Source organism: Mus caroli, unplaced genomic scaffold, assembly GCF_978045245.1.
Source record: "Mus caroli unplaced genomic scaffold, Mus_caroli_1 scaffold_3, whole genome shotgun sequence".
NCBI classification, from domain to species: Eukaryota; Metazoa; Chordata; class Mammalia; order Rodentia; family Muridae; genus Mus; species Mus caroli.
Genome location: NW_028227258.1, coordinates 102,460,233 through 102,604,411, shown reverse-complemented (window position 1 = coordinate 102,604,411; position 144,179 = coordinate 102,460,233). Strand labels below are relative to the sequence as shown.

At 38.4% G+C, this 144,179-nt stretch overlaps 4 protein-coding genes across 5 annotated transcripts in view; 3 read left to right on the top strand and 1 right to left on the bottom strand.

The window, feature by feature from the left end:
* Positions 1-14,409, top strand: part of LOC110291789 (arylacetamide deacetylase-like 2) — a 19,836-nt gene extending 5,427 nt beyond the window's left edge. The window contains exons 2-5 of the mRNA XM_021159053.2: positions 7,027-7,249; positions 8,970-9,039; positions 9,381-9,552; positions 13,807-14,409. Coding sequence (XP_021014712.1) covers positions 7,027-7,249; positions 8,970-9,039; positions 9,381-9,552; positions 13,807-14,409 — 1,068 coding nt within the window. The remainder of the gene's footprint in view (positions 1-7,026; positions 7,250-8,969; positions 9,040-9,380; positions 9,553-13,806) is intronic.
* Positions 14,410-29,882: 15,473 nt separating this feature from the next.
* Positions 29,883-30,746, bottom strand: LOC147005632 (endogenous retrovirus group FC1 Env polyprotein-like). The gene is made up of 2 exons (XM_085836069.1): positions 30,636-30,746; positions 29,883-30,530 (listed from the first exon to the last, which is right to left on the bottom strand). The coding sequence occupies exons 1-2, from the start codon at positions 30,744-30,746 to the stop codon at positions 29,883-29,885; spliced, it is 759 nt and encodes a 252-aa protein (XP_085692195.1).
* A 247-nt stretch (positions 30,747-30,993) lies between these two features.
* LOC110291960 (arylacetamide deacetylase-like 2) lies at positions 30,994-103,645 on the top strand. 2 transcript variants are annotated; one of them, XM_085835344.1, is made up of 8 exons: positions 30,994-31,184; positions 61,968-61,989; positions 66,664-66,672; positions 70,036-70,050; positions 94,533-94,755; positions 95,952-96,021; positions 97,774-97,945; positions 103,049-103,645. In XM_085835344.1, the coding sequence occupies exons 1-8, from the start codon at positions 30,994-30,996 to the stop codon at positions 103,643-103,645; spliced, it is 1,299 nt and encodes a 432-aa protein (XP_085691470.1). The 2 variants fall into 2 exon arrangements, with proteins under 2 accessions (XP_085691470.1, XP_021014799.1); XM_021159140.1 differs by lacking the exons at positions 30,994-31,184; positions 61,968-61,989; positions 66,664-66,672; positions 70,036-70,050 and adding an exon at positions 76,262-76,399.
* An 18,781-nt stretch (positions 103,646-122,426) lies between these two features.
* Positions 122,427-141,151, top strand: LOC110291974 (arylacetamide deacetylase-like 2). The gene is made up of 5 exons (XM_021159153.1): positions 122,427-122,564; positions 124,342-124,564; positions 125,763-125,832; positions 132,801-132,972; positions 140,549-141,151. The coding sequence occupies exons 1-5, from the start codon at positions 122,427-122,429 to the stop codon at positions 141,149-141,151; spliced, it is 1,206 nt and encodes a 401-aa protein (XP_021014812.1).
* The last annotated feature ends 3,028 nt before the right edge of the window (positions 141,152-144,179 follow it).

The following is a 144,179-nucleotide window of genomic DNA, read 5'->3' as shown; positions in this document are numbered from 1 at the left end:
TGAGTTAGAAAGACAATTTGCAAATTCATCTAGAATAACAAACAAAAACAAAAACAAAACCTAGGATAGCAAAAACTATTCTCAACAATAAAAGAACAGCTGGTAGAATCACCGTGCCTGACCTCAAGCTGTACTACAGAGCAATTGTGATAAAAACTGCATGGTACTGGTACAGTGACAGACAGGTAGATCAATGCAAAAGAATTGAAGACCCAGAAATGAACCCACACACCTATGGTCACTTGTTCTTTGACAAGGGAGCTAAAACCATCCAGTCGATAATGGAGCTCTTTTGCTGAGTCTTCCTCTCAGTTTGCCAGGGCAAGGTTTCTCTTCCAAGACTCTCCTAGACTACTACCTGGTGAAGACGTGTAGGGTATGAGGGACCATCCATCATCCAGGGAGTCTCTCTTGTTTTTTCTGCTAGTCGGCTGTGTACTCAGGGTCAGCCCAGCTGGCTCTTGGCCTTCCAGTTGAGGGTCGGTGGGATTTCTCATGCAAATCACCACATCTGCCTTCTAAACTGAGTCTGGGGACTGAACTGAACCATCAAGCTCTCCCAGAAAGGATAGCATTTTCAACAAACAGTGCTGGCACAACTGCAGTTATCATGTAGAAGAATGCAAATTGATCCATTCTTATCTCCTTGTGCAAAGCTCAAGTCTAAGTGGATCAAAGACAATATTTTTCCTATCCTTTTCCTCCCTCTAAGTTCTCTAATATACCCCTCAACACTCTCCTGTTCTTCTTTCTAGTTCTTAGTTCTTCTTGAGGAAGCAGAGGGGGAAGAATGTTGGCAGGAGTAAGACTTGGACTCAGGAGATATTCAGGGTTGCTGTATAATAAGAAAATGTTTACCAATCTAAGTCTAAGTCAGTTTGCTACTGTAGCTGATCTGCCTGTGTCCCTCTGAGGCCAGAAACTGCAGTCTCTGGCAATTAGTACCTCATCATAAAGTAGCAGGGTATTAAGTAAAGGATTCTGTGCTAGAACCTTTTCCCTTTTGTCCAGATGCCTCTTCCTTGTCAGGCTAGGGCTACAGTTGGAGCAATAAACTTCTATTGAGCCAGGAAAAAAGAATCATACTCACAGAAGAAAAAACTTCTACAAAAGCAAATATGAATTAAAGTCACATAAATTCATGTCATATTCATACATAAACATTCTTAAATATCCATTCAAACCAGTTGGGTCCAGCTTTTATACTATGTCATAATTACACACTTGCAAACTCACATCCATACTTACATATGTATATGGAACAAAATCCTAAGCACCAGTGCAAGAAGAACTCACTCGTTCTGGATGAAAAATGAGCTCCAATCTTTATTGCATAGAGAAAGAAGACACTTCTATCTTTTCATTGCTAAGTGAATTAAATCCAAATCAGTAAGGAGAAAGCTTTGTACTCTTTAGTAAGACTAAGTCTGCTTTGCCATTAAGAAACAACTGTACTGTCCCATTAGAAGTAATTATCTGGTTAAACATATCACCTGTCATCAGCTCGGCAGGTTCATGGTAGAGTTAAAAACTCTACATTTGGTGACCAAGGTATTAGTGAAGGTTTGTATAGATAACCTCAGTCAATATTTCATCTTCTGTCCTAGCAACTAGAGTAAATCATTAGTTTCTTTTTTATGAGCTTTGCTTAATGCTTTTACAACATCTTAGAATGTGCTCTGAGTATTAGATGCCCGCTCTCTATCTTAGAAACAACTACATCACGACACTAAAGACTGGTGAGTTCTCATTGCAGTTTTTCCTATCAGAAAAGATTTAATAGCAGTGTTATTATAAACGAGTAAATAATTACTGTAACTTAGGGATTCTTATAGGATATTCACTAAGAATTAAGAAATCATCTGTTTGTCTAGAATGCATCAAAACAAGAATCTTTGTTGTTCTTCAGAGATTTTCTCAAAAGAGTGGGCTAATACCTAGTGATTATTATGTATAATAAAAGGAAAATCATACAAATAGCAGGAATCTTTCCTAAAAGAAATGTCTTCTGGACCTTTCCTAATGGAACAAATCCATCATCGATCTTAATCCAAAGTGGATCCATCTCAGGAAGATCACCAGCTAGTTTTTAGTTTCTACTTGTTGGCTGCTGCTTGGTTAGAGTTATACCATGATATTTTATATTATTTGTGGCTATTGTGAAAGGTGTTGTTTCTCGAATTATTTCCTCGGTGTATTTACCATTTGTATAAAGGAAAGCTATTGATTTGTTTGAGTTAATTTTATATCCAGCCACTGTGCTGAAGTTGTTTATTAATTGCAGGAGTTCTCCAGTAAAATTTTTGGGGTCACTTATGTATACTGTCTTATCATTCACAAATAGTTATACCTTGACTTCTTCCTTTCTAATAAATATCTTGATCCCTGTGATCTCTTTTTGTTGTTTAATTGCTCTAGTGAGAACTTTGAGTACTATATTGAATAGATAGGGAAAGACTAAGCAACCTTGTCTTGCCTCTGATTTTAGTGGCATTACTTCAATATCTATTTAATTTGAATTTGGCTGTTAGACCAGTTTGTTCAATTCCTTCACCTGTTTGATTGTGTTTTCCTGTATTTCTTTAAGGGCTTCTACCTGTTTGCCTGAGTCTTCCTTTATTTCTTTTATTCTCCATTTATTTCTTTAAGGACATTATTTATATTCTCCCAAGAGGCCTTTATTATCATCATGAGATGGGATTTTAGGTCAGAATCTGGCTTGTCAGATGTGTTGAGTAAACAAGGATTGCTGTGGAAAGACAACTGGGTTCTGATGATGCCAAACTACAATTGCTTCTTTTGCTTATGTTCTTGTGCTTCCCCTTTGCCATCTGGCTATCTCTGGTGTTAACTGGCCTGGGTGACTGACTGAGAAGACCTCTTTGGGGGTAAGTAGAGCTATGTAACCTGGGTTAAATCAGGTCTCTTGGTAGGCAGTTCTGCCTCTCGTTAGGGCAGACCTCCTGGGAAACAGGCTGGCTTGGTCATTTTGGAGTAGGCACATTGATCTGCCAAGGGTTCAGGTAGAGGTACAGGCTGGAAGGATGATTGGGCTTAGGCATAGAGGAATAGATCCCACATTTGCTGGGCTCTCTGGGTGTCCCATCTGGCATGGATATTGGCATGTGGATCTTTTCCATGATCCTAGTTATGACAGACCTCCTGTGAGATGGGTAGGCTGTGGGGAAGTTGGGTTGAGGTAGAAGTACACACTGGAATGACAACGGGGCTCAGGGAGAATGGAATAGATGCATGCGTGAAGGGAAGCTTAACTGTATTGTTCAGGAGTTTGATGAAGGGGGAGGAGAGGCATCAGGGGAATGGAGGTCCTTCTGGGATGGTGCTGCTCAGAGCTCAGGGAAAATGGGTGGGAGAAGGGAAGTTTACCTGTAGGGTTCAGGAGTCTGATGAAGGTGGAGGAGAGGTAACAGGAAAATGGAGGTTCCCCTGGGACAAATTTCCTATTTTCATATTCTATTGCATCTAAATTAAATTGTATTGTACATACATACATTTTCTTTACTTATGTATCGCTTCATAGTATCTATTTATGTACTATCACCTAATCACTATGAGCAGTGCATCAGTATACACAGATGTTCAAGTTTTTTGTGATAAAACTTTATAGTCCATTGAGTGTACACAGGAATAATATATCAAGGTGATGTGGAAGTTCGTGTTGTGTTTGTTGGGACCTCCACTGGACTTTCTGCTGTGTGCTGGTCATGGGGAAATAAAAAGGGTAGGAAAGATGACATGAGTCCCACCAGTGTTCCAGGGCTCTGGGTGAGCAGACACAGGAGACTGCTGTGGGACCCCACGGGAACCACAGTGGGAAGGGCACATGGCTATGTTAGGCCGCTGGACTCCGATCAGGGGTGGGGAGTGGGGAAGATGCAGTCTTGGCTCCAACTCTCGGACACCACAGACCTCTGGGCACCACAGGAGAGTTGGCTCTGGGGTCTCTGGACCTTACGGAGGCCAGAGAGGATGAGTTCTCAGTCTCAGACATCCCAGATGTTGCTGGTTGTCTTAGAAGAGCTGAGAACAAAGTGGGGGCCCCAGGGGCAGCTCAGCCTTGTGGAAGAAGGGAAAAGGGGCAGTAGGGAAGGCACTGGGTGCTTTCTGGGCTGGTGAGAGTCTGGCTATCTCAGGCTGCTAGCTCAGTCTGGGTTGGCTGGCAGCATTGGCTAGAGCACAGGAAGGCCTCCTGGTGGGATGTTAGATGCAGCTTGTTAGAGGGAAACCTGCTCCATTGCTCCAACCCTGCAGATCCTGATGAGAAGAGATGGTCCATGATTTCAAGGTGTTTATTGTAGAAAGGCAGAGAGAGGGAGAAGAATAGAGAAGTAGAGGGCAGCCATGGCCACATGGAGAGAGGGGAGAATAGGGAGGCAGAAGGAGGGCGAAAGGTGAGAGTAAGAACAAGAGCTTAAGAGAAAAAGAAGAGGAAAGAAAGAGAGAGGAGGGTCCAAGCAGCCCCTTTTATAGTGGGTTGGGGTACCTTGTTGTTGCCAGGTAACTTTGGGGAGGAGCATACCTGGCTATTGCCAGGCAACTGTGGGGGTGGAGCCCAGACAGCCTACATGACTGATGGCCACAGAATTATGGAGCTGGGTCCTCATGTCAGGAGCCTATGTCTGGGAGCATGGCAAATGGACTTTCTGTCCCTTGTAGATTAATCTGTTGGGTCTAGGGTTTGAACCTAGCTCAACCAGAAAACAGGGTGCCTTTCACGGTCCCACACTTTCCACAGTGGCTGCTCATATTATAATTATGTTAGCAGTGCCAGTGTTCCTTTCCCACCAAATCCTCATCAGCATTTGATGTCATTTGTTTTCTTGATGTTAGATACTCTCTTTATAGGAGATAAAAATCTCAAATAGGTCTAATTTTCATTTCCTTGGTAGTCATGAATGTTATACCATTCTAAGATATTTATTAATCATTATTGTCTATTCTTTTTAGAATGATCATCTCATCTGGTTTGGGCATTTATTTGCTGGAAGTTTTGCACTTTGTAGTTAATATTTGTATTTGTGTGCATGTGTGTGTATATGTATGTATGTATGCATGCATGCATGTATGTATGTATGTATGTGTGCTGTGTTAATGGAGATAGTATAAAAATGCTGCTTCCATTTCTCTTGTGGAGAATGTGTTGAAGCATATTATGCTGTCCCTTAGAATAAAGAGGGTTTTCTTGTTACTTCTATTCAAGTTTTTGAAGAAGTACTGCTTATTTGTGTTAATAGTTTAGTAGATAGAATTCAACAGTGAACCTATTTGTTCCTGGTGAGACTACTGATTATCACATCAACATATTTTTTTTTTGTATTTAATCTGTTTAATTCATTATATTTTTGTTAGTAATGCCAGTTTAGGATTTTTTCTAGTTTTGTAGGTTTTCCAGATTTTTAAAATAAAAGTTCCAAGAATTAACAACTGTTCTATCAATTTCTTTTTAGCCTGTATAAATACTCCCTCATAATCTATTATTTTATTACCTACATGCAACTATTATTATTTACCTTTTCAAAAAACAAAGTTATTTATACTTTCTAGTGATTTCTAAATTTATATTTAACTAATTTATAAACTAAAATGTAATATTTCTTATCTCCTGCATTTTGGGTTAGCTCCCTCTTACTTTTCTAAAATATTTACATAAAATATATAATATTTTCTAAAGTTATTAGTCTATATTTTTATTAAGGTCCAAGAAAATGGTAAATTTAGAAGGACCCAAGAATGGAACATCCATCAGGATACAAAGCAAATTTCACTCAATATAAGACAATTGAAATAACACTGAATCCTATCTGATCAAAAACTAATAAAGCAGGATATCAACAATAATAAGAACTACAGAAAATAAACAAGCTTTCGAAAACTAAACAGCATATTGCTAAATGATAGTTTGGTCCATGGAAAATCAAGAAGAAAGTCAATAGTTTAAAAATTATTTGACAGTTTCATAAATTTATATCATGATTTTCTCTCTCTAATGATCCCCCTTCTGCTGGAATCTTCTTAACTAGTCTCCTTTACAGTCATACCTTCTTTTTGAGAGATTACCTTGGGTTTAAGTAGTTTCATGTTGGAGTGTTGGAGAAGATACTACATAGAAGAAGGGTAAATTATCACTGAAGAAAATGGCACCACCTCTCCCAGAAAACATTTACTGACCATAGTTGCTAAAGGTATTATGGGGTTTCAGAGACCCTTGCCATGCCCCCAAGGAAAAGTTGTTGGCACCAGTCTTCTATAGCACTTATACAGGATGCCATATTAAGAATCGTCTACTGCTCTTTTTCTTTGGCTTTGAATGTAAACAATTTATAATTATCCAATCAGTGTTGGTTCTGAAATAAAGATTGAAACTCTGACTTCTTAACTATAAATATTTTCTGCATTAATTTGTTTTTGAGCTGGTCTAATGATATTTTAATATGTATCTACTTATTCTTTGAGAATTTTGTATATATGTACAATCACATCTATCCTGAATCTCCTGAACCAAAATCTTCAGATCTTACCACACAACATTCCTCTTTCAATGTCATGTTCTACAAAAAATGGGGTGAGTCCAGTTCAAGTTGCCACTATGTGCATGGTTATATGGTCATCTACAAGTGCCAGAATAATCTATTACTATGTCACACCCTCATAGAAAATTGACTTTCGAATGTTTCTCCACTAGCTAATTGCTCCTTAGCATGGAAAGGTCCTACTTTGTCATTCACTCCTACTCAGGAAAGTTGCTTGGCATAATGATCTCTGTCAGGCAGTCACAGCTGTTGTGAGATTACAAGTACAGCATCCTATAAGGTCTAGAAGACTGCATTTTAGCAGTCTTCCACAACCTCAGGACTTTATAATCTTCCTCTTCTTTGTGGACATTCCCATAATTCAGGGCAGGGATATACACACACAAAGAATCTTCATATCATTTATTTGTTTTTACATTGCATCTGTATATATATTTGTTGTTACTAAAAAATGTTTAAATTTTCGTTTCCATAGGGCAAAATGTTTGAAATCCTGGGTCTTATGAAATATGAAGACGTTCTGTCCATAATAATGAAAGTACAACTGACAAAACCTGTTTCAGATGAAAACATTACAGTGATCGACACAGACTTCAGTGACATCCCTGTTCGTCTGTATTTACCCAAAAGGAAGTCTGAAAAACAGAGACCAGCTGTGATTTTCATTCATGGTGGTGCCTTTACCTTAGGAAGCTGCAGTAAGTTTGTGTTTTTTGACATAAGAATTAATTAAATTGCATCTAGCTATTCCGAACTGAGTTTTTGCTTCTCATGACCTTACCACAGTTTTTACTGCAATCATTTCATTTTTTCCTTGAATAGTCATTATGTTTGTGTTTATATAATGAAGAGTTTAAATGTTTTCATGCTTTAAAGTGAATTGTTTTCCATTTATAAGTAAAAGGAATTTTGACATTGCTTTCTGCTTAGGTGTTAATCTCAAATTTTGATCCTCTTTTTATCTACCTCCTTATGAGTATGTAACAGATTTAATTAAAATTACATTTTTATAAGGGATTCCCAGTACAAGAATATGATATTCCTTATTTTAATGAAGATTGAAATTATTTGTTTAGAATGTAAACAAAGTTTGCTATGAATTTTTAAATATGAATGTATTTATATAAGTGTTTATATTCATGGCAATATAAAACACTTATTTAAAAAAATTATAGCGGGCTGGCGAGATAGAGCAGAAGGTAAGAGCACTGACTGCTCTTCCATAGTCCTAAATTCAAATCCCAGCAACCATATGGTGGCTCACAACTACCTGTAAAGAGATCAGATGAGATTTGACGCCCTCTTCTGGTGGGTCTTTAGAAAGCCACAATGTACTTATTTACAATAATAAATAAATCTTTTTAAAAAATGTTTAGCAAGAAGTACATCTAGCTTTAGATCAAGTTGCAAAGGGCAATATATGCACGTAAGTGGACTGGATATAGTCCATCAGGCCTCAATGCTACACAGAGAATCACAGACAATTAAGGAATGCCGAAATGATCTGCCCAAGCAAAAAGCATACCAATTGGTTATCCAATATTGGATGGTCAGTCCTGAATACAAGCAACATTAAGCAGACTAAGCAGGTTATATTTAGAACTCTATATTGGTATATACATACAATAATGCATGTAAGAAGAATTAATGAAAAAAAGAACCACGAATTTGAAAAGAGAAATATTTGGGAAGCTTCATAAAGAGAAAAGTACAAGAGAAATTTTGTAATTGTATTATAATATCAAAGATTTCAAAAGGTTAAAATGTACAAAATTAGGACTAACAAAGCCTTAAAACACCAATAATAATAAAAATCTGAATTTATGAAAATAAAAATTCTGGTTAAGTTCAACTTCTAACCTCAGTTGTAGAAAATATGCTATTGAGCAGTTAGAGAACGAAGACATATACTTTTTCCTCTCTTGAGAAATACAGAATTCAACAAAAGAACATAGAAAACAAGATGTCTATTGCTAATCAAGCATTTTTACTATGTCCATAGTTCCTGCTAATGGATCATCATGAGTTCAGTATTGCCTGATATAGTTTCTATCAGTTTTGCTTAATCAAAAGGCTTCTCCACACGAAACGGACCCAGAGAGAAGCAGAGTGTGATATATGTGGACCTATCTACACCAATGGCATCTCTTGAATGGAACACTACCTTGAAAGTGAAGAAATTGTTCTGTTTATCCCAAAGTAGGCTAGCAAAATACAACAAGGTTCTCCCATTGTGACCAACCAGATTTTGCCTAACTATAGTGACTACCAAAAAATATGGGTGTTACATGGATAATTCTTAGAGTTGTCATCAGTCCATCAGAGTTCACAGTTTTATAGCCATTCTTAGATGTACCTGTGTTTCCACTGCTGGATAATCCACCAAGCACAGCTGTGTTTTTATCTTTCTCATTTCAGAGATGCTTCCCTATGATGATCTGAACCGATGGACAGCAAACAAGCTTGATGCTGTTGTTGTGGGAATAGAGTAAGAAAACATAATTTCCATGCTATGGTCATAGCCCTTGCAGACTGGGCTTGGTTTAGAAAGCAAGTCAACTAAACTTAAATAAATAAATAAATAAATAAATAAATAAATAAATAAATAAATAAAAGGGCTGGAACCTTGTTCTGATTTTAACTTTAAATTCTTTTTTTCATATCAAGAAAATATAGCCATGACAGTCTTGGAATATGTTTTATTTGAGCTACTAATAAGAACAATGTAGGTTAGAATTTATAATTAAGGACAAATTTTGGTGAAGTTGAGAGATCATTGCATGTATAAATTTAATCATGGTTCTTTCTTTGTTTGATTTTTCTTTGAAGCTACAGACTTGCTCCTCAGTATCCATTCCCAACTGCCCTTGAAGATTGTGTTCTTGTGATAAAGTACTTTCTCCAGGACACAATTCTTAAAAAGTATGGAGTAGATCCCACTCGCATTTGTATTTCTGGAGACAGTTCTGGAGGTACACTGGCAACAGCAGCAATTCAATTGGTATGTTGTGTTGACGAAGATGTTTGACTATTCAGTCCTAGTGCTGTCACTCTGAGACCACCACTGCTCCTGTGCTAACAGGCTTTCTCCTTGCTTGCTTTTATTCTGTATATCTCACTTTACCCGCTGTACCAGGTACCACAAGCAAACTTTGCTCTACCCTTTTTTCTACCTGACTCTACATTTCTTTGAAATAGCTAGTGAAATTCTATGAGGTAGCCTACAAGACAAATCTAGAACTAATTAAAACATTTTAAGACAATGTTTGACAGTCAGATCACATCTTTGCTGGAATGAAGCTTTTCTGGTTGAGGAGACATGGCTTAGCTATTCAACTGCAGTGTTTTTCTTTCCACTGAACTGGTGGACATGAAGTTAGACAAATGGTCTCTGTATCTGTAGAACTTATTCCATTGTGATAAGTAAAAAGGGCTGGTGAGACCCACAAATGCCTGTTGGAAAATGTGAAAAGCAGAGGTTTCATATAGATTCATTTCTGTACTCTTCAATTTCAGATACTTTTGGATAGGGGAGTCTTGTTATCCAGCTGAGTGACTGAGACTGATACTTTTGTAGCTGTACCCAGGACTGTTCCATGGTCCTAGACTAATTCAGGCAACGTGAAGTTTACCATAATTACTATTTTACAAAAAAAAAAAAAAAAAAAAAAATCCCTGAGCTGGATGTCCTGGTTACCAGAGGATCTCTGGGAGATTCTTTTATGTGATATTCTGGAAGTGTTTCAGTGTATTTGAGTCCAAAGTATGAGTACAGACAGATATTCGTATTGTAAAACTTTAGTAGCTTTAATATGATCAGTATTGAAAAAGGTACCAAGTGTTTTAGGACTGCACAGGAATAATAAAAGTTGAATTCCAAGTTCTGCCATTTTTTCTTAGTTCTTTCCTTTAAGGCTTAAAGTTTAAGCTATTAATATACTGGCATTTCTTTTGTCTTCTTTTGATTTAAAGCTTGGGGAGATTTGAACTCCTGCAAAGCAAGCCCATTCTTGCCCATTTCCCAAACGTGTGTTGCTTTTCACTTGATTTCTCTTTTTGTTTTCCTATAAATATGTACACATGTGCCTGTGACTGTCTGGATGTATGCTGGTTCATGCTCATATGTATGCACAAACGTGTAGAAATCAATACATTCCTCATTCAGTTTTTATCTGTTTCAAGTAAGCTGATTCCCTGACCTTGAAATGCTGTGAACATTTGCCTGGTACAGCTGGTAAAGTGAGATATACAGAATAAAAGCAAGCAAGGAGAAAGCCTGTGAAACTGTGGGAATAAGTGTCCAGTGGACTTCAGGGATGTACCTAGCTCTACCTACTAACTCACTTGAGATCACACCTGCTTCCTTGTGCAGAAGCTATCACTTGAATCTGCCAAAGCTTTGGTACCACATACTATGCTGTTCATTCTCTGATACTTCTGATACACTGCATTCACTTTTAAGATCGCGACCCACACACACACCACCAAAGAAGGGAGTCATTAGTCATACAGAGTCATTGAGTACTTGAAATTCAGCTCATGTGACTGAGGATATAAATATTTAATGTAATTTCATTTTAAGTTATTTAAAATAAACAGGCATAGATGGGTATGAGACTGCAGATTGGCTGTTTCTTTCCATGGACACTCATATGTAGATTATGGTTGGCAGAAAATTTGCCTAAAAATATGCCTGGCTACAAGAAATTCTTGTCATTTGGATGTACAAATTAATACATGGAAAGATTCTATATATTATCTCATTAAATTTTAAATTTTAAAATTTAGTTTTTTATTTTATAAACAAGAAAGATTGTCTTAGGAAATTTTTATCGTGTAGAACATTGCATCCAGTGTGTGTGTGTGTGTGTGTGTGTGTGTGTATTTTGGAATTGGTCAGTTACTGTTCTTTATGTGCTGTGGAGATTTCCACTAATCCTTTCATTTTATTCAACTCAGCTTCTTTGATGAGGGCCTGGCCTTGAGAACTGTAACTGGATCCTGAGCTACACAGGGATGTGGGGGGCTACAGAGACAGACTTTTGTGGATATGGCACTGCTGCATAAGCGCATGTGCTGCCTGAGTAGTGAGCCTTAGGGATGCACTACACGTTCTCTCCTGCAGTGGGTATAACTAGAAAATGGAAGGAAGAATCTTCTTCTTACAGCTGCAAACTCAGGACTCATTTCTGGTACAGACAGGGTCTATATACACAAAGCATTCCTCATCTTTCCCAATGTCTTTGATCTTTATAAATCATCCTATGTTTTCCTAAAGATAGGATTCATATCTGCATTGTTTTCCTTGCCAGGAGACTGCCCAGGCCTTTAGAGGAATGTTACTGAGCAAAACACAGTGTCAGATGCTGGTCGAAGACTTATAATCCTTGGCCTTGTAATATTATTTGTGCTTTAATATGCACTAGTCTCTTACTTTCTTACTATTTAGCTAAAAAACTGCTAGTTTCTTAGAATTAAAATTCTTTACAGAGGCAAATATGCACACACACACTCCCACACATACACTCCCACACTCTAGTCAGACAGGACCACCTGTCTCAATCCATGCCACACATGTTTATGCATGCTTACATTCATGAACATGTACCTACCTACATACATAGGACAAGCAGACATATTATATTAAATTATATATATATATATATATATATATATATATATATATATATATATATATCACATCTGGTGTATTAGGCTGAACCCCAAATGCCACGTGCATATATTTGGATGAATGGATGGTAGAGAACCCCCAAGTCACCACTTTACTTCTTTATATGACCTTTTTATAGACAAAAGTTCTTTAAAAATTACCTCATAGATATAATATTACTAAAAAGAGAATTACAGAAGGATGTTGATATTAAGCTCAAAACAGTGTTTCATTCTGCAAGCTCATTATAACTTCAAAGCAACAGTTTCACATGACCTTGATTTATAATAGTATATACCTGTGGCTTCATCCTTGGACCTGACATAGAATGAATGTTTTTCCTTGACCACAGATTTGTCCCAAGCCAATTCTCTCTTTAGTGTAATAATGAAAGCTCATTGTATTCCATATTAAGCACCCTTTATTTACTATTTTATGAGAAGCTGCCATATTCTATTCATGGTTCTAACTTTATTATATCTTTCTGGCAAAACAACTAAAGCCATCTCTTAAAACTTTCTTTCTAAAATTAGCTGCATCAAATAAAGAATTCTATAAAATCATTAATTCATGAAAGTTCATCTTATATTGATCTTTACAGGAAATTTTCTCAATGGTGTCAACTAATGCCCAGGAATCCTTAGGCTATTTAATCATTACAGGAAAGGCATACCAGCTGCAAGAAGCAATTCTAAGAAGAAGTCTCTTGGGACCTTGGCTCTTAGAGCTCACCCAGCAGAAGCCATGCAAAAAATGATGGGCTGCCTCCAGCAAAATTACCTGCTAGACTTAGCCTCTCCTAGATGGCTCCTGACATTTCCTTAACACATAAGATTCCATTTGTATAAGGTTTATATATCAGATTTGGAGTTTCTGCTCTTTCACACATTACACACACACACACACACACATGCATACATACATATATACATATATACATGTATCTATATACACACTCATATATGTATGTATATATATATATATATGGTGTGTATGTTTAAATATGAATGTGTGTGTGTGTCTTTTAAGAGATTTGAGCATAGTGATACATGCCTATGATCTGAGTACTTGGATGTCTATGACAGGAGAACTGTATGTTCCAAAACAACCTGGTATAGATAAATATAATCTCCCTCTCTCTCTCTCTCTCTCTCTCTCTCTCTCTCTCTCTCTCTCTCTCTCTCTCACACACACACACACACACACACACACAAACACACACCCTCACCACCACCATCACACACATACACCATCACCACCACCACATGAAAATAAAGCATTCAAAAACTCAGTTTTTAAGCAGTAGTCTGAGATATAATTATGCTATCATCATCTCTGGGACTTCCTTGATCATGTTTTGGTTATTATCATACTGTGAATAACTGCATGGGTAGGAGAGCATATACTATTTCCACATTGATGAGTGTGGAATGACACATACTTACATCTCTAAATCAATGAGTAAATAGTGTTAAAATAATCACTAGTATTTAAATGTTGTAAATTTATTTACCCTGCATTATTGATGCAAATATGCATCCCTTTTGTGTAAAAAATCATTGAGTATTATTTTTATATTTACAGCTCCAGAATAATCCAGAACACAAAGATAAAATTAAGGCACAAGCCTTGCTATATCCTGCACTACAGTTTATCGACACCTTGATGCCATCTTATCGAATCAATGAACATGGTCCCTTTCTTTCAAGGGAGATAGCAATTAAGTTGGCATACTTATATGTGACTGAAGATACAGCACTGGCCCAGGCTATACAGAGAAATGAACACATGCCCAAAGGATCAAGACACCTGTTCAAGTTTGTTAACTGGAGTGACTTCCTTCCTGAGAAGTATAAAAAGAACTATGTTTACACTGAACCCACTCTTGGAAAGCTAAATGTTTTCTATCCAGCATTTTTGGATAGCAGGCTATCCCCTTTGCTAGTCAATGATTCCCAGTTACAGAGTTTGCCATTAACGTACATCCTCACTTGTGAACATGACATCCTAAGAGATGATGGTCTTATTTACAGCACACGGCTTAGAAATGTTGGGGTTCAAGTTACTCATGACCACATAGAAGACGGGGTACATGGAGCCATATTACTCATTACAGTGCCATGCAATTTACATTTAGCAGTAAGAATAAAAGATAAATACATCAGTTGGTTAGAAAAGAACTTATAAATCAAGCATACATGTAGGTAATTTAATCTAAAGTTTAGTAAGCATGATTATAATTGGAATTGTATTTAAATCTACATTTAATTTAACATAAAGATCACTGCATATATTTGAGAAATATATTTAATTTTCTTAAGGTTAGTTACTGATAAAGTGAAGTATTCGCTTATTATTCCTATTACTATCATGTATTGTGATGGATAGTCTCTAAGAATTCAAAAATGTTCAGCATTAAAATATGGCTATATGCAAACAACCATGGTAGTTCCCAGGCCATGATAAAAAACTGAGTGGTAGAAATGAGAATGTTTAAATGAGAAAAATTATAAATATAGTTGTATGGAGTGAGCACTACTTTGTATTCCTGGCAAGGTTTCCAATTATATATTGTCTATACATTATTTCCATATGCTCAATATATATTAAACTAATTTTTAAACTTTATATCTTTGGAAATTTACATACTCATTTTTTCAGAAAAGTTTTTTAAAAATTAATTAATTTAATTTTTTATACTCCATCTTTTTTTTTTTTTTTTTTTTTTTTGGTTTTTTCGAGACAGGGTTTCTCTGTGTAGCCCTGGCTGTCCTGGCACTCACTTTGTAGACCAGGCTGGCCTCGAACTCAGAAATCCACCTGCCTCTGCCTCCCGAGTGCTGGGATTAAAGGCGTGCGCCACCACGCCCGGCTTATACTCCATCTTTTATTCCTGCCCCAGTATACCCTGAGACGGTTCCACATCCCATACCTCTTCCTCTTCCCCCTGTCTCCACAAGGATGTCTCTACAACCACCCCATCTGACCTCTAAACTCCCTATGGCCTCCAGTCTCTTGAGGGTTAGGTGCATCATCTCTGAATGAACAGACTCAGCAGTCCTCTACTGTGTGTGTGTTGGGAGTCTCATATCAGCTGGTGTATGCTGCCTGATTAGTGTCTAGTGTTTGAGAGATCTCAGGGGGCCAGATTATTTGAGAGTGTTGGTCCTCCTACAGGGTCACCTTTCTCCTCAGCTTTTTTTCAGGCTTCCCTAATTCAACAACATTTGTTGGGTGCAAATTTGCATCTAACTCTTTCAGCTGCTTGTTGGATCCTGTGTGCTAAGGCTTGGTCCCTTTTTGAGAGTGTTCCATAGCATCAGTGTCAGGCCTTGGGACCTCCCCTTGAGCTGGATCCCACTTTGGTCTGTTGCTGGACCTTCTTTTCCTCGGGTTCCTCTCCATTTCTATACCCGTAATTCTCTCAGGCAGGAAGAATTATGGGTCAGAGATTTGATTATGGCAACTCTCACCCTCATTTGATGCCTTGTCTTCCTGCTGGAGGTGAGCCCTATGAGTTCCCTCTCCCTAGTGTCAGGCATTTCATCTCAGGTCCCTCCCTTTGAGTCCTGAGAGTCTCTCCCCTCAAAGGTCTCTCGTGCATTCTGGAGGGTCCCCCTGCCTCCAACCTCCTATTTCCTGAGGTTGCCTGTTTCCATTCCTTCTGCTGGCCTTCAGGGCTTCAGTCCTTTTCCCTCATCCAATAACTGATCAGGTTCCCTTCTTCCTCCACTACCTCTCCCTCCAATCCCCGATTGTAGTAAATGGAAGAAACTAGATAATATCACCCTGAGTGAGGTAACTCAGACCCAAAAGCACATGCATAGTATGTACTCACTAATAAGTGGATATTAGCTGAAAAAAAAAAGTACAGAATATCCAAGAGAGTCCACAGAACTAAAAAAGGCCAACAAGCTGAGGTGCCCAAGTGAGGAGAAAGGATATATTTTTATTGTTATTTTTTATTTTATTGTTTTTTTTTTAACACTCCAGATTTTATTCCTCCCACCTTGTCCACCCCGACTCTTTCACATTCCATACCTCCTCCCCATCTCCCTGTTTCCATGAGAATATCCCCCCCACCCCACCCCACCTGACCTCTAAACTCCCTGAGGCCTCCAGTCTCTTGAAGGGTAGGTGTATCCTTTCTGATTGAGCACAGACCTAGCAGTCCTCTGCTGTATATATATTGGGGGCCTCGTATCAGCTGTTGTATGCTGCCTGATTGGTGGTCCAGTGTTTGATAGATCTCCGGGGTCCAGATTAATTGAGAGTGCTAGTCCTCCTACAGAGTCTCACTCCTCGTACTCTTAATAATAAGCCATCCTTTATTGTGGAGAAGCTTAACATCTAAACTGCAAACAATTCCTATTGTTTAAATATGTGATCTTTATTTATAATTTAGTAAAATCAAACTTGAAGGTATGTGAACATCATCCATTGCTAACCAATGATTCTTAATCCATGATGATATAGAAACAAGTATACATAGCAGTAAGAATTATTCATGTTATTTTTTCTTAATTTTCAAAGTGATTCATTAGCGTAAATAGAGACTATACACTTAGGAAGCTGATAAGCTCCAATCAATTTGCTTCCATGTTTGATGAAACCCACATATTCATCAGCTCACAACTGCGTAAAAGCCAATTTTCATTTCCTTTGGGAGTCATTAAAATATATATATAGTTTTCTGAGATACCAATGATGATGCTGTTTACATATGGTTGCTTTTACCTGAGTTGATCTTGATCCTATTGATTAATCAGTTTTCCTTTTAAAAATATGCTGAAGTGGATTCTGTGCATTTAATTTAAAATTGAATCCAGTGTGGTGACTACTTCCTCCAACTTCATGGAAGCCCTTACAGGTGATGATGCTCCCTCACGCCTTCTGACTTACCTCATTAGGCAGGGCTTTCACGGGAGCATGGTACAGTATGGCAAGAAACAATAGGTCAAGGATTTAGGGGCTTGGGATTGCCATGATGACAAGAAGATTATGGGGAAATTTGGAAAAAAAAAAGGAATATTGTAACTAATTTATAATCTCTTCAACTTGATTCCATTGAGCAACTTATCTCTTTCGTTTTTTTTTTTTAAATTAGGTATTTTCTTCATTTACATTTCCAATGCTATCCCAAAAGTCCCCCATATCCTCCCCACCACTCCCCTATCCATCCACTCCCACTTCTTGGCCCTGGCGTTCCCCTGTACTGAGGCATATAAAGTTTGCAAGGCCAATGGGCCTCTTTTTCCAATGATACCCTACTAGGCCATCTTCAGATACATATACAGCTAGAGACACAAGCTCTGGGGGGTATTGGTTAGTTCATATTGTTGTTCCACCTGTAAGATTGCAGACCCCTTAGCTCCTTGGGTACTTTCTCTATCTCCTCCATTGGGGAAACTGTGTTCCATCCAATAGCTGACTGTGAGCATCCTCTTCTGTGTTTGCTAGGCCCTGGCATAGCCTCACAAGAGACAGCCATATCTGGGTCCTTTCAGCAAAATCTTGCTAGTGTATGCAATGGTGTTTGTATTTGGAGGCTGATTATGGGATGGATCCCCGGGTATGGCAGTCTCTAGATGGTCCATTCTTTCGTGTCAGCTCCAAACTTTGTCTCTGTAACTCTTTCCATGGGTGTTTTGTTCCCAATTCTAAGAAGGGGCAAAGTGTCCACACTTTCATCTTCATTCTTCTTGAGTTTCATGTGTTTTGCAAATTGTATCTTGTATCTTGGGTATTCTAAGTTTCTGGGCTAATATCTACTAATCAGTGAGTACATATCATGTGAGTTCTTTTGTGATTGGGTTACCTCACTCAGGATGATGCCCTCCAGGTCCATCCATTTGCCTAGGAATTTCATAAATTCATTCTTTTTAATAGCTGAGTAGTACTCCATTGTGTAAATGTACCACATTTTCTGTATCCATTCCTCTGTTGAGGGGCATCTGGGTTCTTTCCAGTATCTGGCTATTATAAATAAGGCTGCTATGAACATAATGGAGCATTTTTCCTTCTTACTGGTTGGAACATCTTCTGGATATATGCCCAGGAGAGGTATTGCAGGATCCTCTGGTAGTACTATGTCCAATTTTCTGAGGAACTGCCAGACTGATTTTCAGAGTGATTGTACAAGCTTGCAATCCCACCAACAATGGAGGAGTGTTCCTCTTTCTCCACATCCTCACCAGCATCTGCTATCACCTGAATTTTTGATCTTAGCCATTCTGACTGGTGTGAGGTGGAATCTCAGGGTTGCTTTCATTTGCATTTCCCTGATGAATAAGGATGCTGAACATTTTTTCAAGTGCTTCTCAGCCATTCGATATTCCTCAGGTAAGAATTCTTTGTTTAGCTCTGAGCCCCATTTTTAATGGGGTTATTTGATTTTCTGGAGTCCACTTTCTTGAGTTCTTTATATATATTGGATATTAGTCCTCTGTCTGATATAGGATAGGTAAAGATCCTTTCCTAATCTGTTGGTGGCCTTTTTGTCTTATTGACGGTGTCTTTTGCCTTACAGAAGCTTTGCAATTTTATGAGGTCCCATTTGTCTATTCTTGATCTTACAGCACAAGCCATTGCTGTTCTATTCAGGAATTTTCCCCCTGTGCCCATATCTTCGAGGCTTTTCCTCTATAAATTTCACTGTCTCTGGTTTTATGTGGAGTTCCTTGATCCACTTAGATTTGACCTTAGTACAAGGAGATAGGAATGGATCAATTCTCATTCTTCTACATGATAACTGCCAGTTGTGCCAGCACCATTTGTTGAAAAAGCTGTCTTTTTTCCACTGGATGGTTTTAGCTACCTTGTCAAAGATCAACTGACCATAGGTGGGTGGGTTCACTTCTGTGTCTTCAATTCTATTTCATTGGTCTACATGTCTGTTGCTATACCAGTACCATGCAGTTTTTATCATAATTGCTCTGTAGTACAGCTTTATGTCAGGCATGGTGAAGAGTTTTTGCTATCCTAGGTTTTGTTTTGTTTTTTTCTTATTCCAGATGAATTTGCAGATTGCCTTTTCTAATTCATTGAAGAATTGAGTTTGCAGATGATATGATAATATATATAAGTGACCCTAAAAAAATCCATCATAGAACTCCTAAACCTGATAAACAGCTTCAGTGAAGTAGCTGGATATAAAATTAACTCAAACAAGTCAATGGCCTTTCTCTACACAAAGGATAAACAGGTTGAGCAAGAAATTAGGGAAACAACACCCTTCACAATAGTCACAAATAATATAAAATACCTTGGCATGACTCTAACTAAGGAAGTGAAAGATCTGTATGATACGAACTTCAAGTCTTTGAAGAAAGAAATTAAAGAAGATCTCAGAAGATGGAAAGATATCCCATGCTCATGGATTGGCAGGATCAACATTGTAAAAATGGCTATCTTTCCAGAAGCAATCTACAGATTCAATGCAATCCCCATCAATCTTATCTCTTTCTATATCAATACCACATCAAGGAAAAGGACCATGGATGGGGTGGGGTGAGAGTCATATCAAAGACCCTGAAATAAACCCACACCTATGGACATTTGATTTTTGACAAAGGAAAAAAAAATCCATAAAATGGGGGGAAAAAAGCATCTTCAACAAATGGTGCTGCTGTAACTGGATCATGTGCATGTAGAAGAATGCAAATAGATCCATATCTATCACATTGCTCAAAACTCAAGTCAAAGTGAATCAAAGGCCTCAATGTAAAGCAGGATACACTAAATCTAATAAAACAGAAAGACCTAAATAGCTTTGAATTCATTGTACAGTATATAACTTTATGAACACTAATGGCTCAGACTGTAAGATAATAAAAGGATAAATGAGACCTCTTTTTTTAAAAGCTTCTGTAAGGCAAAGGACACTGTCAATAGGACAAAATGATAGCCTTCATACTGGGAAAGCAACTTCAATACCCCTACATATGACAGAGGGCTAATATCCAAAATACATAAAGAACTTAATAAGTTAAACACCAACAATCCAAATAACTCCATTAAGAGATGGGGTACAGAGCTAAACAGAATTCTTAGCAGAGGAATCTCAAATGGCTGAGAAGCACTTAAAGAAATGTTCAAGGTCCTTAGTCATCAGGGAAATGTAAGTCAAAAGAAGCCTGAGATTCCACATTATACCTGCCAGAATGGCTAAGATTAAAAACTCAAGTGATAGCACATGCTGACAAGAATGTGGAAAAAGAGGAATATTCCTCCATTACTACTGAGAGTGTAAACTTATACCACCACTTTGTCAATCAATTTGGTGGTTTGTTAGGAAACTGGAAATAATTTTACCTCAAAACCTAGCTATACCACTCCTGAGCATATATTCAAAAGATACCCCACTGTACCACACAGATACTCACTCAACTCAGATATTCATAGCAGCGTCATTCATAATAGCCAGACTTTGGGAACAACCTAGATGTCCCTCAAATGAAGGATGAATGAAGAAATGTGGTAATATACACAGTGGGAATACTATTCAGTTATTTAAAACAAAGACATTGTGAATTTTGCAGGCAAGTGGATGGGATTTGAGAATTTCATTGAGTGAAGTAACTCAGACCCAAAAGGACAGCCATGGTATGTAGTCACTTGTAGGTGGATATTAGCCATAAAATAAAGAATACCCATGATCTATACCACAGACCTAAAGAAGCTAAACAAGAGGGAAGGTCCAAACAAGGATGCTTGAATCTCACTTAGAAGAGGGAATAAAATAGTCATAGGAGTCAGATGGAACGAGGGAACTGGTAGGAACATTGGATGGAGAGGAGAATGTGGAGGTGTGTTCTGGATCAGGTATGGGGAGAGATATGAGAGAGGGCTGGAGGGCCAAAAGAATGGAGGGGGGGTGTTGAGGGAATCTTGAGGACATGGCAATGACCTGGGTTGGGGAAGGCTCCCAGGAATCAATGGGGGTGACCTTAGATGAATCCCATTGGAGCAATAGAGACATCAACCCATCCAGAAAACTTTCAACCCCAAATGTATCCTGTCTACAAGAAATGTGGAAGCAGACAAGGAATAATGAAATTCCAACCAATAAATGGCCCAACTTGAGACCCATCTCATGGACAAGCACTAATCCCTGACAATATTAATTATACTCAATTATGTTTGCAGACAGAAGCCTATCACTACTGTCCCTTGAGAGGCTCCACACAGCAGCTGACTGAAACAGATGCAGAGACCCACAGCCAAACACACGATGGAGGTTAAGGATCCTTATTGAAGAGTTGGGGAAAGGATGGAAGGCTCTGAAGGGGATAGGAAACCCACAGGAAGACCAGCAGTGTCTACTAACCTGGACCCTTGGGAACTGTCTGAAATTGAACCACCAACAAAAGAACATACGTGAGCTGTTCTAGGTGTCCCCTCCATATCTAGCTGATGTGCAGCTTGGTTTTCATGGAGGTTCCCCAACATATAGAGTGAGTAGTATCCATGAATCTGTCTCGTACCCATGTATCCTATTTCCCTAACTGGGCTGCCTTCTCTGGCCTCACTAGGAGAGTATGTGCCTATCCCTAAAGAGACTTGATGTGCTAAGGTTGGGGGAATACTCAGGGGGTGGTGTGGGGTGTGCCTCTACCCTCTCAGAGAAGAAAGGGAGGAGAGATGTGGGGTTGTCAGTAATCAGACAGAGATCAAGATGTAAGGTGAATCAAAAAAAATGTATGCCTATGAACCTGTGTACTAGGTCATGAGTACACTGCCATTTATAGTTAGGGAGATGAACAGTGGAGCCAAAAGCTGAAAAGTTTAAAGTGGAGTTCATGAATGAGAGAAGAAAAGATTGTTTGGGATTTTTTGTTCCTTTATTTTCTAACAAAAATGCAGGTGATTCATAGAATTTATGTTGCCAACATTTAAAATTCTAGTTTTTCCAAGTATAATTCCTTCTCTCAAAGCAGATGTTTCTCTATCTTGCCTTCTAGAATGTTTTCCTCAAGGCCAGTGATCTCATCTGGGATAGCTTGTGACCCTATAGGTAATTCAGAGAATTCTTTATTCTATTCAGTCCAAAGTCTATAATGAGAACTTCCATTAATTCTTTTTGAACTTCCGTTAATTCTTTCTCTAGTTTAATCTGTACAATTTGAAGCTTAGCTGCCTACTAAGTCCTCTAGATTTTAGTTCCCTTTGTATAACCACTGAATAAAACCTGCAGAGCCATCATAGGAGAAACTATGCAGGTTCTCTTCCTGAGATGAGTCTACCTTGAATTATAATCTACCACAGATTTGCTCCCATAGGCAATGCCCATGAGAAATTCATTTTAGGAAAGATTCCTGTTATTAATATGCCTTGTCTGTTATTACTAAACATATATTATAATCACTATGTATCAGCCCAGCATTTTGAGCAGATCTCTGCAGACATAGGAAAATGTACTATCTTATAGTGATGCTATGTAGATAAATATTTAATAATTTATAGAAATCCTGATTTGATTCAAGCAATTTTAGGAATAAAGTTTTAAGAGATGGTTTTAATTGCTAGACAGAAGTAATAAAGTTAGAATCAAGAATAGAATGTGCCCACTCATAATAGTAAGTAGAGGCTGAATAATAAATACAATGAGCATTCACAATCACACTAAAAGGAGAAATAGACTTGAAACAATTTTGTGTTCAAGGAAAAACATTTAGGTCCAAGAATAAAGTCACAGGTATGCATTGTGATATGGCAAGGCCATGTGTAGTTGCTTTGAACTTTTAATGAGCATATTATAATAAAACCCTGTTTTGCACTTAATATCAACATCATTCTGTAACTCCCATTTTGTTTAACATTTTATCTCTGAGGTAATTTTCTAAAGAACTTTTTTGTCCAAGAAGGTGCAAAAAGCCCAGAGAAAATAAAGTTTTTGGTTGAATGCTTTGGCTTGGGGAGATTTGCCCCATCTACCTGTCCATCTATCCAAATATATATGGCTGTTTGTCTATATGCTGTGTGTGTGTGTATGTATGTATGTATGTAAGCAGGTAAGAATACTTGTGGAGTTGATTGTGACAGGTGATAAGGCCTGGCTAGAGTGTGGATGTATGAATGTTTGAATGTATATGTGTCAGTGCATAGTTGCCTGTACAAACCATCTTACTTCTTTTCTTTTCCTTCTTCTCTGTTTCACAAAAAGTTAATCAGTATAGCCAGAGAGGCTTCTGACTAACTCATTAAAGAAAGGAGCACTAGCAATAAATCTTTTTACTTAACACCCTGCTGTTTTATGATGAGATGGTAAACAGTTTATTGCCTCAAAGAAACTCACAGAAGGCAGGTCAGCTACTGAAATATTGTAACTTAGTCTTAAGACAGATAAATATTTTTTATTATTATACAGCTACCCTAAATATCTCAAAAGACCAAGTCTTACCCCAATCTCTCCCAACTGCTCTTCCCCCTCCACTGCCTCTCAAGAAGAACCAAACAAGAAAGAACAGATGGGGCTGGGAAACACCAAAGACCTATGAGAAAATAATAATTATTAGTCTATTTCCAAGAATTTAATTACTTGGATAAAATATGTACAAAAAATGTTAGGCCCAAGTTTATTTTCGTAGAAAACTTTCTTTAATGATTCTAGAGATTTTAAAAATTTTACTAATATTTTTATTTTTTTTCTGTTTTTTTCATGCCCATTTTCACTACAGTTTTCACCAATCTGTCAATCCATACTTTATTCTACATAAAAAGGAGAGAGAAGATTATCTAGGACTATTAAAACTAGTTATAAAGCCCACAAGGACTTAAATAAAGAAATATCCTATAATTAGACTAAGTACTGTTATGATGGTATTTTAATTTCTTTCAGTGAGTAATTACATTTCTTTACCACTCTCAAATTCTGTAGTACAGCAAGTAATATCAGTGGTCATGTACCACTGGCTATAAAAGATTCTTGTTACTTTTAGATACATAAAACCATGATAAATTTAAATACAGAAATTATATTCTAGATGTTTCAATTGAAGCTGAGTACCAAAAGATTTCTTTTTGTCTGTATTTTGATCAGTTTAGTTTCTTTTTAATGGTCTTTGTTGAAAAATAAATTTCTTTGACTAGAGGAGATATACGTATATGGGAATGTAGGATAAATGTTTAAAATGTAGTTAGGAATTGTGCTCATTTAGTGAAGTGGCAATGGTAGGATCACCTCCAGGATCTGTGACATCATTAGCAACAGGTAGTTTTGACTAGGTTTCAGGTACGGTTTCCCTTGTTAAACAGGCCTAATGTTCAAATAATAAGGTATTAGTTACTGTCCAGGTATGTGTGACACTATTATAGCCCCATGTTTTTTGAATCATGCTGTTTTTGTTTGGTTTGCTTTTTGGTTCACAGGAGTGACAGTTGTGTATAAACCCTCTCTCTTGGTAGTTTGCATGATGACTTTGGATACCAGGACAGCTAGTCCCCAGGAAGGAAGCTTTCAGATCAAATCCACCTCAGGTTTTCTGGACAGTGTGTCCAAAGTGCAAAGACTTAGAGATCATTGCAGAAATGGGCTGATGGTTACATGTAAGTACCAGATTGACTTGTCTTTGTTCAATTACTTGTATAGGTGCCCTCCTCAGCAATACAGCCATGCTGTCAGCTTGCAGAGTTAAATTTTTTTTTAGTCTACAGCTTGGGTTATTTGGAGATTTCTATAGGACCCTTTTGGCCAACAATTGAATGTGACCTAGTCTTGCCATGGGAAGCCTTGCCTGACTACAAGTGATGGCTAGTTGATAGTCTATATCCTCCATAACTAGTTCTCATTAGGATCACCATCATAGACTCCAGAATGTTTTCACTGCACTAGGTTTCCACCTCCCCATACACACACAGTGTTTCCCAATTATGCTGGTTTGTATATTCTTGGACCAGGGAAATGGCATCATTTGAAGGTCTGGCCTTGTTGGAATAGGTGTGACCTGATTGGAGTAGGTGTGTCACTGTGGGTGTGGGCTTAAGACTCTCACCCCAGTTGCCTGGAAGTCAGTCTTCCACTAGCAGCCATTGGGTGAAGACATGGAACTCTCAGCTCCTCCTGCACCATGCCTGCCTGGATGCTGCCATGCTCCTACCTTGATGGTAATGGACTGAACCTCTGAATCTGTAAGCCAGCCAAATTAAATGATGTTTTTTATAAGACTTGCCTTGGTCATGGTGTCTGTTCACAGCAGTAAAACCCTAAGACAGAAGTTGGTACTGGGAGTGGGGTATTGCTGTGATAGGCCTGACCATGCTTTTATTTGAAAGAATGTGGACTTTTGGACTTTGGATTTGGAACTCAGTGGAATGCTTTAAATGCGGCTTAATGGGTCATCCTAGTAGGAATATGGAAGACTTTGTTGCTGGGAGTAATTTGAAATGTGTTGACCTGGCCCAAGAGATTTCAAAGGAGAAGAATTTCTGTTTTTGTGGTATTTTGGTGAAGATGGTGGCTACTTTTTACCCTTGTGTGAAAAGTCTGCCTGAGGCTAAGGTGAAGAGACTTGGATTAATTGCATTAATTGCATTGACAAAGGCAATTTCAAAAAAGCCCAGCAGAGACTTTGTTCTCTGGTTAAGTCTCACAAAGAGAAGTTTGAACAAGCATAGCAAGCTTAGAAAGACAAGATATAAAATGTATGGTTCGAGTATTAAAGGCATACCAGGAAGTGAAATGGAGGAAAATCCCGTGTTCTAGGAAATAACAGATTAAGGGAGTGGGACCTTGGGGCAAGATCCTACCCAGCTGAATTTAGATCCAGGCATGGTGGTACACACCTTTAATCCCATGAGACAGGCATGCTGATCTCTGCATTCAAGGTCAATTTATAGAGCAAGAACCAGGATAGCCAAGCTTAGGCAGTGAAGGATTTAGAAAACATAAAGCCCGTGATAATGTAATAGTACAAGGGAATCATGTTCTAGTCCCTGTAAGCAGCAGAACTTGGCAGCTTCAGCCATGTGTCTCTGGCTCTAGACTTAAGAATGGAAGGAACTACTGGGACAATTGATGCTGGTTAGCTGGAGCTAAGACATTAGCAATGATTAAAAAGAGACCAGCATCACTGAGTTGAAATCTGGGAGTTGTTTTCTGGGAGCATAAAGAAGCTGTGTTCTAGAGATACCCAAGGTTGTACCTCATGCTGCAGCTGGACTTGTATTGTGTAAGAGTCACCCAGGTGGTACTGGTTTTGAAGGCATGAAGGTGTCATGAAGAACAGCTGAGGTTTGGCACTGTGAGAGGTCATGGAAGGCCATTGGAGAAGGTGTAGCCTCAGCTGTAGTTGATGGCCCAGGACTGAAAGGGTCAGGCAAAGGATTTGATGCTTGGCACCATGAAGAGATGAGAGGCTATTGGTGAAGCCTAGTTGAAGTGGAACACCCTAGTGTATTGGAGATGTCAGTACCAGAGGATGTCAACCAAGACAGCAGCCATAGTGGAGTGGATCAACCTGAGCTTAGAGTGCTACAGAGGGCAGAGCTGGAGAAGTGATGTCAGCCCTTAGGAGGAGTCCAATAGATCAAGTGGAATCTTAGACACTGAAACAAGAAGCAGTAACACTGAAATTGCCTTGGATACTCAAAGATGTTAAAGATGCCAGAGCCATGGGATACATGCTGAGGAAAGCTGCTAACAGGGAGTGGAACCAGCCCAGGAGAAAGCAGTTTGTTGCAGTCAACAAAGATGAAAAAGGAATGGAGATCTGAAGACTGCTTTGACATCAGCCATGGAGATGCAGAATTTGGAGTTTGCTCAGCTGGTTTCCTGCCTTGCTTTGTAGAGTACCGTTAATTAGTTGGATGAATATCAAAAGAGCCCTTGAACTTTGGACTTTTAACCTTGTTGAGACTGCTATAGATTATGAGGACTTTGAAAGTTGGACTAAATGCATTTGCATTATGCTATGTTTAAGTATAGACCCCCATAGTTTAAGTTTAAGATTTAAGACCCCCCTATGTTTAAGTATAGGCCCCCATAGACTCATGGTTTTGAACAAGTCTATGAGGGCCAGGGAGTGGAATATGATGGTTTGTATATTCTTGGACCAGGGAAATGGCACCATTTGAAAGTGTGGCCTTGTTGGAATAGGTGTGACCTGATTGGAGTAAGTGTGTCACTGTGGGTGTGGGCTTAAGACTCACACCCCAGTTGCCTGGAAGTCAGTCTTCCACTAGCAGCCATTGGGTGAAGACATGGAACTCTCAGCTCCTCCTGCACCATGCCTGCCTGGATGCTGCCATGTTCCCACCTTGATGGTAATGGACTGAACCTCTGAATCTGTAAGCCAGCTCAAATTAAATGTTGTTTTTTATAAGACTTGCCTTGGTCATGGTGTCTGTTCACAGCAGTAAAACCCTAACTAAGACACCTCCTTCCCACCTCCCTGTCTCCATGTGGATATCATCACCTCCAATCCCAACTGGTATCTAAACACCCCGGGGCCTCCAGACTCTTGAGGGTTAGGTGTAACATCTCTGAATGAACACAGACCTGGCAGTCCTCTGCTGTATGTGTGTTGGGGGTCTCATATCAGCTGGCGTATGCTGTCCATTTGGTGATCCAATGTTTGAGAGATCTTGGGGGGTCCAGATTCATTTAGGCTATTGGTTCTTCTACAGGGTTGTCCTTCTTCTCAGCTTCTTTCACCCTTCCCTAATTCAACAACAGGGGTCAGCTGCTTCTGTCCATTGATTGGGTGCAAATATCTGCATCTGACTCTTTCAGCTGCTTGTTGGGTCTTCTGGAGTGTGGTCATGATAGGTCCCTTTTTGTGAATACTCCATAGCCTCAGTGATAGTGTCAGACCTTGGGACCACCCCTTGAGCTGGATCACACTTTGGGTCTGTCACTGGACCTTCTTTTCCTCAGACTCCTCTCCATTACCATCCTGTAATTCTTTCAGACTGGAACAATTATGAATCAGCGTTGTGAATGTGGTATAGCCCCCCTCCCTCATTTGATGCCTTGTTCTTCGAGCTGGAGGTGGCCTGTATAAGCTCCCTCTCCCTACTGTCAGGAATTTCATCTAAGGCCCCACCCTTTGAGTCCTGAGAGTCTCTTCCCATTTTTATTTCTATCAGGTTTAGTGTATCTGGATTTGTGATGAGGTCTTTGGTCCACATGGACTTGAGTTTTGTGAAGAGTGATAATTATGGATCAATTTGCATTCTTCTACGTGCAGCCATCTATTTTGACAAGCACCACTTGTTGAAGATGCTGTCTCTTTTTTTCCAGTGTGTATTTCTGGTTTCTTTATTAAAAAATCAAGAACAACATGATGAACTAACCAGTACCCCGGAGCTCTTGTCTCTAGCTGCATATGTATCGAAAGATGGCCTAGTCGGCCATCACTGGAAAGAGAGGCCCATTGGACTTGCAAACTTTATATGCCCCAATATAGGGGAATGCCAGGGCCAAAAGAATGGGAATGGGTGGGTAGGGAAGGGGGGGCGCTATGGGGGACTTTTGGGATAGCATTGGAAATGTAATTGAGGAAAATATGAAATAAAAATATTAAAAATTAAAAAAAATGTAAAAAAAAATCAAGTTTTCATATGTGTTTGGATTGATGTCCAAGTCTTCAATTTAATTCAATTGATCAATTAGTCTGTTTTTCTGACAATACCATGTTGTTTTTATTACACTATCTCTGTAGTGCAACTAGATACCTCTAGCACTTCATCGGTCCATTTATTGTTCAGGCTTGCTTTAGTTATCCAGAGCTTTTTGTTTTTGTTTTCCCATATGAATCTGCAAACTGTCCTTTTGAGATCTGTAAAGAATTGTTTTGAGATTTTGATGGGACTGCATTGAATTTGTAGATTTCTTTTGGGTAGGTGACCATTATCCCTAGGTAAATCCTACTGATGATACATGAGCATGAAAGATCTTTCCATTTTCTGATATCTTCAATTTTTTCTTCGAAGATTTGAAGGTTTTATCTTACAAGTCTTTTACTTGCTTGATTAGAATGGTATCCTAAGATGTTATATATTATTTGGGGCTATTGTGAATTTGGGCCTGGGTACCAGAGGTTTTCCATGGAGATCTCTGACCAGGCCTGGTCTGAGGGTTCCAGGGAAGGGAAGCGAGTGCAGGCAGTGAGAAGAAGTCTCTGCCATGCCTTCCAAGTTGCTCAGTAACTCTGAGCCACTCTGCACTGAGTCGGGTTGTGCTGGGTTGATGAGAAGCTGACTATCCAGTGAGGAGTACAGTAGAACCTCAGGTGGCTCTTCTAGAGAGATCTCTTCCCAAGTGTTGCAGCTCTTGGAACAAAAGACTCAAACAATAGAGTAGTTCTAGCACATCTCTAATTCACCGGATAGCATTTATATACAGTTTTTGGGGTGATTCAGGGTTTGATAGCAGGTACCTCTCATTGGCTTGGACTGAGAGTTTGGGGGAAACCTTATTTGCATGCTGGAAGGCTTGGTGCTGCTCCTACTTGACTGATAGACACACGCCTCTCCTCTGGGGGCTATAGGGGCAGTAACTTTAACAGGAGCCAGGGGTCCAGGCGACATGATCAAATACCTTCTGTCTCATGTAGGTGGAAATCATCACCCATCAGGTCCCCGGGATTCCAGACCTATGTTCAACTGGAGACCAGGCTACCTGTGTGTAACCCACTGCCCCACAAATCCCCCTTTTCTTTTTATAAGGGAGAGGTGTCACCAGAATAACTGTGTCCTATGTCAGGAACAATTTTATACTGAACCAAGGCCTGATTGGTAGTGATGTTTGCAATGCTACTCATCTGCTGCTTTAGAAAATGAATTATACAGGGTGCCAAGAGAAGCAAGGCTCCAATGGCTAATATGGAGCCAAGGAGGGGAAGAACCCAGGATACCAAGTGGTTAGAGTACCAATGGGTAGGGGTTTTGGGAGTATAGCATGCCTGGAAGTTCCCCCAGAGTTCTTTGAACATTTTTATATCTTGTTCTACCAGCCCAGATTCATTGGCATAAAAGCAACATTTGTCCCCCAGCAAAACGCAAGTCCCTCCCTGTTCAGCAGTCAGTAAGTCCAGGGCTCTCCCGTTTTGGAGAGTAACTCCTGCTAAGGAGGTTATCCGGCGTTTGAGAGACTTAAGGCTGTCTGTAGTGGAAGCCATTTCGTGGTCAAGCTTGTATTGGAAGTCACTGGCCAGATGTTGTGTTTGGACAAAGGCTTCTCCAGTAGTTCCTGTTGTGCCCAGTGAGACAGCAAGGCCTAGTCCAATGAGCAGAGCGATGAAGATGTCTCTCTTCTTTCGGCTTTCTCCCATCTGCAAGGTGAGTTCTTCAGGTTCATAGAGATAAACCTGGGGAACAATTATCGCAGAGGTGCAGGAGCTTTGAAAAGGAGTGTTAATCTAGGAACCTGTAGTGCCTTTGAACCAGAGGAGGGCAGGAGGGTTAACACATACTGATTTGGTGATGGTGATGTCATAGACATATGTAAAAGAGGGTTTTGAGGAGGGTCCTACAAGGCAAAGGGCAGGGGGTACTTCAAAGGGAGGAATGCCCTGTGCTTTCATCGTGAATAGTGTTCCATGGAGGTCGAGAAGGGAAATGTTAATAGGAACAGCTGCTAATAATGGTTGGGAGAGAGAAGCACAGAAAAGGCATTGGGAGGAATTGGGGTGGGTTGTTAAGGGAGGGAGGTCAGCTGCAAATTGGATGTACTAGCCAGGAGAGGGTAGCTCACAGGACCATCTGAGACTGATTTTCCTGTTGGATAATATTAGCATGGGTAAAGGCTGATTTGGAGACAGGACCAAGCTCATGGGAGATGTGCAGGTCAGCAACTGGGTATTTGGCATAGCCATTGGGTTAAAGTTTACCCATGACTCCGGTCTGCCAACGTTCATCCCATGGATTGCTGATGGAAAGATGAAAATGAATTTTAAGGTTGGTGAGCTTGGTGCTACCATGACTGGTGGATTCCATTCTGCAGCTCCTGGAGACATTCACCTGTGTTTTGGTAAGGAAAGCAGAGAAAAGGGCTGGGCATAGTGGAGACAGAATCTGGATGTAGAGGGATCTCAATCCTGGTTTTGACATCCTTCAAGTGAACAATCCTGGGCCCCTTTAGCTTTGTTGTGTCCATTGTAGGTTTCCCTAGCATAGAATCTCCAATGGTAGGTGTTGGGAAGGCTAAGGAGGGGATGGGCAGCAGCAGAGTTAGCATGAAGAGTGACAAAAAAAGCCAAGAGAATAGAGGAGAGGGGGGCTTGTGGAGGGCACATGGCCAGGGCATCAGTCACCAGGTCATGGATGTCCTTCCAGGAGATCTTGTTGTATTTCTGGGGGTGGTGTTTCCTCTGCCTCCTCCTCCTATTCTTCTGTCCTTAATCTGCCAGTGAAAGGTCGGTCATCTTCTTGGTCAGTGGGGTGATGTTGGACATTTTTGGCAGGAACCCAGGTAGGCTTAGGCTGGTCCTGTGGAAAGACACAAGCTAAACCCCTTCCAGTATGGTTCCTTCCAAATTTTGTCCAAATGATCTCACCATTGTACTAGAATCGGGGTGGCTAATTTTGGTGTGTGGCAATGGAGGGAGATAGGAGGATGTTTGGGGTTTTGTAGATGTTAAATATGTTTAGGGTGGTCAGAGCCATCATTAATTGTACATTAGGGAGATTGGTGGTTGCCTTTCGTTTTAGGAGTTGGGATTTTAGGGTTTGATGTGTTCTTTCTATTATTTCTTTGCCCTGGGGGTTGTGGGGAATTCCCTTATGATGGGCAATTTCTCAGTACGTGCAGGAGGTTTTGAATTGAGAGCTAGTGAAGGCCAGGCCATTATCAGTTTCTATCTGTTGAGGAATGCCCAGGATGGCAAAGGTGGAGAGCATATGATGACTCAACCTTTTTGAGTTTTCATCTGTTTGGGCTGTAGCCCATATAAAATGCGAGTATGTATCTACAGTGACAAAAACATATTTCTGCCTAACAAATTGGGGAATATGGGTGACATCAATTTGCCATAAGGCATTGGACTTAAGGCCTCAGGGGTTGGTGCCCATCATCTGTAAAGCTGGAGTGGTAATGAGGGATGCACAAGAGGAGCATATCTTTATTATCCTTTGGAGTTGAGCAAGAGAGATGTGGGGGAAGCAGGCATGAAGTCCCTTTATATTTGTGTGTGTGCATGAATGAAATTGATCTGCTTTTTTAGTGGGGGCAATGAATGTCCTGTTGAGGCAGTTTGGTTGGCAAGTTCATTTCCCTCAGATATAGGACCTGGCAGGGGACTGTGAGATCAGATATGCTGGATGTAGATGGGGGAGTCTCTTTCCTGTAGGAGGGTGGAAACCTGTATAAGTAGAGGTGAAAGTGGGTTGGCATCTAGTTTGATGAAGGATATTGACAACCAGAGGAGCAAATTGACAGCATATACACTGACTGAAAAGAGGCTAAGGGGGCCCTTGACTTCTTTTAGAGCTAGATAGCTGACATATAATTCTTTATATTGGGGGGAGTGACTGGGTAACTCTTTGAATTGGAGGATAAGGGGTTCATCCTTAGGGAATTAGTATATTACTGCTTCAGCTCCCCTCTTTCCCCATCAGTAAATATTGAGGAGACTCCTGCTATGGGCCCTTTTGAGAATAATTTGGGGGGTAGCCATCACAACAGAGGGAGGGCAGAGGCCCATTTCTCATCAGGATAATGGTTGTCAATTTGTCCTGGGAATCCTATTAATCCAATAGCAAAGCGAGAGTGATTTTTGATTAGCCACTGAATGTCAGAGAGGGAGAAGAGGATGACAAGAATGTCAGGTTCTTTCCCTAGGGTTTGTAGGGCTCTATCCCTGCCATTTTTAATCATGCTAGCAAGCACATCTACCTCATTTAAAATTTTGGGTGCACTACCCATTGGGATGTGGAGCCATTCCAGCAGGTCCTGATGTTGGTAAAGGGCTCCCACAAGTGTAGGGGAGGAGTTAAAGATGAGGAGCTATATAGGTTTTGTTGGGTCATACCTAGCAAGAGCCATATCTTTTAGGGCTGCATTAATAGAATTTAGAGCTTGGTCTGAGGACAGTGTTCTCAGGGAGGATGAACTTTTGTCTCCTTTCAGGAGGTTAAAGAGGGGTCAAAGGGTGCTTGTAGGAAGGGGGAGCCAGGGCCAAAGCCAATTGAGGTTGCCCAGAAAGCTCTGGAGGAAGGTGAAAGTTAATTTTTGAGGGAGGGAAAGGGTGGGTTTGAGGGGATGTATTGAGGTAAGGAAAATCTTTGTTCCTAAAAATGCAATGGGAAGAATAAGTTGAATTTTGTGAGGGGCTATTTTGAATCCTAGGACAGATAGGGAGGGTATTAGCTGGTCCTTAAGTTGGGAGGGGGAGGTAGAAGAGTTTCCCCAAACTAAAATATCATCCATATAATGATAGATATTGAGTCCTTTGTCTAAATAGGGTTTCAATACCATGACTACAGCCTCCTGACAAATGGTTGAACTGTTAGCCATTCCCTGCAGGAGAACAGTCCATTCATATCGTGAGGCTGGGCCAGAGTTGTTAATGGGAGGGACTGAGAATGAAAAGCAGTCTTTTATGACTATTCCTAACAGGGGAACATTGGCAGGGATGGCTGAGATGTGGGGGAGCCACAAACTCGCATGGTTTTGTTAATTGCCCTCAGATCTTGCAATAATCTCCATCCCCCTGAGCTCTTTTTTTTTTTTTTAATAGCAAACACAGGGGTATTCCATGGACTGTGAGAGGGGCGGAGGTATTGTAGCAACAGCTGTTCTTTTACCAGCTGTGTGAGGGCTCTGAGCTTCTCCCTTGATAGAGGCCATTGTAGGACCCAGATGGCTTCCTTGGAAAGCCAATCAAGTCTGGGAGTACTAAATCTGACAGTGGCCCTAGAATTGGGGGTAATTTGGAGGAGGGTTTTAGGGTCTCCTTAGGTATTATCTTTATAGGTAATGTCTTCTATTGTAATGTGGTCTCTTTCTGGTTGGGTAGTAAGAACCACTTCTAAGGCTTGTAAAATATCTCTCCCTAGAAGATTGGTGGCTACTTGAGCCACCAGGGGTCATATAAGGCCAGTAGCCCCATCTGGGTCTTCCCATTTGTAAGCCTGTTTAGTGATGAATGTGTGAGAGGTACCCCCTATGCCTATGAGCTGGGGCCTAGGGATCAGTTACCAATTACATGGGATCTCTTGCTGCCTTAAAATTGTCCTGTCTGCTCCAGTATCAATAAGGCGCTTGAATGGATTATTGTCTATCGTGATGGTTAATTTTTTATGGAAGACTTCTGAGATGCTGGATAACCATAAGGCTTCTAGGGAGTAGTTGTCCCTCTTACTGTCAGGACTGAGGGCTGTCCTGTCTGAAGTTTAAGGGCTCCAGTGGCTTACCATCCTTATCATATACAGTGGTACAGCACCTTTTCTGCAGGAGGGTGGGGCAGATTTTCTTATTGCGATTAGAATCTGCTATGGGGAGAGAGTGTTGTGGGCATTCATCCCTCCAATGTCCTGTCTCTCCATATTTGAAGCAGATTCCTTATGTTTTTACTGCTGCTACAAATACCTGAGCCAGGGATGTAACCTGATGTGATACGGCTCCTAGATTCCTGGTTGCCACGATCCACATATTGTGATGTTCCTCCTGGAGACCCTGGCAAGCAAGTCTGAATTCAGAGGTCATACTAAATGGTTTTAAGAAGGAGATCTCTGGCTATGGGGTTGGGAATTTTTCTTTCTAGGCTCATTTTAGTTCTGAGAATAAAATCAGATAGGGGTTTTCTGGGCTTTTGTTGGAGAGAGAGCAGGGAGGAGGCAGGGTCTTGTGACCCTGATGGTGGAGTGAGCCTATCCCAAGTTTGGGTTGCACAGAGAAGGACCTGCTCTTAGTACCCTGCTGACTGAGTTGCCTGCTGTGCTCCAGTAGAAAATTTTTCCTGGCCAAAGAGTTTACTAAAGCCCCAATGGAGTGTCTCCTCTGCTCTGGTTTTGCCTGACTTGTTGACAGCATTCATCTCGAAATAAGGCTTCCCATTCCAAAAACATTGGTCTGGGAAGGGCAGAATGGTAAATATCTCTCCAATCTTGGGTGGGAGGTATTTAAGTTGGCAATATTACTCTGTAGGAGAGCATTTGTCCAGGGTACATGGATGCCATCTTCCTTTACTGCCTGCCTGAGTTATTTTAAGGCTGAGGCTTAGAGAGGTTACCAATTAAGGTTTTTTTTTTGGGGGGGGGGCTGGGATTGATATTAACTGGGAATGCCTGAGCAGTTTGAGTTTTTAGTTTTGTATCAGATGCCTGAGTAGCATGGGAGGCAGGGTTAGTTTTTGCAAGAGAATCTCGAATATTACAGAGTTGTTGGGTGGAAGATGGTTGGGGATAAGGGTCTATGGAGTTAGGTGGGGCTTCTTCTATGAGTTTTGATGGTATTTCACTTTTATGGCTTGGAGAAGGAGGAGAGATACCTCTCTCTGGTTGGATCGGGGGAGGTGAAGTTGTTATCTCCTTTGTGTTTTTAATGGAGCCTTGCCTTTGAATGGGAGAGGGAGGAGCAGGAAAAGCAGATGGTTTATTTAGTATTTCCTCTGAGGCATAAGGAGTTAGGGGTGGGTAGATGGATTTTATTTCTTTTATTAATTTGGAAGGGCTGTTGAAAGAACCTAGTGGGGAAACCCCCACTCAACTCCCGATTTGGTGTGCACCCAAGAATCAATGACCATCTTGATGTAAAAACACGAGGTAGTTTAATGGCGGAGCTCCGGGTCAGACAGGAGAAGGTGGTTTCGACCTGCAGCTTGGAAGCTAGGGGTTTTTATAGAAAAGGGGTGGGGCTGGGGGAGGAATTGGCGCAGTTTCACATGATTGGTTCATTTAAACATCAGCAGACTGTTAACATTTTACTTAGGTCAGAAGGGCGGGAGATAGGGAGGCACCGGGCCAGTCAGGCATGCCATTCTCTTTATCTTTCTTTATCTTTATGGCCAAGCAGCCTCAGGAATGTCTTAACAACGGGCCTGCCCAGGCATGTTCTGGCCTGTTCTGCTATGTTCTCAGCCCCAGGTTTCAAAGCTCACAAACATCTCTTTGGGCTATTTGACATACATCACATGAATCACAGGTCTCAAGTTTTATTTCCTTTCACTGTGAGATCTGAAATGGAGTGTTTTTTAGGACCTTGACCTTTGGCTTCATCTGACTGAGGGCACTCAGCAGCTGTGTTGCTTTCAGTTTGTCCTATTTTAGATGGTCCTATACACTGCCTAATTGTGGCTAAGACTGGCAAAAAAAAAAAAAAAAATCATGGGACGGTGTTTTCCTTCGAGTATCTTTGTTTTTGATGAGAGAAGCTACTTTGATCCATGAGTCCAGGCTATAAATATTATCTTTGGCCATGCATGGCACTATCTGAAGGATTTCCTCCCAAAACAAGGAAGCTTGTTTTTTAGCTATCTTTATTCCTTGGTGTTTTAGTAGGGCACATATTTTCCTGGCCTGGGTTGATCTTTTTTTTTCTTATGTGATGGTGAGTTGCCCATGATAGAAAAGAGAAGTGCTTGTCTAATGGGAACATTTCCTTGGCCTATTTGGCTTCAGGAGATTCCACAGAGGTCCAAAACGCTAAGCCTTCCCACAGATTTAAGAACTGGCAGCCACCCTGTGGCTTTTAAGGAGAAGTTTTCTTTTTGTTTTAAGGAGAAGTTAGAGTCTTTGCCAATGCCTGTTGCCGGCTGTTGGGATTTAGACAGAGGCCAGAGGGACCTTCATCAAACACCAGAGAGTAGTTTTGGTCAGGAGGCTTCAGTTGCCCCTTTAGTTTGTCTAAATCCATGGAATGGCACTGACCAAAAGCACAGAAGGAAAAGGCAGATTGTTTCCAGAAGTATGGGGGTTCACAGTCTCACAGTATCCATTTGATGTAGTCATATCTATTCGAGGCTCAGCCAGATGTGGGTCTGGGTACCAGAGATTTTTCATGGAGATCTCTGACCAGGCCTGGTGTGAATGTTCCAGTGAAGGGAAGAGAGTGCAGGCAGGGAGATGAAGTCTCTGCCTTGCCTTCCAGGTCGCTTATGCCAGAACCTCAGGTGGCTCTTTGGGAGATAAGATCTCTTCCCAAGTACTACAGCTCTTGGAACAAAAGACTCAGATGATGGAGTAGTTCTAGCACACCTTTAATTCCCTGGATAGCATTTATATACATTTTTGGGAATGATTCAGGGTTTGACATCAGGTAGCTCTCATTGGCTGGACTGATAGTTTGGGGAAAACCTTATTTGCATGTGGGAAGGCTTGGTGCTGTGCTACTTGACTGATAGCCACACACCTCTCCTGTGGGTGTTGTGGGGCAGTAACTTCGACAGGAGCCAGGGGTTCAGGAGACAGGATTGAACACCTTCTGTCCCATGAAATCATCACCCATCGTTTCTCTGGGGTTCCAGACCTATGCTTAACTGGAGTATGTAGCCCAGTGCCCCACAGTGAAAGCTGTTGTTTCCCTGAATTCTCAGTCTCTTTGTTATTTGTGTATGAGAGGGTTACTAATTTCTTTGTGTTAATTTTGTTTCTAGTCATTTTAGGTCCAATATTTGTCCTTTTAGTTTATGTCTTGATTATCTTGTCCATTGGTCAGAGTAGGATATTGAAGATACCCACTATCAGTGTGTGAGGGTCAATATATGAGTTAAGCTGTAGCACTGTTTCTTTTAGAAACATAAATGCTCTTGTGTTTGAAGTATAGTTGTTAGGAAATAAAATATCATCTAGGGTTTTTTTTTTTTTTTCCTTAGAAGAGTTTGTAGTGTCCTTCCCTATCTCTTGTGATTAGTTTTGGTTTGAAGTCTATTTTGTTTGATATTAAAATGGCTATAGCAGCTTGCTTTGTAGGTCCATTTGCTTGTAATATTTTCTGCCACCTTTCTCACCCTGAGGTGATATTTATCCTTGATGTTGTGGTTTCTTTCTTGGACACTGAGGAAGGAGCGATACTCTTTTTATATTTATTCTGTTAGTTTTTGTCTTTATATTAGGGAATTGAGTCCATTGATACTGAGAGATATCAATGACCAATGATTGTTGATTCCTGTTATTTTGTTGTTGTTGTTGTTGATGGTGGTGGTGGTAGTGATTATCGTGGTGGTAGTGATGGCATGTGTGTGTTTTGTGTATGCTTCTCTTCTTTTATTTTTGTTGATGTAAGATTTTTTATTTACTCCTTTTCATGTATGGAGAATATGAAAGTATTATTAGCTTCCTTAAGTTAGAGTTTTACTTCTAGTACCTTGTATAGGGATGGATTTATAAATAGAGATTGTTTAAATTTTGTTTTGTCTACGAATATCTTTTCTTTATCTATGTTGATTGAAAGGGTTTATTTTTTGTTTGTTTGTTTTGTTGTTCTTTTTTTTTTTTTCCTTTTTGCTTTTGTTTTGTTTTGGTATAGTAGTCTGGTTTGGTATCTGTGTTTTCTTAGAATCTACAGCACATATGCCTAGGCACTTCTGGCTTTTAGAACCCCTATTGAAAAGTTAAGTGTCTACTAGTCTGCCTTTCTGTGTAATTTTTTTCTTGCAGCTTTGATTTTATTTATTTATTTATTTATTTATTTATTTATTTATTTATTTTTACTGTATGTTTAGTGTTTTGATTATTACATGGTATGGGAATCTTCTTTTCTAGTTCAACATATTTGATGTTCTGTGTGCCTGTTGTAACTTTATAGGCATCATCTTCCTCATGTTAGGTAAAATTTCTTCTATGATTTTGTTGAAAACCATTTTGGGGCAATTGAGCTTGATTTCTTCTTTTCCCTCTATACCTATTATTCTTAGATTTGCTCTTTCATAGTGTCACATATTTACTGGAATTTTTATATTAGGAGTTTTTAGATTCAACATTTTCTGACTAATAGTTGTATCCATTTTCCCCCTATTGTATTTTCTACACCTGAGCTTCTCTCTTCCATCTCTTATTCTTTTGGTAAGGCTTACTTTATTAATTTCTGTTCAAATTACTACATTTTTATTTTCCAAAATACCATGAGATTTTTTTTTAATTGACACTATTTCCAATTTCAGGTCTTGCATAGTATTTATTTATTTATTTCACCATTTGTTGTGTTTTCTTTAGAGATTTATTCATTTCCTTTATAGGAACCTTTATTTTCTTTAAAACAGTCCTTTTAATGTACTATTCTTGCGCTTCAGCCATGTTGGAATATTCAGGTCCTGCTGTGATAACATAGCTAAATCTAGTAGAGGAATAGTACCTTGGATGTTGGTGATTGTGTTTTTACACTGGCATTTTGACATCTGTGTTTTGGGTGATTTTAGGTCTAGGTGTTGACTTCTGGATTTGTCTTTGTTGGGTGGATGCTTTGTTCCTTGATACTTTGTCCTGTTTGGATATTTAGGGAATGTGATGGTTATTTCTTGCTTGCTTTCCTGGTCCGTTCAGCTTGTGTGTTCACAGAAAATGCCTGCTGGTGTTGGAGTCTGGGTAATTGAGATGAGCTTGAAAAGCAAAGTTGGAGAAGTCTTTGTCAGTGTATGTGGGTGATGAGGAAAGAGAGACTATAGCAGGTTTCCGCATACATAGGTGGGGTTGACACTGGAGTAGGAGAGGTGTGGATCTGTCTTTTCATCTCCATGTCTGATGTCAAAATGGTCTTCAGATTCCCAACTCCTTTTTTGTTTTCTTACTCTCTCTGTGGGGCATTGGGCTATGCACAGACAGGCTGGTCTCCAGTTGAGCTGAGGTCTGAAGCCCGAAGTCATAATTCACCTTCATGACATGGTAGGCATTCCCTTATGCTCCTGGAACTCTGGCTCCTGCCTAAGTTTCCGCGCCCCCCCCCCCCCGCCCAGTCCCTACAAGAGAAGCATGGTCAGTAGTCACGTAGGCAATGGCCCAAGCTTCTGACCTTCAGAATAAACTCCTCCCCACTTACCTAGCAACAGCAAAGACCATAAAAAGGGCTGTTTAGTCCCTGCTTGCTCTCTTACTTGTCCATTTCACTCCTTTGTTCTCTTACCTCTCACTTCTCTTACTCCTCTCTCCTCCTTCCTTTCTCTTTATTTTCTCCTCTCCTCTCCTCTCCTCTCCTCTCCTCTCCTCTCCTCTCCTCTCCTCTCCTCTCCTCTCCTCTCCTCTCCTCTCCTCTCCTCTCCTCTCCTCTCCTCTCCTCTCCTCTCCTCTCCTCTCCTCTCCTCTCCCCTCCCCTCCCCTCCCCTCCCCTCCCCTCCCCTCCCCTCCCCTCCCCTCCCCTCCCCTCTCCTCCCCTCCCCTCTGCCTCTTACTATCTCTTCTAGCCTTTCTCCCCCCCTCCTCTCTCCCTCTTTCTTCTACCTTCTCTCTTTCTCCCCGTCTTTCTATAATAAAGCTCTAAAACCATAGAATGTCTCTGCTCATCAAGGCCCATTGCACTTGGAGGATGGGACAGGCTTTCTCCTAATGAGCAGTTTCTAATCTCCCATTAAAAGACCTTCCAGTAAAGATCCGCTGCACTCAATCTCACAGGTGTTGGGAACCTCTTCCTCATTCCTCTCTCCCATAACTCCGGTGGCTTTAGCAAAGTAACTCCAGTTCCCAGGTAGGGCTGCCCCTTGGCTACCCTCTGAAGAGTGGGTCAGAGGCTTGAATGCCCAGGTAGGGCTGCCCCTTGGCTACCCTCTGAAGAGTGGGTCAGAGGCTTGAATGCCCACCCAGGGTTGAGTGGAAAGTGTATGGCAGTTCTCCCACACCTGACATACCAGAGGATAGGTAAAACTCTGGTGGGGCATGGGTCTCCCCTTCCCCCTCTTTTCCAGAGCTCCCCTTTCATCCTGACATCCCTCTATACCTAAATTTGGCTTTGCTGGAACTTAATCTGTAGCTAGACCTTGAACTCAGAGATCTCCATGGCTCTGTTCCCTATAATGCTGGGATTAAAGGCATGTACCACCATGTCTGGATTTAAGGTTTTCTTCACCTGGAGCCTACTTTGTCTCAGTCTGTCCTTTAACTCAGAGATCTCTTTGGTTTTGTCTTCTTGATCTAAGTCTAACTGGGTAGGATCTTGCCCCCAAATTCCTTAATCTGTTCTCTCCTAGAATATAGGATTCAGTTCCATTTCGCTTCCTGGTACTCCTTTAATACTTGAACTATATATTTTATATTTTTCCTTTCTAAGCTTCCTAGAGTCATTCAAAATGCTCTTCAAGAGACTAGGATATCCCATTAAGCCCTACTGAAAGCATTTCACTGTTTTCCAAATCCAAAGTCCCCAAATCCACATTCTTCCAAACAAAAGCACAGTCAGGCCTATGACAGCAATACCCCACTTCCAGAACCAACTTCTGTCTTAGTTATGGTTTTACTGCTGTGAACATACACCATGACCAAGGCAAGTCTTACAAATGACAACATTTAATTGGGGCTAGCTTACAGGTTCAGAGGTTCAGTCAATTATCTTCAAGGTAGGAACATAGCAGGAGTCAGGCATGGTGGAGGAGAAGCTGAGAGTTCTACATCTTCATCTGAAGACTGCTAGTGGAAGACTCACTTCCAGGCAGCTAGAATGAGGGTCTTAAGTCCACACCCACAGGGACAAACCTATTCCAACAAGGCCACACCTCCTAATAGTGCCATTCCCTGGGTCAAGCATATACAAACCATCACATCCTGGGAGTTGTGGTTCTTGGGATAACAGGTCGTACTTGCTGGAGTTGGATTCTGGTGTACAGTGATAGGTAGGGTTTGGGAGTTTAAGAGGAGATAGTCTATGGGATATCCAGAAGATGTGGGCATAGGGGAGAGAAGGCTGCAGCTAGTTTTCTATTGCAGCACTATGAAATAGACTGAGGGAATTAGGTTTGGGGAAACAGAGAGCTTCATAGGTGGGATAAATTCAGAGTCATTAGACCTCTGTGAATGCATGTTATCTTTCCCACTGTAGATCTTCCACAGAGAAGGACTTGGTTATTAGATCCACTCAGTGCTCCTTCCCATTTTATTGTTGAAGGCTCCTATTTTTACTTATGAGAGACTTGGGTTTTATCAAGCAGTTGTTCTTGATGGCATAGTTATCCAAACTATGCCCCACAGAAAATTACTCATGTGTTTTGTTACTGGACATATTTATTAAATTGGTCTACTCTTTAGATTTTCTGAAACCTTTTTTCTCCTTGTTCATGAGGTCAAAAGAACTTGGTCCATCAAATATGGTCTACTAATCCACAAGCACTTCAGTTTTAGATTGAAGCATCAGTTTAAGTTAAAACTACACCCCTCCACCTCGGTCCCACATGGTAAATGGTGGGTAGGGTAGGGCTCAGGTATTAGAAAGGTTTGCTTTGTTCACCACTGGTTAGATCAGAGAGCCTTTGCCACCTGTTATAGAATAAGGCATGGGATGACAGATGCTAGGTTATTATCAGTAGTATCCACAGCTGGAGAGAGACTAAGGAAGCTCTTATGCTTTCAGACTTTTGATTTGTATATTTGGAATAAAGGAGATTGACAAGTCACTGTTAGCAACACAGAATTGCTGGTGTTCTGTATTATCTGTTAGTCAAGGTTTGACTTATGATGAGAATATACCCTTAAGCTCCTGCTTAGACACTAGTCTATTCCATTTATGGGCACCCAGGCGTGGTTATACAAACTCTTTTAGCTTCAGTATGCCGTTGAAGATGGAAAGTCCCTTTTGAACGAAGTCACTTCTCTGGAAGTATCATCTGTTTTACTGGAAGACTGAATCTGTATAATTTGATTAAAATAATTGAGGAATATATCAAACTGAAAGTGAAAGAGGAAAATTACTGACCACCAGAACTCTCACCCCAGAGTACATTCTGAACTCTCACACCAGAGTCAGACCCCCTCTCAAATGAAAACTGTTCCGGGGACATTTCTGAGATAAGGGTTTCCTGGAACGAACCCAGTCCTACCCCTCCCAACTAAGGACTGTGCCAGGGACATTTTTGAGATAAGGGTGTGAGTAAAAACCTCAGTTCTAATGAATCAAGTACATGGCCAAAGTGTGGGACGCGGTTGCAAAAGCACTTTGGAAAAACCCTTGGTTGAATCACTTAGTGACGTAAAAACTGTATTTTCCCTGCCCTGCTCCCCCCTTGCCCTCCTCTTATAAAAGCCTGTGAAAATTTGGGCTAATTGCCGGATCTCCTCTGCACCTGCTGCATGAGGTCCGGCCCCAGATATCTGGTATATGTGCTTTTTGTCTGTTTTGTTTGCTTCCTTGTCGTTGCTGTATTAAATCTTGCTCTATACATCTTAAGTACCGGTCTCAGTGTCTTCTTGGGTGCGCGGCTGACCCGAGGCTTGAGTAAGTGCCTCCCTTTGGGAGTTTTGGAGTCTTTCATTTGGTGCGTTGGCCGGGAATCAGCGCGACTACCCAGAAGTCCTGGACCCACTCAGAAGTAAGATTTACTGTTCTGCTTTGGTCTAGTGTCTGTGTTCTGTTTACTGTGGGCCTGGGAGAGGCCATCTGAATCTGTATCTGGTGCGATCGCTGTTTTGGGTTTGCGTGACGCTCTGTGCTCAGTACGAGCACCAGAGACCGTGCTCCGGGACTGTGGGCCTGGGAGAGGCCATCTGACTGGAGACCAAGCAGGTCTCAATAGAGAGCACGGGGTGGGTAGGATAGACGTATCTGGTGCCCACCGTCCGATCGCCCTGGGGGACGCCCCAGGAAGACAAGGGGAGGGCCAAGGACGCTTGGCGGACCCCTCTGAAGGCCGAGAGACCATCACTTAGGTGGAAGGTCTAAGCTGGCCGGCCTTGGAAAGGCCATCTGAATCTGTGAGTTGCCTGTGGGCGACGGGAAGTCGCCGCTGTTTTTGGTTTCTTTTGTCTGAGTCTCGTGTCTGCTCTCGTGTCTGCTTTTGTCGTGTCTGCTATTATTCTAGAAATGGGACAATCTGCTGGGTGTGTAGTTGTGGAACTGCTGCATTTGTGTATTCTGAGATTGTGGGTTTATTCTGGCAGTGGCTGTGAGAGGACGGCTGTCTATGGCCTCACAATCTGCACCCCAAAAAAAGATGTTCCAAGGGAGACCCTGGAAGGAGTGCCCAGGGTACAGAACAGTTAAAAAGACCTGGCTGTTGCCTGGCAGAGTGAAGGAGAGAGAGAGTGTTCTTTCTGCCAGGGCGGGGGTGGATGTGGAATCCGACCCCGTCAGAAAGAGGGAGTCAATGTGGAATCCGACCCCGTCAAAAAGTGGCGTTTGGCTGGTTGTGTTTGTGTCACGTGACAAGACTGTGTGTGTGTGTGTGTGTGTGTTAACCCTTTGTCGACTGTAGACTTGGACTGACGTCAGGACAAAATTTGTCAGCAATAGTTTTAAAAAAGGAAAAAAAAGGGAAAAAAACTCAGTGCTGGTGAGTCCCAGGCTGCTCAAAAGAGCTCTGAGATTGCAGAGCTGGGCTAAGAATTTCCGGCTTTGGCAGCGCGGGTAGGGCTTTGATAGCAGCAGTGGTGCTGAGGTTCTGGCTTCTGCAGGCACGGCAGAAGCAGAGGCTGTCTGTGCCCCGAGTTGTGAAATGCTGATAGTGAGTGCAGCAGCCTGCCGGCCCCCGCCTGCCAGTCCCGGAGTGGCCGTGAAGCCTGCCACAGCTGGGGAGGGGCCGACTGCGGCCGGCCGCTGTCCCTCCTTTGGCTTCCCCCCGGGTGCATGCCCACACTCCTTTGTGCTCACTCCCCCGCCGCCGCTGCCACCAAGGGCTCAAGCCATGCGGGAAGACAGTGCAGAAAGCACCAGGGGTCTTAGTAGTTAAATGGTTAAATAGCTGACTCTGCCGCCTTCCCCCTCCCTGCCAGCGTTTGTTTGCCACTCCCAGAAGTTTACTCCGCATTCCGGTGCGCAGCGGGGAGACTCGGGCGCTGAGCTCTTCACATCAAAGGATTTGTTTTCAGCCTTTGCCTGCCTCTTGGGTGGGAGAAAGGCTCATTCTCCTGCCCCCTGTATCCTGTCTCTTGTTAACAGAGAAAAAATTGTGTTCATTTTGAAATATCAGTGGTCTGATGTGAGAACTGCACTCCCTTCTCTGCCCCATGTGTTTTCTCTTCTCAGGCACTGCCCTGAGTTGCTGGCAGTAAGTCTGTTCTGGGCTCCGGTGAGGGAGACCACTCACTTGGGGCTTCTTCTGTCCAAGGTAAGGAGCACCTATGGGTCTAACTGCCAGGCTCTGTTGAGGGTCTCATGTCTGTGGGGCTAGTAAATGTCCCATCAATCTGACCTAGGTAATAGGTAATAAAAAGTTACAAAAGTTAAGAGAAAGATAGAGGTCTGCAAAAAAAGAGCTGAGAGCAAAGCTTCAGCAGACTCAAAAGAAATAGGTTAACAGTAAAAAGAGGTAAACTATGAAAAAGTTAAGTGACAGAATATAGATGTAATAATTAGATAACATTCAAAGTAAGCAAGGGCAGGGAAGAGACACAAAAAGATATATATAGATAGAAAGAGAGACATTATATGAGATCTCCATTGCAGTTAAGAAACAGGAGTAAAGAGAGATAACTGACAAAGACTAGAACCTAGCAAAGTGACACTTGCTAATAATACTAGCACTTAGAGATGATCTGTAAGAAATAAGGAGCCAGAAAATTTTCTAAAAAAGATAAGAAAAAATAAAATGCTGGTCACAAAAGTCAGGGAGACTAGAAAACTTAGTACCTGGCAACAGAAAAAAGAAAGCTTTTGGCTGAAGATCAAAGTGTTTACTGTCCTAACAAAAAAAAAGAGGAGCCCCCCCTCATGACCAAACCCTTCACCTGTTTGTGGCTGAAAGTAAAGAAAAAGCAGAAGGGGTGCTAACACAGAAGCTGAGTCCTTAAAAGAGACTGGTAGTCTACCTGTTAAAAGCAGCTAAAAAGAGACTGTGTTTTCATATTCCTCCACTGACCAATGCAAAGCAAGTTTAAAAGGTCCCTGAACACTGCAGGCCTTTGCAAACTGTGGATTCCAGGTTTTGCTGAATTAAAAAGATAAACAGCCCTTCGTATAAAAAATAAAAAAAACAACCTTGGATGGCCTTAGATGCTATTGAGACTGCCCTAATATTGTCCCTAACTTTGGGACTCCTAGATGTGACCGAGAACAAAAGTATTGCCAAAGAGGTTCTTACTCAGAAATTGGGACCCTGAAAAAGACCGGTGGCATACTTGTGAAAATTAGACCTGGTGACTGTAAGATGACCTGCTTGTCTGCACATAGTGGTTTCTAGTCAAGGACGCAGATAAACTGACTCTGAGACAAAACTTGGCACATGCCCTAAAAGTGTGGTTCAGCCCCCTGACCGATGGCTGACTAATGCTCTGGAAAACATGAACTCCTGGCACTAACCCAAGCCCTGCGGTTGGCTAAAGGCAGAGACCGAGGTGCCGAGACAACGAAAAGCGTGGCTCACCGAGGCCAGAAAAAAGACTGTGATGCTGATCCCAACCCCCACCACCCCGCGCCAAGTACGTGAGTTTCTGGGGACGGCGGGCTTTTGCAGAAAGAAAAAGTCCCATTCACCTGGACTGAGGAACACCAAAAAGCCTTTGACAGCATAAAGGCAGCCCTGCTTGTTAAAGACGCTGACAAGCTTACTCTGGGTCAGCATGTGACTATACCCACTACCAGAGTTTACTGCTCCTTGGCGGATGACTCCACTCCTGTACATCAATGTGCTGATGTCCTGGCTGAGGAAACTGGAACAAGGAGAGATCTGACTGATCAGCCTTGGCCAGGTGTGCCTGCCTGGTACACAGATGGCAGCAGCTTTGTCACAGGAGCAGCAGTAGTAGATGAAAAGCAGCTCATATCCATGGGACCATCTACCAACAGAGGGGGCTACTTACCTCGGCAAGTAAAGATCAGATCAGCCTTGGCCTGAGAGTTTGAGCTGGTACACGGACGGCAGTAGCCTCACGATTGAAGAAAAAAACGTTCTCAAAATGGATAAATGAGACTGCTCACATAGTCATCAAGAAGATTATTGAAGAAAATTTTTCCAAGGTTCAGAGTGCCAAAAGCAATAGTGTCAGATAATAGCCCTGCTTTGTTGCCCAGGTAAGTCAGGGTGTGGCCAAGCATTCAGAGGTCAAAAATTACATTGTGTGTATAGACCTCAGAGCTCAGGATAGATAAAAATTAGTTTAAAACTCTATGACAGACCTTGACTAAATTAATCGTAGAGACTGGCACAGACTTGGTGTTCCTTCCCTATGCCCTACTTAAACGTACTAGAAACACTTCCTCTTGATTCAGTTTTATCCTTTATGAGACTCCTATGCCCATCATAGTCTCAAATGATGTGTTTAAACCTATGTTGTTATAATAATGATCTGTATGCTAAGTTAAAAGGCTTGCAGGTGGTCTGGTCACAACTGGGAAAAATTGGACTGAGTACGCGGACGACATTGCTCCAGGGATCCCAACAGCTGAGACAGTGAACGAGCTGGGTACCCCAAGGACATCTCACCAGTTCCAGCCAGAGATCTGATCTACGTGCACCTACATCGTGCCCAGACCCTCAAGCCTCGCTAAAAGGGCCCCTGCCTAGTTCTGTTTACTAATGCTTCTTGTTCTGTTTTTGTTCCCATGTTAAAATAGAGTCTTTCATTTGGTGCATTATGCAGTATCTGAAATTCTAAGATTAGAATTATTTACTAAAAGAAGGGGGGAATGAAAGAGGAAAATTACTGACCACCAGAACTCTCACCCCAGAGTACATTCTGAACTCTCACACCAGAGTCAGACCCCCTCTCAAATGAAAACTGTTCCGGGGACATTTCTGAGATAAGGGTTTCCTGGAACGAACCCAGTCCTACCCCTCCCAACTAAGGACTGTGCCAGGGACATTTTTGAGATAAGGGTGTGAGTAAAAACCTCAGTTCTAATGAATCAAGTACATGGCCAAAGTGTGGGACGCGGTTGCAAAAGCACTTTGGAAAAACCCTTGGTTGAATCACTTAGTGACGTAAAAACTGTATTTTCCCTGCCCTGCTCCCCCCTTGCCCTCCTCTTATAAAAGCCTGTGAAATTTTGGGCTAATTGCCGAATCTCCTCTGCACCTGCTGCATGAGATCCGACCCCAGATATCTGGTATATGTGCTTTCTGTTTGCTTTCTTGTCGTTGCTATATTAAATCTTACTCCCAATACATCTTAAGTACCGGTCTCAGTGTCTTCTTGGGTGCGTGGCTGACCCGAGGCTTGAGTAAGTGCCTCCCTTTGGGAGTTTGGAGTCTTTCAAAAGCAAAGATGAAGAGAATATCACCTTGAGTCTTAAATCATTTCTGTTTTTTTTTTCCCCAATAGCCTTGGAGAAAATGGCATCAATCTGTATACACGTGAAGAACTAAGATTTTAAAAATATCCTGAAGGAAATGCAAGTAATAAACCCACAGGGGTCCACATAGGATGTTATAAGATGCGAGTTTAAACACATGTATGTGGCATTTAAAATATATAAGAAAATATATTGGCAACTGACTGGATGTTGTTTAAAAGGGAGAAAATTTAAAATTACAGTAAAAACAAAAAAAATGAGACATGATTTATTTTCAAATGAAAAAAGAATTTGAACAGAAATCTTAGGAGCCTGGAATTACTTGAACATGTCAAAGAGAGAATGAGGCATGATTGTAAAGTTCCAGAAGGGTTGAGGGGAGCAAGAATATGAGGGAACTTGTTTTAACAGAGATGTGGTAAGAACTTCAAAGCTCTTGGGAGGTCCTGTTTGAGGAAAGGTCAGAAGTTTTGTCTGAATTATCTTGTTAAAGAGGGACTCAGTGAGAACTTGAGTTAAACCTTAATTTAGAGTTTTACCTATTTTGACAAAAATATTCCTCACTACAATAAACATTTTTGTGGTAGAAATAGCTCAGAAATCTATGGCCTGGCTTAGAAAAATGCCAAAAGCTACACAGACTTTTGCTTGTCATGGATTCTGTGTGAAGAAAATTCCAGGGAAAGCTGCAACACTTACCTCTGCCCCAAACAATTTTCAGGTGCTTCATGAAATTACAAAAGTATGAAAATCAAAATACAAAAGTAATTTCTTGCTGCAGAAATTTCTTTCTTTTCTTATTTTCACAAGGAAAACAAGTTAAAGGTTTACTAGTGACTCCCTTAGGAGGCTGGAAAATGCCCACAAACCCTTTTTTTTTTTTTTTTTTAAGCAGCAGATGCAATTGATTTTGTACCTTCTAGAACATGCAATTATCCATTCAACCTCATTTTTAACCCAGGCATTTTGGAGTACCTATGTTATTGTCTGAATTAAATATCTTTACAGATACTAAGTCTGGGTCTAGAGAATTGCAGCACTGGGCATCTCTTTCTCCAGTTCTCCAAATGATGGTACCCTTAGTTGCTTTCTCCAGAACACACACAAATTAATCCTAGCTGAGAGGCAGAGGCATTCTTGAAAATCCTGGAGGAATATTTTCAAAACTTATGAGATCATCAGAATTTACTACAGTGACCAATACAAAATTTATAGACACTGCCAGAGCATTTATTTTTATGAATAACAATCAACATTTACTACACGGTTTAATAATCTTAGTCATTTTTGACAAAAATCCAACTTGAATCTCTTATTTTAATTTTTATAGTTATTAAACTATATTATATAATAATTATATAGCTATATATTTATTTGTTATATTATATATAATTATATAATTAAAAATACACATTATTTTTTAAAAATTGAATTTGCCTATACAGTACTATATTACATTTAGCTATGTTTCAGGAAAATTTGTTGTGTTGACTTCTGATTCTTCTTCCTCCATCCCATGAGCCTCTTTGTGCCCTTCCACCTATCATCTATCTCTTGTAGTTCATGGACTTTTGCCTTCTTATCCCTTCATCAATACTTATTATCTCAATTTAGAAAATAAAATATCAGTTCATTTATTTACTTACATGAATTCACCTAATGTAATATATGTGCAGGTATACAATGATTCACATAAAACGTATGAGTTGCACAATTATATTGAAAAGTAAATATTTTATACCTAATTTCTGAAGGTGACATTCTTTTAACAGAATTAACATTGTAGCAACAATGTTTATTCAATATGATCTACTTTTATCTATGTTTTTATGCAAAAGGATACAGGTAGGTAGATTGCAAATATTTATATGTAACCATATTTTATATTTTATTGATATAGATATATTCTATAATCTAATTAATTTGCATATGATGTATTCATTTCATAATTGGACGTGTGAACTTTTAAATATGAAAACTAAAAATATTGACTTTAAATAACAATTTAAAGAGGATATCATTGCCTAGAGAAACTTAAGAAGATCAATTTAGTAGATGTAATGAGACAATGTGATTTTTTTTTGTATCAGATTAAATAAAAAGTGAGAAAATCTGAGGTGTGAAGCTCAGGTCAGCACTAATTTTTAATACTATACACAGAATGTCACAAATTTATACATTAAAGGGAAAACATCCACAGTACTTTAATTAGTGAGTTTAATGTCTAGTTGGGAAGGCAGAAACTGGTAAAACATGAAGACAGTCATAAGATCTTTAACCATTAAATGACAATTAGCTAAATAATTAACTTTAAACAAATGTATCACTGTAATTCTTAATAAGGTGGGTTACTGGGGCAGGGTATATGGCATCTCTCTGTACTGTGTATATATTTTTGTTTAGCTCTAAAAATATTCAAAAACTTTTAAAGATTTTAAAAGTGGTAGAGCTGATTTAATCTGAGAATGAAGGAGGACCTCGACAAATGCCCCCTAAATATGAAACAGGAAATTCATCAAAACAGCCATAAACCAAAAGAAAAAATAGCAACGTGTAATTTACCAGTTTCTGTAATTTTTTCTCTCTTCTTTCTGTTGAGTGGAAAGAAATAAGTTTTAAATTTGAAAGCAACACAGCTAGCAGCCCATGGGAAAAATTCCAGGGGACAGAGGGGTCTGACCTGCTCCTTCTTTGTTTCACACAGTTGATGATCTCTCCCTAATGAACCTTAATATTAAGCAAAGGGTCATGCATCCTTGCCAGAACAAGTATAAATTCCATGGCACTTTCCTGCTGCAAAGTAGGACAAGATTCATTGTTTATCTTCTCATGACCTTCACGCCAGATTCAGAGTCCTCCACTGTTGTCCCTGGGAAACCTCATCAAGAGACCCAGACTCCCACATTATCTCCTCTATCGTCAGGCTTACAAGTGAATGTTTTATTGTTTTTGTTTTTTGTAAAATTAGGTATTTTCTTCATTTACATTTCCAATGCTATCCCAAAAGTCCCCCAGACCCTCCCCACCCCCACTCCCCTCCCCACCCACTCCCACTTCTTGGCCCTGGCGTTCCCCTGTACTGAGGCATATAAAGTTTGCAAGACCAAGGGGCCTCTCCTCCCAATGATGGCTGACCAGGCCATCTTCTGATACATATGCAGCTAGAGACACGAGTTCTGGGGGTTACTGGTTAGTTCATATTGTTGTTCCACCTATAGGGTTGCAGACCCCTGATATAGCTGTCTCTTGTGAGGCTATGCTGGGCCTGGCAAACACAGAAGTGGATACTCAAAGTCAGCTATTGTTTTGTTTTTTTTTAATTTTTAATCTTGTTTTCATTCCAGATTGTATCCCCCTTCCAGTCCACCCTCTGACTATTCCCCTTCCCATACCTCCTCCTGACTGCCCTGTTTCCATCTGGATGTCCCCACCCAACTCTCACCCTCCACTCCACCAGAACTCTAAACTCTGTGGGGCTTCCAGTCTCTTGAGGATCTTCTCTGACTGAACCTACACCGGGCAGTCCTCTGCTGAATATGTGTTGGGGGCCTCATATCAGGTGGTGTATGCTGCCTGTTTAGTGTTCCAGATCTCAGGGGCCCAGGTTAATTGAGACTGCTGGTACTCCTACAGGGTAGACCTCCCTCTCAGCTTTTTCCAGCTTTCCCTAATTCAACCACAGGTCTCAGAAACTTCTGTCCAGTGGTTGGGTTCAAATATCTGCATCTGACTCACTTGCTGGTTGGTTTTTTTTTTTTTTTTTTTCAGGGCAGTCATGATAGGTCGCTTTTTGTGAGCACTCCATAGCCTCAGTAATAGTGTCAGGCCTTGGGGACACCCCTTGAACTGGATCACACTTTGGGCCTGTCTCTGGACCTTCTTTTCCTCAGGCTCCTCTCCATTTCCATCCCTATCATCCTCTCAGACAGTAACAATTATGGGTCAGAGTTTTCACTGTGGGATGTTAACCCAATCCCTCACTTGATACCCCGTCTTCCTGCTGGAGGTGGGCTCTATATGTTCCCTCTCCCTATTGTCAGGCATTTCATCTAAGGTCCCCCACTTTGAGTCCTGAGAGTCTCTGGCCTCTCAGCTCTCTGGTACATTCTGGAGCCCCCCCCCAATGTCCTACTTCCTGAGGTTTCCTGTTTTCATTCTTTCTGTTGATCCTCAGGGCTTCAGTCCTTTTCCCCCACCCAATACCAAATCATGTCCTCCACTCTTACCCTTCCCTGTCCTTTTTCCACCCCTGGTCCCTCCCTCCCTCTCCTTGTCCCCACACCCCTTGTGATTACTTTCTTCTCCCTCCCAAGTGGGACTGAGGCATCCTCACTTAGGACCTTCATTTTGTTGACCTTTTGGAGTTCTGTGGACTGTATCTTGGGTATTCTGTACATTTTGGGGGGCTAATGTCCACTAATTAGTGAGTGAATACCATGCATGTCCTTTTGGATTTGCGTTACCTCTCTCAGGATGATATTTTCTAGTTCCATCCATTTGCCTGCAAAACTCAGGATATCGTTGTTCTTAATAGCTGAATAGTATTCCATTTTGTAAATGAACCACATTTTCAGTAGCTATTTTTCTGTTGTGGGACATTTCGGTTGTTTTCAACTTCTGGCTATCACAAACAAGGCTGTTATGAACATAGTGGAACACATGCTCCTGTAGCCTGGTGGGGCATCTTTTGGGAATATTCCTAAGAGTGGTATTGCTGGGTTTTCAGGTATATCTATTTCCAATTCTGAGGAACCTTCAGATTGATTTCCAGAATGGTTGTACCTGTTTGCAATCCCACCAGCAATGAAGGAGTGTTACTCTTTCTCTACATCCTCTCCAATGTGTGTTGTCACCTGAGGTTTTGTTTTTTTGTTTTTTTTTTTTATCTTAGCTGTTCTGATTGGTATAAGGTGTAATCTCAGTGTTAATTTTGATTCGTATTTCTCTGATAACTAAGGACATTAGGTGCTTCTCAGCCATTCAAGATTCCTTTGTTGTGAATTCTCTGTGTTTAGTTCTATACCCCATTTATTGATTGGATTTTTTGTGTGTGTGTGGTTAGCTTCTTAAGTTCTCTCTATATTTTGGATATTAGCCTTCTATCAGATGTGGAGTTAGTGAAGAATTTTTCCCAATCTGTAGGTTGCAAATTTGTTCTATTGACTATGTCCTTTGTCTTACAGAATCTTTCCAGTTTCATGAGGTCCCATTTAATAATTCTTGACCTTAGAACATGAGCCTTTGGAGATCTGTTTAGGGAATTTCCCACTGTGCCAATTAGTTCAAGGCTCTTTCCCACTTTCTCATCTATTAGACTCTATCTATCTGGTTTTATGTTGAGGTCCTTGATCCACTTGGACTTGAGCTTTGTGCTAGGTGGCAAATATGGGTCTATTTTCATTTTTCTACATACAGACAACCAGTTAGGTCAGAGCCATATATTGAAGATGTTTTCTTTTGTCCATTGTATATATTTGGCTTCTTTGTCAAAGATCAAGTGTGCTTAAGTGTGTGGTTTTATTTCTGGGTCTTCAATCCTATTCCATTGATCAACAACATGGTTTTCTCTGTACCAACAACATGCAGTTTTTATCACTATTGCTCTGTAGTAAAGCTTGAGATCAGGAATGGTGATTCCTCTAGCAGTTCTTTTATTGTTAAGATTTGTTTTTTGCTATTCTGTTGTTTTGTTTTGTTTTGTTTTGTTTTTTTTTGCCTTTTTAGATGAATTTGAGAATTGCTCTTTCCATGTCTTTAAAGACTTGTGTTGGGATTTTTATGGAGGTTGCACTGAATCTGTAGATTGCTTTTGATAGTATGATCATTTTTACTATGTTAATTCTGCCAATCTACAAGCATGAGAGATCTCTCCATTTTCTGAGATCTTCTTTGAATTCTTTCTTGAGAGAATTGACATTATTGTCATACAGATCTTTCACTTGATTGGTTAACTTTACCCCAAGATATTTTAGATTATTTGTGGCTATTGAGAAGGGTGTTGTTCACCTAACTTCTTTCTCAACCTGTTTATCATTTATAAAGGAAGGCTACTGATTTATTTGAGTTAATTTTATATTTTTATATGACTTTGCTGAAGGTGTTTTTCAGAGGGAGAAGTTCTCTGGTAAAATGTTAGGAGTCACTTATGTGTACTATCATGTCATCTGCAAATAGTGATACCTTTATTTCTTTTTTGCCACGTTGTATCATTTTGATCACTTTTGGGTGACTTAATGTTCTAGCTAGCACTTCGAGTACTATATTGAATAGTTATGGGGAGAGTGGGCATTCTTGTTCCAGATTTTAGTGGGGTTGCTTCAAGTATCTCTCCATTTAATTTGATATTGGTTATTAGTTTGCAGTAAATTGCTTTTATTATCTTAAGGTTATTATCTTAAGGTATGAGCTTTGAATTCTTGATCTCTTCAATACTTTTAACATGAGGGGGTGTTGTATTTTGTCATGTTTAAGGAGATGATCTTGTGATTTTTTTTGAGTTTGTTTATATGCAGGAATACATGAATAAATTTTCCTATATTGAATCAACCTTGTATTCCTGGGGTGAAGCCTACTTGATCATGGTGGATGATGGTTTTGATATGTTCTTGGATTTGGTTTTCTAGAGAGATATCACATACCAAGGTTAAATCAAGAGCAGGTAAACTATCCAAACAGGCCCATATCCTATCCCATGGGAAATAGAAGTCATTAAAAAAAAAAAACCCAACCAAAAAATCCCAGGATCAAATGGATTTAGTGCAGAATTCTATCAGACCTTCAAAAATACCAATATTCCTCAAATTATTCCATAAAAATAAAACATTCTATGAAGCAACTGTTAATCTGATACCTAAAGTCGCACACCTAAAAGATGGCGCTGGCCTCTGGTATACAGGCACCATTGTGCAGGCACTAGCCCGAATCTGGCGCCAACCCCTCCCGAGCAGGTGCATATGAATCAAAGTGCTGACAGACTGACCAATCCCAGGAGGACACATAGCTCTCCCCAGTGCTGGGGTTTATATAAGCAGTTCTCCCTAGGTTTCCGGGGTTCCCCTGTAACATGGAGGTGTTCCTAAAATAAAAAAGGCTGTTGAGAAGAATTCGACCATTTTGCATTTTTTCCTGCTGGACGAGGTGAGCGCAACAAAGTGGTGGCCTGTATGGGGAATGGAGGATTTCATGGATTCAGAACTCTTCAGCTGAGGAACGGCATCTCCCAAAATTGATCCCTGGGTTAAAGGGGGATAAAAAGGAAAAGAAAAGGGAGGAAAAATAAAAGGAATCAGTGATAAAGAAAAGGAAATAGTGAAGAAAAGGAAAGGGGAAAGGAAAAGGCAAGGGAAAGGGAAAGAAAAAAAAGGAAAGGAAAAGAAAGGAGAGGAAAAGAAAGAAAAAAAGAAAGGAAAAGAAAGAAAAGAAGAAAGGAAAGGGGAAAAGAAAGAAAGAAGGAAAGGAAAGAAAGGATTGAGATGATAAGGTTCCCAGCTTTGGGACAAGTTAAGATTCATGAGTTATGCTTTTTCCTCCCATTGACCCTTTGTGGGTAGGTCTGATAGTTTTGGTCTTGTTTGTTCTGATATATGGACTCTGTTATGGTTTGAATTGTCAGGCAGTCAGGACAGGTCAGAAAATCTTTATAGAGCAACAAGAGAGTAGGTCGAAAGAGGAGAAAGGCTTAAAAAGAAATAAGAAAAAGAAAGGAATATAAAATATAAAGATACAGAGGATAATATAAAGATACAAAGGATAATATAAAAAAAATGAAGAACAAAAAATTAAGTCAATTTACCCTCCTCTCGAAGACTTTGACTAAAGAGGCAGCCTTCATCAAAGGCTTAAAGATAGCTCTCAGGGAAAGAGGAGTAACTATTAGAAGCAGCCACTGGGCAGAATTCCCAGAAGAAGGAGAAAAAATGAAAATAAGCTATTTCAGAGCCCTCCCAGGGACAGAAGGAAAATGGCAGATGTCCTGTTTCCTCTCTGGCTCCTATGGAGATATTTTTAGCTCTGGATAGGATATCTGTGTCCATTTGAGACATCAAGTTCTATTCCCGTCTATTGTCTATTTTTGGTGCACCAAATTGTCTATATGTCTGTCAACTCATGTTTGTTTTTGTTTGGATGATTGAATGATTGTTGTTCTGTGTTTCATGTTAAAAAATATAAAAAGCAGTCTCAGTCTGCACAGCAAAAACTGATGAGTTAGCTGCACGGTGGCTGGGACTCAAGTACAGATGTAAAAGCCCCACTGAGGGCCGATTACAAATGGATCTCTAAAAGGCACAGGCAGCCTTTTGCTTGTAACAGAAAGTTAGCTTAAAATTAGAAACTCAAGGTTGGAGTCATTCTAAACAACATGAATGAACCTAAGAAAACAGGTCATATGCAAAAGCAGTGTACAAAGGGTAGAAAGAGTAGGTTTGGAAAGAAAGTACATATCTTTACAAATAGAGAGAAAAACCTTTCAAGGTATAATGGATACAGGAGCGGATAAAAGCATTCTATCCAGTAAATTATTCTCAGAAAAGCAAGGAAATGATAAAATAAATGGGATATATACCTAGACTAGGTATTGGAAAAAATTTACAAGGTAGAATTTCACCAGCTAAAGCCACAGAAAAAGCAGACAAGAAAGGGCTGGTTTTTTTCTAGGGGCTACTGAGGAGCCTTTGCCCATTCTGTGGTGTACAGAGGACACGGTGTGGGTTCCTCAGTGGCCTTTACCCTCTGAGAAGTTAAAAACAGCTAAAGAATTAGTACAAGAACAATTAGACCTGGGACATGTAGAACCCACACAATCATTCTGGAATACCCCTATTTTTTTGTAAAGAAAAAGTCAGGTAAATGGATATTGTTACATAACCTAAGAGCCATTAATGCACATATGCAAGTTATGAGTCCTGTACAAAGAGGACTACCCCTACTCTCGGCTCTACCTAAGGATTGGAGAATTATAGTAGTAGATATTAAAGATTGTTTCTTTTCCATTCCATTGAATAAGAAAGATCAACCTAGATTTGCATTTACCCTGCCTTCTATTAATCATATGGAGCCTGATAAAAAGTATCAATGGCGGGTATTGCCCCCAAGAAATGGCAAATAGCCCTACCATATGTCAGTTATACGTAGGAAAAGCTTTACAACCAGTTAGAGATGGTTTCCCCTCCTTAAAAATTTGTCACTATATGGATGATATTGTGATTTGTGGACCTGAAAAAAAAAAGTATACAGCAAGCTTATGGCTTGCTTAATGAAACGTTAAAAAATAATGGCTTGATTATTGCACCAGAAAAAGTACAGCAGTCTAATGTTAGTCATTTTTTAGGAGCCACTATTACTCTACGGTGTGTCACCCCACAAAAGATTAGTATAAGAAAAGAACATCTAAAAACATTAAATGATTTTCAAAAATTATTAAGAGATAAAAATTGGATTAGACCTTATTTAAGGATCCCTACTTCAGAATTAAAACCTTTATTTCAAATTTTAGAAGAAGAATCACATATTACCTCATTGAGACAATTAACACCTAAGGCTTCTGATGTTCTTAGGAAGGTGGAAAGAGCTATCCAAAAAACACAGTTAAATCATATAAATGAGCAAGAACCTTTGTACCTATGCATATTAAGAACCATAAATTTGCCAACTGCTATGTTATGGCAAGATGGTCATGCATATCCCAGCTTTTGGGAAATTACAATATGTACATGTGTCCATCGATACCAGTTCTGGTGTCCTACATGCCTCTCCATTGACAGGGGAAAAAGCAGTTCATGTCATATCTCACTGCTTAGAGGCTTGGGCTACATGGGGCAAGCCCCTAGTGCTAAAAACTGATAATGGCCCCGCATATACATCAAAATCATTCCAAACCTTTTGCAAAATAATGCAGGTTAGTCACTCTACTGGCCTTCCCTACAATCCACAGGGCCAAGGCATTGTGGAAAGAGCACATCGAACCTTAAAAGAACTCTTACAAAAACAAAAAGGGGGAATCGCTGATGGCCAGCCACCCAAAGAACAATTATCTTTAGCCCTCTTTACTTTAATTTTTTTAATTCTGGACGAACATGGTCGTTTGGCTGCAGATAGGCATGCCATGACCTCACCTATCCTTAAACAGGATGTCAAATGGAAAGATGTCCTAACTGGAAAATGGTATGGCCCCGATCCCGTTATTTCGAGATCCAGGGGGGCTGTTTGTGTTTTTCCACAGGGTCAAGAACACCCAATTTGGGTACCAGAGAGGCTGACACAAAAATTACTCCCACCGACAGAGATATAGATTGTAATAGTTCCGGAAGGACATGTTTTTTAGCAGAATGTTGGCAGGGTATACTGCTGTGGTTGTGAAACTTCCCACCTTTGTGCCTATAGTAGATTTTGAAATGTTTGCCACCTATGCCCATTAGGTGCCCCTTGTATAAAGTTGTACAAGCTAATTTCTCTCAGTCTCTTGAACAGATTTGCCTCTTATCTGAGTAGGAAATTGGTCGGCTAAAGCAGAGCAGTTGTCCAGAAAGCTGCTCCTCCAGATTGCAAAACTCAACAGCACTTGACTGGACCCCGTCACCTTGGGGGACTTCACCTCCTGGATCACCAATGCCTTCTCATTTTTTAAGGAGTGGGCGGGAATGTTGGCCTGGGGAGTAGTGATCCTCCTGGGTTGTGTCTTTTGTGTCTGGCTATTGTGTCGATTCAAACGAGAGTACACTCAGTATAAGGCAGTGGTGTACCAAGCATTGATGGTGATTAAAGAGGGCGTCTCCCCTAAAGTTTTGTTATGCTCAAGAATTAGTCAGCATCTGAGTTCTCTGCTCTTGCACCCCACGGATTTATGGATCCATTGCACTGGGACGAGAGAGACTCAATGATCATTGATCAGCCCTTGCACATCGCTGAGGTTTCCTCATTGTACGTGATAGGGTGATCATGATTTCCCCACTAATTCATTTCTTTAAAACTTGGCTGGCCTCTTTTATAGAGTTCGCCCTAGGTCATTTAGCAGTTACTGTCATGCAACACTGGGGTATCCAGAGACGGGCAACTTTCCTATGCACAGACCAACCTAAGACACGGGGCCCAGTGGCGATAGGGTAACCCTAGGACGGATAAGGCTGTGACATGAAAGGATCGACCAAGACAGGAGCCGTGGCCTATGGACAGACTTGCCCAGACCTAATCCAGCATCATATTATTAAACAAAAAAGGGGGAGATATAGGCAGCCGTGCGCCTAAAAGATGGCGCCGGCCTCCAGTACACCAGCGCAGTAAACAACGCCATTGCGCAGGCGTTAGCCCGAATCTGGCGCCAACCCCTCCCGAGTGGGTGCATAAGAATCAAAGTGCCGACAGACTGACCATTCCCAGGAGGACACATAGCTCTCCCCAGTGCTGGGGTGTATATAAGCAGTCCTCTCGGGGTTTCCAGGGTTCCCCATAGCATGGAGGTGTTCCTAAAATAAAAAAGGCTGTTGAGAAGAATCCGACCGTGTTGTGTTTTTTTCTTGCTGGACAAGGTGAACACAACACTAAACAACACAAGAAACCAATCAAAAAAAGAGAATTTCAGACCAATCTTGCTTATGAAAATCAATGCAAAATACTCAATAAAATTATGTATTTATAAAAGCCTAAATACATATAATATAATACAATATGTATGTATACATATGTAAGTTTGTATACATATGTATACACATATATAACATATACATATATAATTCATATTTATAAATGTATGCATATATAAATATACATATATAATGCATATGCATATAAACTTACTCCAGATAGTCATTTTTCATTGCAAAAACAAAAGTAGCAAGAAAAAAAACCAAGATAACATGTCTTATTCATAGTTTAATAATCCCATATTATTGGATTCTAATGATAATGATTTGAAGAACTTGAAATCATTTAAAAGAGCAATTATAATTATTCTTGCACATCTTAATATACAAATGCACTTTAATATAACTGAAACAAAAATTAAAATTAATTAATGCCTCAATTGCTGCGGAAAAAGCAAACTGAAAAGATACTGTATTAGAAGCCATCTAGGAAAGTCTAAAGTCATACAAGTGACTTTTCCGGAGATGGCCCACCATTTTCTATGGTCTGTGATGGGTGAGCTCTGAGGCAAGGTCCAAAGAGACTTCATTACAGGAGTGCCTCTTGCTGCTGATGAAAATTATTTCTGGCCCTATTATATAGGCTAATGATTCTTGAGGATATTGGACCTGTTTTCTGAATGTTAGCATGAGGATGTACCTTTATGTGGTAGTGCTAAAACTGATTCTATAAAATTCCTAAATTTATACAAGTAATTTTGAGTCCTCTAAAAGCTGAAATTAAGGGCTCTGTAAACCTTCATGTATCCTAGACTGATTGCACTAGGAAAAAGAAAACAGACTTGGAACAAATTTATGATCGGGGAAAACATTCTCTCTAGGTTAGCTGTGAGAACACTATCTGGTAACTAAAGGTCATAAACTGGGAATGGACAATTTATTGCGGGTGCAATTCCAGTAAATAAAATATTGACTAGTTTACCCACATAAAGCTTCAAAAATAATAAGACACTAGGCAAATGATTTTTTATTGACAAAACCATGTGGACCTTTGACATAAAAATGACTGCTTTAAACTTACAATGATCTTATAGGTCTAAAACATAGATAATGAATGTTTAGTCATATACTAGTCTTAAAAGAAAGACCTGCAAACATTTCTTCTGTAACTCTGTCATTTTATGACATGAACTATTGTCTTGAACTTGCTATGAACTTTTGGAATGTAAAGATGTTTGGAAAATCATGTGATCAATTATTCTGAGAGAGTATAAGAACTAAGAACCAAAAATAAACCATGATATATTTTTCTTCAGATTCATCAAGAATGCGTATTTTTCCTGCATGCATAAATAAAGTTTTGTTGGTGCTTGCTCTGTGGTGCTTTGTTCTAGCTATTTAATATGTGTATATATGTTTATGTATGAAGTTGTTGGAGCTTGCTCTATGGAGCTTTTCCTTCACCCACCAAATGTTTGTGTATGTATGTATGCATGTATGCATCCATGTATATAAAATGGAGTCTCTTCGTTTTTACATCCAGAGTGTTTTTTTTTTATCCAAGCCTCTTTTCCTGTTTTGTTTTGTTTTTTCTCACAAAGTATTAATGAATTCCCCAGAGTCTGAGATAATTCTTTCATCTAATCCACTGCCACAGAATAGAGTAGAATTTAAAAAGGTAAATATTATCAAAAGTAAGCAATTTTTACTCTTGCAAAACCCAGTTTTGCCCTGCAATCGCTGATGCTGCCTATCATTACCTTCCTCAGAGAACTGGTGCTTGATACTGTGGCTGGTTCACAGCCATACTGGAAATTAAAACCTCAATAAACCAAATGCAAATCTCATATCAGTGGAATTTACTATGTGAGAGTGAAAAGCCTAGTAGATGAAAAGACATAATCAAACTTTGGCAGAAGTTAATGATATATAAGTTGGAAGATATGCAAAGATTTAGTAAAATTAAAAGCTCATTCTTTGAAAAGGCCAACAATGTTAATGACAAATTAGTACATAAAATGCAGATAGAGGAACCATTTTAAGAAAATTAGAAATGAAAAGTAAGACATTACAATATCTAGTAATGAAATTCAGAAACTTCTAAGGATATATATTGTGCAAACATATATTCATCAATTTGGAAACACTAACAGAAATGAATGAATTCTGACATGCATACAATCTACTAATGTTAAACAAAGATGAAATAAATAACTTAAAAATCCACATAGAACAATGGTAATAAAGCAGTAATAAAATAATGTCTGGCTAAATAAATCTCAGGGCAAGGGTGGATTTAGTTCAGATTTCTACCAAAACTTCTAAGAGGATATAATGTTTTTATTCCATAAAATAAAACAGAAAGGAAAGTTTACAAGCTCTTTTTTAAAGCCAGTATTTCCATGTTATCAAAATCAGATAAGGACCTCAGAAAAGAAAATTACAGAATAATCTTGATGTACACAGATTCAAAAATCCTCCATAAAACACATAGAGTCCATGTTCAATAGTAAATCAAAAGATCTCCCATCTTGACCAGATTGGCTTTAAACAGTGATATAAGGGTTGATCAATATACATAAATCAATACAAGCAATTCATTACATTAATGGACAGATATCACACAATCATCGCAACAGTGGCAGGAAAGACCATTGATTAAAATTCAATATTCAAAGCTAAAGAGATGGCTCATTAATTAGAGTAAAGAGTGCTTTTGTAGAAGACCTGATTTTGGTTCCCAGCACCCATGACAGGCACCTCACAATGATCTGGAACTGTACACTTTGGCTGAAGGACTTATAATGTCTTATGTCTAGAATGTTCTATGTGTGACATTGATGTGAATTGACTACCCATTGACTGATTTGATGTTTATAAGCTAAACACACTTGATTATCAAATGTAAGTAGTTCATTCTTTACTGAACTCACTCTGGACATCAGATTTGTGTGTGTGTGTGTGTGTGTGTGTGTGTGTGTGTGCGCGCGCGTGCGCGCGGACAACCTTTACAAGTCTGACAGTATTGTGGGATACATAGTAAGATACTATTAAAAAACAACAAACAGGAAGAGAAAAAGCATATTATTAACCAGAATTCCAAGGCTCACTCGGATCCATACACAAATGACTAGAGAACCAGAATCTATCATATGACTGCTATTTGTGAATTCTTGGCTTTTAACCCTTTCTTCTGGAATAAAAACTCACAGGCATGACTATTGTCATTATTATTTGCATACCAGGAATCTTTATAAAATGAAAAAAAAAAGTTCACTAAGTGGTGACCTCCATCGATATATATGCTTTTACAATACTGAATATAGAAATTCTGAGAAATGAGCCAAATCACATGGGGTAGCATTGACCATACAGATCTCATTATCATACCTCCCACCTTGGTATCAACTTAGTTTCCCCAAACAGCGCTACCAACTTAGGACCAAGCCTTCAAGAGATCAAGGTTATGGGGAAACACAGGTTACTCAAACTGCCACAATAGGGGAAAAAACTGTTAGCATTCATATTTGGAGTATAGATTAATGCATCCAGTATGAAAATCAATGTGATAGCTTTCTCACAATGTGAAAAATAGGACTAATTTTGGATTTAGATATAGAAGCCCTCAGGTCATACCCCCAGAACTACAATGTAATTATTTGCTTACCTCTGTTCAAGGTCATTTTACTCACAATAGCAAGAGATGGAGCCAACTTGGATTGTTATGACTTGATGAATTCATTGTGAAAGTATGGCATTGCACTATGAAATTTTATTAATCTCTAAAAATTAATTAAAGCATAGGAGGATGGATGAGACATGGGAATAATCATATTTGAATGAATGTCACAAGGACCTGATAGACAACATTACCTGCTTTCTCTAATATGAAATCATGCTTCAGATTTTAAAATTGTATGTTTAGTTTCGATGGTCTGAAGAGCATGAAGCTAGGAAGAGCCATGATGTGGGTGGAAACAACGATGTGGGGAATAGCAGGACACATGGTATGGAAATATGGGGAGAGTAATCTTAGAGGGAAAAGTTTTAATCAGATATGGGGACAAAGGGATAAGGAGAGAAGGATACACAGATAAAGGCTAACTAAAACTAAGAATGTGTGAAAAGACAAATGGATACCCTCCATTCTCAAACTAATTAAAAATGTAGATTAAAATTGAGTTTGAGTAGAGAATCGTTTCATAAGTGAACAATATTGCTCCCAGATGTCATAGATTATTAAACAAAAAGTATAAGTTTTTTACAGTGACCAATAGCTTATTTGTCAGGGACAGGGTTTTATGGGATAGGAGTAGGTATGAGACAATAAACAAGACAGGCAAGTTTGGAATAGACCTTGCAAAACCTGATGACTTATGCCAATCAAGTTTTTTAAGAAGCACAGCATCTTGTTTGTAGTTCATAGGGGTGACATATGGGACAGAGTCAAGAGACAGCTATCATGGCAATGGGGTGATGTGATAAGAAGTGAATCAAGCATTGTCACACAAAGGATATACAGGATATCTCAAGTACATCACAGATTGAAAACAGAACACATTGGTACTTATCAATATCTCCTGGTTAAATAGCCAAGTTCCCAGGAACTAAAACCATAACTCCTTGAGGCCTTGGCCCCAGCCCCAGACTGGACTTTGCCAAATCTGTACCTTGGCAAAAACACTGAAATAGATTCCCTATTATTTTCAACAAAGTTTCTGAAAAATCCTTAAATCAGCTTGCCTTACAACAGTTTCAAGCAACATATATTTCCCTATACCTCATCATGGTCTTGAAGGATTCCCTCAAAATAAAGCCTTATTCTGCTACACTAGATTGCTCACTGAATAGAGATAGTTAAAAATATCACATGTATTGCTTTCAGCACACAGAAAAATAAAGTTGTAACTGAACTGCTAGAATCATTCTCCATATTGGATAGCATTCACAGTACTGAAAGTTGCTATATAGGCTACTAGAGAAATAAGTCATTAATGTATTAGAATGTAACTATCACCTACTGACTTGATCAGCAAGTTGTGTACACTGTACAGTAGTTACATGTAGTAATAGGTGTCAATAAACCATGTCTTGTTTCAGGCCTATTCTACAAGACAGAATACATTCCACGTACTATAAGGCTGTTCAAAACTTTTGGCTCAGTCACTGAAAGACTGCATAGGTGACTCTAGTTACAGTTATTTTGGTAAATGAAAAATTGTCTTATAAATATTTATGTAGTGTTGCTTTAGACTAGGGAAGGAAAGATGCTTTTTACTTTAGATATTGATTAATGCAGTGCTACATAACTGGTCAACAGAGATAGAATATGTGATTATGGAACGCTCTATCACAAGACCCTCATAACTTCTCCTCTATTTCAGAGGAGCATGGAGAAAAATATATAAGAACATGCTATTAAAATCCCACTAGATGTAGTTACTCTCACAAGATCTCTACAAAATTGAGTCCATCAATGTTCCCTACTAGATTGAGGAAAGGATTATAAAGCAAAATCCTTAGCAGAACTATAATTATTAATGGCTACTAGTGGAGAGATGGTCATTTTTCTTCAGTTATGTAGCATATTTTTGTTTGCCCATGTTCTGGTAAATAATATCAAGTCTACAAACCTATCTTAATTCAGTAAATTGGGATGAAAAAGACAAGAGAAATCCAGTGATGTGGCTCAGTGAATAAATACACTTGCTACCAAGTAGGAAGATCTGAGTTCTGTCCCTGGAACCACATGTTGGATGGATACCTAAGCGTTGCCCTATGGTGTCTAGACACACCTGGACATGAATGTTCTATATCTTTCTGTCTCTCAGTCTGTCTCAGTTTCTCTGTCTGACTCTGTATCTCCTCTCTTTTCTGTGCTAAGAAACAAATAAAAAAGGATAAAATATTTTAAAATGTAGAAGCACCAGGGTAGTGTCTGGGAAGAAGAAGAGGTTCAAAGGGAATGAGTGGGCACAGAGAAAATAATAAGGGTTAATATAATCAAAATATAGTATTCACATGAGTGAAATGACCAAAGAATAGACAAAACATTTGATAACTTTATCAAAGTATCTTCATTCTTATCATCACATTAGTCAAAATAGTTACGGTGTGGAATCAAATTAGGTATCTATGTCTGAATTAAAGACTAAGTACCTGGTTGTCTATAAAACAAACTGCAAAAAGTAAACAAAGAGGAAAATTCATCTCCTAGTAGAAAGTAGACAATTTATTTCCTGGGACAACAGTGACAGGAATATTATGGCAATGTTGGTCAATGGACTTACAGTAACAGTAGGGGAATAATTTCAAAAGCTCTTTTGACAACAATAATGATTCTACTTAATAATCATATGCTATAGACATGAATTGTTGTAGAAAAAATTTAGACAAGTGAATAGTGATTTTGGTTAACAATAATATGCTGTAGATATGAATTGTTGAAAATGTTGTAGAAAAATGAATATTGTCAGGTGTAATGAAAAATTTGGAAGTTTGGTTTCTTTAAAAAAGTCAGATATGTAAGGATATGTATTTCTTTTAATCAGGGTGGGGGTTATGGAGCTGCTCCACATTGACCATAGCAGCTGACTATGATTTGCTGTAGCAGAGGCATGATTTTGCCAGCTGCAGACAGTTTCTATGATTGTATGACACTTGTATGAAGGCTTTGTGGAGGGTGTGCAAATGCTGAGCCCTAATCGGTGGGGTTGTTCAGGTGGGTTGTTGTGTGGCTGTTGGTGGTTGGTTGTAGTTTTTGGTCAAGCAAAAGAAGAAACAACAAGAAGAAATTAGATAGTCTGATGTGGAAGATCAATTTTACCTCAAGGAACTCAAGGCAGAAAAGAGATTAACAATAGCATTACTCACTATCTGACTTCTGATTTTATTCAGGGATCTCTTTCCTTCCCTCTCTATCATTTTTCTCTCCTATCTAGTGTTAGGGGGTTTAAAGATTGGAAAAACAAAAAGGGTAGAGAGCGGTGGTAGAAGAACACACAATGTAGCAAAGACTAGCTATAGTCAAGAGTAAAATTTAAATATTAATCAGCTTAAATTAATCATCTCATAATATGTGCATATGTCAAAAAACATTAGCCAAAAGTATATACAATTATGAGTAAGCAATATAATAAGAAAGATAGAAATGAATAATAGCACTGTAAATGAATAAACAAAATTTAATGTTTTCATGAGTTACTTGATCATATCACATTAAATGAAACCTTAATTCTTTCTGCTATCAGAGACAATGAGACACTTTCCCTAAAATTGCATTTCATAAATGCTTTAGACACTAAATTCATGTGCATGTCATGTTCTTATAAACTAGTTTGTAGAACATACATGAATCACTCACCCATCATAGAACAGATTTTTCTGAAAATACGTTTTGTCTTCAGAAATGGAACTTTTGCTAGACATTGGATGTAGTAAGTGATATGTAATGAGGTCTTTTAAAACTATGTATTCATTGAGCTACACAACTGTGCACAAAGACTGTTTAACTTGACTTTAAGAAAAAAAAAGTCCCATGCCTGTGAGAAGCTATTTGAAAATAATATCTGCTGGAAGAAGGAACATAAGTTTTCTTATAAGAAGTGACATGAAATGTATCAAGCACACTCCAAGTCCATCTCTATGCTAATTTGTAAAAGACAAATTAGATTCTATGATTTTAGTGGCTTTTTTGTTTTGTTTTGTCTTTGTTTAGGAGAAAAAGAATATAAATTTGAGTATATAGAGAAAGGATGATCTGGATGTGGAAGACAGGGAAGACATGAAAAAATATGTTTTATGAAATTCTAATAAATAAGGTAAAACATTTTAAAATTACATAACTAATATTTTTGTCTTATATTTCTACATAATTAGTTATTTTTGAAAGGAAAGAGTTTATTTCATCTTAAATCTTACAGTACTTTATCAATGGTAGTCAATACAGGAAATCAAATATGGACTTGGAAGCAAGCACTGAAGAAGACATGAAAGAATAGAATTACCATCTTTTGCAGACTGATTTCTTATTTCAGCTGTTCGGGGGATGACACTTGCAATAGAATATCATAAGTCAAGAAAATACTCAATGATCTTTTGCCTACTAGACAATCTGATGGAGACATTTTCTCAACTGAAGTTTCCTTTTTTTGTTTGACTCCTGTTAGACTATATTTGATAAAATAATACAGAACAAAATAATTAATGAAGGAGTGAAAGAAAGAAAGAAAGAAAGAGAGAGAGAGAGAGAAAGAAAGAGAGAGAAAGAAAGAAAGAGAAAGGAAGAAAGAAAGAAAGAAAGAAAGAAAGAAAGAAAGAAAGAAAGAAAGAAAGAAAGAAAGAAAGAAAGGAAGGAAGGAAGGAAGGAAGGAAGGAAGGAAGGAAGGAAGGAAGGAAGGAAAAGAAAGAGACAGAAAGAAAGAAAGCTTTTTCTCTAAAAGACAGCTCCTGGTTTTGTTGATTCATTGTAAAGTTCTTTTTTTTTTTTTTTTTCTACTTGGTTGATTTCAGACCTGAGTTTCATTATTTCCTTTAATCTTCTCCTCATGTGTGTATTTGCTTCTTTTTGTTCTAGAACTTTCAGATGTGCTGTCAAGCTGCTAGTGTATGTCAAGCTCCAGTTTCTTTTTGGAGGTACTCAGAGCTATGAGTTTTCCTCTTGGCACTGCTTTCATTATGTCCTATAAGTTTGGGTATGCTGTGCCTTCGTTTTCATTAAATTCTAAAAAATCTTTAATTTCTTTCTTTATGTCTCCCTTGACCGAGTTATCATTGAGTAGGGTGTTGTTCAGCTTCCAAGTTTATGTGGGTTTTCTGTTCCTTTTGCTGTTACTGAAGACCAGCCTTAGTCCATGGTGATATGATAGGATGCATGGGATTATTTCAATTTTCTTGTATTTGTTGAGGCCTGTTTTGTTACTGATTATATGGTCATTTTTGGAGAAGGTACCATGAGGTGCTGAGAAGAAGGTATATCCTTTTGTTTTAGGATAAAATGTTCTCTCTATATATCTGTTAAATTCAGTTGGTTCATAACTTCTGTTAGTTTAACTGTGTCTCCGGTTTAGTTTGTGTTTCCATCATCTGTCCATTGATAAGAGTCGGGTGTTGAAATCTTCCACTATTATTGTGTGTGGTGCAATGTGTGCTTTAAGCTTTAGTAAAGTTTCTTTTATGACTGTGGGTGCCCTTGCATTTGGAGCATAGGTGTTCAGGATTGAGAGTTCTTCTTAGTAGATTTATCTTTGATGAATATGAAATTTATCTTTCCTTATCTTTTCTGATAACTTTTGGTTAAAAGTCTATTTTATTCAATATTAGGATGTCTACTCCAGCTTGTTTCTTTGGACCATTTGCTTGGAGAATTGTTTTCCAGCCTTTTACTCTGATGTAGTGTTTGTGTTTGTCACTGAGGTGTGTTTCCTGTATGCAGCAAAATGTTGGGTCCTTTTTATGTATCCAGTCTCTCTATCTTTTTATTGGGGAATTGAGTCCATTGTTATTAAGAGGTATTAAGGAATTCAATTGTTGCTTCTTGTTATTTTTGTTGTTAGAGGTAGAATTATGTTTATGTGGCTATCTTTTTTTTTCTTTGTTAAAAGATTATTTTCTTGCATTTCCTAGGGTGTAGTTTCTCTTCTTGTGTGGAGTTTTCCATTTTATCCTTAGAAGGGCTGGATTTGTGGAAAGATATTGTGTAAATTTGTTTTTTTTTATGTAATGTCTTGGTTTCTTCATCTATGGTAATTGAGAGTTTTTCTGGGTATAGTAGCCTGGGCTGGCAATTGTGTTCTCTTAGAGTCTGTATGACATCTGCCCAGGATCTTCTGGTTTTTATAGTCACTGGAGTGAACTGTGGTGTAATTCTGATAGTTCTGCCTTTATATGTTACTTGACCTTTTTCCGTTACTGCTTTTAATATTCTTTCTTTGTTTTGTGCATTTGGTGTTTTGATTGTTATGTGATGGGAGGAGTTTCTTTTCTGGTCCAATCTATTTGGAGTTCTGTAGGCTTCTTGTATGTTCACAGGCATCTCTTTCTTTAGGTTAGCGAAGTTTTCTTCTATAATTTTGTTGAAGATATTTACTGACCCTTTAAGTTGGGAATCTTTGCTCTCCTCTATACCTCTTATCCTTCAGTTTGGTCTTTTCATTGTATCCTGGATTTGTTGGATGTTTTGGGTTAGGACCTTTTTTATTTTGCATTTTCTTTGACTGTTATGTCAATGTTTTCTATGGTATATTCTGCACCTGAGATTATCTCTTCTATCTATTGTATTCTGTTGGTGATCCTTCCATCTATGACTCCTGATCTCTTTCCTAGGTTTTCTATCTCCAGGGTTGTCTCCTTTTGTGATTTCTTTATTGTTTCTACTTCCATTTTTTGATTCTGGTGGTTTTGTTCAATTCCTTCACCTGTTTGGTTGTGTTTTCCTATAATTCTTTAAGGGATTTTTGTGTTTCCTCTTTAAAGGCTTCTATCTGTTTACCTGTGTCCTCCTGTATTTCATTAAGGGACTTAATTATGTCCTTCTTAAAGACCTCTATCAGCATCATGAGATGTGATTTTAAATCCAAATTTTGCTTTTCTGGTGTGTTGGGGGTATCCCAGACTTGCTGTGGTAGAGAACTGGGTTTTGATGATGCCATGCAGCCTTGTTTTCTCTTGCTAAGTTTCTTGTACTTGCCTTTGTCATTTAGATATCTCTGGTATTAGCAGGTATTGTTGTCTCTGGCTGGAGCTTGTCCCTTCTTTGCATCTGTAAGATCGTGTCAGCCCTCCTATGGGACCAGCTCTCTCCTGGTGGGGCCTGTATACAGAGGGCTGTAGAACAGTCTTAGATACTGGGTGCAGATGGTGACTAGAAGAATGCTGTCCCAGCTGCTCCATTGTTCCTGTGCCCTATGTGCTCCTGGCTGGTCCTGCTTTGGACAGTTATGGGAGAGAAGGTGGCTATCTAACCTCTGAGCCCAGGGGTGAGAGCTTTCCTGGGAGACCAGCTCTCTTCTGGAAGGACCTGTGTACAGAGGACTATAGAACAACCTTATCTACTTGGTGCATATGGTGACCAGCATTCTCCTGTATCTTTAAGGGAGTTATATATGTCCGTCTTAAAGTTCTCTATCATCATCATAGTCTTGCTTTTTTGGTGTGTTGCAGTATCCAGGGCTTGCTGTGGTGGAAGAACTAAGTTCTGTTGATGCCAAGTAGCCTTGGTTTCTGTTGCCTACGTTCTTCCCCTTGCCTCTTGCCATCTGGTGTTTGTTAGTCTTGGTGTCACTGACTGTAGCTTGTGCCTCCTGCAAGCCTATGTGTCAGTATTCCTGGGAGACCAGTTCTTTCTTGGATGAATTTGGGGGTGTTCCAGCACTCCTGGGGGACCAGCTCTCTCCCAGCCATATTTAGATGTGGGCACTATGGCACAGGATCAGCTCTGGGTACAGACAGAAACCAGAAGGATCCGGTACCAGGCTTCTCATTGGTTCCTGTGTCCTGAGGTCTCCAGGCGGGTCCCTCAGAGCAGAAGTGGTGGTCTTACTTGTACTCATAGGTATGCCTGCACTCCTGGGTGACCAGCTCTCTCCCTACTGTATTTGGGTATGGAGCACTATGGCACAGGATCAGCTCCCATGTAATTAGTTTTTAACTTAAACTAAATGCATGGCTTTAATTTTAAACCACATACATTTCTATGACCTTGACCAAGAATATTCCCCCCTCCCTTTTTGGGTGTTTGTCTGTTTGTGTGTGTGTGTGTGTGTGTGTGTGCCCACACACACACAAATGCATGTGTGTTGTGGGAATCGTTTACTGAAAGCAAATCAATATATTAAAAGAGAGCTTAAACTAAATTAATATTCATCATAAACACTGAGATCAACCTGTGAATATAGGTTAATATCTGTTTGTGATTTTGAGGACTTTTCTGTTTGTTGTTGTTCTTTGTTTGTTTGTTTGTTTTTCTAGACAGGGTTTCTCTGTGTACCCCTGGCTGTCCTAGAACTCACTCTGTAGACCAGGCTGGCCTTGAACTTATAAATTCACCTGCCTCTGCTTCCCAAGTGCTGGGATTAAAGGCATGTGCCCCCAAGCCCGGCTACTTTTTCTGGGTTTTACTGGGTCAATAAAGTAACTCCTTTCTTTGTAAAACTATTGAAGAGTTCTATATGACAGATGTTCTGCAAGCCAGGTCTGGTGGCTCATACATTTAATCCCAGTACTTGGCTAAGCAGAGACAGTAGGGTCCCTGTGACTCAATACTAGCTCCAACTACACAGTAAGTTCCAGTACAGGTATACACAGTATCCTTGACTTGAAAAACAAACAAACAAAACTAATGAATAAATAAAAATAAATAAACAAATATCTTCATTCCTTTCTCATACTATATTCTCTGTGCTGGTGAATAAATATAGAGAGAGCAAATCCCTTTGTTAAGACAGGCAACAGGGACAAATATCAGACACAGAGAATAGACAGACAAGTAACAGGCCACAGATCATAAACTACAAGCAGACATAAAACTCAGTGAGAAAAGTGAAGAATTCAATCTTCACCTCTCTCCTTCTTTAAACTTCTCCAATAGGAAGTTTCATTTTTTCATTCCTTAAAGAGACATCATCACATCACAGCCTATTATTTTAAAGCTTGTCCCATCTTAGGAAATCACAACTACTTGAGATATTTATATATATATATATGACTTTTATACCAAATGGATTTAACAGATATCTACAGAACATTTCATCCTAAAACAAAAAAATATACCTTCCCAGCACCTCATGGGACTTTCTCCAAAACTGACCATATAATCAGTCACAAAACAGGCCTCAACAGATAAAAAAATATTCAAATTATCCCATGCATTCTATCAGATCACCATAGACTAAGGCTGATCTTCAATAACAACATAAACAATGGAAAGCCTACAAACACATGGAAGCTGAACAATACTCTACTCAATGATAACATGGTTAAAGAAGAAATAAAGGTTTTAGGGAAGTTTTAGAATTTAATGAAAAGGAAGTCACAACATACCTACAGGTATGGGACATAATGAAAGCAGTGCAAAGAGGAACACTCATAGCTTTGAGTGCCTCCAAAAAGAAATTGGGGAGATCATACACTAGCAGTTTGATAGCACATCTGAAAGCTCTAGAACAAAAAGAAGCAAATACACCCGAGGAGTATATGACAGACAATAATCAAATTCATAACTAAAATCAACCAAGTAGAAACAGAAAGAACTATACAAAGAATCAACCAAATCAATCAAAGCTTTGAGAATGTGAACAAGATACATAAACCCTTAGCCAAGCAGAGGGCACAGAGACAGTATCCAAATTAATAAAATCAGAAATGGAAAGGGAGACATAACAACAGAAACTTAGGAAATTTGAAAAATCATGAAATTCTCCTACAAAAGTCTATAATCAACAAGACTGGAACATCTGGATGAAATGGACAATTTTCTAGAAAGCTATCAGGCACCAAAGTTAAATCAGGATCAATAAATCATTTAAACAGTCTTGTAACCCCTAAAGAAGTAGAAGTAGTCACTAATAGTCTCCCAACAAAAAAAAAGCCCAGAACCAGATGTGATCTGTGCAGAATCACAACTACTTGAGATATAAACATCTGTGACTTTTCCTGGGAGAACTGAGCAAATGTCTATTCACACTGATAGGAAATCAACATTAGCCTGAAGAGTCACCTTCACCCAGTTCTACTGATCTTAAAATGTCTGCACCAATCTATAAATATGTATTTTTATTATTTTATACAACTTTCTTCTTTTATAAACTTATTCATACAACATACAGCAACCACACCTATTTCTAACTACTGTCTTCCAGAACTCCTCAACTTTAAGTTCATCTATAATTGTTGTAATTTTTAAAAACTTTGGAGACCTTTAAAGGTAGATAATGATAGATATATGATGTGGGGTTCAAGAGGAGTAGGAAGATTATTAGAAGATTTATTAATATAATGGACCCACAAATAGTATAGTGTAGTGAGTCCTCTGAAGGTAGTTAAGGTCCATTAATGAGTTGGGAAGAGTTGCCAACCTAGGAAGAAGATCCTGCATTGCATGAAGGAAGAGGAAGCTTGCTGAGCACTAGCACCCATACATTATTCATTCACTGTGCTCTGCTTTTAACTGTTGATATGAACAACCAATTCAAGTTCCTATCACCTTGAATTCTGGCACAGCTAGAATATGAGCACAAATTATGAGCCAAATAAACCCTGTGTCTTTTAAATTGCTCTTGTCAAGGTATTTTCCACAGCAACATGAAATACGAGTGGAATTTAACTGTCTTCATAACTTTACCTAACATAGTCTTTAATGTGCCCTTTGCTCTTCAGATTGACTAGGCTAGGCAGTTAATTTTTAAATCTTTTTATATTTACTGACTATATATTCTACTCTTGAAAATTTGAGAGAAAATGGCTTACCTGACTGAATGGAGAGGACAAGACTCATCAGTTACATGTATCTCAGTGTTTTTCAACCTTCCAAATACTGTGACTCCATAGTACAGTTATGTTGTGATGAGCAATCAATTATATTCATTGCTACTTCATAACTGTAATTTTGATACTCTTATAAATCATAATGTAAATATTTGATATATAGGATATCTGCTATTTGATCCACTATGAAAATGTCATTTGAACCCCAAAGGGGTCGTGACCCACAGGTTGAGAGCTGCTGATGCAAGGCTGATGTAGATGAAAGGAGAAAAGTAAGGAAGAACTTTGTATATGTAATCTAAAATATTTAAAACTGGTTGACTTTCCAGTGTGTCCATGTGGGATTTTTCCCATTGGATTTTTTTGTCTCTTATCTTCCATCCATAATCTGTGTACTTCCATTTCCCAATATGTACTTGAGAATGACCTTTCCTTCAGATATTCTGATGTTCAGACAGACACGGTTGGTAAAGGTTACAGAATAAAATTACATGGAACAATTAAGAGTATGCAGACCGCTTCCCCCCACCCCCATCCTGGCAGTTAGTTTAAATGAGGACCTTGCTTTGTGATAGCAATTATAGAAAGTCTTAGGACAATGAGTTCTAAAGGAATCTAATGAATTAATTCTCAAGTTTTGGCAATGGTTTCACATTTTCCTTTCCTACCTAATCTCATTGGATTCAGTAGGTTTCTGTTTTCTAATTCATCTGTGTTCCACCCTTCAGATTAATTAAATGATACCCAACTTTGCATCTTATTTCCCTTTTTATTGAAAAAAATTCATACAATTCAGTTCCCCTTCTTCAACTCTTTCCAAATTTTAACCCCCCCCACCCTCCATCTCCAAAGACTCACCCAACTCCATGTATTTCCTTCCTTCCCTCCCTCCTTCCCTCCCTCCCTCCCTCCCTCCCTCCCTCCCTCCCTCCCTCCCTCCTTCCTTCCTTCCTTCCTTCCTTCCTTCTTTCCTTCCTTCCTTCCTTCCTTCTTTTATTTTTTCCTTCTTTCCTCATTTCTCTTTTTAGATATCAAACAGGCAGACAATCAAGCCAGAATAAAACAATGACAACAAAACAAAAAAAGAAACACACACACACACAGGGAAAGAGAGAGAGAGAGAGAGAGAGAGAGAGAGAGAGAGAGAGAGAGAGAGAGAGAGAGAGAGTGACAGAGAGACAGAAAGAGAGAGAGAAAACACAATACCACAAATCCACAAAACAAATAATAACCCAGCAATGGACTGGTATGCTCATATTCAATAATATTTAGACAAAGTTTACAAAAAATGCTAGCAGTCTCATTTTGTGTTTACCATCTATTGCTAAGAATGAGGCTTACAGTTAAGTGTGATTAATATAACCAATGAGACTCTATTGGAAAAAATTATGTTTTAGTTTGCAACATGGTGCCAACTGCAGATAGCTTCTTGATTAAGAGTTGGATTTCCTTCTCATTTGTGTGCTCTGACAAGAGTCCTACTTAATTATGCTTTGTTGACATTGTATGGTTAAGAAAGAACAGTCAACTGCTGCCATAATATATGATATTGATCCAATTAGATACGTGGTTATAACTATAATTTCAGTAGACATGTAATTACAAAATCACTATAATATGACATCTAAGGTGAGTGTTGCTAAATGATTGTTATAGGTCAAACATTTCACTGTAGAGCTTTGAATTAATATTATCCTATGTATAGAATTATACTCACCATTGCCCTGAAGTTAAAGGAAGACATACCATGGGACACAAAACTCTGTGTTTTGGGTTGTTCTGTATTCTCTTTGCTTATCATATTTATATACCAATGCCTGAAAACATTGAAGAACGCTGGAAAGTTCAGTTTCTGGATGCTGGTATGAAAATGTTGTCATTTATGGTAATGTATTTTAATATAATATTTTATTAATTCTTTGTGAATTTAACACAATGTTTTAAAACCATTTTCTGGGGATCAGGGAGGCCTTGTTACAAGTACTTATGAAAATATTTCATAATTCACAATACTTCAGTTGTAATTTCAAATAAAATTGACTTTCTCTTAAGGTATTCTGAATAATCAAAACATCTTAAAGCTTTCGTTAATGTTTAACATGTTTAATTGAATGTTTACACAGAGAGGGACACATGTTTTCTAAGATGCTATTTCTAAACTAAATGGCTATCATATATTGGCATCAGAATATAAGAACTAGTGTTATCTAAAGCAACACGAGTGATTTTTAAGATATTTAAATGTATTAAATGCTTTTCTGAAAACTCTAAGAACTTATACACTCCTAAACTAATGCAATATTATATAATGGCTATTATATTATAGCATTTCTATGTATATTTAGTCATTTACTACTTTTCTCCTTTGGATAGTTCAATTTTCTATTCTCAGGAATTATGTACATTCCTTGTGTTTTTGTAAACTCCAAAGAGGTTTTCAAATCTTCTTAACAGTGTTCTAACTAACTCACTGATGGTGATGATAAAGATCATTGCAATTTGACATAGTGACATATTCGAATTAACATACAAATATACTTTTAGTAGCAGAAAAATGTCATGGTGGAAGCTCCTTTTCCTTTTTCTTAGATCACTGCAACACATTTGTTTCAGGAAAAGAGCTGGCTTTCCTGTCTGCTTTCACACTCATTATTCTTTGCAATATTCCACCTGTGATATCACCCCAGAAATCTTTATTAGGTTTCTGTAGGCAGAGGAGAATTTGTTTTGAAACAGAACGTGTGTTAGATGACACAGATTCCCGACACATCAGAGAGCCACAAAATTCAAAGGCTGCATCCTAACCCCCGCGGTTGCTGCTGTCTATCTCTAGGTCCATGCTGCTAGGGTTCAGATTTTACTGTGGCAGTGCTTAGACTCAGGCTTATTGCAGACAATACACCATACTTCATTTTCTGGTGTGAGTTGATAACTCAGGGTTGTTTTGATTAGCATTTCCCTGTTGACTAAGAATGTTGAACATTTTTTCAGGTGCTTCTCAGCCATTTGGTATTCTTCAGTTGAGAATTCTTTGTTTAGCTCTGTACCCCATTTTTTAATAGGGTTATTTGATTTCTCTGGAGTCCACCTTCTTGAGTTCTTTGTATATGTTGGATATTAGTCCCCTATCAGAATTAGGGTTGGTAAAGATCCTTTCCCAATCAGTTGGTGGCCTTTATGTCTTATTGACATTGTCTTTTGCCTTACAGAAACTTTGCAATTTTATGAGGTCCCATTTGTAGATTCTCGGTTATAGCACAAGAATATTGCTGTTCTGTTCAGGAATTTTCCCCTGTGCCCATATCTTTGAGGCTTTCCCCCACTTACTCCTCTATAAGTTTCAGTGTCTCTGGTTTTATGTGGAGGTCTTTGATCCACTTAGACTTGAGCTTTGTACAGGAGATAAGAATGGATCAATTCGCTTGCATCTACATGATAACCGCCAGCCAGTTGAGTCAGCACCATTTGTTGAAAATGCTGTCTTTTTTCCACTGGATGGTTTTAGTTCCTTAGTCAAAGATCAAGTGACCATATGTGTAGGGGTACATTTCTGGATCTTGAATTCTATTCCATTGATCTACCTGTCTGTCATTATACCAGTACCATGCAGTTTTTGTTGTTGTTGTTGTTTTGTTTTGTTTTTTGTTTTTATCACAATTGCTTTGTAGTACAGCTTGACTTCAGGCATGGTGATTCTACCAGAGGTTCTTTTATCATTGAGAAGAGGTTTTGCTATCCTACGTTTTTTGTTATTCCAGATGAATTTGCAAGTTGCTCTTTCTAATTCATTGAAGAATTGAGTTGGGATTTTGATGGGGATTGCATTGAATCTGTAGATTTCTTTTGGCAAGATAGCCATTTTTACTATAATGATCCTGCCAATCCATGAGCATGGGAGATCTTTCCATCTTCTGAGATCTTCTTTAATTTCTTTCTTCAGAGACTTGAAGTTCTTGTCATACAGATCTTTCACTTCCTTAGTTAGAGTCACACCAAAGTATTTTATATTACTTGTGACTATTGTGAAGGGTGTTGTTTCCCTGATTTCTTTCTCAGCCTGTTTATCCTTTGTGTAGAGAAAGGCCACTGATTTGTTTGAGTTAATTTTATATCCAGCTACTGAAGCTGTACTGAAGCTGTTTATCAGGTTTAGGAGTTCTTTGGTAGAATTTTTAGGGTCACTTATATATACTATCATATCATCTGCAAATAGTGATATTTTGACTTCTTCCTTTCAAAATTGTATCCCCTTGATCTCCTTTTATTGACTAACTGCTCAGGCTAGGACTTCAAGAGCTATATTGCATAGGTAGGGAGAATATGGGCATTCCTGCCTAGTCCCTGATTTTAGTGTGATTGCTTCAGGTTTCTCTCCATTTAGTTTGATGTTGGCTACTGGTTTGCTTTATATTGCTTTTATTATATTTATGTATTGGCCTTAAATTCCTGATTTTTACAAGACTTTTATCATGAATGGGTGTTGGGATATGTCAAATGCGTTCTCAGCATCTAATGAGATGATCATGTGGTTTTTGTCTTTGAGTTTGTTTGTATAGTGGATAGTATTGATGAATTTCTTTATATTAAGCCATCCCTGCATCCATGGGATGAAGCCTACTTGATCATCATGATGGATGTTCTTTTTGATGTGTTCTTGGATTGGGTTAGCGAGAATTTTATTGAGTATTTTTATATTGATATTCATGAGGGAAATTGATCTGAAGTTGTCTTTCTCTGTTGGGTCTTTGTGTGGTTTAGGTATCAGAGTAATTGTGGCTCCATAGAATGAATTGAATGAACAATAGAATGAACAGAGTACCCTCTGTTCCCATTTTGTGAAATAGTTTGAGGAGAATTAGAATTAGTATTCTTTGAAGGTCTGATAGAACTCTGACCTAAACCCATTTGGTCCTTGACTTTTTTTTTTTTGGTTGGGAGACTTTTGACTGTTTCTATTTCTTTAGGGGATATGGGACTGTTTAGATTTTTAATTTGATCATGATTTAACCTTTGTACCTGGTATCTGCCTAAAAAATTGTCGATTTCATCCAGGTTTTCCAGTTTTTTTGAGTATAGGCTTTTGTAGTAAAATCTGATGATATTTTGGATTTTCTCATGTTCTGTTGTTATGTCTCCCTTTTCATTTATGATTTTGTTAATTAGGGTACTGTACATGTACCCTCTAGTTAGGCTGGCAGAGGGTTTATCTATCGTGTTGATTTTCTCAAAAAAACAGGATCTGGTTGGGTTGATTCTTTGTATAGTTCTTTTTGTTTCTACTTGGTTGATTTCAGCTCTGAGCTTGATTATTTCCTGAAGTCTACTCCTTGGGTGAATTTGCTTCTTTTTGTTCCAGAGTTTGAGGTATGCTATCAAGCTGCTAATGTATGCTCTTTTTTTTATTATTATTTTTTTTTATTACGTATTTTCCTCAATTACATTTGCAATGCTATCCCCAAAGTCCCCCATACATCCACCCACTTCCCTACCCACCCATTCCCATTCTTTTGGCCCTGGCATTCCCCTGTATTGGGGCATATAAAGTTTGCAAGTCCAATGGGCCTCTTTTTCCAGTGATGGCCGACTAGGCCATCTTTTGATACATATGCAGCTAGAGACAAGAGGTCTGGGGTACTGGTTAGTTCATCATGTTGTTCCCCCTATAGGGTTGCAGATCCCTTTAACTCCTTGGGTACTTTCTCTAGCTTCTCCATTGGGAGCCCTGTGATCCATCCAATAGCTGACTGTGAGCATCCACTTCAGTGTTTGCTAGGCCCCGGCATAGTCTCACAAGAGACCTCTATATCTGGGTCTTTTCAGCAAAATCTTGCTAGTGTATGCAATGGTGTCAGCATTTGGAAGCTGATTATGGGATGGATCCCTGGATATGGCAGTCTCTAGATGGTCCATCCTTTCATCACAGCTCCAAACTTTGTCTCTGTAACTCCTTCCATGGGCGTTTTGTTCCCAATTATAAAAAGGGGCATAGTGTCCACACTTTGGTCTTTATTCTTCTTGAGTTTCATGCGTTTAGTAAATTGTATCTTATATCTTGGGTATCCTAAGTTTTGGGCTAATATCCACTTATCAGTGAATACATATTGTGTGAGTTCCTTTGTGATTGTATTACCTCACTCAAGATGATGCCCTCCAGGTCCGTCCATTTGGCTAGGAATTGTATAAATTCATTCTTTTTAATAGCTGAGTAGTACTCCATTGTGTAAATGTACCATAATTTCTGTATCCATTCCTCTGTTGAGGGGCATCTGGGTTCTTTCCAGCTTCTGGCTATTATAAATAAGGCTGCTATGAACATAGTGGAGCATGTGTCCTTCTTACCGGTTGGGACATCTTCTGGATATATGCCCAGGAGAGGTATTGCTGGATCCTCCAGTAGTACTATGTCCAATTTTCTGAGGAACCACCAGACTGATTTCCAGAGTGGTTGTACAAGCTTGCAATCCCACCAACAATGGAGGAGTGTTCCTCTTTCTCCACATCCTCGCCAGCATCTGCTGTCACCTGAATTTTTGATCTTAGTCATTCTGACTGGTATGAGGTGGAATCTCAGGGTTGATTTGATTTGCATTTCCGTGATGATTAAGGATGTTGAACATTTTTTCAGGTGCTTCTCTGCCATTTGGTATTCCTCAGGTGAGAATTCTTTGTTCAGTTCTGAGCCCCATTTTTTAATGGGGTTATTTGATTTTCTGGAGTCTACCTTCTTGAGTTCTTTATATATATTGGATATTAGTCTCTTATCTGATTTAGGATAGGTAAAGATCCTTTCCCAATCTGTTGGTGGTTTTTTTGTCTTATTGATGGTGTCTTTTGCCTTGCAGAAGCTTTGCAGTTTCATGAGTTCCCACTTGTCAATTCTCGATCTTACAGCACAAGCCATTGCTGTTCTATTCAAGAATTTTTCCCCTGTGCCCATATCTTCAAGGCTTTTCCCCACTTTCTCCTCTATAAGTTTCAGTGTCTCTGGTTTTATGTGAAGTTTCTTGCTTGATCCACTTAGGCTTGACCTTAGTACAAGGAGATAGGAATGGATCCATTCACATTCTTCTACATGATAACAACCAGGTGTGCCAGCACCATTTATTGAAAATGCTGTCTTTCTTCCAGTTGATGGTTTTAACTCCCTTGTCGAAGATCAAGTGACCATAGGTGTGTGGGTTCATTTCTGGGTCTTCAATTCTATTCCATTGGTCTACTTGTCTGTCACTATACCAGTACCATGCAGTTTTTATCACAATTGCTCTGTAGTAAAGCTTTAGGTCAGGCATGGTGATTCCACCAGAGGTTCTTTTATCCTTGAGAAGAGTTTTTGCTATCCTAGGTTTTTTGTTATTCCAGATGAATTTGCAGATTGCACTTCCTAATTCATTGAAGAATTGAGTTGGAATTTTGATGGGGATTGCATTGAATCTGTAGATTGCTTTTGGCAACATAGCCATTTTTACAATATTGATCCTGCCAATCCATGATCATGGGAGATCTTTCCATCTTCTGAGATCTTCTATAATTTCTTTCTTCAGAGACTTGAAGTTTTTATTATACAGATCTTTCACTTCCTTAGTTAGAGTCATGCCAAGATATTTTATACTATTTGTGACTATTGAGAAGGGTGTTGTTTCCCTGATTTCTTTCTCAGCCTTTTTATTCTTTGTGTAGAGAAAGGCCATTGATTTGTTTGAGTTAATTTTATATCCAGCTACTTCACCGAAGCTCTTTATCAGGTTTAGGAGTTCTCTGGTGGAATTTTTAGGGTCACTTATATATACTATCATATCATCTGCAAAAGTGATATTTTGACTTCATCTTTTCCAATTTGTATCCCTTTGATCTCTTTTTGTTGTCGAATTGCTCTGGCTAGGACTTCAAGTACAATGTTGAATAGGTATGGAGAAAGTGGACAGCCTTGTCTAGTCCCTGATTTTAGAGGGATTGCTTCAAGCTTCTCACCATTTACTTTGATGTTGGCTACTGTTTTGCTGTAGATTGCTTTTATCATGTTTAGGTATGGGCCTTGAATTCCTGATCTTTCCAAGACTTTTATCATGAATGGGTGTTGGATCTTGTCAAATGCTTTTTCCGCATCTAACGAGATGATCATGTGGTTTTTGTCTTTGAGTTTGTTTATATACTGGATTACATTGATGGATTTCCGTACATTGAACCATCCCTGCATCCCTGGGATGAAACGTACTTGGTCAGGATGGATGATTGTTTTGATGTGTTCTTGGAGTCAGTTAGCAAGAACTTTATTGAGGATTTTTGCATCAATATTCATAAGGGATATTGGTCTGAAGTTTTCTATCTTTGTTGGGTCTTTTTGTGGTTTAGGTATCAGAGTAATTGTGGCTTCACAGAATGAGTTGGGTAGAGTACCTTCTGTTTCTATTTTGTGGAATAGTTTGTGAAGAACTGGGATTAGATCTTCTTTGAAGGTCTGATAGAACTCTGCACTAAACCCATCTGGTCCTGGGCTTTTTTTGGTTGGGAAAATATTAATGCCTGCTTCTATTTCTCTGCAGGATATAGGACTATTTAGATCATTAACCTGATCTTGATTCAACTTGGTACCTGGTATCTGTCTAGAAACTTCTCCATTTCATCCAGGTTCTCCAGATTTGTTGAGTATAGCCTTTTGTAGAAGGATCTGATGGTGTTTTGGATGTCTTCAGGATCTGTTGTTATGTCTCCTTTTTCATTTCTGATTTTGTTAATTAGAATGCTTTCCCTGTGCCCTCTAGTGAGTCTGGCTAAGGGTTTATCTATCTTGTTGATTTTCTCAAAGAACCAGCTCCTTGATTGGTTGATTCTTTGAATAGTTCTTCTTGTTTCCACTTGGTTGATTTCGCCCCTGAGTTTGATTATTTCCTGCAGTCTACTCCTCTTGGGTGAATTTGCTTCCTTTTGTTCTAGCACTTTTAGGTGTGTTGTCAAGCTGCTAATGTGTGCTCTCTCTAGTTTCTTTTTGGAGGCACTCAGAGCTATGAGTTTTCCTCTTAGAAATGCTTTCATTGTGTCCCATAAGTTTGGGTATGTTGTGGCTTCATTTTCATTGAACTCTAAAAAGTCCTTAATTTCTTTTTTTATTCCTTCCTTGACCAAGGTATCATTGAGAAGAGTGTTGTTTAGTTTCCACGTGAATGTTGGCTTTCTATTATTTATTTTGTTATTGAAGATCAGCTTTAGTCCATGGTGATCTGATAGGATGCATGGGACAATTTCAATATTTTTGTATCTGTTGAGGCCTGTTTTGAGACCAATTATGTGGTCTATTTTGGAGAAGGTAGCATGAGGTGCTGAGAAGAAGGTATATCCTTTTGTTTTAGGATAGAATGTTCTGTAGATATCTGCCAGATACATTTGATTCATAACTTCTGTTAGTTTCACTGTGTCCCTTTTTAGTTTCTGTTTCCATGATCTGTCCATTGGTGAAAGTGATGTGTTGAAGTCTCCCACTATTATTGTGTGAGGTGCAATGTGTGCTTTGAGCTTTACTAAAGTTTCTTTAATGAATGTGGCTGCCTTTGTATTTGGAGCATAGATATTCAGAATTGATAGTTCCTCTTGGAGGATTTTACCTTTGATGAGTATGAAGTGCCCCTCCCTGTCTTTTTTGATGACTTTGGGTTGGAAGTCAATCTTATCAGATATTAGAATGGCTACTCCAGCTTGTTTCTTCATACCATTTGCTTGGAAAATTGTTTTCCAGCCTTTCATTCTGAGGTAGTGTCTATCTTTTTCTCTGAGATGAGTTTCCTGTAAGCAGCAAAATGTTGGTTCTTGTTTGTGTACCCAGTTTTTTAGTCTATGTCTTTTCATTGTGGAGTTGAGTCCATTGATATTAAGAGATATTAAGGAAAAGTAATTGTTGATTCCTGTTATTTTTGTTGTTAATGTTGGCATTCTGTTCTTGTGGCTGACTTCTTTTAGGTTTGTTGAGGGATTACCTTCTTGTTTTTTCTAGGGCATGGTTTCCGTCCTTGTATTGGTTTTTCCCTGTTATTATCCTTTGAAGGGCTGGATTTGTGGAAAGATAATGTGTGAATTTGGATTTGTCGTGGAATACTTTGGTTTCTCCGTCTATGTTAATTGAGAGTTTGGTTGGGTATAGTAGCCTGGGCTGGAATTTGTGTTCTTTTAGTGTCTGTATAACATCTGTCCAGGATCTTCTGGCTTTCATAGTCTCTGGTGAAAAATCTGGTGTAATTCTGATAGGCTTGCCTTTATATGTTACTTGGCCTTTTTCTCTTACTGCTTTTAGTATTCTATCTTTATTTAGTTCATTTGTTGTTCTGATTATTATGTGTCGGGAGGGATTTCTTTTCTGGTCCAGTCTATTTGGAGTTCTGTAGGCTTCTTGTATGTTCATGGGCATCTCTTTATTTAGATTTGGGAAGTTTTCTTCTATAATTTTGTTGAAGATGTTTGCTGGTCCTTTGAGTTGAAAATCTTCATTCTCACCCACTCCTATTATCCGTAGGTTTGGTCTTCTCATTGTGTCCTGGATTTCCTGGATGTTTTGAGTTAGGATCTTTTTGCAATTTCCCTTTTCCTTGATTGTTGTGCTGATGTTCTCTATGGAATCTTCTGCACCTGAGATTCTCTCTTCCATCTCTTGTATTCTGTTGCTGATGCTCGCATCTATGGTTCCAGATTTCTTTCCTAGGGTTTCTATCTCCAGCATTGCCTCACTTTGGGTTTTCTTTATTGTGTCTACTTCCCTTTTTAGGTCTAGTATGGTTTTGTTCATTTCCATCATCTGTTTGGATGTGTTTTCCTCTTTTTCTTTAAGGACTTCTACCTGTTTGGTTGTCTTTTCTTGATTTTCTTTAAGGGCTTGTAACTCTTTAGCAATGTTCTCCTGTAATTCTTTAAGTGAGTTATTAAAGTCCTTCTTGATGTCCTCTACCATCATCATGAGATATGCTTTTAAATCCAGGTCTAGCTTTTCAGGTGTGTCAGGGTGCCCTGGACTGGGCGAAGTGGGAGTGCTGGGTTCTGATGATGGTGAGTGGTCTTGGTTTCTGTTAGTAAGATTCTTACATTTACCTTTCGCCATCTGGTAATCTCTGGAGTTAGTTGTTATCTCTGTTTAGAGATTGTTCTTCTGGTGATTCTGATTACCGTCTATCAGCAGACCTGGGAGACAGGCTCTCTCCTCTGAGTTCCAGTGGTTAGAGCACTCTCTGCTGGCAAGCTCTCCTCTCACAGGGAAGGTGTATAGATATCTGGTGTTTGGACCTCCTCCTGGCCGAAGAAGAAGGCCCAAAACAGGACCTTTCCCAGATGCTGTGTTGCTTTGGCAGGTCACAGATGCTGTCAGCTTCTGTGGTGCACACTCTCACCTGTGCAGACTAAGTTCCTAAATTTGGTGGAGTCCGGGAACCAAGATGGTGCTCCCTGCCCCTGAGGCAAAGCGCTCCCGTGCAGGGCGCACCACTGTCCTCAGGCTGGGAGGGTGCAGGATGTTTGCGGCCCCAAAAGGGTGCTGCCTCAGCGGCTCTGTGGCTCCCTCCTGCCCCAGAAGCTGTCTGCCTCTGTGGTGCACACTCTCACCTGTGCAGACTAAGTTCCTAATTTCGGTGGAGTCCCGGAGCCAAGATCATGTATGCTCTTTCTAGTTGTTTTTGTTTTTTGTTTTTGTTTGTTTTTGTTGTTTTTGTTTTTGGTTTTTGGGTTTTTTTTGGTGGCACTCAAAGCTATAAGTTTTCCTCTTAGAAATGCTCTCATTGTGTCCCATAATTTTGGGTATATTGTGGGTATATTGGGTATATCATATTAATTAAACTCTAAAAAGTTCTTAATTTCTTTATTTCTTCCTTGACCAAGGTATCATTGAGGAGAGTGTTGTTCAGCTTCCATGTGAATGTTGGCTTTCTATTATTTATGTTGTTATTGAAGATCAGGCTTAGTCTGTGGTGATCTGATAGAATGCATGGAATAATTTCAATATATTTTTTTTTCTGTTGAGGCCTGTTTATATGGTCAATTATATGATCAATTTTGGAGAAGGTACCATGAGATGCTGAGAAGAAGGTGTGTCCTTTTGTTTTAGGATAAAATGTTCTCTAGGTACCTGTTAAATCCTTTTGTTTCATAATTTCTGTTAGTTTCAATGTGTCTCTGTTTAATTTCTATTTCCAGGATCTGTCCTTTGATGAGAGTGGGGTGTTAAAATCTCCCCCTTTTATTGTGTGTGGTGCAATGTGTGCTTTGTGCTTTACTATAGTTTCTTTAATGACTGTATGCCCTTGCATTTGGATCATAGATATTCAGAATTGAGAGTTCATCTTGGAAGGTTTTACCTTTGGTGAGTATGAAGCACCCCTCCTTGTCTTTTTTTTTTTTTTTTTTTTTTTTGATAATTTTGGGTTGGAAGTCGATTTTATTTGATATTAGAATGGCTACTTCAGCTTGTTTCTTGGGACCATTTACTTGGAAAATTGTTTTCAGGCCTCTTACTGTGTTTTTCCCTGAGGTGGGTTTCCTGTGTGCAACAAAATGTTGGGTCCTGTTTATCTAGCCAGTCTGTTAGTTCATATTTTTTTATTGGGAAATTGAGTCCATTGATGTTAAGAGCTATTAAGAAAAAGTAATTGGTGCTTCCCATTACTTTTGTTGTTAGAGTTGGGATTCTGTTCTTGTGGCTATCTTCTTTTAGGTTTGTTGAAGGATTACTTTCTTCCTTTTTCTAGGGCATAATTTCCTTCCTTGTGATGAAATTTTCCATTTATTATCCTTTGAAGAGCTGGATTCGTGGAAAGATATTTTGTGAATTTGGTTTTGTCATAGAATACTATGTTTTCTCCATCTATGGTAATTGAGAGTTTTGCTGGGTATAGTAGCCTGAGCTGGCATTTGTGTTCTCTTAGGGTCTATGTAACATCTGTCCAGGATCTTCTGGCTTTTATAGTCTCTGTTGAGAAGTCTGGTGTAATTCTAATAAGTCTGCCTTTATATGTTACTTGACCTTTTCCCTTTACTGCTTTTAATACTCTATCTTTATTTAGTGCATTTGTTGTTCTGACTTTTATGTTTTGGGAAGAATATCTTTTCTGGTCCAGTCTATTTGGAGTTCTGTAGGCTTCTTGTATGTTCATGGGCACCTCGTTCTTTAGGTTATGGAAGTTTTCTTCTATAATTTTGTTGAAGATATTTACTGCCCCTTTACATTGAAATTCTTCATTCTCATCTATACCTATTAGCCTTAGGTTTGGTCTTCACATTGTGTACTGTATTTCATGGATGTTTTGAGTTAGGATATTTTTGCATTTTGCATTTTGCATTTTCTTTGATTGTTGTGTCCATGTTTTCTATTCAATCTTCTGCACTTGAGAATCTCTCTTCCATTCTTTTATTCTATTGCTGATTCTTGTATCTGTGGTTCCTGATTTCTTTTCTAAGATTTCTATCTCCAGAGTTGTCTCCGTTTGTGATTTCTTTATTGTTTCTACTTCCATTTTTAGATCTTGGATGGTTTTGTTCACTTCCATCCCCTGTTTAGTTGTGTTTTCCTATAGTTCTTTAAGGGATTTTTGTGTTTCCTCTTTAAGGACTTCTACATATTTATCAGTGTTCTCCTGTATTTCTTTAAGTGAGTTATTAATTCCTTTCTTAAAATCCTCTATCAGCATCATGAGATATGATTTTAAATCTGAATCTTGCTTTTTGGGTATTGGGGTATCCAGAACTCACTGTAGTGGGAGTACTGGATTCTGATGATACCGACTGGTCTTGTTTTCTGTTAGTAAGATTCTTACATTTACCTTTCACTATCTGGTAACCTCTGGTGTTAGATATTCTCGCTGTCTTTGGTTGGAGCTTATTCCTCCTGTGATTCTGTTTGTCTCTGTCAGCATTCCCAGGAGTCAGATCACTCTCTGCAGGCAATCTCTCCTCTGGCAGGGAAGGTACACAGAGGTCAGCTCTGTCTCCTGGCTGAGGATGAAGGCCCCAAGGGACCCTCTCCAAGAAGCTCTCCTGGGCAGACCAGCCTCAGAGAGACCCAGGAAAGAAAATGGCTATCACAAATGAGTCCCAAGTCCTGGGGTCAGAACACTCCCTGGAGGCCGACTCTCCTCTGGTAGGGAAGGTACACTGATATCTGGGTCTCAGCTCTGCCTCCTGGCTGAGGATGAAGGCCCGGAGGGACCTTGTCTAAGAAGCTCTGTTGGTTCTGTGGTACATGCACTCTCCTGTGCAGATTGGTCTCTGAGAGACCCGGGATACAAGATGGCAAACACACCTGAGTCCTGGGGTCAGAGCCCTCCCTCAAAGTGACACATTTTATTGATTAAAAAATCTTTGTGGATATGTTTACCAATGAAACGTTTTTTCAAATTTTAATTAATGACAATATTATTCCTTTTCTTTTCCTCCCTCTAAATCCTCCAATATATCCCTTAACATACTCCTTCAAATTCATGGATATTTATTTATTTATTTATTTATTTATTTATTTATTTATTTATTGTTTTGTATGTATATATATTTATGTATAAACATATTCCTACATTGAAACTTTTCATCCATTATAATGCTCCCCATCATATGTTTTTTAGGGCGGTTTGTCACTGGAAGGCCAATTGGTTTGTTCTTCCCTGGGAAAGGCCATCTCTCCAGATTCCAGCTCTTTTATTATCTACAGTTTTGGAGTAGATCTGAAGCATCATGGCATTTTCCCTGTTCATTTTTAGTATATGCAATGCTATCATCCTTGTTCAGCTCCAGTTTGGTCTATCATGTTGATCAGACTGCATGGGTGTAGCTTCTGATATCAGTAGGAGACACAATCTCACAGCAAAGTTCCCTGATCCTCTGGCTTTTACAATCTTTACATCAGCCCTTCTGAAATGTTCCCTGAGCTTAATTTGGGAGTATTTTGTACATGTATCCTTTGGAACTGTGCTCTAAAACTCTAAAACTCTCCATTTACATTGGTTGTGGTTTTCTATAGTGGTTTCTGCCTGTTGCAATAAGTAAAATTTCCTTGACAAGCATTGGATATTACACTTCTCTCTCTCTCTCTCTCTCTCTCTCTCTCTATATATATATATATATATATATATATATATATATATATAATTGTTGGGGTTATGCTTATTTAATAAATTAGTGGTTGTAGATACTTCTCCAATATCCATGAATTCACTGTTCACTGTCACTGAGTAGTTAGATTTTTCAATACTGTGCATGGCTTCCTTCTTGTTAAGAAGGTCTTAAATCCAATTAGAGAGCTGTTGGTTAACACCAAGATATATTTGACACTGTTTCACATTTAGGATAATAATGACATGCTCATTCTTGACACAGTTCATAGTAATCAAAGCTAGGTAGGAATGTGAGTTCCCTCTCTTTTTGGAAGCTTGCATGACACCTTCTTATCCCATGTAATCTATTCTTCAGGAAGAGGTCTACTATGTCAGCTCTGGTTCAGGAGTCTATGGGCCCTAAAATTGATATTTTAGCATGCAATGACTATGTTAAAAGCCACTAAGTTATTTACTAGTGGCTCATTACTTCAATTAAGTTTTTAAACTTTTGTGTTCCACTTTGAAGAGATCACTGTTATTTCTACTTCTAAAATGAAGTGCAGAGAGTAAGTAAAACACTTAAAAACTCTAAAACTTGTATTTCTTTACTCTGTGTCCAAAATGTCCCTTAAGTTATCAGGGAGAGATGGCTCAGCACTTAAGATCATTTGGTCCCTTGCAGAGGACCTGTGTTTGATTGCTAGCATGACTTTTAAAACAATAGGAAATTATTACATGTTCTTTTATTTCCTTTCCTTAGTACTAGTAAATGATGCAACTAATTATCAAAATAAGAAAAGTGTTAAGTTGTGTCTTAATTAGGGTTTTATTGCTTTTAAGAGACACCATGACTAAGGTCAATCTTATAAAAGACAATAAATTTGGAGTATTTTACAGGTTCAGAGGTTCAGTTCATTTTAATCATACCAGGAAGGTTGACAGTGTCTAGGCAGGCAGACATGTTACTGGAGGACAATGTTAAAAGTCCAAAGTTTAGTTATTTCTGAGATTCATTCAATCAAAAGACAGAACCTAAATATCCCAGGATGTACATTACCATTCCAAAATATCATAGTGAAGAAATACTGGACCAATCAAAACTAATAACTAGCTAGGGGAATGTCTAAACTATGCATCTCTTTGTCTGATGTCAAAGTACTCTTCAGATCTCCAATTCCTTTCATCTTTGTTGATTGTAACAGCCTTTTTTCTCCTGGGCTAGTTCCATTCCCTGTTGGCAGCTCAGCTCCTCAGCAGGTATCCCACAGCTCTGACATCTCTAACCTGTTGAGGTCTCTAAGGTAAATTCAACTTTGCAGCTTCTTTTTTTAATACCTAGGATGCAAATATGAACTTCTGGGCTTCTCAAAAAGGCTGGAGTCACGTCTCCAGCTCTGCCTTCTGTATCACTCTAGGCCTGTTTGACTCTACTCCAGTGCTGATGCTGTTCTTGGTGATCATCCCACAGTACTGACACCTCCTATACAATGAAGCCTTCCATTGCAACTAGGCTTTACCAACAGCCTCTCAAAGGCTTTTGTTATGTTACCAAGCTTCTACTTCTTTGCATGACCCCTTAAGTCCTGGGTCATCAACTAAAAAGGAGGCTGTATCTTCAACAGTGGCCTTCCCTTGTCTTTCACAGTACCAACCCTCTGCTGCTCTTCATGAACCCTTTATCCTTCAAAACCATAAACACTTAGGTAATTCTTATACATTACCAATTCCAGCTGCAGCATGAGCTAAAATCTTGAATATCTCTGGAACAGTTTTTTTTTGTGTGTGCTCAGAAAGCATTTCCCAGAAGATTTTGCTTTAGTGATGTTGGTCTCTTCATAATCACCACTAAGTTTTTAGTTCTAGTTAGCAAACATCAATTGTCCAAGTAGTCTCTTTGACTCTTCACTATAAAGCCAGAGCAACATGGCAAAAGTAACCAGGTTCTGCTGCTTGCTGGGGCTGGAACACACTCCCTTGTTCTGTTACATTATTACCAGCCTTCTGTGTTTCAACTCCTTTACTACCTAAGTTTGGCTGACCTGGACCTTGCTCAGTAGCTTGACATTGACCTCAGATCTGCATGCCTCTATTATTTATCACTACTGCTCCATAGTACAGCTGGAGGTCAGGGATAATGATTCCAACAGAAGTTCTTTCGTTGTTCAAGAGTGTTTTGGCTATCCTGGGTTTTGTGTTTTTCCATATGAAGTTGAAAAAAATTTTTTTCACATTTGTGAAGAATTGTGTTGGAATTTTGATGGGAATATAATTGAATCTGTACAATTATATGTATTAATAAATAGATAGGACAGCAAAAGAGTTCTCCATGTCATACAATAAAACAATATATTTATAAAACAAAGAAAGTATATTGAATGCTATGAACAAACAAACAAACAACAAACAAACAAACAAATACAAGCCACATGTAAAGACATCTATCAGAATAGCACCAGGCTTTTACAACAGGGAGTTTATAAACCAAAGGCCCTAAACTTATATTCTACCAATTCTAAAATATCACAGATGCTAACCCAAACTATTACACCAGTCATAACTGAAAAAGAAAGAAAAGCTTTCCATGATTTAAGGGGTATATGAGACTACTAAACCTGCTCTAAAGATGGCAACAGAAAGAAAATTTTGCTTTAAAGAGAAAGCTAAATAAATCCAAGAAAGCACAATGAATAAATAAATGATTCCTTAACAGCTAATTTAAAAAGGTCTAAGAAAACATCACCACAATAAAATGACAAGAACTAAAATTCTTTCCCACACAATAATTTATTTATTCACTTTGCATCCTGATTGAAGCACCTATTCCCCCCTCTCCTCCCAGTCCTGCCATTACAATTTTTTCCTTGTATTATCCTTCCCCTTCTCTGGGGAGAGGGAAAGATTCTTCCTCCAGTATCACCCCAGCCTGTGACAGGCATCAAGACTCAGAAGGACTAAGCACATCCTTTCCTGCTAAGGCCCAAACAAGCAAACTAAGAACTCTTAATATAGTGTCAATTCTCCAACAGATTAACAGACAGGTTGTAAAACACATAATCAAATGGGATTAGGAAACAGGATCCAATCCTTGGCTTCCTCCAAGAAATATACCACAGCAGAAACAATAGATACTCCTTAGAGTAAAAAGATTTAAAAAGGTATTCTGAACAAATGCAACCAAGAAACAAGTGTGCATGGCTATTCTAATCCCTGGGAAATGGAATTCAAGACAAAACTAGTTTTCCATACTCATTAAAGAAAAGTTAATCATGAGACTATTATATTTCTAAAGATTTATGTCACAAACAGGAGCACATAGTTTCCTAAAAGAATTGCTATTTCATCTAAAACTTATAGATTGACTCACCCTAGTGCAGTGATAATGGGTGGCTTCAGTACCTTACTCTAATTAATATACAGGCAATTCACACAAAATTAAACAGAGAAATTCTGATGTTAAATGACCTCATAAATCAAATGAATCCAAAAGACATCTACAGAGTATCCCACCCCAACCTAAAAGAATACATTTTCTTTTCAGCACCCCATGTCAGTTCCTCCAAAATCTACCACATATAAGGATAAAAAGCAAATTTCACTTAATACCGTATAGTTAAATTAACACTGAATCCTATTGGATCAAAAAGTAATAAAGGAGCGTATCAACAATAATAGTAACTACAGAAGGTAAACAAGCTTTTGAAAACTAAGTAGCACATTGCTTAATGATAACTGGGTCTGTGGAGAAGTCAAGAAGAAAATCAATATTTTATAAATTGTTTGACAGTTTCATACATTTATATGATACTTTCCTCTAATTCATGACATTCCTTCTGCTGGAACCCTCTGAATAAGTCATACCTTTACAGTCATACCTTCTTTTTGTGAGGTTACCTGGGTTTAATTAGTTTCATATTGGAATATTGCAAGAGATTACTTTATATAAGAAGGGTAAATTATCAGTGTGTATATCACTGAAGAAAATGACAGAACCTCTCCCAGAAAACATTGAATGAGCATAGTTCCTATAGTTATCATGGGACTTCAGAGTCCCCGCTGCCATGCCCTGGAGGAAAAGCTGATGGGACCAATCTCATATAGTTCTTATATGGGTAACCATATTGAGATACCTCTAGTTCCCTTTTTCTTTTTTTCTTTGCATCTAAATAATTCCTAATAATCTAATCCATGTTGTTTCTGAATTAAACATAATAGCTCTTATTTACTCATATTGAGATATCTCTAGTTCCCTTTTTCTTTTTTTCTTTGCATCTAAATAATTCCTAATAATCCAATCCATGTTGTTTCTGAATTAAACATAATAGCTCTTATTTACTCTAAATATTTTCTTCATTAATTTGTCTCTGAGCTTGTCTAATGATATTTTAATATGTATTATTTGAGAATCTCATATATATGTACAATACTTTACAATCAAATCTATCGTCCAATCTCCCCATCCAAATTCTTCAGATTCCTACCACACCATATCTCCCTTTCAATTTCATGTTAAAAAGGGTTGGGGGAAGGGTGAGTCTAATTCAAGTTGTTCCTATGTGCGTGGTTAAAGACCATCTACAAGTGGCAGAATAATCTATTAAGAGTCAAACACCCTCAGGAAAATGACTCTTTGTTTTCTACTAGCTAATTGCTCCTTAGCATGGAAAGGTCCTACTGAGTCACTCACTCCTACTTACTGGAAAGTTGACTGGCATAATCTCTGTCAGGCAGTCACAGCAGATGTGAGGTCACAAGTACAGCATCCTATAAGGTCCAGAAGACTGATTTTAGAATTCATCCTCAAGTTTAGGGCATTTATAGTCTACCTCCTCTTTTTGGACATCCCTTAATCAAGAGGAGGGATGTACACGAATATGGAATCTTCATATCACTTACTCGTTTTTACACTGCATCTGTACATACATTTGATAAAAATCAAAATATTCAATGTTTAAATTTTTGTTTCCATAGGGCAAAATATTTGAAAACACGGATCTTATGAAATATGAAGAATTTTTGTCCTTATTTGTGAGAATACAACTGACAAAACCAGTTTCAGATGAAAACATCACAGTGATTGACACAGACTTCAGTGACATCCCTGTTCGTCTGTATTTACCCAAAAGGAAATCTGAAAGGCAGAGACCAGCTGTCATTTATATTCATGGTGGTGCCTTTACCCTAGGAAGCTGCAGTAAGTTTGTTTTTTTGTTTTTTTGACATAAGAATTAATTACATTGCATCTAGCTATTCTGAACTGTGCTTTTGCTTCTCATGGCCTTACCACAGTTTTTACTGCAATGAGTTCCTTCTTCCCTTGAGCACTTAATAGTAGTCATTATGTTTGTGTTTATATAATGAAGACCATTTAACACTCCAAGTGAATTGGTTTCCATTTATATGTAAAAGGAATTTTGACATAGCTTTCTGCTCAGGTGTTAACCACAAATTTTAGCCTTCTTTTTTATCTTCTTCCTTGTGAGTATGTAACAGGGAAGAGCACACCAATTGGTTATCCAATATCAAATTGTTAGTAGCATTATACAGACTAGACTAAGCAGGTTATATTTAGAACTATATGTAGGTATATATATACAAAAATATGCATGTAATGACAATTAAAATGACCATGAATTTGAAAGAGAGAAAAGACAGGTATTTGGGAGACTCCAGAAGGAGAAAATTAAAAGAGAAATTATGTAATTGCATTATAATATCAAATATTTTTAAAAAGTTAAAATGTACAAAATTAGAAATAAGAAAGTCTTAAAACACTAATTATGGCAAAAACCTGAATTTATGAAAATAAAAATTCTGTTTAAGCTCAACTTCTAACCACAGTTGTAGGAAATATACTATCTAGGAGTTACAGAGTCAAGGCATAACTTTTTTCTTTCTTGAGAAATAAAGTATTCAACCAAAGAACATGGAAAACAATGTACCTATTGGTAATCAAGCATTTTTACTATGCCCATAGTTCCTGCTAATGTGTCATCATGAGTGCAAAATTGCCTGATATAGTTTCTATTAGTTTTGCTTAATCAAAGGCTTCTCCACATGAAACGGACTCAGAGAGAAGCAGAGTGTAATGCATGGGGGCATATCTACACCAACGGTATTTCTTCAATGGAGCAATACCTTGAAAGTGGAGAAATTGTTCTGTTTATCCCAAAGTAGGCTAGCAAAATACAACAAGGTTCTCCCATTGTGACCAAGCAGATTTTGCCTAACTATAGTGACTACAAAAAATATGGGTGTTACATGGTTAATTCTTAGAGTTGTCTCAGTCCATCAGAGTTCACATTTTTATAGCCATTCTTAGATGTACCTGTGTTTCCATTGCTGGATAATCCACCAAGCACAGCTGTGTTTTTATCTTTCTCATTTCAGAGATGCTTCCCTATGATTATCTGAACCGATGGACAGCAAACAAGCTTGATGCTGTTGTTGTGGGAATAGAGTAAGAAAACATAATTTCCCTGTTATGGTCATAGCCTTCCCAGAATAGGCTTAGTTTAAAAAACAAGTCAACTAAACCTCAAAAAAAAATGTCTGAATCCATGTTCTGATGTTAATGTTTAAATTATTTTTTCTTATCTAGAAAATATAGCCACAACAGTCTTGGGATGTGTTTTATTTGAGTTACTAATAAGAACAATGTAGGTTAGAATTGTCCACTGATTTAGTAATATTAGATGACAAATGTTGGTACCATATAAATATTTTAAGTGTTCCCCAAATAATAACTTTCGTATATCATGACTCCAGCCAGAATTTTTTACCACACACCAAAGACAGGAAGGTGCCCATTACTTTAATTTGTACTGGGCTTACTCAATATATATGAAACCTTCATCATGAGGGTAAATCTTTCCTGCCAACTCTATAGTACAGAAATTTCACAATTATAGACATATCTGAATATACTAAAAGAAATTTCTTGGCTACAAATGTAATAGAATCAAGTAAACATACTGAAGGAATCAGTGATGTCATCATAACCATTCCTTGAAGTAATCAGAATAATTATTGTTTTTTAAGAAATAAATGACTTACAATCTTAAGGATGGTCTATCTTTACTCTTGTCATTTCAACCAAGTCTACCACATTATCATTCTATACAATCTTTTAAAATGATGTATTATGTTGAATTTTCTTTAATAAATCTATATTTCTTTAGTACTTGTACTTACTTACCTTGGTATATATATTCATATTTTAAAATTTACTTTATTTTTAATGCTATGTTAAAACATTTAGGCTCTATTTGAAATATAAAGCAATGACCATCTAAATAACATTGCTTATATTGGTGTATAAATAACTGAATAATTCTAAAGGTTTAAAATTATAGAGGAAAATAATACGACAGTCTAATTGAGGTGTGCTGCTATAGCAGAACACACACACATACACACACAGAGAGAGAATACAAGATACAATAGTATTTTGTCTCAATAATTAACTTATAGTATTTTGGTAAGATCCATTAGTATACTTACATAATATTAAGATATACTTAAATATAGAAATACTATATATTATTCTATAATTAAATAATTATTAAATAATTAAGTGATATTCTCATATTGATTCAAATTCTTAGGGTAGTCATATAAAATTCTTCATTTTTATAGAATTCTGACAAATTCTGGGTTTTTTTTTTTTTTTGGTTTTTTGAGACAGGGTTTCTCTAAGAAGCCTTGACTGTCCTGGAACTCACTCTGTAGACCAGGCTGGCCTCAAACTCAGAAATTCGTCTGCCTCTGCCTCCCAAGTGCTGGAATTAAAGGCATGGGCCACCATACCCCGCCTGACTTAAATTTTTGAATGAAGGTAAATGATTGTACCTATTTTTAATCAGATACCATATTCTCCAATTTTACATTTTCCGCGGACTTCTATAATAATCATGAAGTGCTTTTAAGTCACAAACTTCACTGAGGGCATGGTGAATTCTACAGAGTTTATGAGGGTAAAGATTCATCCTCTCTCAGTCATCCTACCATAGGAACAATATTTGAAACCCTTTAAATCAGAGTCTGTTTCTTGTTTTAAAACAGGAGCTATTACTAAGTCCAGGTTTATTGATGAAATTGAACGTTCAAAGTAAGAACAAAATTTTATTAATATATCTGTTGGTGAAGCTGAGAGATCATTGTATGTATACGTTTAATCATGGTGCTTTCTTTGTTTGATTTTTCTTTGAAGCTACAGACTTGCTCCTCAGTATCCATTCCCAACTGCCCTTGAAGATTGTGTTCTTGTGATAAAGTACTTTCTCCAGGACACAATTCTTAAAAAGTATGGAGTAGATCCCACTCGCATTTGTATTTCTGGAGACAGTTCTGGAGGTACACTGGCAACAGCAGCAATTCAATTGGTATGTTGTGTTGACGAAGATGTTTGACTATTCGGTCCTAGTGCTGTCACTCTGAGACCACCACTGCTCCTGTGCTAACAGGCTTTCTCCTTGCTTGCTTTTATTCTGTATATCTCACTTTACCTGCTGTACCAGGTACCACAAGCAAACTTTGCTCTACCCTTTTTTCTACCTGACTCTACATTTCTTTGAAATAGCTAATGAAATATTATGAGGTAGCCTACAAGACAAATCTGGAACTAATTCAAATATTTTAAGACAATGTTTGATAGTCAGATCACATCTTTGCTGGCATGAAGCTTTTCTGGTTGAGGAGACGTGGCTTAGCTATTCAACTGCAGTGTTTTCCCTCCACTGAACTGGTGGACATGAAGTTAGACAAATGGTCTCTGTATCTGTAGAATTTAATACTACATATATATTCCATTGTGATAAGTAAAAAGGGCTGGTGTGACCCACAAAGGCCTGTTGGAAAATGTGAAAAGCAGAGGTTTCATATAGATTCATTTCTGTACCCTTCAATTTCAGACACTTTTGTATAGGGGAGTTTTGTTATCCAGCTGAGTGACTGAGACTGATACTTCTGTAGCTGTTCCCAGGACTGTTCCACAGTCATAGATTAATTCAGGCCAAGTGAAGTTTTCTATAATTACTATTTTACAAAAACATCCCTGAGCTGGATGTCCTGGTTACCAGAGGATCTCTGGGAGATTCTTTTATGTGATATTCTGGAAATGTTTCAGTGTATTTGAATCCAAAATATGAGGTACAGACAGCTATTCGTATTGTAAAAGTTTAGTAGCTTTAATATGATCAGTATTGAGAAAGGTACCAAGTGTTTCAGGACTGCACAGGAATAGTAAAAGTTGAATTCCAATTTTCCTTAGTTTTTTCCTTTCAGGCTTAAAGTTTAAGCTCTTAATTTACTGGCATTTCTTTTGTTCTTTTGATTTAAAGCTTTGGAAAATTTGAACTCTTCAAAAAAAAAAGTCGATTTTTTTTCTTTTCCTTTCTTTATTTTAAACTCCATATTTTATTCCCCTCCCTCTTCCCTCTGATTGTTCCACATCTCGTACTGGACTCAACTCACCTATAAAAAGACAAACTACATTTGGTGGCTGATTATGGGATGGATTCCTGGGTCAAGTAGTCTCTGGATGGTCCATCCTTTTGTCTGAGCTCCAAACTTTGTCTCAGTAACTCCTTCCATGGGTATTTTGTTCCCTATTCTAAGGAGGAATTAAGTATCCACACATTGGTCTTCCTTCTTCTTGATTTTCTTGTGTCTTGCAAATTGTATCTTGGGTATTCTAAGTTTCTGGGCTAATATCCACTTATCAGTGAGTGCATATCAAGTGACTTCTTTTGTGATTGGGTTACCTCACTCAGGATGATGCCCTCCAGGTCCATCCATTTGCTCAAGAATTTCATAAATTCATTGCTTTTAATAGCTGAGTAGTACTCCATTGTGTAAATGTACTACATTTTCTGAATCCATTCCTCTGTTGAGGGACATCTGGGTTCTTTCCAGCCTCTGGCTATTATAAATAAGGCTGCAATGAACATAGTGGAGCATGTGTCTTTATTACCAGTTGGAACATCTTCTGGGTATATGCCCAGGAGAGGTATTTCTGAATCTTCTGGTAGTACTATGTCCAATTTTTTGAGGAGCCACCAGACTGATTTCCAGAGTAGTTGTACAAGCTTGCAATCCCTCCAGCAATGGAGGAATGTTCCTCTTTCTCCACATCCTCGCCAGCATCTGCTGTCACCTGAATTTTTGATCTTAGCCATTCTGACTGGTGTGAGGTAGAATCTCCAGGTTGTTTTGATTTGCATTTCCCTGATGATTAAGGATGTTGAACATTTTTTTTTCAAGTGCTTCTCAGCCCTTAGGTATTCCTCAGTTGAGAATTCTTTGTTTAGCTCTGGACCCCATTTCTTAATGGGGATATTTGAATTTCTGGAGTGAGGCTTATTGAGCTCTTTGTATATATTGGATATTAGTCCCCTATGAGATTTAAGATTGGTAAAAATCCTTTCCCAATCTGTTGGTGGCCTTTTTTTCTTATTAACAGTATCTTTTGCCTTACAGAAGCTTTGCAATTTTATGAGGTCCTATTCATTGATTCTTGATTATACAGCACAAGCCTTTGCTGTTCTGTTTAGGAATTTTACCCCTGTGCCTGTGGCCTCCCTTCCCCCCAGCCTGGAACCTGCCTGCTCAAGGGTGGAGCTACCGGCTCATTCGTCCTGCCACGCCCACTGCTGGAACCTGCCCTTGCTGCCTGGAGGCACACACGTGTTCGTCCTGCTACTGGACCCTGAGTTACTTGGTGGGAAATTGGGTTCCCTCCCCCTTCCTTTATAAACTGAGTGTCTGGAAATATTAAATTGAGTCTTGATCCGAATGTTGTCTTGACTCCATTGTTTCTTCCGCCCCGTCTAGATTCCTCTCTTTGAAGGGAACTGCCATTCTCAGTGAGCCGTTCGTGTTGTGGACCGCGGGCGGGCCGCAACATGTGCCCATATCTTCGAGGCTTTTCCCCACTTTCTTCTCTATAAATTTCAGTGTCTCTGGTTTTTAGTGGAGTTTTGATCCACTTAGACTTGAGCTTTGTACAAGGAGATAAGAATGGGTCAATTTGCATATGCAAGATTTTGTTGAAAGGACCCTGATGTACCTGTCTTTTGTGAGGCTATGCCAGTGCCTGGCAAATACAGAAGTGGTTGCTCACAATCATCTATTGGATGGAACACAGGGGCCCCAATGGAGGAGCTATAGAAAGTACCCAAGGAGCTGAAGGGGTCTGCAACCCTATAGGAGGAACAAAAATATGAACTAACCAGTACCACCAGAGCTCGTGTCTCTAGCTGCAATGCATATGTAGAAGAAGATGGCCTAGTTGGCCATCACTGGGAAGAGAGGTCTCTTGGTCTTGCAAAGTTTATAAGCTGCAGTACAGGAGAATGAGAGGGCCAAGAAGTGGGAGTGGGTGGGTAAGGGAGCAGGGCAGGGTGAGGGTATAGGGGACTTTTGGGATAGCATTTGAAATGTAAATGAAGAAAATATCTAATAAAAATTGAAGAAATAAAAAAGACAAACTAGGGCTGGTGAGATGGCTCAGTGGGTAAGAGCACCCGACTGCTCTTCCGAAGGTCCAGAGTTCAAATCCCAGCAACCACATGGTGGCTCACAACCATCCGCAACAAGATCTGGCGCCCTCTTCTGGAATGTCTGAAGACAGCTACAGTGTACTTACATATAATAAATAAATAAATCTTAAAAAAAAAAAAGACAAACTAACACACTAGATAGGCAAACAAGATCCAGCATTTTGCTGCGTACAAGAAACATGTCTCAGAAAGCCCATTCTTGCCCATTTCCCTAACATGTGTTGCTTTTCACTTGATTTCCCTTTTTGTTTTCCTATAAATATGTACACATGTGCCTGTGAGTGTCTGGATATATGCTGGTTCATGCTCATATGTATGCACAAACGTGTAGAAATCAATACATTCCTCATTCAGTTTTTATCTCTTTTTAAGTAAGCTGTCTAACTAACCTGGAGTTCTGTGAAACTGCAGGATTAGGTAACATGCTGTCTATTCTCTGATCTTCTGATATACTGCATTCCCTTTTAGATCAAGACACCTCTAACACCACCAAAGAAGAGAGTCATTAGTCATACAATGTCATGGCTTACTTGAAATTTGGCTAACATGAATGAAGATATAAATATTAATGTCATTTCATTTTAATTTATTTAAAATAACCAGGTATATATGGGTTTGAGCTGCAGTCATAGATGGGTCTGAGACTGCACATTTGCTGTTCCTTTCCATAGATACTCATATATAGATTACATAAGGCAGAAAATTTGCCTAAAAATATGCCTGTCTGCACAAATTTCTTATCATTTGAATGTACAAATGAATATATGGAAAAGATTCTTTTTAATATAATCTCATTAAAATTTAAATTTTAGATTTTATTTTATAAAACACAAAATAGATTCTCTTAGGAAATACATTCTTTATCATATAGAACTTTGCTTCTATTGTGTGGGTGCATATTTTGGGATTGGTCAGTTGCTTTTCCTTATGTATTATGGAGATTTTAACTAATTCTTCCATTTTATTCAACTCAACTTCTTTAATGAGGGTGTGGCCTTGAGAACTCTAAATGGATCCTGAGATTCCCTGTGGAGGGCTACAGAGACAGAGTTTTGTGGATATGGCGCTGCTGCATAAGCACATGTGCTGCCTGAGTAATGAACATTAGTGACCCACTACATCTTCTCTCCTGCAGTGTGCATAACTAGAAAATGGAAGGAAAAGGAGTCTTCTTACACCTGCAAACTCAGGACAATTTTCATTTCTGGTAAAGACAGAGGCTGTATACACAAAGCATTCCTTACCTTTTCCTACTGTTTTTGACTTTTATATATTATCCTACATTTTCATAAATGTAGGATATTTGAATTGTTTTCCTTGCTAGGAGCCTGGCCAGGCATTTAGAGGAATGCTATTGATAAAAGCATAGCATCAGATGCTGCTCAAAGACTAATAATCCCTGGCCTTGTAATATTACTAGTGCTTTAATGAGCACTAGTCTCTTACTCTGTTACTCTCTTACTATTTAGCTTAAAAAACTGCTGGTTTCTTAGAATAAAAATTCTTTACAGAGGCAAATATGCATATATACACACTCCCATACACACACTCATTCACACACATACACACACACACACACATCATGACCACCACTATGACCACCACCACAACAAAACAAAACATTCAAAACTCAAATTTTAGAAAGTAGTTTGAGATATAGTTATGCTATCATCATCTCTGAGACTCCCTTGATCATGTTTGGTTATTACCTTACTGTGAATAACTGCATGGGTAGGAGAACATATATAATATTTTCACGTTGATGAATGTGGAATGATACAACCTCACATCTCTAAATTAATGAGTAAATATTGTGAAAATAATCGCTAGTGTTTAAAAGTTATGAATTTATTTACCCTGGGTTATCGATGCAAATATGCATCCCTTCTGTGTAAAAATCATTGAGTATTATTTTTATATTTACAGCTCCAGAATAATTCAGAACACAAAATTAAGGCACAAGCCTTGCTATATCCTGGACTACAGTTTATTGACAGCTTGATGCCATCTCATCGAGACTATGAACATGGTCCCTTTCTTTCAAGGGAGATAGCAATGAAGTTGGCATGCCTATATGTGACTGAAGACACAGCACTGGCCCAGGCTATACAGAGAAATGAACACATGCCCAAAGGATCAAGACACCTGTTCAAGTTTGTTAACTGGAGTGACTTCCTTCCTGAGAAGTATAAAAAGAACTATGTTTACACTGAACCCACTCTTGGGAAGCTAAATGTTTTCTATCCAGCACTTGTGGATAGCAGGCTATCCCCTTTGCTAGTCAATGACTCCCAGTTACAGAGTTTGCCATTAACGTACATCCTCACTTGTGAACATGACATCCTAAGAGATGATGGTCTTATTTACAAAACACGGCTTAGAAATGTTGGGGTTCAAGTTACTCATGACCACCTAGAAGAAGGGATACATGGAGCCATATCACTCATTACAGAGCCATACAATTTACATTTAGGATTAACAATAAGAGATAAGTATATCAGTTGGTTAGAAAAAAACTTATAAGTCAAGCATACATGTAGGTAATTTAATCTAAAGTTTAGTAAGCATGATTATAATTGGAATTATATTTAATCCACATTTAATTTAGCATAAAGATCATTGCATATATTTGAGAAATATATTTAATTTTCCCAGTGTTAGTTACTGATAAAATGGAGATATTCACTTATTATTTCCATTACTATTATGTATTATATTTTCATGGGTAATCTCTAGGAATTCAAAAAATACTAGCTCAGCATTAAAATCTGTTTATATGCAAATAACCAAGGCAGTTCTCAGGCTGTGATAAGAAACAAGTGATATTTCATCAAAGGTCCCTTCCTATGAGTCCTGGGAGTGTCTCACCTCCCAGGTCTCTGGTGCATTCTGGGGGCAGTTATCCCCCAACCTCCTATTTCCTGAGGTTGCCTGTTTACATTCTTTCTGCTGGCCCTTTTCCCTTGCGCAATACCAGATCAGGTCTCCCCCTTCCCATCCACTTTCCCTCCCAAGTCCCTCCTTCCCTACCTTCTTATGATTGCTTTCTTCTCTCTCTCTCAAGTGGGACTGAGGGGTCCTCACTTGGGCACTTTAGCTTGTTGAGCCTTTTGAATTCTGTGGACTGTACCTTGTGAATTCTTCCCTTCTCTTCTCTTCTCTTCTCTTCTCTTCTCTTCTCTTCTCTTCTCTTCTCTTCTCTTCTCTTCTCTTCTCTTCTCTTCTCTTCTCTTCTCTTCTCTTCTCTTCTCTCTCTTCTCTTTTCTCTTTTTGTGTATATTGTGGGTTTTTTTGTTGTTTTTTTGCTTTTTGTTTTGGCTAATATCCACTTATTAGTGAGTACATACCATGCATGTCCTTTTGAGTTTGAGTTACCTCACCCAGGATGCCCACCTCCAGCAGGAAGGCAGGACATCTGTGTGACTGTGGGCTTGCCATTCCACAGTCCACAGTCACACCTCTGACCCATAATTGTTTCTATCTGAAAGAATTACAGGAATGGAAATGAAGAGAAGCCTGAGGAAAAGAAGGTCCAGTGACAGGCCCAAAGTGGGATCCAGGTCAAGGGGAGGTCCCAAGGCCTGACACTATCATTGACGCTATGGAGCATTCACAAAAAGGGACCTACATGACTGCCCTCTGAGAAACCCAACAAGCAGCTGAAAGAGTCATATGCAGATTTGTACACAACCAATTGACAGAAGCAACTTACCCCTGTTGTTGAATTAGGGAAGGCTGAAAGAATTTGAGGAGAAGGGCGATCCTTTAGGAGTCGAGCAGTCTTAGTTAATCTGGACCCCTGAGATCTTTCAAATACTGGACCACCAAACAGACAACCTACACCAGCTGATATGAGACCCTCAACATACATACAGTAGAGGACTTCCAGGTCTATGTTCATTCAGAGATGATGCACCTAACCCTCAAGAGACTAGAGACCCCAGGGAGTTTAGGGAGTGTGGGAACATGCAAGTGGAGACAGGGTGTGGTGGGGAGGAGGTATGGGATGTGGAGCAGTTGGAGGGTGTGAGAGGAGGGGAGGGGAAGGGAATGGAATATGTAGTGTAAAAATGGATTACAAATAAAAGTAAATTTAAAAAAGAATGGAGGGATAGAGAAGAGAATGTTTAAGAGAGAAAAATTGTAAATAAAGTTGTATGGAGTGAACACTACTTTTGCAAGGTTTCCAATTAAATGTTGTCTACACCTTAATTCCATATGCTAATATAAATTAAACCCTTTTTTACTTTATATCTTTGGAAATTTATGTACTTTTTAAAATTTATTTTTCCCAATTAATTGATTAATTACATTTTTTGCATTCCAGATTTTATCCACACTTGCCCTCAAGTCTACCTTCCCAGTGTTCCACATCCCATACCTCTGTTCCACCCCCTGTCTCCATGAGGATGTCCCCACCCCCCATACTCTACCCCTCCTGACCTCTAAACTCCCTGGGGTCGCCAGTCTCTCCAGGCTTAAGTGTATCATCTCTTTTTTTTCCTATTGAGAGACAAATAGATAGTCCTCTGCTGCCTGGTTGGTGGTCTAGTGTTTGAGAGATCTTAGGGGTTCAGATTAATTGAGAGTGCTGGTCTTCCTACACATTGCCCTCCTCCTCAGCTAAGGCAATTTACATTCTCTTAAGAGTGATCTTTCCTTTATTGTGGAGAAGTTAAATATCTAAACTGCAAATATTACCTGTAGGTAAATATGTGATCTTTATTTGTATTTTAATAAAACCAAACTTTAAGGTAATTATGTGAACATCATCCAGTGATAACCAATGATTCAGAATTACTTACGCTATTTTTCTTAATTTTCAAAATAAGTCGTTAGCACACATAAATACTGTACAGCTAGGAAGTTGTGTAAGCTGATAATCTCCAATCTATTTGCTTCCCTGTTTGATGAGACCCTCACACTGACAGCTCACAACAGCATAACAATAATTTTCATTTCCTTCGGTAGGCATTAGAAATATTTAATTTTCTGAGATACCAATGAGTATGCTGTTTGTATATGGTTGCTTTTACCTTAGTTGATCTTGATCCTTTTATGAATCAGCTTTCCCTTCTTAAACATGCTGAAGTGGATTCTGTGCATTTAATTTAAAATCCAATCCTCATTCCAAGAAATTTTATTAGTATTATTTTGGTTTCAACTTGAGAATTTCTTCTTATTTACCTCAAGAATTATCTATTAACGAATTTCTAAGATTTCACCAATACCTGATATCTGTAGTCCATAGAGAGAGGACCCAGAGCAGTATTTTTACGGGACTTCTGGGTGTATGAATAATGAGTGACTCCCTGACTTCTGTTTCTTGTCTTGAGACTATTTTACTTCTATTGCTTTCGCTCTTCTAACTTCAGTGTGAATATTTTTGTTTTTCTTAATATATGTTATGTTATGCTTGTTATCTTTTAGAAGCCTGTTTTTTATTGTTTTGGGTTATTTTGTTTTGTTTTTGTTTTTGTTTCGATTTTATATTTGCTTGTTTTGCTTTTTTTTCCTATTGAGAGACAAAAAGGGAATAGATCCAGATTGGAGAAAAGATGAAAAGGAACTAGGAGGAGTAGAGAAAAGGGAAACTGTGTCTAGAATGTATTGCATGAGAGAAGAATCTATGTTTAATAAAAGGGGATAACACGAAAGTAAAAACAAAATAAGAAATTGCAATAAAGAGTGAGAATCCTGAAACCTTTGCTGTTTCAGTAATTCAAATATTTTGACATAGATTGCATTAGTACCAAAGATATCAATGATTAAAAAGAAAATGTGTCCATTTCATTTAGATTTTCCAATTTTGTGGCAGACAGGTTTTAAAAGTAAGACCTAATGATTCTTTGCATTTCCTCACTGTTTGTGGCTATATTCCCCTTTTCATTTCTGATTTTATTAATTTGGACATTTTTTCCCTGCCTTTTAGTTAATTTTGTTAAGGGTTTGCCTATCTTGTTCATTTTCCTAAAGAACCTACCCTTTGTTTCATTGACTTCTTGTACTATTCTCTTTGTTTCCATTTTACTGATTTCAGCCATTAGTTTGACTATTTCCTGCTGTCCACTCCTCTTATGTGTATTTGCTTCTTTTTGTTCTAAAGAGTCCAGCTGTGCTGTTAAGTCTCTAGTATGCTGTCTCACTAAAAATTTCTTTATGAAGGCAGTGGTACAGATTTTTTCTTTTAGCATTGCTTTCACTGTACCTCATAATTTTGAGTATGTTGTGCACTCATTTTCATCTGGCCTTCTCCCGTAAGCAGGCAAGACTCCCAGTGTATGTATTGGGGCACCAACTCAACCATGGAAGCTTAGACACACAAATATGTCCTGCCTACAAGATGTGCATGGGTAAAAGATGGAGCAAATTTGGGGAGAATGGCTCAGCAATGATTGGTCCTACTTGAGACCCATGTCACGAGAGGGAACCCACCTCTGACACTATTCATGATGTTCTGCTTATACTTGTAGACTGGAACCTAGCATAACTGTCATAATAGAGGCTTCACCCAGCAATTGAAGGAAACTGATGCTAAGACCATCAGCTAAATATTAAGTAGAGCTTGGAGAATCCAATAAAAGAGGGCAAGAAAGGATTGAAGGAGCCATGGGGGTCAAGGACGTCACAAGAAAACCTACAGAATCAACTAAGCTGAACTCACAGGGGCTCATAGAAACTGAACTGCCAATGAAAGAGTATGCATGGAACAGACCTAGAACCTTTCACCCCACCTCTCTCTCTCTCTCTCTCTCTATATATATATATAATATTATATATAATATATAATACATAATATAATATATATATAATTATATATAATATATAATATATATATTATATATATTATATATAATATATATAATATATAATATATATATTATATATATTATATATAATATATATATCATATATATTATATATAATATATATATTATATATATATATTATATATATTATATATGATATAATATATTATATATAATATATATAATATATATATAATATATATATTATATATAATATATATAATATATATATTATATATAATATATATGATGCATAATATAATATATATATAATATATTATATTATATATAATATAATATATATAATGCATCTGAGTCTTCATATGGAACTTTTACAGCAGGGGCTGTTTCTGACTACATTACTTGCCTTTGGATCTCTTTTTCTTATGTGGGCTGCCTTGTCTAACCTCAATACAAGTAGATGTACCTAGTCTTAGTGTAACTTGATATGTCAAGGCTGGTTGTTATCCATGAGATGCCACCCTTTTCTGAGGAAAAGGGGATGAGGGGCGGATGGGAGGAGAGGAGGGAGGAAAAGTTGCCATCAGGATTTAAGGTAAATAATTAATAAAAATTGTAATGCAGAAAAAATAAAACATGTGCCAAATAAATGATCACAAATCTTTTTAATGGTGAACACGTTTAAACAGCAAGAAAATGTCAAAATAATGATGCAATAAAAAACCCAGTATAGGAAATGTGTTACCTCTTCTGGAAGTGTTGGTCAAAGGGGTATCATGCACTGTCCACACATTGCAGACTCCTGCCATTGCTCTTTAACTCAGAGGTAAGATCCTGGTTTTATGTGGAGTTCCTTGATCCACTTAGACTTTAACTTTGTACAAGGAGATAAGAATGAATCAATTCACATTCTTCTACATGCTAACCACCAGTTGAGCAAAGCACCATTTGTTGAAAATGCTGTCTTCTTCCCACTGGATGGTTTTAGCTCCTTTCTCAAAGATCAAGTGACCATAGGCATGAGGGTTCATTTCTGTATCTTCAATTTTATTCCATGTCATCTCAGCCTGTTAATCCTTTGTGTAGGCAAAGGCCACTGATTTGGTTGAGTTAATTTTATATACATCTAATACACTGAAGTTGTTTATCACGTTTAGAAGTTCTCTGGTGGAACTTTTGTGATCAAGTATATATACTATCATATCATCTGCAAATAGTGATACTGAAACTTATAGAGGAGAAAGTGGGGAAAAGCCTCGAAGATATAGGCACAGGGGGAAAATTCCTGAAAGAAAAAAGCAATGGCTTGTGCTGTAAGATCAAGAATCGACAAATGGGACCTCAAAAAATTGCAAAGCATCTGTAAGGCAAAGGACACTGTCAATAAGACAAAATGGCAACCAACAGAGTGAGAAAAGATCTTTTGCAATCCTAAATATGATAGGGGACTAATATAAAAAAAAAAAAAACTCGAGAACTTGGACTTCAGAAAAACAAATAACCCTATTAAAATGGGATATAGAACTAAACAAAGAATTCTCAACTGAGAAATACCGAATGGCTGAGAAAGCCCTAAAAAAATGTTCAACATCCTTAATTATCAGGGAGATGGAAATCATAACAACACTTAGATTCCACCTCACACCAGTCAGAATGGCTAAGGCCAAAAAATTGGGTGACAGCAGATGCTGTCGAGGATGTGGAGAAAGAGGAACACTCCTCCATTGCTGGTGGGATTGCAAGCTGGTACAACCACTTTGGAAATCAGTTTGGCTTTTCCTCAGAAAATTGGACATAATTCTTCTGGAAGATCCAACAATACTACTCCTGGACATATACCCCAGAAGATGCTTCAACTTGTAATAAGGACACATATTCCACTATGTTCATAGCAGCCTTATTTAGAATAGCAAGAAGCTGGAAAGAACCCAGATGTCCCTCAACACAGGAATGAATACAGAAAATTGGTACATTTACACAATGGAGTAATACTCAGCTATTAAAAACAATGAATTCATGAAATTCTTAGACAAATGGATGGAAATGGAGGATGTAATCATAAGTGAGGTAACCCAATCACAAAAGAATACACATGATATGCACTCATAGATAAGTGGATATCTGCCCAGAAGCTCAGAATACCCCACATACAATTTGCAAAACATATGAACTCAAGAAGAAGGAAGACCAAAGTGTGGATACTTCGACCCTTCTTAGAAGGGGGAACAAAATACCCATGGAAGTAGTTACAGAGACAATGTTGAGAGCGGAGACTGAAGGAATGACCATCAAGAGACTGGCCCACCTAGGATCCATCCCATAAACAACCACCAAACGCAGACACTATTGCAAATGCCAACAAGAGCTGGTAATAGCTGTCTCCTGAGAGGCTCTGCCAGTGCCTGACTAATACAGAAGTGGATGATCACAGTCATCCTTTAGATGGAACATAGGGTTCCCAATGAAGGAACTAGTGAAAGTACCCAAGGAGCTGAAGGGATTTACAGCCTCCTAGGAGGAACAACAATATGAACTAACCCAGAGCTCCCTGGGACTAAACTACCAACCAAAGAAAACACAGGGAGGGGCTTCTGACTCTAATTGCATATGTAGTAGAGGATGGCCTAGTGTGTCATCAATGGGAGGAGAGGCCCTTTGTCCTGTGAAGGTACTATGCCCCAGTATAAGGGAATACCTGGGTCAGGAAGTGGGAGTAAATTGGTTGGGGAGCAGGGGGAGGGAGGAGAGGATAGATGATTTTCGGAACGGAAGCTAGGAAAGGGGATAACATTTCAAATGTAAATAATAAAAATATGTAATAAAAACCAAAACAAACCAAAAACAACAAGAAAAAACCTGAAAACAAAAAGACAAGGTAGGATCCTTATTTCTGAAGACATCACATACTGAAGACATAAGATATAGAGAAATCTAGCTCGTACCCACCTGGAAGATTAATGCTTACTGACTAGCTAGCTGTCCTATTGTTGGAAGGTTGTATGAATGCTATCAAGGGAGAAAACTCATCAATTTTGTCATCAAATTGTGGACTTTGCATGCTAAAATAATGATTGTCCAGGAAAGATTGGTGTAATAGTAGCTTGAATGTTATGGGAGGATTACAAGTGATATTTGGTGGATAGACTTATTGAAATTCTGATTGAATTTAAGGTCTGTTCCTCAAAATAGAATTCATGCCTGGTATTATCAATTGTGAAAAACAAACACACACAAAACAAAACACCAAAACTAAAACAAAAAAATATGGCTGGATAAGAGAATCTGATACACTATCCTGTCAAGTTAACATACTAATAAAAGACCCTCTAAGTTCCTGTTTTTATAATCATAGTTTATTTCATCTTTCAGCTACCAACAGATAAAATGCTTTTGTAGTAAATGGTGATTAATAAGAGATTCAGAATTGATCAATGTGCACGAAATAAGAGACTCTGGAGTGCTCAGCTTTAGTAAGACATCACATACTCTTCCTCCAAGGTTCATGGATCACCATGGATGAGGGATGATTTAAGTTGCAGGAGTCTAGGTCAGCAGTGAAATATATTTTTGCTTGATATAGCAGGATCTCACAGTGGCTATGACTCCATGCATTAGACTTGAATAAGATCAAGTTGTCTAAAGTCTTAGCATGGCTAGGGTAGGGGCTTGTGAAATATAAACACTGTCTGAGAAGAGTTAATTGATGTCTGCTGGTGGAGGCAGAGCAACTTTTCTCAAGTGATGTGCAACCTGCATATTGTACTAAGCTATTGTGCATATATGTCACATCTGCTCTCAACCAGCAAGAATGACACAACACAGTCGGATTCTTCTCAACAGCCTTTATTGCAGGAATGCCTCCATGCTTCTACGGGGAGCCCGGGAGCCCAGGGAGCCCTGCATATATGCACTCAGCCTCCATCCACTCACAGCAGGCCACATCACCTCACCAGGCACGCAGCTTCAGCCAATCAGGGCGGCAGGGGCACGTCTCTACCAAATATGGACTTGTTTACAGCACCAGCAACATGGTGCACCTGCGCAGCTCTCACAATGGTTGTGGCTTATTTTCAGGTGTATGAGGAAATCAGGTGCAAGTCACTTAGCTGCAGTCCCGGGCACCATCTTGGGACTGCTGCCACACCCGCTCCTCAGACATATAGACAGTACTATATAGACCCAGTATATATATAAGAAAGAGAAGGTACATGAAAATGGGAGGAAGAGGCTCTGTTTATAATATAAACAAATTATATGTGTATATAAAATATCATATAATAAAGAGATACTGAATTATAACACTGTAATTTTGAACAAGGGAGAGAACTGAATATGTAAAGAAATGTTGAACATGGCACAATTCAACAGCAAAGGACTTGGGCATACTGATTAATTAAGATAAATTAGCCGCCTCAGGATCTTGGGAGCCATCTTGGTTCCAGGACTCTGCTGAACATAGTCTGCACAGGTGAGAGTGTGCACCACAGTAGCTGACAGCTTCTGGGACAGGCCAAAGCAACACAGCTTCTGGGAAAGGTCCTGTTTTGGACCTTCATCTTCGGCCAGGAGGCGGTCCAAACACCAGATATCTGTGCACCTTCCCATTAAGAGGAGAGCTTGCCTGCAGAGAGTGTTCTGACCACTGAAACTCAGAGGAGAGAGCTAGTCTCCCAGGTCTGCTAATAGAGGGTAACAGAATCACCAGAGGAACAATCTCTAAACAGAGACAACTATAACAACTAACTCCAGGATTACCAGAAAGTGAAAGGTAAATGTAAGAATCTTACTAACAGAAACCAAGACCACTCACCCTTATCAGAACCCAGTACTCCCACTTCGCCCAGTCCAGGGTACCCCAACACACCCAAAAAGCTAGACCCGGATTTAAAAGCATATCTCATAATGATGATGGTAGAAGACATCAAGAGGACTTTAATAACTCACTTAAAGAAATACAGGAGAACACTGCTAAACAGGTAGAAGACATTAAAGAGGAAGCACAAAAATCCCTTAAAGAATTGCAGGAAAACACAACCAAACAGGTGATGGAATTGAATAAAACCATCCAAGACCTAAAAAGGGAAGTAGACACAATAAAGAAAACCCTAAGTGAGGCAACGATGTAGATAGAAAACCTAGGAAAGTAATCTGGAACCATAGATGCTAGCATCAGCAACAGAATACAAGAGATGGAAGAGAGAATCTCAGGTGCAGAAGATTCCATAGAGAACATTGACACAACACTCAAAGAAAATACAAAATCCCAAAAGATCCTAACTCAAAACATCCAGGAAATGCAGGACACAATGAGAAGACCAAACCTTCAGATAATAGGAGTAGATGAGAATGACAATTTTCAACTCAAAGGACTGGCAAATATCTTCAACAAAATTATAGAAGAAAACTTCCCAAACCTAAAGAAAGAGATGCCCATGAACATACAAGAAGCCTACAGAACTCCAAATAGACTGGACCAGAAAAGAAATTCCTCGAGAAACATAATAATCAGAACAACAAATGCACTAAATAAAGATAGAATATTAAAAGCAGTAAAGGAAAAAGGTCAAGTAACATATAAAGGCAAGCCTATCAGAATGATACCAGATTTTTCACCAGAGACTATGAAAGTCAGAAGAGCCTGGACAGATATTATACAGACACTAAGAGAACACAAATTCCAGCCCAGGCTACTATACCTAGCCAAACTCTCAATCACCATAGATGGAGAAACCAAAGTATTCCATGACAAAAACAAATTCACACATTGTCTTTCCACCAATCCAGCCTTTCAAAGGATAATAACAGAAAAAAATCAATACAAGGACAGAAAGCACATCCTAGAAAAAGCAAGAAGGTAATCCCTCAACAAACCTAAAAGAAGACAGCCAAAAGAACAGAATGCCAACTTTAACAACAATAATAATAGGAAGCAACAATTACTTTTCCTTAATATCTCTTAATATCAATGGACTCAACTACCCAATAAAAAGACATAGACTAACAGAATGGCTACACAAACAGGACCCAACATTTTGCTGCGTAAAGGAAACTCATCTCAGAGAAAAAGATAGACATTACCTCAGAATGAAAGGCTGGAAAACAATTTTCCAAGCAAATGGTAGGAAGAAACCAGCTGGAGTAGCCATTCTAATATCTAATAAAATCAACTTCCAACCCAAAGCCATCAAAAAAGACCAGGAGGGGCACTTCATACTCATCAAAGTTAAAATCCTCCAAGAGGAACTATCAATTCTGAATATCTATGCTCCAAATACAAGGGCAGCCACATTCATTAAAGACACTTTAGTAAAGCTCAAAGCACACATTGCACCTCATACAATAATAGTGGGAGACTTCAACAAACCACTTTCACCAATGAACTGATCATGGAAACAAAAACTAAACAGGGACACAGTGAAACTAACAGAAGTTATGAAACAAATGGATCTGACATAACATTTTATCCTAAACAAAAGGATATACCTTCTCAGCACCTCATGGTACCTTCTCCAAAATTGACCACATAATTGGTCACAAAACAAGCCTCAACAGACACAAATATATTAAAATTGTCCCATGCAGCCTATCAGATCACTATGGACTAAGGCTGATCTTCAATAACAAAAGAAATAACAGAAAGCAAACATTCATGTGGAAACTGAACAACACTGTTCACAATGATACCTTGGTCAAGGAAGGAATAAAGAAAGAAATTAAGGACTTTTTGGAGTTTAATGAAAATGAAGCCACAACATACCCACACTTATGGGACACAATGAAAGCATTCCTAAGAGGAAAACTCAGCTCTGAGTGCCTCCAAAAAGAAACTAGAGAGAACACACATTAGCAGCTTGACAACACACCTAAAAGCTCTAGAACAAAAAGAAGCAAATTCACCCAAGAAATAATCAAACTCAGGGGCGAAATCAACCAAGTGGAAACAAGAAGAACTATTCAAAGAATCAACCAAAGGAGGAGTTGGTTCTTTGAGAAAATCAACAAGACAGATAAACCCTTAGCTAGACTCATTAGAAGGCACAGGGACAGCATCCTAATTAACAAAATCAGAAATGAAAAGGGAGACATAACGACAGATCCTGAAGAAATCCAAAACACCATCAGATCTTTCTACAAAAGGCTATACTCAACAAAACTGGAGGACCTGGATGAAATGGACAAGTTTCTAGACAGATACCAGGTACCAAAGTTAAATCAAGATCAGGTTAATGATCTAAACAGACCTATATCCCCTAAAGAAATAGAAGCAGTCATTAATAGTCTCCCAGCCAAAAAAAGCACAGGAATAGATGGGTTTAGTGCAGAGTTCTATCAGACCTTCAAACAAGATCTAATCCCAGTTCTTCACAAACTATTCCACAAAATAGAAACAGAAGGTACTCTACCCAACTCATTCTATGAAGCCACAATTACTCTGATACCTAAACCACAAAAAGACCCAACAAAGATAGAGAAATTCATATCGATTTCCCTTATGAATACCAATGCAAAAATCCTCAATAAAGTTCTCACTAACCGAATCCAAGAACACATCAAAACAATCATCCATCCTAACCAAGCAGGTTTCATCCCAGTGATGCAATGATGGTTCAATATATGGAAATCCATCAATGTAATCCACTATATCAACAAACTCAAATAAAAAAACAACATGATCATCTCGTTAGATTCGGAGAAAAAATTTGACAAAATCCAAAACCCATTCATGATAAAAGTCTAGGAAAGATCAGGAATTCAAGGCCCATACCTAAACATGATAAAAGCAATCTACAGCAAACCAGTAGCCAACATCAAAGTAAATGGTGATAAGCTTGAAGCAATCCCTCTAAAATCAGGGACTAGACAAGGCTGTCCACTTTCTCCATACCTATTCAACATTGTACTTGAAGTCCTAGCCAGAGCAATTCGACAACAACAGGAGATCAAAGGGATTCAAATTGGAAAAGATGAAGTCAAAATATCACTTTTTGCAGATGATATGATAGTATATATAAGTGACCCTATACATTCCATCAGACAACTCCTAAGCCTGATAAATAGCTTCAATGAAGTAGCTGGATATAAAATTAACTCAAACAAGTCAATGGCCTTTCTGTACACAAAAGATAAACAGGCTGAGAAAGAAATTTGGGAAACAACACCCTTCTCAATAGTTCCAAATAATATAAAATACCTTGGTGTGACTCTAACTAAGGAAGTGAAAGATCTGTATGATAAGAACTTCAAGACTCTGAAGAAAGAAATTAAAGAAGATCTCCTATGCTCATGGATTGGCAGGATCAACATTGTAAAAATGGCTATCTTGCTAAAAGCAATCTACAGATTCAATGCAATCCCCATCAAATTTCCAACTCGATTCTTCAACGAATTAGAAAGAGCAATCTGCAAATTCATCTGGAATAACAAAAAACCTATGATAGCAAAAACTCTTCTCAAGGATAAAAGAACCTCTGGTCGAATCACCATGCCTGACCTAAAGCTGTATTTCAGAGCAATTGTGATAAAAAAAAAAACAAAAAAACAAACAAAAACAAAACTGCATGGTACTGGTATAGAGACAGACAAGTAGACCAATGGAACAGAATTCAAGACCCTGAGATGAACACACACACCTATGGTCACTTGATCTTTGACAAGGGAGCTAAAACCATCCAGTGGAAAAAAGACAGCATTTTCAAAAAATTGTGCTTGCACAACTGATAGTTATCATGTAGAAGAATGTGAATTGATCCATTCCTATCTCCTTGTACTAAGGTCAAATATAAGTGGATTAAGGAACTCCACATAAAACCAGAGACACTGAAACTTATAGAGGAGAAAGTAGGGAAAAGCCTCGAAGATATGGGTATAGGGGGCAAATTCCTGAATAGAACAGCAATGGCTTGTACAGTAAGATTGAGAATCGATAAATGGGACCTCATGAAGTTGCAAAGCTTCTGCAAGGCAAAAGACACGACACCGTCAACAAGACAAAAAGATACTGGGAAAGTATCTTTACCTATCCTAAATCAGATTGGGGACTAATATCTAATATATATAAAGAACTCAAGAAGGTGGACTCCAGAAAATCAAATAACCCCATTAAAAATGGGGCTCAGACCTGAACAAAGAATTCTCACCTGAGGAATACTGAATGGCAGAGAAGCACCTGAAAATATGTTCAACATCCTTAATCATCAGGGAAATGCAAATCAAAACAACCCTGAGATTCCACCTCACACCAGTCAGAATGGCTAAGTTCAAAAATTCAGGTGACAGCAGATGCTGGCGAGGATGTGGAGAAAGAGAAACACTCCTCCATTATTGTTGAGATTGCAATCTTGTACAACCACTCTGGAAATCAGTCTGGTGGTTCCTCAGAAAATTGGACATAGTACTACTGGAGGATCCAGAAATACCTCTCCTGGGCATATATCCAGAAGTTTCCCAACCAGTAATAAGGACACATGCCCCACTATGTTCATAGCAGCCTTATTTATAATAGCCAGAAGCTGGAAAGAACCCAGATACCCCTCAATAGAGGAATGGATACAGAAAATGTGGTACATTTACACAATGGAGTACTACTCAGCTATTAAAAAGAATGAATTTATGAAATTCCTAGGCAAATGGATGGACCTGGAGGGCATCATCCTGAGTGATGTAACACAATCACAAAGGAACTCACACAATATGTACTCACTGATAAGTGGATATTAGCCCAAAAACTTAGGATAACCAAGATATAGGATACAATTTTCTAAGCGCATGAAACTCAAGAAGAACGAAGACCAAAGTGTGGACACTGTGTCCCTTATTAGAATTGGGAACAAAACAGCCATGGAAGGAGTTACAGAGACAAAGTTTGGAGCTTTGACAAAAGGATGGACCATCTAGAGACTGCCATATCCAGGGATCCATCCCATAATCAGCCTCCAAACGCTGACACCATTGCATACACTAGCAAGATTTTGCTGATAGGACCCTGACATAGCTGTCTCTAGTGAGAGTATGCTGGGGCCTAGCAAACACATAAGTGGATGCTCACAGTCAGCTATTGAATGGATCACAGGGCCCCCAATGGAGGAGGTAGAGAAAGTACCCAAGGAGCTAAAAGGGATCTGCAACCCTATAGTTGGAACAACATTATGAACTAACCAGTACCCCGGAGCTCTTGACTCTAGCTGCATATGTATCAAAAGATGGCCTAGTTGGCCATCACTGGAAACAGAGGCCCATTGGACTTGCAAACTTTATATGCCCTAGTACAGGGGAACGCCAGGGCCAAAAAGTGGGAGTGGGTGGGTATGAGAGTAGGTGGGAGGGTATGGGGGACTTTTGGGATAGCATTGGAAATGTAAATGAGGAAAATACCTAATAAAAATATTTAAAAAAAAGACTGCATTCACAAGCACAATGTGTGCCTGAGGTTGGCAAGTCACCCCAGTAAACTATCAAGCCTTAGGGAGCAGCCAACATCTCAGATCTCTGCCTCGCTTCTCCCAAGAGAAGCAGCCCAGGATCTTCTTTGAAGGGAGAGGAGACTATTGGAGAGTTTTGGCCTTAACTTTGAATTTTGGCTGGGTAGTTTGTTTCAGAACCACTATGGCCACACAGCTCCCCAGTGAGATTGTTATTTATTATCTGACTCTTACACATGAGGAAACTAAGATTCTTGATTACCAAGCTGCCAAGTAAGTGAAACTATTGCTGGACTCTGGCAGATCTTACTACAGATTCCCTATGTTTCTTCTCTTCATGGAACTATACCACATGAAGTTTAAAACAAAACTCCAAATGTAGAATCTGTCAATGTCTTTCTTAATCCTGTATTTCTTCACCCCATCTATGAGGTGAGCAAATTTTTTTAGTAATTAAATTTTATTGTAATTTTATACATATTCAACTTATAAAAAAGTTAAATTAGCCTAATGTCTATCAAAAAGTCTATCTGATCTAGATCTACAATGGATCACTAAGTATTAGGTGCTTGACAAAAAGATGGATTGTGGACTGGGCATACCAGTAAGTCAGAGGTGTACTTCCTCCAGGAAACAGTCACCTCCTAAACTTTTCATAATTTACACAAATAACAACACAAATATATGAACACATGAGGAACAATTTTCATTTAAACTACCATAGCAAGTATATGCACAAAGGGTGAAAATATAGTAGAATTCATAATAATAGGAGAGATAGAGAAATAGATGAACAGTCTTAAAATGAAATGAGAAATATAACAATACAAGGAAATCATTATGAGACATAAATGCAAGAGTGGAATTTTATAGGTTTATTCCCTCACCCCCTACTCCTGTTACCTCTCTCAGTTTCCTTGTGTGAATGCACATGTGATCAGGAAGTTTCAAGTCTTGGAAGCCTCCATAACACCATGCACTCTACTCATTTGGAACACAAAGTTAAAACAATCCCCTTTTCTCCACTAAGTTGCTTTTGATCTCAATGTTCTATCAGTCACAGAAAAGCAACGGATGTAGATATTGGAACCAAAGGTGGCATGTTGCTGTGAGGAACCTGACCATCTTAGGTTTTGAAGGTATGTTGAAGCATTTGGAACTAGACAAACAAATGAATGTTTTAAGTAGAGTAATGGAGCTTTAATCAAGAGTGTGGAAGACAATTTTGCTGAAACCAATGTGGACAGTAGAAATCTCGTTCATAAAGACTCAGCAGGAATCAGAGACTGTATAAACCACTAGGCTAGATGCCATTTATGTGATATTTTGGCCAAGAATCTAGCTGTATCCTTCTAATGTTCTAAGAATTTTTTTATGAGACTAAATTGAGAACTAGTATACTGATTTATTTTCCAGAGGATGTTTCAATATAGCATAATGTTGAGCCTGTGGATTGGTTATTACTGGTCACTCTTATGTACGTATGCAATGAAAAGGAGCAGCCAGGACAGGACGAAATGATATGTGCAGCTTGGAGCAGAAGAGGGCACCAGGACACTTAAAAGTAAGTCAATAATGTACTGAAGAGGGAGAGGTGGTGTGATTGTTCAAGAGATTAGCATCATCAAAGAAAACCTCCCTGCTTTGCAGGAGAGAAAAAAATGGTGCCCAAGAGTCAGAGTCCACCAAGAAAGAGAAAATAAGGGCTTTCTTCTCTCAAAGAGAATAATTGCCTAGAAAAATTTCATCAGCTTCAATGTACACAGCTGTAACTGTGGTTCAAGAATAGCAAGATCGATTCCAAATGGGCAGGCTAACTTGTCAATGCTGTGCATGTGATGCTGGTTTGGAGCCATTCATGATTCAAGGTACATGAGATCATGGGTTTTTTCCTCCATGGTTTAAAAGACCTGGCTCCCCAACTCTCTTTGACTTTGTAATGGTAGGAGCTGTAGTTCTCCTGACAGCCAGATGTCTCCTTCTCTGTGATTAGAGAACGGATGTCACCAGAAACAGTATAAAAATCTGTGCAAGTGAACAGAACTTTTGGTGCCCTCTTCCAATCCCATGGACAATCAGAATTCTGCAGTTCGAACCTGTTCTTAAAGGGTTCAATCCCCACTGACACATCATTCTGCTCTTGCTCAGGAGCAGTTGAAGTCAGAAATTCATGGGAAGTAAAAACCAACTACTAGAAGTGGGTAACTAGGGGCAGACCTCTAAATACTGTTGTGGGCTCTCATGGTAAGGAATGTTAGGGCATTGCCACATTCATTCTGTGTGTGTCTCTCTATCTCTATCTCTCTTTAGATTTTTTTCATAGTTGGGCATGGTCTCATGCTATAGCTTTGGATGTACTGTATGTTCTCTTTGAACATGTGATTCTTCCGTTTGAACTTCCTCATGCTGGGATTACTATCATGCCAACAATGCCTGGCTTACTTTGTTTTCTTTATGTCTTTGGACTAAGGTCAATTCTATGTTTAATGGATGCTTAGTCTCTGTGCCACGTGATCAGTGAACTTTGGAAACATATGTCTCATGATTTTATTTATATTTAATATTTGCTTTGCTTGTTCCTGTGTCAATTGAGCTGAACATTACTGGCCTGCCTCTTATGTCTTCATGCTCATTTGTTTTTATAGAGCCTGTATTAAAAAATAGCCAATTTTGTGACTTCTTAACATTTTCCTGTTACTAAAATTTTTGAGCTTTCAACAAAAGAAAGTTAAGTTGTTTTTACTTTTTTTTTCCTCTTCCAGTTGATATATTCTGTTTTGATAAGTAGAGAAAAACAGGGTTTGCCATGCTGGACATGAGGTAGGGGAGGGGTTACAAAACCCTGTGTAAGTTCTCTGCAGCTCAAAAGTAAGAAGAACATGCAAGAATCATAATTGAGTTCTCTTTCCATTGTGGTCATGTGGTATTGTTTCCTTTGCTTCTTTTCAGCCTCTGTCTTCTCTTTCTAAAATCATTTCTTTTATTTTTTGAGTTTACAATATAACTACCTCATTTCTTACCTTCTTTGTCTCCCTCCAAACACTCCAATATACTGCTCTTTGCTGTTCTTTTCAAATTCATGGACTCTTTAATTAATTGTTGTTACTTACATATGTGTATATGTGTATGCATATATAGTCTTAACTGTATAAGTATAACCTGCTCAACATCTTCTATCCATGTTGCATGTAGTTCTGTTGTCCCAAATGCTTTTGAAGAATTACTTTCTTCTGATATTTTTTTCGTTCTGGTAGATATCAACATAGGGTTGGTAAACACAATAGTAAGCAAGAACATGGAATGTCATGCCAACAATAGCTTCTGCCTCAAACTTTTTGGAGAACCTTGAAAGTGGACATAAATAAGGGAATTATTCTATTACAATATTGGTAGAAAGACCTCAGGACAAACAAATAGAGCAAGGGTGTTTCATCAAAGGAATGGGCATAAATCAGGTTTAATCTAGTACTTACATCTTTTACTTAATGTAAAATATGACAGACACAATGTTGCAATGAATGATTGCTTAATGAATACATATTATTCTCATAATGCAAATATATGTGAATTTCCTAAATTTAACCTTCATATGTGATATTTTAATACTGCCTAATCTCCAAGTGAGTTAAATGTGTAAATTTGACAAGCATTTAGTTTCCTGTCCTACAGTCCATTGCTCACCTCACACAGTATATTTTATTGTGCTATAGACTTTAGTCGTTAGGTTGATTCAATGTTATCCCTATTTTTTTAAACTTCTTATCTATGCTTTTGGTAAAATGTCACCAAAATGGATTTTTAATCTTTCCTGTGCTGTTCTAAGAGTCCCACTAAAATGTGCTTCACTTATGTTAAACAAGAATTTGCTATTCTGTAATATTTTTGCTCTTAATACAAACCATTAATATATGCTTCACAGTACACTTTGTTCTACCAAAAACACAGTTGCATAACCTGTTGTAACTATGAACTGATCATAGTGCTTAAACTTCCCTGGGTGTTTCTATGTTGTCATTTGACCCAGATAGAAGTGTCTTCTACCTTTGTCTTACGACTTAGCAATTTATATGTGAGACCGCATTTGACTACTCACATAAAGAAGTTTGCAGATTTACCATGAGGTACAAAACTCTGTGCTTTGGATTCTTTTTTATCTTCCTTGCTTATCAGACTTATATACCCATACCAGAAAACGTTGAAGAGCCATGGAAAGTGAGAGTCATACATGCTGGAATGAAAATATCAGCACTTATGGTAATACTTTTTTCCTGAGAAATTGGGAAATTTTGTTATGAATAGATATGAAATTTTCTTTCATCAGTATTTTGAAAGATACTTTGCTTTTCTTTAGTGCTACATCTACAAATTACTATAGTTCATGTGGTTAACATTTGAGCTAATCATTAATATGCTTTATTGACTATTGAAGGAATCACAGTGTTTTAAAGATGCTATTTGTAAAGTTAATAACATATTGATGACACAAAAGAACTAGTATTCCTAAAAGAATATTTTGGTAGTTGTTCAGATGTTTAAGTATACTTGATGTTTTTTCGGCTCACATATTTTCTTAAACTCATGTGTATAGACCATTCAGATTATAAAAGTTTGTATATATTAAACTTTTCATTGTTTTAGTATCTTTCCCCTTTTAAAGGTAATTCATAAGCTTCCTATATTCAAAATATTCTTATGCCAAATATATGATCAATATTAACTGTGTTAATTATCAACTCAATAGTAATAATTTCGTTACAACTTTATGCAAGTGTTATGTTGATATTAAATAAGTTATATTGTAATAATCAGAATAATATTTTGATAGTGGCATTTACTTCTATTTTTCATATAATTCAACAATTATTTGTGTAATAATTATAGAGATGTCTGTTCTATATGCTTATGTATTTGTGTGTTATAATAGCTTATCTGTAAAATCCACTAGAAAGCTACTCTGTGTACTCATGAGTAGGGCACATTTCTGTTTCGAGCAAAAAGTGTGCTATATGGCACATACACCCTGACATGCCTCACAAACCCACATCACCTAAAGGCCACATTTTGGCAGCTTCTGCTTCTGTTGTTTGTCTTTAGGTCCATGTTGTTGGGATTGAGACTTTATTAATGGCAGTGCCTAAATCTGAACTCATGAATACGTCTCATTCTCTTTAACCAAAATATGCTTCTGTTAGGAAGCCTTTGGCTATTATGAAAATAGGAATGTTTGGGAAGTAGACAAAGAGTCAATAGTCAGAGAAGATGCAGCAATGGATGGTAGATGAGGAAGACATGGCTATTTTGCTGCAGAAGGATGGTGATCTCCCCATGCTAAGCAACTGCCCTATTATCATTCTGATTTCTGTAATAATATACCCTGGCAAAAGCAACCTAAGTGAGAGGATGCTTATTTTAATTTACAACGTAGAATATAATCCATTATCCCATTATTCCAGGAAGATCAAGCACACATATTTGGATGAGCTTAATAAAGAGAATCTGCAGTGAGGAATTCGACAGGACCTCAGGTGGAGAGAAGAGATCTTCCGGAGTGTTACAGCTCTTGGAACAAAAGGCTCAGACAAAGGAATAGTTCTCACATACCTTTAATTCCCTGCATGGCTCTATATACAGTTCTGGGGGTTATTTAGGGTTTGACAGCAGGCACCTCTCATTGACTTGGACTGAGAGTTTGGGGGAAGCCTTATTTGAATGTGGGAGGGCTTGGTGCTATTCCTAAGTGGCTGATAGCCATGCCTCTCTTGTCTGGGTTGTGGGGGCGGGTAACTCTGGTAACTCCGACAGAAGCCAGGGCCCACGAGACATGAGAGAACTCCTTCCTTCCCATGTAAGTGAATTATCACTATCGGGTCCTGGGGTTCAAGATCTAGCCTTGACTGGAAACCAGGCTGTCTGCGCGTAGCCCATTGCCCCAAACACTACCTACTAACTTTTTTCCCATTTAATTCCTATGTGCATTTACTATTACTAACATTTAAATATTAATGTTTACATTTGGATGTTGTTGTAATAGGGTACATTGTTGGAAAATATGGGTCTTATGAAATTTGAAGAGTTTTTTGCCATATTAATGGAAGCTCAAAACACAAAGCCAGTTTCAGATGAAAACATTACAGTGATCGACACAGACTTCAGTGACATTCCTGTTCGTCTGTATTTACCCAAAAGAAAGTCTGAAAAACAGAGACCAGCTGTGATTTACATTCATGGTGGCGCCTATATCTTGGGAAGCTTCAGTAAGTATGGATTTAAATGTAGGTTTCACTTGATTGCATTTATTAGAGTAAATGGAACACTGTGCATTCTCATGACCTTGATACACTTTTTCCCGCAGTGATTTAGTTTTCCCCTTAAACAGTTGATAGTAGTCATTATGCTTGTGTTTTACAGCATGAATACAATTTTATTCTCTTTAAGTGATTGTGTTTTCACAATGAATTTTGACATTGTTTTCTGTTAAGATTTGATCATAAATTTACCCTAACTTATTCCCACCTCTTTGTATAATCACTAGATACAAGCATGAATATGTTGACTGATTTAACTACAACTATATTTTCCCTTATATTCAGAAAAGTAACTTAAAGTTTAGTTGTAAATGTATTAAATATGAATGACTTTACTTAAAAGTTTAAGCTTTGCATAAGGGAAAAGAGCTTTTTTTTTTTTTTTTTTTTTAAAGAATTACCCCAAGAAGTATATATAGTAAGTTAAAGTTCCATTATTAAGAATTACAAGGACTCCAAAAGATCTTTAAAGATTAATTATATTACAATCTGGTTTATATTACAGTGATGATTATATTGTCTTCAACTTATTTCTAGAGTTCTGATGTAAAGCCAGTTTAATGGATATGACAGGAGTTATTTCAAGAGAGTCGAGGCATACACTTTTTCTTCTTCCAGAAATAAAAATCAACAAAGAATGATTTGTTACTTCTAAAGCTTTGGGATTATGATCTTCACCATTGTCCGTGGTCACCGTTGGTGCAATATTGTCTGGTGTAGCTTCTTTCCACACTGCTCAGGCATATGCCTTCTCCTGATAAAACTGACCCCAGACAAGAACAGAGCATGTTTGTAGACTGTGCTCTGCAGCGAGGGTCATATGAGTGAGCAACAAAAAGAACCCAGTGGAAGTTTTCTGAGAGAACACAGCAAGTCATCAGAACGTCGCAGCTTGCTTATTTCATTGTGACCAAACTGAATTTGTCTTCTGGCCCAGCTCAGGAGTAATTTAGTAGGCAGGAGATATAATGGTCTTGTTACTCCAGTTTTCCTACATGAGGTGACAGAAGTGTCAATGGACAGGTTTCCATCAAGTAACCACAATTCAAATAATCTATGATTTATAGATGTGTATGGGTGATGTGTCTAGATGAAAATTGCTTGGCTTTTATGCAGCTCTGCTCTACACTTATTTCTTCCATTCCAGAGATGCTGCCTTATGATTCTGTAAACCGATGGACATCCAACAAACTTGATGCTGTTGTTATGGCTCCAGAGTAAGAGACCTGGCAATCTTTAGTTTTGTGGTCTTTTGTTTATAATCCAAGTCTCACAGTCCTCAATGGTGGCTGGGCTACTGCTGGGGGATTTTTATTTATAATTCTTTTTCTTAGTACTATAATATCAGTGATTCTTCAACAGGCACAATTTTGCTTTCATCTCTGCCATGGTAGACACACATGAGATACAGAGAAGTAAGCATCTTTGTCCATAGAGCAGTGATAGCTCTGAGAACATAAAGCCTACACAGGTAATATACCTACAATGTATATCCATCATATCTGGGAGGTTTTGGGCTTTATTTGACATAATAACAAAAACAATGTGTAATAGAATTATTCCAGGGTTCATTAATATTATAATCAATGCAGGGACCATTCTAATATTGCAAGAATCTTTTATATGACAGCTCTTAGTATTTTATGACTTTTACTGCTCATATGTCTAAAAATATACTGGAAAGTTTTATATATGCCTGTTACTTTATGACCTAATTGGTGTATACAGCACTTCTTAAATCCTATCATGAAGTTGGAGAAGATTAGCTTTTACTTACAGATATTATAATACAGAAATTAGTTTACAAAACTTTAGACTTGTGCAGAAATGCTAAAAAGAATTTTGACTGATGATATTGTAGAGTTAAGTAGCAAAGACTAGAAAGTTCAGTACTGTCTTGTTTACAGCTACCTCTTCAAAACAAGTGGAATTACATGTCTGAGAAATTTCTAAACAGTAATGATAGTTTGCTTTCCTCGTTATAATTAACCAATATTTCCACATCACAACTTAAAGAATTTTTTAAACAATTAAATAAGGTATATATAGTTTAAGCATTCTATAGTTTTTAGGTATTTTTGTAATTACTGTGAAATATTTTAATGTTCTTGGTTGATATTATGCTACTTAAAAAAACTTAGACACTTCATTTTTTTCCATTTTTTTATTACGTATTTTCCTCAATTACATTTCCAATGCTAGCTCAAAAGTTCCCATGCCCTACCCCCCCCACTCCCCTATCCACCCATTCCCACTTTTTTGCCCTGGCATTCCCCTGTACTGGGGCATATAAAGTTTGCATGTCCAATGGGCCTCTCTTTCCAGTGATGGCCAACTAGGCCATCTTTTGATACATATGAAGCTAGAGTCAAGAGCTCCGGGGTACTGGTTAGTTCATAATGTTGTTCCAACTGTAGGGATGCAGATCCCTTTAGCTCCTTGGATACTTTCTCTAGCTCCTCCATTGGGGGCCCTGTGATACATTCAATAGCTGACTTTGAGCATCCATTATGTGTTTGCTAGGCCCCAGCCTAGTCTCACAAGAGACAGCTATATCAGGGTCCTTTCAGGAAACGCATGCTAGTATATGCAATGGTGTCATCATTTGGAGGCTAATTATGGGATGGATCCCTGGGATATGGCAGTTTCTAGATGGTCCATCCTTTTGTCTCAGCTCCAAACTTTGTCTCTGTAACTCCTTCCATGGGTGATTGTTTCCATTTCTAAGAAGAGGCAAAGTATCCACGCTTTGGTCTTCGTGCTTCTTCAGTTTCATGTGTTTTGCAAATTGTATCTTATATCTCGGGTATACTAAGTTTCTGGGCTAATATCCACTTATCAGTGAGTACATATCATTTGAGTTCTTTTGTGATTGGCTTACCTCACTCAGGATGATGCCCTCCAGGTCCAACTATTTGCCTAGGAATTTCATAAATTCATTCCTTTTAATAGCTGAGTAGTACTCCATTGTGTAAATGTACCACATTTTTTGTATCCATTCCTCTGTTGAGGGGCATCTGGGTTCTTTCCAGCTTCTGGCTATTATAAATAAGGCTGCTATGAACATAGTGGAGCATGTGTCCTTCTTACCGGTTGGGACATCTTCTGGATATATGCCCAAGAGAGGTATTGCTGGATCCTCCGGTAGTACTATGTCCAATTTTCTGAGGAACCGCCAGACTGGTTTCCAGAGTGGTTGTACAAGCTTGCAATCCCACCAACAATGAAGGAGTGTTTCTCTTTCTCCACATCCTCGCCAGCATCTGCTGTCACCTGAATTTTTGAACATAGCCATTCTGACTGGTGTGAGGTGGAATCTCAGGGTTGTTTTGATTTGCATTTCCCTGATGATTAAGGATGTTGAACATTTTTTCAGGTGCTTCTCAGCCACTCCGTATTCCTTAGGTAAGAATTCTTTGTTTAGCTCTGAGCCCCATTTTTAATGGGGTTATTTGATTTTCTGGAGTCCACCTTCTTGAGTTCTTTATATATAGTGGATATTATTCCCCTATCTGATTTAGGATAGGTAAAGATCCTTTCCCAATCAGTTGGTGGCCTTTTTGTCTTATTGACGGTGTCTTTTGCCTTGCAGAACCATTGCAGTTTCATGAGGTCCCATTTGTCAATTCTCGATCTTACAGCACAAGCCATTGCTGTTCTATTCAGGAATTTTTCCCCTGTGCCCATCTCTTCGAGGCTTTTCCTCACTTTCTCCTGTATAAGTTTCAGTGTCTCTGGTTTTATGTGGAGTTCCTTGATCCACTTAGATTTGACCTTAGTACAAGGAGATAGGAATGGATAGATTCACATTCTTCTACATGATAACCACCAGTTGTGCCTGCACTATTTGTTGAAAATGCTGTCTTTCTTCCACTGGATGGTTTTAGCACCCTTGTCGAAGATCAAGTGACCATAGGTGTGTGGGTTCATTTCTGGATCTTCAATTCTATTCCATTGGTCTACTTGTCTGTCACTATACCAGTACCATGCAGTTTTTATCACAATTGCTCTGTAGTAAAGCTTTAGGTCAGGCATGGTGATTCCACCAGAGGTTCTTTTATCCTTGAGAAGAGTTTTTGCTATCCTAGGTTTTTTGTTATTCCAGATGAATTTGCAGATCTCTCTTTCTAATTCGTTGAAGAATTGAGTTGGAATTTTGATGGGGATTGCATTGAATCTGTAGATTGCTTTTGGCAAGATAGCCATTTTTACAATGTTGATCCTGCCAATCCATGAGCATGGGAGATCTTTTCATCTTCTTAGATCTTCTTTAATTTCTTTCTTCAGAGACTCGAAGTTCTTATCATACAGATTTTTCACTTCCTTAGTTGGAGTCACGCCAAGATATTTTATAATATTTGTGACTATTGAGAAGGGTGTTGTTTCCCTAATTTCTTTCTCAGCGTGTTTATTCTTTGTGTAGAGAAAGGCCATTGACTTGTTTGAGTTAATTTTATATCCAGCTACTTCACTGAAGCTGTTTATCAGGTTTAGGAGTTCTCTGGTGGAATTTTTAGGATCACTTACATATACTATCATATCATCTGCAAAAAGTGATATTTTGACTTCATCTTTTCCAATTTGTATCCCCTTGATCTCCTTTTGTTGTCGAACTGCTCTGGCTAGGACTTCAAGTACAATGTTGAATAGGTAGGGAGAGAGTGGATAGCCTTGTCTAGTCCCTGATTTTAGTGGGATTGCTTCCAGCTTCTCACCATTTACTTTGATGTTGGCTACTGGTTTGCTGTAGATTACTTTTATCATGGTTAGGTATGGGCCTTGAATTCCTGATCTTTCCAAGACTTTTATCATGAATGGGTGTTGGATCTTGTCGAATGCTTTTTCTGTATCCAATGAGATGATCATGTGGTTTTTGTCTTTGAGTTTGTTTATATAATGGATTATGTTGATGGATTTCAGTATATTAAACCATCCCTGCATCCCTGAAATAAAACCTTCTTGGTCAGGATGGATGATTGTTGTAATGTGTTCTTGGATTCGGTTAGCGAGAATTTTATTTAGTATTTTTGCATCAATATTCATAAGGGAAATTGGTCTGAAGTTCTCTATCTTTGTTGGATCTTTCTGTGGTTTAGGTATCAGAGTAATTGTGGCTTCATAGAATGAGTTGGGTAGAGTTCCTTCTACTTCTATTTTGTGGAATCGTTTGTGCAGAACTGGAATTAGATCTTCTTGGAAGGTCTGATAGAACTCTGCACTAAACCCATCTGGTCCTGGGATTTTTTTTGGCTGGGAGACTATTAATGACTGCTTCTATTTCGTTGGGGATATGGGACTGTTTAGATTGTTAACATGATCCTGATTTAACTTTGGTACCTGGTATCTGTCTAGAAATTTGCTCATTTCGTCCAGGTTTTCCAGTTTTGTTGAGTATAGCCTTTTTAGAAGGATCTGATGGTGTTTTGGATTTCTTCAGGATCTGTTGTTATGTCTCCCTTTTCATTTCTGATTTTGTTAATTAGGATGCTGTCCTTGTGCCCTCTAATGAGTCTAGCAAGGGTTTATCTATCTTGTTGATTTTCTCAAAGAACCAACTCCTTGTTTGGTTGATTCTTTGAATAGTTCTTCTTGTTTCTACTTGGTTGATTTCGCCCCTGAGTTTAATTATTTCCTGCTGTCTACTCCTCTTGGGTGAATTTTCTTCCTTTTTTTCTAGAGATTTTAGATGTGATGTCAAGCTGCTAATGTGTGCTCTCTCTAGTTTCTTTTTGGAGGCACTCAGAGCTATGAGTTTCCCTCTTAGAAATGCTGTCATTGTGTCCCATAGGTTAGGGTATGTTGTGACTTCATTTTCATTAAACTCCAAAAAGTCTTTAATTTCTTTCTTTATTTCTTCCTTCACCAAGATATCATTGAGAAGAGTGTTGTTCAGTTTCCACAAGAATGTTGGCTTTCCATTACTCATGTTATTGTTGAAGATCAGCCTTAGTCCATGGTGGTCTGATAGGATGCATGGGGCAATTTCAATATTTTTGTATCTGTTGAGGCCTGTTTTGTGACCAATTATATGGTCAGTTTTGGAGAAGGTCCCTTGAAGTGCTGAGAAGAAGGTATATCCTTTTGTTTTAGGATAAATTGTTCTGTAATATCTGTTAAGTCCATTTGTTTCATAACTTCTGTTAGTTTCACTGTGTCCCTATTTAGTTTCTGTTTCCATGATCTGTCCATTGGTGAAAGTGGTGTGTTGAAGTCTCCCACTATTATTGTGTGCTTTGAGCTTTACTAAAGTGTCTTTAATGAATGTGGCTGCCCTTGCATTTGGAGCATAGATATTCAGAATTGAGAGTTCCTCTTGGAGGATATTACCTTTGATGAGTATGAAGTGTCACTCCTTGTCTTTTTTGATAACTTTGGGTTGGAAGTCGATTTTATTTGATATTAGAATGGCTACTCCAGCTTGTTTCTTCAGGCCATTTGCTTGGAAAATTGTTTTCTAGCCTTTCACTCTGAGGTAGTGTCTGTCTTTTTCCCTGAGATGGGTTTCCTGTAAGCATCAGAAAGTTGGGTCCTGTTTGTGTAGCCAGTCTGTTAGTCTGTGTCTTTTTATTGGGGAATTGGTTCCATTGATATTAAGAGATATTAAGGGAAAGTAATTGTTGCTTCCTATTGTTTTTGTTTTAGAGTTGGCATTCTGTTTTTGTGGCTGTCTTCTTTTTGGTTTGTTGAGGGATTACTTTCTTGTTTTTTCTAGAGTGTGTGTGGGTCCTTGCAGGTGTCCAGAGACTCCGAGGGCAAGGAACACCGGTGCTGGAGTGGACCGAAAGGGACTTGTGCCCCTAATCAGGCCAGGCTATCTGCTTCCCTAGATAATGCAGTCTCAGGTTCCGAGCAATTGGATTGGAGCAGACACTGTGTTCTACTCACCAGAGGTCTTAAGATCCTGTGGGGGATCCTGTGTGGGTTCTTGCAGGTGTCCTAGACACTTCTTAAAATTTATAAATTCACAAGGAATATCTGAATATCATAGTTTGTCATAGAGCTGTGATTAATTGAAGAAATCAATGAATATTTTAGTGTCTAAAAGTGAGAGTTAAAAAGTGAGACAGCTCAATTGAGGTGTGCCTTTATAACAGAACCCAGTGAGAGGTGGGCAAGAAGGGGGGATGCACAAATTGTGATACTATTTTGTCTTAAGACTTACAATATTTTAGTAATATACTTTATATGTTCTTATATCAAACTCTTAATTTTAATTCAAATCTTCATGCTTATTAAATGAAATTCTACCTTTCTGTGGAATTTTGATTTAAATAAATCTCTCTTTTCTCTTTTTCCAATTTTTTATTAGATATTTTCTTCATTTACATTTCTAATGCTATACCAAAAGTCCCCTAAACCCTCTCCCACCCTCTGCTCCCCTACCCACCCATTCCCACTTCTTGGCCCTGGTGTTCTTCTGTACTGGGGCATATAAAGTTTGCAAGACCAAGGGGCCTCTCTTCGCAATGATGGCCAACTAGACCATCTTCTGCTACATATGCAGCTAGAGACACAAGCTCTGGGGGGGGGGGGTACTGGTTAGTTAGTTCATAGGGCTGTAGCCTCCTTCAGCTCCTTGGGTACTTTCTGAAGCTCCTCCATTGGGGGCCCTGTGTTCCATCCAATAGCTGACTGTGAGCATCAACTTCTGTGTTTGCCATGCACTGGCATAGCCTCACAAGAGACAGGCATATCAGGGTCCTTTCAGCAAAATCTTCCTGGCATATGCAATAGTATCCGCGTTTGGTGGCTGATCATGGGTTAGATCCTTCTGTGTGGCAGTCTCTGGACTAAATAAATTTCTAATTAAAGAGAGATACCAATGTTTTTCTCTAAGATTTTCTAATTTTAAATTACTTGAATTATCTAATCAATAATCATGAGTTGCTTTTGAATCCCTGTCTTTATTGAGGGCCTGGTGAAGCTTATAGATTTTCTGAGGGCAAAGATGCATCCATTCTCACTCTTCTCCCAGTAGAAACAATACCACAAACCCTTTAAACCAGAATCTACTTCTTGTTTTAAAATTGAAACTGTTAGTAAGCCCAGGATTAGTTGATGGAGTTAAACGTTCAAAGTGGGCTAATTAAAAAAAATCTGGGAAAATTGAGATATAATTGAAAACATAAACATAATCATAATTTCTCCACTGGTTTTGTTTGTATGTGTGTTTGTACCTTTAAAGCTACAGGCTCGCTCCTCAGCATCTATTCCCAGCTGCCCTTGAAGATTGTATTTTTGTGATCAAGTTCTTTCTTCAGGATAAAGTTCTTGCAAAATATGGAGTGGATCCCACTCGCATCTGTATTTCAGGAGACAGCTCTGGGGGCACCTTGGCAGCAACAGTGACTCAACTGGTATGTTATATATATTATACCTGATAGAAACCAGCACAGTTTAGTCCTGAAATGAAAGAAATCGTCTGGATGCTGTGATTCTATTATTTTTAAACTATAACTTATACAATGTAAAATAATCCAGTAAATTTATTATTTTGCATGATTTTAGCTTTAGTTTTGGTTTTAAGTAAGTAATAGTAAATAAGGATTTCATAATCCTTCTCTTTCTCCCATCTATCTCTTTCTGTCTATCTCTATCTCTGTAAGTGTGTGTGTGTGTGTGTGTGTGTGTGTGTGTGTGTGTGTGTGTGCATGTTTACTGAGCATTGAATCCAATGTCCAATGCTGTGTGCTTGCTAGACAAAAGGTCTTCCATGAAACTATGTAATATCTTCCTTTTAAACTCTTCTCAAGTTAGCCTACCAAGTTTAAAAAATATCCCAAGGACTATGAACTACCATTTAATATAAGCTTTACTGTTAATATTTTAATGGTCAATTGTAATATCTCTTGTGATGTTGGTATCACTGTACTTGATGTGTATTAATTAATTTCTTGTCTCTGTAACTAGAAAAGATGACAAGAAGCAGCTAAAAGAGAAATGAGTTTTGGTGTGACAAGATACACTACATCATGGTAGAAAAGCCATGGAAGCAGGAGCGGGATTATCTCTGGATGGAGCAGGAGGGTGGAGCTGTTTGTTTACATTTCTCCAAGACACACAGAAAGAGTCATGAAGCAGAGGACATGTATAAATGGTGTCCAGTGGCTTGTTCCTCCTGGTTCACTTCATAGTCTCACCGATAGGCTAATGTCACAGAGGAATTTTCTTTCATGTTCCCTCATGTTACATAAATCTAGCTTTTGTCATGTTTTCAAACAAAATAAAACAAAACAAAACCAGCCAGAACAATTGAGTTTTTTTCACTTTGACACAGAAACAGATCATCATTCAACTCTAGCCTTTCCTCTCTTATTTATTCCTAATATCTTATATTAATATTGTGATACCAATATTCAACATATTCCAACTTTAAAGTCCCACAGTCTTTGCAAATTCCAAGACTTTGACAGTTCAGTCACTATAAATTATTCAAAGTCTATCTACAATTCCAAAGTCTATTACTGTGGGATCCTGTAAAATAATAAATTAATTAAATACTTTTGTATTCCAAGAAGGAAGAATCAGTATTGATTGTTCCAAGTAACCAAAAAATTTCACTCTAGTGGTTCTTAATTCAAAATATCACATAAATGGCCATGATAGAGTCTTTAAGAGATTTTCAAATTTCTGTACAAATGCTGCTTACTGGCTTGACTCTCATGGCTTGCTCTGTCAGTTTCATCTAGTACAGCCCACGCAGAAGCTGTGTTGTCCACAATGGGATGGGTACAGCTACAGCAATCACTAGTTACGAAAATATGCCACACTTTTGCCACAGGCCAATCCTATAGAGACATTTTCCAAGTAGCTTTATGTTCTTAGATATCTCTAGCTTGTGCTGATTTGACAAAAACTAACCAGGACACACATCAAGTACAGTTTGCACTGCCCATATATTCTTGGATGTTTCAGCTTTGCTTAAGGCGAAGTCAACTGGAGCCACATCCTTAAAGAAAACAGACATAAAAAATCAATAGCTCATTTGAGAGAGTGAGTCAAATTTAATGATGTTTAAGGATTGACACATATTATTTGCTAAGTAAATTTAATAATCTTCATAGACACTAGAAAGCTAAGCATGTGTGTACTTCAGTTCATGTTTACAGGAAGGGCATAACCACATTTATAATGATCTTACATCTCTTTGTATTTTAACTTTTTTCTCCTAAAGTTTTACTTAACTTTTTCATGTTTTACATGTATGAGTGGTTTTGCCTGCATGAATGTTTAAGTCCCATGTGCATGCAATGCTCACAGAGGCCAGAAGATGGCAATGTATTCCGCAGAAAGTGACGTTATTGACAGTTTTGAGCTACCATGTAGGTACTGGGATTCAAACTTGGATCCTCTACAAATGCAGCAAGTGCTCTTAACTGCTGGCACATTTCTACAGCTTGACAACATTTCTGTCATTAAGAGCAAATTATAAAATTTTTTACTGGAAAATAAAAGAGTATATGATTTTAGAACTTCCAAGAGCTATCTATTAATAGCATTTGCTAATTAATTCTGCAGAATATTTTTCTTTTTAATTCATAATTCAATTGGTTGACCAAAGATACTGAGCTGAATCTGAGCTGAATCTTTAGAACACCTGTCTTCAATGATGATTTTCCTCTTCAATTTTCTTTTGTTTCTTTTATTGAGAAAAATTAAAGAGTTCCTGTTTTAGAAATATGATAAAGTCATATCTTAAGCTATATTATATTCTTAAACTATGCATATCTTTATAGAGTCTTGTCTGTGCCATTTCTAAAATTCCTAACATATTCTAGTGTTACAATATAGCCTTTGATATTCAACTTCTTTATCGAGGAAGCGTCTCTCAATCAAATTCAGATCTCACCAATCTGGCTGTTCTTGCTAGCCAACTTACCTTAATGATGCCAGTTCTGCTTTCCCAGGCTGCAATAGCACACTACAGGCCTACATGTCACATAAATGGGTTCTGGAGAACCAAACTCTGGTTCTAATGCATTGTGAGGCAAGAACTTTAACAGCTAACACATGTTTCCCACAGTAGCCATTTAAATACCAATGAAAGTACTCTATCATTCATGCAGAATCACTGCCTTTGTGTGTCTTGTGCTTAGATATGTATTTTATACCTAGCAGAGGAGTGGAAGTGAGCACAGATTATGTCACTAGTACAAGTATGATACTATCTCCATTATAGGATGAATGTGCACATCCCATCAGCATCTATACTTTCTGCTTACTGCAAATTAACAAAGGATAGGCAGTAACAGCACTATGGCTCACCCATTTTTCTCACATTCTTTAGTTGCCCTGTAAATGGTTAAAATGGGAAATTACATAAGGAAGAAAGAATGTGAAGGGGTTCATTTGTTGCTTCTTCTTCATTGGTAGCAAGTTCTAATTTCAGGAGAAGCCAAGGCTATTACATCTTCAGGATCTTCAGGTTTTTTAGCATCTCACATTCAGATCTGGAACATGGGCTCAGAATTCTGGTGAATGTAAAAAGGGCCAAGAAATAAAGCAAAGTCTGAGATGGATAGAATTAAATATGCTATTGTAATGAAATAGCTATTGTGGGATTTACATGTCAGCATCAGTGAAACACACATGCCATCTCCTATGCTCATCTACATGATTCACTATCCTATTAAGTTCAATTGCATAGAACTGCATGTAAAAGAAATTATTAAGAATTTTAAATTATAGATTCTGAGCTTTTAAACAAACATGAGGTCCTTTTGGATACAGGGCTTTTGACAAGTCCTTGGCTGCACTTTCACACATGATCTCTAATGTACCACCACTAAAAACAATGTTGTTACACTATTCTAAACCATGCTATTGAAAACCAATATAAAATGTTAGAGATTACATACACAAAAGGAGTCATATATTTGGAGCAGATCAAGGAGGCATATAAGAGATGGTTTGATAGAGGAAAAGGAAGATAGAAATCATAAAATTATATTATAAATTCAAAAACAAAAAAAGTAATTAAAATGTGCCACTTTACTGAGGAAGAGTATTACAGTTTTTAAGTCAATTCTCTAGCTTACTAGGCTCATATGTCTTAATTGTAATTTTTCATGAAGTTTCAGAATGAGGAGTCATGTTGTTGAATGTGACATCATTTTTGTATCCTGAATTTAAAAGGAAATATCAAACAATTTCAGCTTTGTCCACATAGCAAGGGTAGAATTACATGTTATCACATTTCATTTATCTTTTGACCTTTGCAAACTAGTTTGAGTCATTTTTTTAAAGGAATAACATTCTCACCTTACTCATATTCTTTTAGTCAGTTTGTATATAGGGTAAGAAATAGATGCTGGTGCATGATCATTTTCAAGGATTCATTCTTGGATGATGTTTTCATGAGGCTCAATATGAGTGTATTTTCCTTCCCTGAAGGCTCAACTTTCTTCCATGGGTTTGTGCAGCACTTATTCACATTGCCTATATTAATTAGAAGACATACTTGTTAAGTAGCTGCTATCTGCTTTTAAATACTGTCTGTATGACTGCAGTGACTGTATGCTGCAATTGCTGTCTGTATGACTGCAATCTATCATTTTTTTAAGAGTATAAAAAGCTCAAAATAGTATTAGTTGATTCATCCTTGCATGCATAGTCTGAAAGGGACAGGAGTGGGCACTCAATCCCCTGGCTGGAGTTACAGACAGTTGTGAGCCACCATGTGAGTGCTAGCAATGGAAATCAGGACCTCTAGAAGAATAGCCAGTGCTATTGACTGGGCTATTTCTCCAGCTCCAAACTGCATATATTTTTAGGACATAGTTTGACACATGGTCTTTAATGCAAGGTGAGAATTGAACATTGGTGCATTGGACTTAAAGCATATTGTTCTGTGAATTTAGGAAGTGACTATCTTGCTTAGGTGTTTGTATGTACAAACATACAGGTGCACGCATATAGGTAAAATGAAAAAAAAATGCACCAGGGTATCTGCAATAATTGTTACTAGACTGATAACCCTGTAGTTGTGGATAGTATAGGGTCATTATCATTGGACAATTTATATACCATGTAACTGAAGAAGATTAAATTTGACCTAAGTCTTGAAATAAGATGGGTAAGGATGTTGGAGTCTAGATTAGCAGACAATATAAGGGAAGAAGTATGGCTATCAGGAGTGAAACATTTGTGGAAAATGTTGTGTCCTGGAGTGGGAACAATAAGACCTGCATCAATACTGCCTACCAGCAGATCTTGTCCTTTCTGCTTCCATTCCATGTATTCTGCTTTGTCAACCACACTGGGAAGAAAAAGGAACGGTTTCTACTCAACAATTGCTACACATGCTTCTTCATTTCTCTGGGGTGTCTACTAAAGTTTGTAAAGGTAGCTTCATGTAAAGTCTTGAAATAATTCAAGAAACCTATCACATGGTGGTTATTATATACCTCTTTTCATGATCTGGCTTTTCTAGCTAGGAAGGAGGGGATAGCCATCCAACTGCAGTGGTTTTCCATCCAAGGTTCTAGTACAGTGCAATAAAGGAGAGGGTCTCCGGGTTCATAGTAAGCTGAACACCACACATTGACTCTGGGGTCAAAGTAACTACCTTAAAACTCTGTGAGATATAAAAGACTAAAAAAGGCAGCAGTTTTGTTAACATCTGGACCCCCTTTGATCAAATCAGACCCCATGATTTCTCCAGCTGGTTAATGGATAAAATATTTGTGGTTACTGTTCAGATTTCCATGGTGTTAATAAATCCAAGCAATGATAAGTCTTCAATTACTGACCTTCAATTACTGGTCCTTTATAAGGACCATTATAAGTGAAGGTCCTATTTACCAGAGCTTCTGGGAGATTTGGTATGTTATACTCTGAAAGTATTTTAGTGTACCAGGAACCACTGTTTTGGGGACACTCCTTACCTTAGCTCTTTCCATTCTGCTAACCTGTTGATTTGCTGGCATTTCTTGGTTTCTTTTGATGTAAATTTTGTGGAGTTTAAAATATTGCTGAGAAAGTCATTATTCTCTTTTTAATTAATGTGTGAGTGATTTAATTTAATTAATTTTTCTCTTTTTTGTGTGTCTTCATGGATTTATATTCACATGAGTGTGCATATTTGTTTGCTCTGACATGTACATATGTCATACATATGTGTGTTTAAGCATGTGGCAGTCAGCTTGCTTTTTCCTCATTTTCCTTTCCATTCTTTATTCTTTTCTTTCTGAAATAGGCTCTTACTGTGAGGCATTTGTTGGCCTGTAACTTAATATACAAACCAGTTTTGCCTTGAAAATCACACACACACACACACACACACACACACAATATAAAGTATACATATATTACTTTCTACTGATCCCGGAGCTCACCAGGATCACCTATTAGATTAAATAGCCAATAAACTCAAATGTTCCTTTCTTTCTCTACCCTAGCCTAGCACTGGGGTGATGCTCCCACTATATCCAGGTCTAATTTCAGGTCATGTTCTTGAGGCTTATTCTGGCAATGATATTACCAATTGAGCCATCTCCCAAGAATAAGATTTCACTTAACTCATAAATTTCTTGTATATCTCAATGAGCCATGAAAAACTTAAACTGAAGCCGGGAGTGGTGGCACACGCCTTTAATCCTAGCACTCAGGAGGTAGAGGCAGGCAGATTTCTGAATTCGAGGCCAGCCTGATCTACAAAGTGAGTGGAACAGCCAGGGCTATACAGAGAAACCCTGTCTCCAAAACACAAACCAAACCAAACCAACCAACCAAACAAACAAACAAAAAACTTAAACTGAAGTATAATCTTCCTGTTTCTCAAGTACCATCAGGAGGCATTAACTGAATTGGGGACCATGTCAATTATACATGAGAGAGCTACTGCTTGTCTTAGCCTCAGTTTTACTCTTCTACTACTTACTCTCCAAATGATCTGGGACACTGCATTTAATTTGGAAAAGTACCAGCCTAAAGACACTGGGAAGGATCAAGAGTCTGACAACATTTCCTTAGGAAAAAAAATTCTTTCTTCATTTTCCTTATGAACTTGCTGGACTGTGCCTATTGTATGTGCATTTTGGAGTTTGTCAGATAATTTTTTGGGGGATGGGTTGTTGAGAGTTCAACTAATCCTCTTCCTTTATGTAAATTAACTTCTTTGATGGGGCTTGTCCTTGATCTAAACAGATCTCCCCTGTGGAGGGTTGTAAGGCTGTAGAGACAGACATTTGTGGTTGTTGTAGTACTGTATAAAACACATGTGCTGCTTAAGTGATGATCCTTTGGAGGCCACTGTACATTTCTCCTGAAGTGAGCAGGACTATAAAATGAGAGGGAAGAATATCCTTAAAGCTACAAACTCTCATTTTTGGTAAAGACAGATTACACATAAATTGTTTGACTACTTCCTTTTGCCCTTCTGATTTTTGTATTTTCTGTCATATTATAATACTAATTAGCTAAAGGTAAGGCATATGATAGTACTGTTTTCAACATGTAACAACAAATGGTTATGTTCATTTGAATGAGCACTGACATGCTGTTTTATTATATTTATTGTCTGTTCCTTTAATTACTATTTGTCAAACATTGTTATAAGCAAGTTGGGTATCATGACATATGTCTATGTCCAGATCACTTGGGAGGCGAGACGTTTTATATAGATAAAAATAACTTGTCACCAAAAACTAAAAAAGTATTTTTGAACATAATCTTTCTGTCATGTTCAGTAGGACTCCAGATCATGGTCCTATTTGCTTGCCATGTGTGAATGAATGTGTGTGAACAGGAGAGTATGTACCACTTTCTCACTGAAGAAGATGAATGATGTTCATGCTTCAAAGAATGAGAAAATATGAGAGTAGTCATTAGACACTGGGTTTGTAAATTTATTTACCTCAAGTGACTAAAACAAAGGTGCCACGCCTTCTGCTTAAAAGCTATTGACTCATTAACACTCATATTGTTTTACAGCTACAGGATGATCCAGACTACAAAAACAAAATTAAGGCACAAACCTTGCTATATCCTGCACTACAGGCACTTGATACCTTAATGCCATCTCATAGAGAATATAAGCATGGTCCCTTTCTGACGAGGGAGGTAGCAATTAGGCTGACATGTCTATATTTATCAGAAGATAAAGAATTGCCCAAGACAATACTGAGAAATGCTCATGTGCCTCAAGAGTCAAGACATTTGTTCAAGTTTGTTAACTGGAGTGACTTCCTTCCTGAAAAGTACAAAAAGAACCATGTTTACACTATGCCAGTTCTTGGAAATCTAAATGCATCCCATCCAGGACTTGTGGATAGTAGGGCATCACCTTTATTAGTCAATGATTCCCAGTTACAGAAATTGCCATTAACTTACATCCTCACATGTGAACATGACATCCTAAGAGATGATGGACTTATTTATGTCACACGACTCAGAAAGGTTGGAGTTCCCATCATCCATGACCACGTAGAGGATGGAGTCCATGGAGCCATATCATTCGCCACAGCACCGTTTTATTTAAACTTAGGTCTGAGATTAATAGATAAGTATATAATTTGTTTAAAAGAAAATCTATGATGGTACATGTAGCTAGTTGGTCATTTATTTAGCAATGCAACCAAAACATTATACTTTAAAATATTTTAAAATTAAAGAGTTTATCTATGACTTGAACTTTGGATAAACATAATTTAATTGGGTGTGTTAGGACAGTTACTTTGCTAATTTTCAATGCTGACAAAACTGGGATATTTGTTTCATTGTCATCTTTATTATCATGAGTTAAGATACTCTTTAAGATTTCTAATCTAGTAGTTCAGTACTAAAAATTGAGATTCTGATACTTTAGGTAAACTTAAAAATTATGATTAAAATTGCCAATGTTCCATTGACTGCAGCTTGCAGTTTGATTGCAAATTTAAGATCTTTAATTCACCTATACATTGTAATTAGGATAATTACAAGAGTAATCATTTTATGAGAGTGTTAATATAGCTCTTTGTGGCTATACAGCCATACAAAGCTCAGAGCAGCCTCAGTGGGGCTTGTGGCTTTCTTTTGTTTTGCAAACTGTGACTATGAAAGTTCTTGGGCCCTTACTCCTCCTTGTGTTCAAGGGAATTTCTTTTTAGCTAAAAGAACATTGTTGCAGATTTATCCAGATGTTGTTCTAAATAATGCTTAAATTCAAATTTTATAAAAAGTCAATCAGGCTGTAGAACTTATTACAATCTGGCTTGCCTACTTCACATAAAGTTATTATAAATTTAAAAGTTTGTTTTTTCCTTTGCATCCTGATAATTGTAAAGGGTTTGCTTCTAGTGAACTGGTGATCACTGGAAAATTTTGCCTCTAGGTATGGCTAATATAGTTTTACATTATGTAAGAAAAATTTTATTGTCTCTGCTTCAATACAAGAAGCTAAGAGTTTGAATCTTTCAGTGTATAATGTTTCCTAAGTGGAAAGAATTTTATTAGCTAATGCCTCTAAAGGGAAGTTTACTTCAAATCTTTGCTTTCACACAATAAGCTTTAAAGTTCTGGGGAGTAGTTGTTGCTCCATACGATTCAGAGGCAATATCTTTTTTAATATGTAGGGCTTTAGTTATACTAGAAAATTGTGGTATAGAAAATCTAAGAAAGAGAAATTGATTTGCTTCAAATTTTTTTATTTTCAAAACCTTCCAAGAGATGTTAATCAGCTACAACCTCATCTTAAACTCACCACAGGGGGACTTAAGCCTTTGTTAGGTGCTATCAAGTGAGACTCAAATTAACTGGTGAGAAACAAAAAGGCTTTATAAAAAGCAGAAGAAACTTCTGTGATCAATTGTTATCAATCATGATCAATACTAATCAAATATTCACTGCTTATTCTAGTTATTGTTATGAGCCCACAGCAATACTTTGACAGAGAAAATAGTCAATTGCTACTCTTATTTCTGATTAATAAATAAATAAAATATGCACATGTGACTATTTAATACCTATTCAGGTTTCTAGTTATGAAAAGGATCGACTTATTGGCACATGGCATGATTCTGAACAGAAAGTTAATATGGGGAAGAGAGGGAGTGTTTCTATTTTTTCCACAGAATAATTCCAATGTGACAGGCTGACCTGTGAGTTCCTAAGTGCCCTGAAAGTGGTGACAAGAAAGCTGTTTTGACTCCTCTGAAAAGTAGTCTGCACAGGTGAGTGTGCACACAGAAGCTAACAGCTTCTGGGACAGGCAGGAGCCACAGAGCTTCTGAGGCAGTGCCCTTTTCGGACTCCAGACATCAGACCACATTCCTGTCCAGAGGACAGGTGTCCATCTGGCCTGGGAAGCTTTTGCCTCAGGATAAGCGGGAGCCATCTTGGTTCCGGGACTCTGCGGAAACTAGTCTGCACAGGTAAGAGTGTGGACTACAGAAGCTAACAGCTTCTGTGACAGGCCAAAGCAACACAGCTTCTGGGAAAGGTCCTGTTTTGGGCCTTCATCCTCGACCAGGAGGGAGGTCTGAACGCCAGATATCTGTGCACCTTCCCTGTAAAGGAGAGCTTGCCTACAGAGAGTGCTCTGAACACTGAAACTCAGAGGAGAGAGCTAGTCTCCCAGGTCTGTTGATAGAGGGTAACAGAATCACCAGAGGAACAATCTCTAAACAGAGACAACTATAACAACTAACTCGAAAGACTACAAAAGAGATGGCAAAAGGTAAACGTAAGACACTTACTAACAGAAACCAAGACCACTCACCATCATCAGAACCCAGCACTCCCACTTAGCCCAGTCCAGGGCACCAGAAAAGCTGGACCCGGATTTAAAAGCATTTCTCATGATGATGGTATAGGACATCAAGAAGAACTTTAATAACTCACTTAAAGAAATACAGGAAAGCACTGCTAAACAGGTAGAAGAGCTTAAAGAGGAAGCACAAAAATCACTTAAAGAATTGCAGGAAAACACAACCAAAGAGGTGATGGAATTGAATAAAACCATCCAAGACGTAGAAAGGGAAGTAGACACAATAAGGAAAACTCAAAGTGAGGCAACGTGGAGATAGAAACCCTAGGAATGAAATCTGGAACCATAGATTCGAGCATCAGCAACAGAATAGAAGAGATGGAAGAGAGAATCTCAGATGCAGAAGATTCCATAGAGAACATTGGCATAAAAATCAAAGAAAATGGAAAATGCAAAAAGATCCTAACTCAAAACATCCAGGAAATTCAGGACACAATGAGAAGACCAAACCTACGGAAAATAGGAGTAGAGGAGAATGAAGATTTTCAACTCAAAGGACCGGCAAATATCTTCAACAAAATTATAGAAGAAAACTTCCTAAACCTAAAGAAAGAGATGCCCATGAACATACAAGAAACCTACAGAACTCCAAATAGACTGGACCAGAAAAGAAATTCCTCCCAACACATAATAATCAGAACAACAAATGCACTAAATAAAGATAGAATACTAAAAGCAGTAAGGGAAAAAGGTCCAGTAATATACAAAGGCTAGCCTATCAGAATTACACCAGATTTTTCACCAGAGACTATGAAAGTCAGAAGAGCCTGGACAGATGTTATACAGACAATAAGAGAACCCAAATTCCAGCCCAGG

What these genes read in the sequence shown, in the direction of transcription:
- LOC147005632 (XM_085836069.1), bottom strand. Translation starts at nt 30,746, where the DNA reads ATGAAAGCACAGGGCATTCCTCCCTTTGAAGTACCCCCTGCCCTTTGC. An exon ending in ACATCACCATCACCAAATCA is followed by an intron (nt 30,531 to 30,635) that starts GTATGTGTTAAC and finishes ATTGTTCCCCAG; the next exon opens with GTTTATCTCTATGAACCTGA.
- LOC110291960 (XM_085835344.1), top strand. Translation starts at nt 30,994, where the DNA reads ATGGGAGATGTGCAGGTCAGCAACTGGGTATTTGGCATAGCCATTGGG. An exon ending in GCTGTTGTTGTGGGAATAGA is followed by an intron (nt 96,022 to 97,773) that starts GTAAGAAAACAT and finishes TTTTCTTTGAAG; the next exon opens with CTACAGACTTGCTCCTCAGT. An exon ending in CAACAGCAGCAATTCAATTG is followed by an intron (nt 97,946 to 103,048) that starts GTATGTTGTGTT and finishes TTATATTTACAG; the next exon opens with CTCCAGAATAATTCAGAACA.
- LOC110291974 (XM_021159153.1), top strand. Translation starts at nt 122,427, where the DNA reads ATGAGGTACAAAACTCTGTGCTTTGGATTCTTTTTTATCTTCCTTGCT. An exon ending in CTATATCTTGGGAAGCTTCA is followed by an intron (nt 124,565 to 125,762) that starts GTAAGTATGGAT and finishes CTTCCATTCCAG; the next exon opens with AGATGCTGCCTTATGATTCT. An exon ending in CAGCAACAGTGACTCAACTG is followed by an intron (nt 132,973 to 140,548) that starts GTATGTTATATA and finishes ATTGTTTTACAG; the next exon opens with CTACAGGATGATCCAGACTA.